Below are 144,179 nucleotides of genomic sequence, written 5' to 3' on the forward strand. Positions count from 1 at the left end.
CATCCTGAGTAATGTTGTGAAGATTTTAGGCCACGCTCGGTATTTATTAAAAAGTTATTAACACAAGTTTTATGATAGTACTAATAGTAAACTTTGATAATCTACACGATTAAGAAGCATAACTTAATCGACAGTTCTTCGTTGTGGCCACACATACACATACACACACGCACACACGCGCGCGCGCGCGGGGGGGTGCAAGGGGGCCTTTGACCCCCTCCCCCCGCACCCACCCCGCCGGTAGGGGTGCCTTGAACAGAAGTGCATAAAAGTACGATGCGTACTTTGTTGATGGTAAATTACGACTTAACTGACATAGTTATTTCTCAACAAAGTACACACCGTACTTTTGTGCACTTCTGTTCAAGGCACCCTTGCACCCCACGCGCACGCGCGCGCGTGTGTGTGTGTGTGGCCACAACGAAGAACTGTCGATTAAGTTATGCTTCTTAGCTAGTTAACTGCGTTCGACGTGTATACACGTCAATCCAAATCTTCATTTTGGTGCAGTCGACGTGTAAAATAAAAAATAACTATAAAATTCTATATAAAAACTCAAAATTTCAGTAAGATGTAATACAAATGTCACTTAGTGGTATGTTTTCTTTATAATACCAGTAAGCCTGCTATAAATTAAAAAAAAATTAGGTTAAATAAATTTTAAAAATAAATTCCGCAGTTAACTGGTTAATTGTGTCAAAGTTTACTATTATTACTATCATAAAACTTGTGTTAATAACTTTTTAATAAATGCCGAGTGCGGCCTAAAATCTTCACAACATTACTCAGGATGATGACCTTGATAGCATATGTTAACCCCACCGCGTGTGTGTGTGTGTGTGTGTGTGTGTGTGTATGTGCGTGCATGTGTGTGTGTGGCCACAACGAAGAAATGTCAATTAAGTGTGCTTCTAACAAATAATTCGTTAAAACTTTCCGTTTAATAACTTTTTAATAAATGCCAAACGCGGCTTAAAATCTTCACAACATTACTCAGGATGATGACCTTGATAACATATGTGAAGGACATTGAAATCGAGGGTGGCTCCATATAAGTGAATAATTACCATAAAACCTAATAAAGAACAGTATTAAAATTATAAAACTTTAATTTGTTATATCTTCTAAACCAATGTCATCCTCTACTTACTTCTTGCGGGAAATTACTCAGACTACCTCTCCCTACAATATATCTAACAATAAGTAAAAATAAAATTAGTGATGTGTAACCTTTTATGCATATTTACTCTTTTTTTAAATTTAAATTTTGTTCATTTTTAATAAAATTGGTTAAATTTTGGTCTATCTTTTTTAAATTTAAGGTTTCCGCTAATGTTTGTGAGTGTATCATTTTATATAAGATTCATTCGATTTACTAAAGTTATCAGTCTTCAAAATTATAGGGGTATTTAAGATTAATGATACGAGAAATAAAAATAAAAATTTTGAATCTTATAACATTTTCAATATAGAATACAAAATATAAAATAAATAGGGAAAGAAATTTTATTTAAATTTTTGTTGGTTTCTAGTTTGATGATCCTGATTGATGAAGAAAAAATGTACTATATCACTATTAGAGTAATAATAAATGATAAAATCAATTTAATTTTACATTATTATTAATTAGAAATTCTTCTCAAATTAATTAAATTGTTTGATTATTAACATATGTTGATATTAAATTAATCATTATAATGTGCAAAATGATTGAATCGCAAAATTGGGGGATCCAACAGTGAATGTCGAACTCTGACGGAATAGCGGCCACATCTAAGAGGATCTAAAATTTTTTATTGCGCAATTTAATCGATAATTATAATTACGATTATCTTTCTAATTAAATATTATCCAATTTATGTCGTGTTTGGTATCATTTTAATCATAAAAATTTCATTAATGGATTAAAATTATTTTCAAATCGATAAAATGCGAAATACAAAAATTTTATTTTCTTTGGTAAGATGATATATAATATAAAAAACAATGGATAAAGAAATCCTCGCGAGCGAGACTTCGGACTCTTTCATGCTATCTCGCTTGCTCTTTATACGTTCTCGCTTTCTGTTCGTTCGGCGACTGTCTTTGTTGCACAAACAGATTGCAGCTCCATCTATCTCGAGATCGGTCAACTAAATTATTGCTCTATATTATCTCGAATCTCGATTTCACACATCATATATGTATGAAAACAGTTTTTAAAAAGTTAGACTAAAAAACTTTTTTACTAGGCTTTTTTAAAATCATTTTCAAAAATTTACTTACATTCTATCACGTTATTCCAAGCATGGGGCACATCTTTTGTTTAAATAAATTAAAGAACTTTTATGTTAAATAAATATTAATTTAATGAGTTGATAACAAAAGTGAAATTTTATACATAAATTATAGCGTCGTAACCAGAACTCGTTATTAAAAGTACTTTAACTGTGTAAAAGGATTTATTGATCTGTGCAGCCAAAAAAAAAAGATTTTTAGGGCGCGTTCGGGGAGACACTACCCAGATAGCCAAATGTTTCAATTTTGCAACCATGTTGCTGATAACCGTTGCAGCAACTAATTTTGAAAAACTAGGGACAAGGTGCAACAGCATTATGCTTGTCGGGTTGAGCTCACGTGATTTCTAATTCTCAGAACAGCAAGCTGATAGCAATATGGTAACATCAATTGCTGTCAGCAAACAAGAGACTTGACAACAACTTGATGACAACCTATATTCATCCGTGATTAACCGCATTGATAATGTGGCGATAATTTTTCAGGCGATCAATCATGTATTTTTTGTTTTAGTAAGACAGAAACAAAAAAGTTAAAAATTCTTATTAATCATTCAAGGATAAGAAATTTTAACTTTTCGTTTCTACCCAGACAACATTATGTCGTCTTAAAGACGTCTAAAAGACATCCTAAAATTGCTAAGACATCTTAAAAGATTTTCAGAAAGACGTATTTATGACGTCTTTAAGGCAAATAATTTTTACTTATTCGGACAATCTACCTGAAATGTTACAATTTTATTTATTTGGATAGAAACTACCCGAAATGAAATTGATCGAAATAGATGTACAATAATCTTATTAGTCGTGCTTTTATATACTTTTGGTAACTAAATTTTAAATACGAGATAGATATCTCATGCAGCGCTGCATAGCGGTAAAAAAATGAACTTTTTTTTGTCCGAAAAGACATCTTTTAGTCATCTTTTTGCTTTGTCAGGAAAACAACTATAAAAAGATGATGAAAAGATATCTTTTTTAAGTTGTCTTTTCAATAAAGCAAAAAAATGTATTATAACAATCTTTCAGATGTATTACAGACATCTTTCAGATGGTGTCTTAAATTAAATGTTTTTTAGACGTTTTTAAGACATCTTAAAAATGATGTCTTAAATTACAATGTCTTTAAGACGTCAGAAAGACGTCTTTTGGTCAAGTCTTAAAGGCGTCATAAGAAAAACGTTTTTAATACGTCTTTAAGACATGCATGTTGTCTGGGAATATTATACATGTATTGTTGCTATCATAATGCTGTAGTCAGCTGTAGACGACATGGCAAATTATCAGATGTTACCATATTGCTGACAATATAACGTTTCAGTATCACAGATCGTTTGCTTTAAAAATTTCGTAAATTAATTGTTTGTAGTATGCTCTCATGTTGCTGAATTCAGTAGCGCGTTTTAATTCGATGTCAGTAAACGTACAACAAACATATAACAACTCATGCATTGCATTAGTTTGTTTTTACTGATCAATCACGCTTGGCTATCTGGGTATTAGCGCTAACAGTGTCATTCTATCTTTGTCACTCATTAAAAGTTGAACAAAGATAGAACGACGCTGTTAGCGCTAATAGCGTCTCTCCAAACGCGCCTTTAGTCGAACTGATTTTGTCGGTAAAATGAGCCCTGTTGGATCCCCTTAACAATACGTAATATTATTAAATCGATTGAAGTGTCAAAAAGCAGCAGCAGTGATATTGTTTCTCTTAGAGTGAGACGATCGCATCCATGTGGTCTTTATTAAATCAGCGCCTTTTTCACCGATCATAATAACAGGTGCATTTATGTTTCCGCTAGTAATAGTTGGCATAATTGATGCGTCGATAACTCGTAAACCCTCGATTCCATAAACTTTGAGCTCCGGATCCACAACCGCCATGGGATCACTGGTCGGGCCCATCTTAGCACTGCAACTCATATGGTATATAGACAAAGTATAAATTCGCAAAATGCATGTCCAGTATTCGTCAGTATAAAGTGGAAAGTTTTTGCAATTGGGTATTGGTTTGCTATAAAATCTAGAGCCGAATTTCTTCATACTTTTTGTTTCACCAAAAGCGATTGCCGCTTTGACACCTTCACGAAGTACTGCTACATCTTCTGGATGAGTGAGATAATTATGATAGAGCAGAGGGTAATCCAAGGAGTTTTTAGATTTCAGTCTCATATAGCCACGCGATTTGGGCCTGAGTATCATTGGAAATACACCAAAGACATCATGGTTGTTGATTTTACCGAATACTTCATTGTAAAACTCGTCAGTTAAACCATGAGCATCTTTTGCATGACTGCCAGCGGAACTGATTCCCGAGGACGTTATCATGAACTCGATGTCGGGCCAGTCGTCAGTTTGATTAGCATATTTGGTAGAAATAAAACCAACTACTTCTAGACCGATACTGGACGTCAATGGACCATCCTCAGTGATAGCGTATTTCAGTGCCGAGTTGACGGTTACCATTCGATTCATTACAATACCCACTTCATAGTCAATTGGAAAAACGAGTCCGCCGATTGCTATGTGATCTTGCAGATTCTGTCCGACTCCGGGCAAGTTTTGAATTACGGGAATTCCCAGTTGCTCTAGATGAATACGTGGTCCTACACCCGAAAGCATTAATAATTGTGGACTATTGATAGCGCCGGCGGACAGAATTACCTCCTTCTTGGCAAATATCATTTCTTTACGACCATTTCTGATGAATTCTACTCCATATGCTTTCTTGCTTTGAGGATCTATTAATACTCGAGTCACGTGGCTCCACGTGGAGAGATGGAAATTCTTTCTCAGTTGAATAGGTCGAATAAATGCTTTGGCAGTGCTACATCTGGCACCTCGTCGCATTGTAAATTGTAACAACGAAAAGCCGGTTTGTTGTTCGCCATTGATGTCACGAATATCATAACCCATTTCTTCGCCAGCTTGAAGAAATGCTATACCCAATGGACTGACATAAGGGCTTTCCTGCACTGTTAGATATCCTCCTGGGAAATCGAATAAAAACAAAATAATAGGAAATATTTATTACATTTCATGTACTATATACAGGATGTCTCATAACTAACGAGCCAACGCTCGTGAACGGATAGAGTACAGTGAACTGAACAAAAAAGTATTAGGTCATTTTGCGATTTTTGCAATAATTATTAAAATATTAATTAAAAACGCTTAGCAAACAATGTTATACATATGTACAAGATGTCCGGTAATAATCGCCCCATTTCTCTAGGGCTGATAGAGCAGATCAAACTGAACATAAAAGTCCTGTATCATTTTCCGATTTTCGCAATAATTATTAAAATATTAATTAAAAACGCTCAGCGTATGAGCGCGCGCCGCATATAGCGCTCAGTATACCTTGAGCGTTTTTAATTAATAGTTCAATAATTATTGCGCTAATCGCAAAATGATACAGGACTTTTATGTTAAGTTTGACTTGCTCTATCTGCCCTAGAGAGTTGGGACGATTATTACCGAACATCTTGTAGATATGTATAATATTGTTAGCTAAGCATTTTTAATTAATATTTTAATAATTATTGCGAAAATCGCAAAATGACTTAATACTTTTTTGTTTAGTTCACTGTACTCTACCCACTCACGAGCGTTGGCTCATTAGTTATGAGACACCCTGTATAATAATTGAAACATCAAAACAAACCTGTGCTATGATATTTTGTATTGCGTGCTAAATATGGATTTCTTTGATCCTGCGATTTTTTGAAATATGGAAGAACATCTTCATATCCCCAACCAGAATTCCCGAAACTTCGCCATTGATCAAAGTCACGTCGATTGCCACGAATGTACAGCATTGTATTCAAAACCGAAGACCCTCCAAGAACCTAAAATATTAATTAATTGACTGTAAAAAAAATGTGCAAAATAGGACAACATAATCACAAAAAGTAATAAAAATAGAACGGTATACACTATAATTAGAAACCAAATTAATTAACTTAATTTTTCGATATGATAATTTCCTTCGGTGTGTATATATGATCTTTTCAATTTGATTGGATATGAAAATTAATTCGGTGTTTTCTTAAACAAAAAAATTATTTATTAATAGATAAGGAATACAATTTTAATTATTAAAGTATTTATAGATTTCGATAACTTTTCACCATTTTTTTTGCAGTTGTTTAATATTTCAATACGAAAAAACTTGACTTTGAATAGATTAATGCATTTTCAAACATTATTCCATTTAAAATGTTAAAAATTTAAAATAATTTAATTAAAATTAATCAAGTGATGTTAAATTATGTTACAGCAAACAAAACAGGTACAAATCTGAAGCGACCAAGTTTAGCGAGTAAGTCGGATGTGATAAAACTTTTCAGATTAAAATAAAATTATTTTTTCTATCTCCTTTGCTATTCATCTAGTGATGGCACAAAGTAAAATAATTTTGCTCTGATTTTTTTATTTGTATAAGATTCCTTACATTCTAATTTGCCATTCACAAATTGAGAAGTATTGTTATTAATAGCGAACCATTATAATAATTCAGAATTAACAACTTTTAATAGTCTTTTATATTTCATCAAATGCAAAATAGCACTTTACATAAATATTAGATTTTGCATGTGTATAAAAATAAAAATTTATTTTTATTTTAATAAAGGGTATGGCCGGATAAGGTAGACGAATCTGCCCCCGCATGTATCAGGTCCAAATTGGTGTCATAAGTTAACACCAATGTAATATAAAATTATGTCAAACGTTTACTTCAAAATAGCATTTTTGTGGGAGTTATGGAAGGGGGAAAAATAAAAAAAGTAATTTTTCTTAAAAACGACTAAACCAATTTTCATGAAAAAAATATATGTTGTGGAAATCAATAAAATAATTGTTTAAAAAATTTAAAAAGTTTTTTTGACGAAAAAATTTTTGAATTCTTTTTAAATTTTTTTTAGGGGAATATTTTTGAGTGACACCTACTATATTTTTACAAAAACATTTTTGAATTATCTATTTTTACATATATTTTTGCCAAATAGATCAGAGTGGTGCAACATGGTTAAAAAAAATAAAATTTATAAACGCAATGCCGCGCTGTACCGTGCCGCACAGCGCTGCGCAAACAGCTCCAGCGACACCGAGTGAATTGAGCTCTCTCTCCAGCGATTTGATCACTCTGCTGAATTTTGTTGTTTCTTTCTGGGTCTCTCTTTTATTAAAAAAAACATACATCTATGCTCGACGCATTAGAAGTCCGACACATTTCATTTTCATGCGATTTACTGTTTTACTAACTCTTTTGCTGTTAAATATTAGTTTTTTTTATTCTAACAAAACTTTGATAATAATTTTGAATGTAAGACTCATTAGTTGTGTACATACTTCTTCATTTCAGTTATTAATTCATTGCAGTTACTATTAATGTTACATCATACTTGGAAAAAAAGGGCCATTCTTCAGAACATTTCCGGAAGTGAATCATGTCGTAATTCTGATTTTAGCAGATGAGGATATAATAAATTTGGGATTTGTTCTTCCTAGGTAAAACATATTTTTGAAAAAAATATCGTTTAAAACAAGAACTCTTAACTTCAATGTAACATTTACAAATTATTTTTAGAGAAACAGATATTATCTTTAGCTAAACGACAGATTCTGATAATGAGCGATCTAAAATTGAAAGTGATCTTCCTTCTTTTGAATCGACTTTTAATGATCCAACATTCAATGTTCAATTCAAATCGAAGAAAACTATTTCTGAAATCGAATATGTTGAAATTTCCATTCAGAAAACTGGTTCAGGTTTCTGTTTTCTAGAAATAGAGAGTCGACATTTGCTACATATAATGTTGTTGACAATTATAGTTCATTGAAATAAACGAGCAAAAGCATTTGCTTCGTCTTCATTACGTATCAATTTTTTACCCTTTATTTTTCTTAGAAACATGTCAATTTTATTGATTGCTTAATGGAATGTAATAGCTTGACAGTCAAATAACACAGACACTTAATATGCATAATTATTCATGCCATCGAATACTATTTTCTGCTTATTAAATTTAGCGACATCAATGAAAAAGATGCTTATCTAGCGTAGAATGTGTTATAGATATTGAATATACAAAGTACTAATTTTTCGATGACATTAATACTTTTATGTGCTGCTCTTGGTTCTCTTTCTCTTTTGAGCGTTTTAACTTTTAACTGATGATTATATTTTCTACCTTGCCTCTGGTCCAACAGCATCGGTGATCGACCATAGCTTGGCAGGCCGTATCTTGGGGTTGCGGGCGATATTGCCAGTCCAGTTTTGTTTTATGTAAGTGAAGAGACAATATTGGCACATCGGTTATTTCAGTCTCGAAGCCTCCGGCCTCCAATAACACCACATTCCATTCAGGATTTTCGGTCAACCTATTAACGACCACGTTACCGGCTGAACCACCGCCGATTACAACAAAATCGTAACTTTTCTTCAACTCCTTCGTCACACGTGGATGATTCTCCGGATCTATGAGGTCGTAATTCAAATACGCGAGAGCGGTAATCAGTGCTGGGATTATAGTGATCTTGCCAATGCCGAGGAGAACGGTAGCAGTTTTTACAGCAGCATTGATTATTGTCGTGACGCCCATCTTTCACTGATTCATGTTTTTGTTTAATCCTTAATTCTACTCGTATTTTTTAAATGGTTAAGTTTGTGAATATTATGTTTCTTTTTTATTGTTAAATTTTTATGATTGTACTTCATAGAACATATTTTTGATATGCTAAATAAAATCTGTTTTTCTTTGGCTATTTCTTATATTTTGTGTTATTTTATTATACGCTCCATGTATTATTTCAAGATTGTTCATTGCCATTACTCTTTTGCTTATTTATGAAAAAATATAGACTAAAGTAAACAATGCAGACTATTACAAATCATCATTGTCTACTCGAGATATCATCAAGTTGCATAGGTTGTTGGAACATTTCATTTTGAGATTTTATGTAATACTCTGAAAGTAAGAAAGTAAAAAATAAATATTTGTTTTATTTATTAGAACATCTAATAATTAATTTTTAAGTAATAATAATATTTATTTCATGAGACTGATAAGAAAATAGACTTTTGTGTTTTTTACATGATATTTTTTATTTTGTTTTTATAATATACAGGATGTCCCACAAAAAGTAGCTACTCTCTTTAGCTTTTAAACTAAAGAGATAGAGATAGACCATAAGAAATATATATTAAATAAAATGGTTTCAACTGAACTTTATCATGAGTATAGTAGTTACTTATAAAAGTTATCAGTGTTAAAAAAATAAAAGAAGGTGGCCACTTTTCTTGAGATACTGTTTGTACATACTGTGTGTTTCTTATAAGATATATATATATATATATATATATATATATATATATATATATCTTAGCAAAAAAAATAATATAGGTTTATAGTTGTATTATGTGTTACTTCATGATATCAGTTTTACAAGTAATGCTTTTATGACTTATAACATATTATGTAGAGTTGAATTTTCTTCTGACGAACTTGAAGGTAATAATGGTGAAATCAGCATTATTTATTCAAAATGATCAAAATAACTCAACTTTCGCATAAAAAAAGTTCTGTAGCTGCCATATAAAATGACATTATGCTTTAACATAGCTATTACATTGGAAGAAGAATCCAACGAAATTAGTTGGCAAATGTATTGCTTAAAACATTTTTTTCAAATGTTGCATATATTATATTAAAAGTGTGATTATACTATGTTATATTAAAAACATTTTGCATAATCGCATAATATATATGCATAGAAAAATTAACCACTAATGTATTTATGTATAGAATACTATATTGTCATTCTTCGTATTAAACGTATAATTTATTGATCTTTCTTAGCATTTGCATTATAGATATATGCCTATATGCAAGTTTGTCTATTTAACGATAAATATTTAGAAAGTGAAATTTATTTTTTTTTGTTTTTTAAAGAAAGATTAAATACTCAATTTTTAATGACAGATAATTTTTAAAAGTGTAACACAAAACTTAAAAAATGTAAAATTACGTTGAATATACGGTATATAATTTTCTCTGTTAAACTTTAAACATGATAGAAATGGGACAAACAATTGCAAAAATTATTTAATCAATAACGAAAATAAGGAATATTAATATGCACATCTATTTTATTAGGTTCATCGAAAATTATCGAATAAGGTAATAAAAAATTTTGAAAAACTTTTCAAATAAACACCTTGTATATTACTTTACTGATAAAAATCCGTGTGTGTGTGCGTGCGTGCGTGCGTGAGTGCGTGCGTGCGTGCGTGTGTGCGCGCGCGCGCGCGCGTGTGTGTGTGTGTGTGTGTGTGTTTGTTTTGACAACATAATATAAAATCTTTATATTCAATCAGATAATTAATAAAATATTTAATCCCTATAAATCCTTTTTAAAAATGTTAAACAATTAACATAATAATACATAAACAATATATAAACAATACCACAAGTACACAAAATAGCATCTAAGTTCGTATATTCAACAAATAGAATAAACAAATTATTAAGTTTATTTAAAAGATTAACTATTTAAAAACAAATTTTACTTAAATATTTGTGCATATATATTTTAATTAGTTTTTATGATTGAAAAATTTACAAGACATTCTAATAAAGAATTTTTCAAAAAATATGATTTATATTAATAAAGATAATGAAATAAAAAAAGACATAAAAGTAAAAAAGTTTAACATAAAATTACGCTGTTATTGTAGGTTTTTGCGCATTAAATTTTTTTTTGAGTTCTATAATTATACAAAATATATAAATATAAATATTTAAATAAAATATATAATTATTATATTATATTTTATTGGATAAAATAGTTTTTATATTAAAAAAAATATAATAATACAACACATAATAACATAATAATATAAGAATTACATTATTAGAATTACATTCTATAGCACGTATAATTTCTATATTCTCAATTAACTTAATTTTCTAATATTATTATTTTTATAACAAAAAACTTAATCAATAAAATATACATTATTAATTTAATACTTTTTTGCTGAATAACTGTTTATAAACATGTAAAAATATTATAGTGATGTTGAATTATAATGTCAGAAGCAAGAAATCAGAACATGTAAATTTTTTCTTGCAAAATAAGTTGTAATAAATAAATGTTTTCATTTATCATTAATACGTACTATTTGATGCTATAAATTTACAAAATATAACAAACATTCTTCCTTTTTTTGTTATGTAGTAATAAATATGGGCATAACTCATTTTATACTTAACAAAAGTTAAAAGTAGTTTTTTATCACAATTGATCAAGATTTACTACTATATTTGTTAATTCATGAATCAAAAAATAGTTTTCAGTATATTTCATCAATCTGTTTTATCGAATATGGATTTTATAACTATAATTATATATAATATATAATAATATATTATTCTATAACTTCAATGTATGTAAGAATTTTGTAAGACAATTTGATTTTCTCATAATGATTCAATGTTTCATCAGCGAGAGATTAAAAGCCTTAATTGCTTTCCAATTGCCTCTGTTAAAATCGTACGATCCAACACATTCCAAATAATATTTTATTATTTATTTTTACACAATTTATGAAAGCACAGCAATATTATATAGCAGAAGTTGATTAATTTCTTTTTTGTAATATAAGTAGCAATTATAATACAATTTCGTATCATGTCGCTAATTGATATTCAGTAGAAGAATTATAAAGCAAAATACTTTATAAAAAAGCAGAACTTGATGATATCTGACAACGGAACACTTACTCTCAAAACGCTGCAATTAGAAGGTTTGCTCTGGCAGAGAAAGTGAAAGACTGAAACATCCGAGACATAATGTTGAATATAAACAATGTGGTTACCACCACTTTACTGCACAACTTTTCTCGCATCCTTGTTTCTTAAAATTTAGGACTTATAAGTAGATGTGGAATAATAATTACAAGATATATTGTGCAATATTTATTACAATCTAGAAAAATTTAGACTATTATCACTAACATTTAAAAGATATGATCTCTTATATGTCATCTTAAAGAAAATCAAACTTTCATATTTTATATTTTATCAGTTTGAAAATAGTTTTAATAAATGAAGATTTTGCAAGATTTTTGTGATTTAAATTGTGACACCACACACATACACGATATAATTCGAATAACTTTTAATCTTATTTTAATTATTAATTTTTAATTAAATATGTAATTATAATTTTGATTACATATTTAATTAAAAATTATATAAAATCTTATAAAAATTCATAATTCATTCTCAAATATTTTTTAATTTATGTAAAATTTACTAGTTAACCTTTAGAGGACGGGCATATATTTTCGTAAAGTTTTGTAATTTGAAATAAGAATTTTTATATCTTTATTATAGTGTTGTACTATGAAAAATAAGCGACCCTTATAGAGCCAATATAATGGCTTTCTTTCGGTACGGTAACAAAAATAGGAAAATTCCACAGAACGATTATAAAATTATAATTATTAAAGAGTTTGTCTTTTATCTTAGTTTCGAATGAGATAAATAGCCAAAAAATATATATTCACTAAAGTATATATGAGTATATCATCAACAGATGTAACCTGTAAAAATTAAGTTTTTCAATAAAATTTGAATTTGAATTACCAAAAAGATCCTTATGTAAAATATTTAAAGTGAAAATAGTTCAAAGTCAAAATATTGGCTTCCCGTTCTCTAATTAATTAAATTGTTAGTTATTATATAATTATCTATTATTGCAATTTTATCTAATATCAAATATTTTTTTTATAAATTAAATAATTGATATTAACATTTATATTTTAACAAAGTAAATTAAATGGAATAATCTATAATAAATACACATACACACGCACGCACGCACGTAAATACGTTTTACAGAAACACTTCTACCAAGGCGCTAAATTTAGATTTTAATATGGACTTTAAAATGCCGTGTAGCAGAACCTGAAATTCAAAATGGCTGATTTAATATAGGGGATAGGAACAATAAAAGGTAATTATTTACAATAGGGGAGGCAGCTCCAATGACCTTGATCTTGACTATGTTGTCAAGGTCACTGTCCTGAGTAATGTTCAAAAGGTTTTAGCCGTCGCTCGTTATTTCTTAAAAAGTTATTAACAAAGGAAGTTTGATAAATAGGATATTATTATTCGTTTGTAGGAGTACTTATATAATATCTTATATTGTATATTGTATAATTTTATTTAATTTATTTCATTTATTCATTTACATTTTCACTTTGAGGATACTTAATAGCCACTACTTCGAAAAAAGCATCTAATCGTTTCTCAAAATCAAATCTCTTTTTAAATATAAACTCTGCTAAATAATGATTAAAATGTTCCTCTTTACGACCATACTCTCAGTGAACAACAATACGAAAGGATACAGTCTATACACACACACACATACACACACACCCGGGGAGGTGCAAGGGGGGGCCTTCGGCTCCCTTCCGCACCCATCCTGTCCACCTCGCTTCGCATATATGTTGCAAGACAAAGCAAAGTTCACATGGTTTGCAACTTTCCACGCGAAGAAAGGGTGGACGGGGTGGGCCCGGAAGGGAGGCCGAAAGCCCTCCTTGCACCCCCCCCCGTATGTGTGTGTGTGTTATGAAAATATTCACTGGCCCATATTTATATTATTCCATGCAAAATTTAAAGCACGCGTTACTTAGGAGTGTACCTTCTATAAGATATATCAAGGTCGTCATTGGCGAAATGTCCCTTAAAGTAATCTTTTTTTACATGTATCACTTCCACAGACTTCTATATAATACTAGACTGCTAACTCCTTATGTATAAGACAGCTCTAATTTTATGTACAAACAAGTGTAAGCGCGACAAAAATTGTAACGATAAAATAGCGATCGATCCCCCACCTGTCAACGCCGAAAACCTCTTGGTTTTTTACTTGAAAGTCAAAACTTGAGAGAAGAAGGGGCAGTCAGCCAAAGACAGTAGAAGAGTACACGTGTGAGTTAGCGAAGGACCGTCTATCTCGAAAGATAGTGAGCGAAGGACTGCTTCACTTATTTAAAGTTTGCGAAAGTGTGTAAATCACGGAATATCTTGATTTACTTTTATTTTATATTTTTTTTGTGCAATATCGTGTGTTAAATATATATTATTTTTTTTTTGTTAAACAAAGATCTCATTTACATATAGACCAGCCATCCTAACAGTATTGCTAACAGTCTTACAGTCTCAGAAGTGGGATAACGAAAACGCTTTATATATTAGGGTGAGTGTTTTAATAAAAAGAAATAAAAAGGAAGCCTCAGGTGGAATATAGAAGCATTTAAGAAAATTCAGCAGGAAACAAAAGAACCGGTAACGGTGACGTGGCTGAATACAAAAGAGAAAAGAAGACCTTATCAACTGTTGTGGAAAGGTCGAGGTAATGAACGTTTTGAAAGTTAAAAATATAAATACATTGTCGACGACTCTTGAGGTCACCGCTATATATATAAATTTATATATATATAAATAGAAACGGTTGGAATTACTGACGGTTAAAAAAAAAAAAAAATTTTCGGAGCATTGATTATCAAATTGAATTTCGAGAAAAATATACTAATTATTAGAAGTCATTATGAATCGCGAGACATTGGAAAATTTAACCATCAACGAATTGAGAGAACTAGCCGGTCAGCATAGAGTGGATACTAGAGGCAGTCGAGCGAGTCTATTTGAGCGATTATTAAATCATTTTGAAAGAAACGGTTGGCCAGAACAAGGAATCTCCGGAGCGGGTGGAAGTAAATAAGAAGAGGAACCAAGCCACGGAGTAGCCATTAGCATGGAGGCAGGGCCGGCTTTTCCGGAAGCGAGAGCAGACAGGCCTGCAAATAACGGAGCGCTAGAGGGGCTAAATATGAATGACATAGTGCAATCGGTGATGCAAGTGTTGCAGGAAAGACAACGGACGGCATCTTCAGTAGCTACCGCTGGAAGTACACACGCGAACGGACGTGCTACTCCATCGAGACCAATGGAACCGAATTCTTCGCAGAACTGGCATCAAGTTAAATGTGTGGGAAAATTAATTCCGAGTTTTTCGGCTAAAAATGAGGAAAATGTAACTCGTTGGTTGGAAAGAATATCCGGCATTGCGCGTATGTACCAATTTGATAATAATGTTTTATTATTAGCTGCTGTTGGCCAGTTAAAAGGGCGAGCGCTAGACTGGTATAATCGTCAACCATTGGAATCTGTCTCTTCATGGGAAGAATTTAAATTTCAAATTAGGAGATATTTTGAGCGCAAGGAGACATACACAGCAACATTGGCGAGAATAAGCGCACGGATATGGAAAACGCACACGGAAAAATTCGTAGATTATGCCGAAGCCAAATTAAATCTAATGCAATTCTTATCTTTGACAGAAAAGGAGAAAATTGAATTGTTAGCAGATGGAGTGCGGGATTATACACTACGCAAATTAGTACTAAATACATGGATTGATAATGTTCGAGACTTCATAGATCATGTGAGGAGAATTACCGAGGATAATGTAATGGTCAGAAAAGGAGAGACGATTAATAAACAGCCGTTTAAGAAAACCAATCCTTAAAGAAAGAATACGGAAGAGGGAAAAACATGTACCGTTTGTAGCAAGACAGGACATGTCGCAGCCGACTGCAGGATGAGGAAAATTTCTTGCTTCAAATGTGGTCAACACGGACATTACAGTATAAAGTGTCCTAAAAAAGAGGCAGGGCAAGGTTCGCTGAATCATGTGGAAGAGCAAAAGCAAGGGGCGTCCAATGCGGTAGCACTGCACGAGAAGGATGTTGAACAGATTGGCCAAATACGCGGAGTGCAAGGAGCTAAGTCACATATAAATATTTTAAGATTAAGTAATAATAAAGAAAAAATTCGCGCATTGTTAGATACGGGTAGTCTCGTTAATTTAATAAAAAAATCGGTTTATGAAAAATTGTTTTACAACCGGGAATTATTTAGAGTTAGCAAAAATGTTAATTATACAAGTATTAATAAAACGCCGGTAATGATTTACGGAAAAATTTACGATCAAATTATGATTGAGAATGTAACAGATGCGTGGTTTGACATTGTATTTTTTTTGGTTATTGATGATAAAACAATGCGTTATGATGTAATTATAGGTAGGGAATTTTTCGATAGTTCAGATTTGAAATTAACATATTATAATAACCGTTTTGAGATTGAACGAGTGAATGCATGTAATATGACAGCTGATATTCTAACGATAAATGCGAAAGAAATAACAGATAAATATGATATTATAACAGCAAGTTTAGATAAAAGCTTACCTTTAAAAGATAAACAGGATTTGCTAAAAATATTTAAAGAAACGGATGAAGAAATAATTGAAAGAGAAAATGATGATTACTATGTGTCGGTGTATCTTAAGGACCATTCTCTTTTTAGATATGCACCAAGAAGAATGTCAGCTGTTGAGAAAATAGAATTGCAGAAAATGATAGATGATCTGTTAGATAGAGGCATAATTAAAACTAGCATTTCGCTGTATTGTGCACGTGTGGTCTTAGTGTCCAAAAGGAATGGCAAAAAGCGCATGTGTGTAGATTTGAGACCGTTGAATCAACGGATATATCCACAAAAATATCCATTTCCGATAGTGGAAGATCAATTGGATAAGTTATGCGGAAAAAAGATTTTTACTAAGCTGGATTTGAAGGATGGCTTTCATCAAATAGCTATTAATCCATAGCATACAAAATATTTTTCTTTTGCCACTCCTTCGGAACAATATGAGTTCGTAAAAATGCCGTTTGGCTATTCAGAAGCTTTGACTGAGTTTCAAAAACATGTATTACAAATTTTCGATCCGTTAATTCGATCTGGTAAAGTTCTCATTTATATCGACGATATTTTAATACCTACGACAACGATTACAGAAAATATAAATATTTTGCAAGAAGTATTAACTTGTCTCAAAAGATACGGGTTGGAATTAAATTTATCTAAATGTATTTTTTTGAAAAAGGAGATCGAATATCTCGGATATCTAATAACCGAAAGAGGTATAACGCTTTGCGAACGTCACATACGCGCGATTACCGAGTTTCCGCAGCCTGAGAATTTAAGAGAATTGCGAGGCTTTCTTGGGTTAACCAATTATTTTAGAAAATTCATACAAGATTATGCATTGAAAACTCGACCGTTGCAAGTATTGGTTAAAAAAGATAGAGAATTTAATTTTGATGAAAAATGTAAGCAAGCATTTATAGAATTGAAAAAAGAACTGATATCTCCTCCTATATTGCGTATATTTAATCCAGGGGCGGACACCAAGCTTCACACTGACGCGAGTAGTCACGGATTTGGAGCGATATTGTTTCAAAAACAGTCTGAGGGTCTAATGGCGCCTATAGGATATTTTAGTAAAGCCACCAGTAAAACAGAAAAAAATTATCCTAGTTATGAGTTGAAAACGTTAGCTATTGTTAAAGCAATAGAGCGCTTCCATGTATATCTGCAAGGTGTGAAATTCCGTGTCCTCACTGATTTCAACTCATTGGTATTAGCAATGAAGAAAATCAATATTAATTCGAGAATTGCGCGTTGGAGTCTTATGCTTTAAAATTATAAATTTGAATTAATACACAGAGGATCTAACAAAATGTTACATGTGGATTGTTTGAGTCGCAATATTATGACAATAAACTTAGTTACATTAGAAGATGAAATTATGTACAAACAATTAACTGATCAAAAGCTTAAAGAATTAGCAGAAGAATTAGAGTCAAAAGATCACAAATATTTTGTATTAATAGATGGCCTTGTATTCAGGAAATATAAAGATAAACATTTGTTTGTTGTTTCGGATAACATGGTTAATAATGTGATTAGGATTTATCACGATGACATGGGGCACATAGGAATAGACAAAACAGTGCACGGACTTTTGGGGCATTATTGGTTTCCTTGTCTGAAATTGCGAGTCAAACAACATATAGAAAATTGCGTCATATGTTTAAGCTATGGGTTAATAGGAGGAAAGCCTGAGGGTGAGATGGAGATTTTTGAAAAGGTCGCTATACCATTTCATACTCTTCATTTGGATCATTTCGGACCGCTTGAAATTACTAGAGAGGGTTATAAATATATACTTGCGATTGTAGATGCGTTTACAAAGTTTACGTGGCTTTTCGCGACGAAATCTACAACAACTGAGGAAGTAATAGAGAATCTAACAGTTATTTGACCTTTTTAGTTTTCCGAATCGCATAATCAGTGATCGAGGAACCGCGTTCACGTCTAAAAAATTTGCTCAATTTTTAAACGATAAACATATAGATCACTCGATAACAGTGGTAGCCTCACCGTGGGCGAACGGGCAAATTGAAAGGGTCAACAGATTTCTCAAATCAACGTTATCCAAGATCGCAGAAAGTCCAGAAAAATGGAAAGAGGTGTTAGGTAAAACACAATTTGTAATAAATAATATTTTACATAAAGCGATTAACACGAGTCCAAGCAAAATGTTGCTAGGATATGAACAGTGTCAAAATCAGGATGCAGAATTGGCAACGCTAATCGAAAAACTAACACAAATAGATTGTGACCTAGAGAAAACGCGAATCGAAATACGAGACTCAGCTCGAGCCGTAAACCGCGCATTACAAGAATACAATAAAGTGCAATACGATAAAAGACATAAAAAACCTACTAAATATAAAGAGGGAGACCTAGTTTTTGTTAAAGTATTGCAAAATAAATCGGGTTTAAACCAAAAATTGTTGCCGAAATTTAAGGGTCCGTACAGAATAAAAGCGGTGTTAAAGAAAAATAGATTTGTTGTTACTGATGTACCGGGATATAATTTAACACAAAAACCTTTTAATACAATATTATCGTCCGATAAAACCGTGGATACGAGTAACCAAAAAAGAAGATAGCAAAGAAGAATAATTGAATGTAATAAAAGAAATCAGCATGTAATTTTTTTATTATTTTATTTTGTCTTTTTAATTATTAAGTATTTTTTTTATTAAGTTTAAATAGAATGCTACAGTAAATAATTTTTATAAGAATATAGGTATTTGCTTTATTTTTGTTTGTTTCTAGTGGAAAATGAAAGCAAAATAGTGTTAGAATTAAGTAGATTATGATAATGGCGAAATATGTGTAACAGAGAAAAAAAAAAATTTTATTTAGCGCTCGAGGACGAACGATAAGGTCAGAATGGCCGAAAACTGTAAGTGCGACAAAAATTGTAACGATAAAATAGCGATCAATCTCCCACCTGTCAACGCCGAAAACCTCTTGGTTTTTTACCTTGAAAGTCAAAAATTGAAAGAAGGAGGGGCAGTCAGCCAAAGACAGTCGAAGAGTAAACATGTGTGAGTTAGCGAAGGACCGTCTATCTCGAAAGATAGTGAACGAAGGACTGCTTCACTTATTTAAAGTTTGCGAAGTGTGTAAATCACGGAATATCTTGATTTACTTTTATTTTATATTTTTTTTGTAGTGCAATATCGTGTGTTAAATATATATATGTTATTTTTTTTTTTGTTAAACAAAGATCTCATTTACATATAGACCAGCCATTCTAACAGTATTGCTAACAGTCTTACACAAGTATGTATGACATTCCTTTCTGCGCATGCGCTGTGAAGGCGCGTGTTGCACGCATATACAGGATGTCTCATAACTAACGAGCCAACGTTCATGAACGGATAGAGCATAGTGAACTGAACAAAAAAGTATTAGGTTATTTTGCGATTTTCGCAATATATATTAAAATATTAATTAAACACGCTTAGCGAACAATATTATACATATGTACAAGATGTCCGATAGTAATCGCCCCATTTCCCTAGAGCTGATAGAGCAGGTCAAACTGAACATAAAAGTCCTGTTTCCGATTTTGGAAATAATTATTAAAATATTAATTACAAACGCTCAGCGCATGAGCGCGCGCCGCATATAGCGCTCAGCATACCCTGAGCGTTTTTAATTAATAATTTAATACTTATTGCACTAATCGCAAAATGATACAGAACTTTTATGTTCAGTTTAACCTGCTCTATCTGTCCTAGAGAGTTGGGGGTATTATTACCGGACATCTTGTAGATATGTATAATATTGTTCGCTAAGCGTTTTTAATTAATATTTTAATAATTATTGCGAAAATCGCAAAATGACTTAATACTTTTTTGTTTAGTTCACTGTACTCTACCCAACCACTCACGAGCGTTGGCTCATTAGTTATGAGATACCCTGTATATACATACTAAGGGCGCGTTCAGGGAGACACTATTAGCGCTAACAGCTTCATTCTATCTTTGTTACTTATTAAAAGTTGAACAAAGATAGAACGACGCTGTTAGCGCTAATAGTGTCTCCCCGAACGCGCCCTAAGTATGATAAACAAGCTTATATAAAAGATATAAAATAACCACATTTGTATCCCATAATTTAATATTTATATTTTTTATTTTTTTTACTAACACGACATGTGTTCTGACAAGAATTAGAGACCGAAAGCAGGTTAGAAGTACATGTACTGATCATAATGGCGTCGGTACATGTCAGCGCATGCGTAGAAAGGGTCACCTTAGCGCTAATAGTATCTCCCCGAAAGCGCTCTTAGTACATAAAATTCGAGGACATTTTATATAAGCAAAATCTAGGGAGTTAGCAGTCTAGTATTATATAGAAGTCTGTGATCACTTCGCTCACGCGATTGATTTAATACACCTAGATAAATAAAGTCGCTTTATTATATATACCCAAGTAGCACATATTCGTTTCAAAAACGTTTCACAAATGTTTCTGCGAAACATTTTAGAACCGACTTTTGAAAATGTTTTTGATTGGTTAAAATATCCACTTAAAAGACGTTAAGGGAAACGTCATTTTCTAACAAAAAAAACATTTAAGAAACTGTTAAAATACGGTTTTTTTCCTTTATTTATAAAAAATTTGTTTATTCACAGATTCAATAAAATAATGCCTATAATCCATCTATTTTCATCATGTTCTGAATCTCTTGTCGAGATTATATCAGAAGTCAAACTGACAAAAAAGATATAATTTAAATTATACTTTTATTACCTGTTCTTTTAGGATTTATATACATGTTATGAAAACTTGAATACGAGTTATTTAAGTCTGAACACGCCACGTAGCGGCAAACAAAGGAACACGTATATTATAAAATAGATCTTTTTTGTTTTGTCGAAAAGATGATCAAAAAGATATCTTTTCGTCAACTAAAGTTGATTATGATTTTTAGAAGACATCTTTTAGACATTTTTCAAGAGATGATTTTTTTTGTAGGTAAAAAGATCCTTTTAGACATCTTTTAATTTTGTCAGGAAGATAACTTAAAAAAGACATCTTTTCGTCATCTTTTAGTTTTCTGTGCTATCTGGGGATCGTCTTAATAAGTACAGTCTTAATAATGTGTATATATACAGGGTGTCCGGTCGTGACCGCCCCATAGCTCAAGGGCAGATAGAGGAGGTCAAACCGAATAGAAAAGTCCTGTACCATTTTGCGATTTTCAGAATAATTATTGAGAAATTAATTTACAAAGATCGGCAAATCCGGCGCGAATATCAGCCTGCCGCAAAAAAAAAAAAAAAAAAAAAAAATGGCGAGAAGGACGGTCGCTAAGTGCGCGCGGCATAAATAGGCGCCATTGCCTCGCGGTTACCAGGGGCATAACGAGAAGCGTTAATAAGAACAATGAATTACGGATTATTATTTAGTGACCTGCCTAGCGGTGGGTCGTCCTTCTCGCCTTTTTTGCGGCGGGCTGATACTCGCGCCCGATTTGCCGATCTTTGTTAATTAATTTCTCGGTAATTATCACGAAAATCGCAAAATGGTACAGGACTTTTCTATTCGGTTTCATCTCCTCTATTTGTCCTTGAGCTATGGGGCGGTTGCGACCGGACACCCTGTATAATTTTGAATTAAAAAATTAATTTTTGTTCTATTTATAGAAACGTAAAAAATACGTTTCTTAAACCATAATTTTAAAAATGTTTCTGTTGAAACGTTTCTTATTGGTGCATGACGGTTAAAAAATATTGGATACGTTTAGAAAACGTTTATAAAACGAACATGTGCTACCTAGGTATGAAGTGTGAAAATTATGTCCTATTTATGAAACTTTCTTTGTTAATAACTTTTTAAGTAATAACGAACGACGGCTAAAACCTGTTGAACATTACTCAGGACAGTGACCTTGACAACATATGTCAAGATCAAGGTCATTGGAACTGCTTCCCCTATAATAAATAATTATCCAATAAAATAACAAAACTTTTACTAAGAAAAATATTGACATTAATAAAAAAAGTTTGTTTATTTACTACATATCATTTTTGCACAACATGTATATACAGGGTGTCCCATTTTAATTTCTCCAGTGAAATATCTCGAAAAGTAAGCGTTGCCGGAAAAAAAGTTTCCAACAAAAGTTGTAGAGTTTCGGGGGGGGGGGGGCATAAGATGGTATCATTGGTTTGACCTTGAATTTTCATTTGCAGGTCATGTGAAGGTCACGTCGATTTTTTTAAATGGAACATCCTATATATTATTGCATATTCTTGTAGCTTATTTCAAGAGCTTTCCAAAACACTATAATCAAATGTTTTATCGTGAAGTACTTTTCGAGTTATAAAGCTTCAAAGTTGCAATATTTTGACATAAAATACAAGATATCTCCTAAAATATTCATTTTTCGATTACCTTACCCTAATACTTTTATGAACAGAATAATGAGACAAATCAATTGGCGTAATTAAAACACATAATTATGTTAAAGTAAAAATGTGTAACTGCTAGTTGCAAATTCAGATTTTTTCTTAAAGATAACTATGTGTTTTCTTTACACCAATTGATTCGTCTCATTATTCTTTGCATAAAAGTATTAAGGTAAAATAATCGAAAAATGAATATTTTACGAGATATCTTGTATTTTATGTCAAAATATTGCAACTTTCAAGTCTCATAACTCAAAAAATACTTAATGAAAAATACTTTATCATAAGTGTTTTGGAAAGCTCTCGAGGTGAGCTACAAGAATATGCAATAAAAAATAGGGTGTTCCATTTAAAAAAATTAATGTGATCTTTATATGACCTTCAAATAAAAATTCAAGGTCAAACCAATAGTATTATCTTATGACCTCCTCAAAACCATACAACTTTGGTTGGAAACATTTTTCTCAGAAACGTTTCGTTTTCGAGATATTTGACCGTTTTCAAACTTTTCTAATACTCTGTATATACAGTGTCCATGACCACCCGTACCACCCTTTTATTTTGGAAACAGAGCATTTTAGACAAAAATGTTTTAGACAAAAGTTGTATGGTTTTGAGGGGGCCATAAGACGGTAACCATTAGTTTGACCTTGAAGAGTTATTTGAAGGTCACATAAAGATCATGTTTAATTTTTTAAATGGGACACTCTATATATATTTGTATATTCTTGTAGCTAATCTCGAGAACTTTCCAAAACACTATAATAAAATATTTTTTCATTAAATATTTTTCAAGTTATGAAGCTTCTAAGTTGCAGTATTTTGATAAAAATCTTGCCTTGATTGGCTGGATCACGCTTGGATCTTGCCTTGGCTGGCCGAATTATGTCCAAATCGTGCCTTGACTGATCGGACAATGTAAAATAAGACTATCGGAAAGTGAATACTATTTTACGAGATATTTTGTAGGTATTTTTATCAAAATACTGCAACTTTGAAGCTTTATGACTCGAAAAATACTTAATGAAAAAATATTTTATTATTGTGTTTTGGAAAGCTCTTGAGGTAAGTTACAAGAATATGCAAAAATATATAGGGTGTCCCATTTAAGAAATTCAAGGTGATCTTCATATGATCTTCAAACGATTATCGAAAGTCAAACCAATGGCTCCATTTTATGGCGCTTTTCGAACCAAACAACTTTTATTTGAAACATTTTTCTCTAAAATGCTTTATTTTCGAGATATTCGACCGTTTCCGGACTTTTCGAAAACCCTGTATATGTATATTGTTTATTCTCTATATAAATAAATTAATTTCTTTTTTAACAATTTTGTTTATGTTTTTATCATAAACATCAGACAATAAAATTGTTTGGTGATTACTTTGGATGGCGTATTTGATAATATATAGAACAATTTAAGTTACTGTAAGTAATAAGGTACGTTTATATTTATGAAAAGTGAGAAATGCTTTGTAAAATTGGTTAACTTTTGAATCGATAAAAATCCTTCTAGGATACTTGTTTTCTATCTAAAAAGGACCTGTTTACAAAATTTAAACGGAATCGGAGCATGGCCGTTTTCGGAAGAAGAAAACAGAACATAGGAAAGAACGTTAAATCATAAAAAAGCGCCATGCTTTACTAAAATAATATTGAATATAATACATATTTATATTAAAAATATTTTCAAAAATATAACCGAATTACAGCGATATTATGGCAATTGCAGCCAATTACTGAAATTAGCTGAATAAATATGATATACATATATATACATATATATATATATATATATATATGTATAACATATATATATATGTATAACATATACAGGCAAAATTAAAAAGCATTTTCTATTTTGTTTTCAATACTCACAGTATAAGAAAGAAAAATATATTATTTTTATCTTATGTATAATCGACATAATATAAATTAAGTTTTATCTTTGTTGCGTTTTCCCATTATTTATGTATTTATTCAACTAATTTAAGGCTCCCGAATACTCGCCGTGAAACTTCGATGTCGACGGTGGCGACATATAGTTCTGTCTCTTTCTCTCTTTTGGGAAATATGTCAGAAGCAAGAAATGACAGCCCAATTTATATTGCAACCTACGTCGTAATTATTTGCTTTTTGCTAGTGTTGTGATGTGCAACGTATTTATGAAACTTGTGAAAATGTACGGCTGCCAAGCTGTGTAAGGAATAAACTGTGTAAAGTAACATTTTCCTCTCCTTTCGACAGCTGTCAAATCGCGTGTTTTTCCGCATTTCAAGGGTTCATTTCGGACTCAATTTACAGTTATTTATCAATTGTCAGGAGAAAAGATTACCAGCCGTACATTTTTACAGGTGTACTGAAAAGATTGGTAGTATTATTTCGTGTAAATGTGTTTTTATTTACATGTTGATTGCAACATAAATCAGGGTGTCATTTCTCGCTATCTTCTCGCTTATGACGTTATAAGCGAGAAATAGTGACGTACGTCACGATTTCAATATGGCCGTGATGACTACTCAGGAGCCTTAATTAATCAGTAATTAGTTGCAATTGCCGGAGTATTTATATAAAATATTTTATTAATAAATATCATTTTGTATATTTATAAATATGTAAAAAAGATTCAATAAATGATTGACTTTATTAGCATTTTAATTAAATTTGATATTTTTTATTGTAGAATATATATGTTAAAAATCTCTGGATATACATAATTAGGACGCCCGATAAAAAATTGTTATATATAATCAGACAAAAATGGTCGTATCTAATTATAGAAATTTATATACGAAATTTGTCCATTTTATATATAATTATACATAAAATGTTGTAGGCATTGTGTATAAGTATGTATAAGCTTACATATACATAATTCTAATTGCAGCTATCAATCCATTTATATATAAATATACGTAACGTTTTATACGGGGTCATCTATAATTATACATATTTTTACACAATTGTGTAGAATATTGTATAATTATATTCAATTCTGCATAACTATACATAAGAAATTTTTTTTCGGGCGTTTAATACTTTAATAATTTGTACTTTTGTAAAGAGTATAAATTGTTGATAATTAAAGATATATATGTATGTACATACATACATATACGTATAAATTAAAAAAAAATGTATGTAATCTCTTTTTCAGCCGATAAAAATGTTGAAGTCACGCTAATTTGCCAAAATATTAGTACTAACATCCCTGCATTGCAAAAAGCAACTGATCCCATACAACAGCTTTTTCTTGATAAACTCAGAGTGTAAGTCGAAAAGCGTGTAAGTATATCTTTTTTGGAATTATATATAATTTTAAAAATAAAATAATATAAGTTAAAAACATAAGAATCATTTGATATAGCTACAGAAATTCGATTCAAATATTAATTCATCACATTAATTTAAATATTTAATTAATATAATAATTAAATAGTGCAGCGTTTTTAAAATTATTGTATTACGTATAAATTACATTATATGTTGAAAAGATTGATCAAAATAGAAAATATGTATGCAAGTTTTATACTACAAAAAAATTACTTTTAATTTAAGAGGTAAAAAATTAGTTGATGCCAGTCTAGGAAAGTGAGTGATAGTCTGAACTAGAAAAACTGAACGTACAATATGGTGGTGCTAAAGAAATAGACATGACACAATTTCCTCAGTTCTAATTTGATACACAATTATGATTTATATGTCTATTAAACAGATATCTGTTATTTTTATATTTAAGAGTTATTACAAAAATTGTGTATTTATTTTTACATAACTATTATGTCAAAATATATACATGTAGTTAAAATGATGTAACATATGTTATGCATCTCACAGTTATCAATTAACGATGGGCGCGTAATTAACGTTGTTACTGTTAACTTTGAAACGCATCATTAACAGGCTCGTCGTCGTCTTCATCCTCCTCACCCTCGCTCTCAAAGGTATTGTCAGGAATATCGTATAACCGAATCATAGGCTTATTTGGATCCTTCATTATCAAATACTTGCCGTCCTTCTGTTTCATGCAAATGTCAATAATACATCTCAGAATACCCCACGCGTTGTCCATGTTCAGGTTGATTTGTGTCGCAAACTCGTTCGGTTTGTACTGCTGCGTACCCAGAATCACGTGCTTGCTGGAGTCCCGTACTATAGCGCGCGATACGTATCCGAATTTCAGCTGATCCGAACCGGCGAGCAACGCCTGAACCGTCCACTTGGCAAGTTTGCAGGCGTTATTGCGTAATTCGTTGGCTAAAACCGCGCCGCGCTGTGTGTCCAGCTTCTGACGCCACTCGACTCCATTAGCCAGCTTCGAGTCCCATTCGTTCAATGCCTTGATTGTTAAGAATTGATTCTCGTTATTGGGACCTTGCATCACGGCGTCGTGCTCGCATCGAGCGACGAGCACAATGCCATGGTTGAGATCCCATTTACGATAACGATAAGCCACGCTTGCCACGTCGCTCTCCTCCTCTTCCGAGATGAACGGATTGCCCTCTTCAAATTTGTAATGTGGCTCGTTCGACTTGAGTACCTGCTGCGAGAAATTATGATTAATGAAAGTCGCCTCGAGGGCGAGATTTCTCGGTGAATTTAGCGAATTGCCGTCGTCCTGAGGTGGCTCCACGCTGGTCTCGTTCACAGTCAACAGATCAAACTCGGTGTTGTCGCGCTTGTCGAAGAACAGCTTGTCGCCGATCTTCTCGATGACGATGTCCCACGAATAATTGCTGCGCGTACAACACATGATGGTGGCCAGGATAGCGTCGGTGGCGTAAACGTTTCCCTCGGTCTTCGATAGTTTACGGACGATAGGATCATCGGTGGTTGTGACCGTGTGGAAGATACGATCGATTCTCTGCAGTGGCTTCTCGCTCTTGACGTTCACGCGGTCGTACGTCTTGTCATAATACTCGAGCGAGCCGCAGCACAGTATATCTTCGCCATCATTCACGCCGGGCAACGAGAGCTTGGCCAATCGCGGGAAGTCCATCTCCTCGATAGTGATCCAGTCTGGTCGCACCGTCACGGAAGCATCTCGAATCTTGGGCGGTTGATTCTTGTAATTACGTAGACCTTGCTGTCTGCCCCAGCGTTTCGCCTGTCCCTTACGCTCCCGTTCTCGCAACTTGAGCTTCCCTAGCTGCTGCATCTGACTCAACCCACCGCGTTGACCGCCACGACCGCGTAAGTTGCGCTGATTATGACGGAAGCGGCCACGTTGATATGGCGGTTTCTGTACACGGGTAGTGTCCACCAAGTGAAAAGTAGTCTCGTCCTCGTCGTGGTAATAAGCATATTGACTGCCGGAACCAAATTGTGATGTATATTTGTCTGAAAAAAATACGCCACTAATACATTATCTGATATATTCCTCATAAAAAAACATGATATAAAGCAATACCTTGATCGTTACGTACAACTCTTATGAATAATAAACTATGTCAAATTGATACGTTAATAAACATTTTGCACAAGAAGAGATCTTTAGTATAACATTTTTATAATTTTTTAATGCAATATAATATCAATAAAATAGAAAATTACAAGAGTATCTATTTTTAGATAAAATAAAAATGGATTTACTGCATAAAAATATATAAATAAAAAAAAAAAATTTATATAAATATATATATATATATATATATATATATATATATATAATATACATAATCATTGACAATAGCTTCTTCTTGTTTATGTAACAGCCTCTTCAATATTATAAATCTAATTTAAGATCAAATTATAATATTGCGATCAAGATTTAATTATGTATCACTATTCAGTCATATGCATACCTTGGATTCTTCACAAAATTCATTCTTATATTTAAATAAAATGTAGAAAATTATAAAAATTAAAGAATTTGATATAGTACATCAAGCATGATATACATCTGTCAAACCTTTCGTTCCAGAATTCAGTCTTAAATTTAATTACATAAAAGCCTTTCATCAATCAAATGCAATGCAAAAAATCCCAATAAGACTGCTCCCAAATCCTTCAAAGTTTCCAAGGTAATTCTGAAGGAGAGTAGTACCTGAGTATGCGCAGTGACGTGAAAAAGTGTGCAAAATTACAATTTGGTGTAAGATTTCAAACATAGGTTTAATAAAAAATAATATTGAAACTTCCACGCAATACTGTCAGCTTTGATAGTTCCCACACTCTCAAGTATTGTTATATTTTTTATAGGGGACAGGGCAAACCCTCGCCTCCTCTGTGCACTCCTACCTATAAGCGTTCTTTTCTAGCATGTATATACATACTATGTATGCATACATAGTATAGTATAGCATTGTACATACTATATATACATATAGAAAAGAATGCTTAGGTAAAAGTGCACAGGGAGAATGGGGTTTTGCCCCATCCTCCATAAAAAAATATAACAAAACTTGAAAGCATGGAAACTACCAAGGCTAACAGTACTGCGTAGAAGTTTCAATATAAATTTGTAATTTTCCCCACTTTTACAGGTCACTGCGCGTGCTCAGGTAGTCTGCTCTTGCACATCTTGATATCACAGAAATTATAACCTCGCAACTGTCACTTTTTAACACGTTATAACTTTTTTTCTGTTGTAGAGCGACGATTTTTATTTGTGAATTCGTGTTTTACACACAAAAATAATATTGCTAAGTTTTAACAAAAATGGTGAGGAGGACCATTCTCTTTCAGAATTACCGTTTCCAAGTTTTGAAGTTAAGTGAACATCAATCAAAAGAGAGACGAAATACGTACTTGGGAACTTTTTATCCTGGAAGGCCGGCGTCGTCCAGTCAGAAATCTATAATGGGAGGCATAAATGAGGCTTATTTACAGCGAAAGACAAAAGATCTCGCATATGCTCACCTTGCCCAACCTATCGCATTTGGAAAATGGCTGATAAGGAATGTCCTTAAATTGATCCGGCAGCTCGCACGGACCCCAGCCGTCCAGATTGTGTTGGATCGCCGGTGCGAGGAAGTGGGCCACCTCCTCCTTTGGGACGGGATCGACCAGCACCACTACGTCCACTTCTGTCATACTGTTACTCGATCGAATTTTCTTCTTCTTTGAATTTTATTGGCCTCAACTTTCCCTTGTTAAAGGATTTAGTAAATGTTGACCATTAAATGATAGATGTAAAATCGATTAAAACTGTCTTGCGTCTAAAATTTACAACGCTGATGTTTAACACTCGTAAAATTAATAAAAACTATGTGGGAAATCACAGTAAGAAACCCAGAATGAGCTAGATGAGACAAAATCAACGTAAGCACGCGGTAACTCAGAAAAATCCAAATATTAAAATATTAATTATTTTCAAAAATTCTCATTCCTAAAGAAAGTGTAACGTTCTTCAACCGAATTTTTCGTGTATCGAAATGCAAACCACACCTTTGCGCCACACTACACACTACGCGGCACGCGGCGGTACGAGAGAGAAACCTGAGCGATGTAACCAACTACTGATTATTGAAAAGCGCCAGAATCACTTTTTAAAATCGCCTAAATTGCCCAGTCCTCTGTGGGAGCGTTCAAAAAGTAGATTTTTTTAGATTTATTTTTAATAATATAATAGTAGATTAATTTTTTAGCATTACAGTCGGACCTCTTACCCTACGACCGTCTTATACTACGAAACCTCTTAAGCCTCGTCTACAATAGCCGTAAAATGTAAGGTCGCAAGCAAATTGACCAATGACAGTTAAGCATTTTCGAAAATGCTTGACTGCCATTGGTCAATTTGCTTGCGACCTTACGTTCTACGGCCATTGTAGATGACCCATGATCCTACGATAAAAAATCCTCTCATGCTACGACCGCGAAAGGGGAATTATACCCCCACTCTTAAATTTTTGTCGATCAAAGGGGAAGATTCCGGACCGAAAATGTCGTATGATAAGAGGTCTGACTGTATATTGAAATATCGCCTAAACCGCAAAATTACCCAAACAATATCGCCTAAATTGGCGCCTATCGCAAAATCAAAGTTTAGAGCGCAAAGTTGCTTTTCATATCACCTAAATTGCGATTAATCGCCCAAGTTGGCAACACTGAACCTGAGAGACGCCACGCTAGCTCCATAAAGTTAGTCAAAACACTTTGATTTTTTTATAATTAAAATTAACTAATCGTTTGGTGGTCGTTTGGTGGTGATTGGTAGTCTAATTAAAACGTTTGATGGTTCATCGTTTTTTTTAATTAAATAATAAAAATTTTGAAGTAAAGTTAGCCGAATATTTTTATTTTTCGTCCAATCGAGTTAAACAAGAGCTTATTCGATACAGAATCGTTAGGTGGTCACGAATAAATTCTTTACAACGTTTGGTGGTCCATAGTTTATTCGAAAAATGAAAAAAATCATGTGCGGTAAAATGACGACGGGCGACGTATAGTGACATGGACGTGCGCTGCGGTCACGCGCGCATGCGTTTTAGTAACTTATAAAAAATTTTAAATAAATCTTTTTTAATTTTAAATAATTCCTTTTTAATAATGTAGCTATGCAAGGTGCAAACCCATGTGGAATTGTATATGCATTACAAAGTACATGCTTAGGTGGGAGTGTACAGGGGGACGGATAAAAAAATCAAAGTGTTTTGGCTAACTTTACGGAGCTGAAAACATGTATGAGATGTGGAAAGTAAAATGGCGGAAAGCAGTTTCCCCTGCACGTCTGACGTGACGTCCCCTCTTACCTAAATTAGAGGTTTAAGCTTAGTCCCCCTCTTCCTTAGTCCGTGGTAATATCGAAAAATGAATCTAGCCAAAGAGTAAAAAGAAACAGGAGGGAATGTATCGGTGGTGGGGGCTAGCCAAATCGCTGACAGAAGCCGCCATCTTGAGTGTCCACTTTTATTAGCATCGTCTGCTGCTGTTGTCAGAGAGACACATGCGCGTATTATTTTGCACAATTATTAATTCTAAAAAAAAATAGTGAAATAAAATTATGGTGCATTGTCAGGCCTGTGGCATAACAACAACAGCCCGAAATTATGGGATAATATTTCATCGGTTAATAATTGTTATCAATATAATAACAAGAATTTAATATTTTATTTAGATATACTATTTAAAGGACAGTAAACAATGTGTTAAAATTTCAATATTATTAATATATATTATTTTATTTGTTGCATATTAAAATTATATATTTCAATTTAATTTTATTGAGTTGATTTTATTAAAAATATTAAGTATATTCCATATTTATATTTAAAACTTTGTTCTTCCAGCATTTCCAAAAAGCCATTCAATTTTGGCGTATATAGCCATTTTGCAGCCATAAGCAGCCATTTTGAGTGTCCACTTTTATGCTGGTATATATAGGCATTTCCGTCCGTTTAGCTCGAGCCATATGCTCCCTCCTGTTCCTTTTTACTCTTTGAATCTAGCCATGTAGTTTCTCCCGCTTTAAAATGGATCCAGTTGGCACTAGCATACTGTAAGGAAAAAGTGTCTTATGAAGAATGGCGGCATGGCCTCTCTCAGAGTGCGTTCCTTTTGGACTCTTACACGCTTAAAGCGCTTATAAGCATTGCTTACGCTGTTCCATTTGGAATTATAAGCGCTTATAAAGGTATTAATGACGTCACTGTGATGTCATAACTTGTGCTAACAAATGCTTATTTCATCGAGGTAGGGCAGCAAAAGCGTGAGCGCTTACAGCGCGTGAGCGTTCATATGGAACGCACCCGTGGTATCGCATAGTGAACAGAAAAATGGATTTAAATTGTAATGTGATTAATATATGGTTAATATTTACTTAATAACTAAAATGTGATTTAATAAATTGTGCATTGGTATATGATGATAAAATCTTTTCTACGTAATTCTTTAAGCGTAATATTGCAATTTTCTCGCGATACTTATTAAGAATTAAAAGAATGTTTTCTACTTCTGTATTAAATTTTAAAGAATCTCCATCGTCATCAAACAATATTTCGAACATTATTACAATTAGCGAACACAAAAGAACAATCTGTTTTTCCGCCATTTTTACATGCTCACGATGCTCATGCACCCAAAAGGAACAATTTTCCGTTTGTAATTTTAAGCGCTTAAGCAGCAAACGGAACGATTGAAAATAGCGCTTATAAGCGTGAGCGCTTACAGCGCGTGAGCGTTCATATGGAACACACCCTCAGTCTTCCCTCTGTTCAGAAATACACAATTGATTTTCTAGTCTAGTTTTCACCGAGCGCTTAATCTGGTTTCAATTCGGAGCAAAATGAGATTGAAATCGGTGGAAATTCTGCTTTATTTCTAAATTACAGCGGTCTTAATTTTAGAAATATTCAGTATTTGATTATATCTTTGTCATTACTGTGTAAATTTAATCTTAAAATTATCTGTCATTATAAATTATGATATTATGGCTATATGAACACTACTTATAATGTAATTATAATGTAATTCTTTTCTTTCGACACCTGCCCAATGTACGCATGTACCGATCTATCTAAATATTCGAGGCGTATAAGAAAAGATTTTTTAAATTTCTCTTACTTGATTTTTGACCTGTTATATTATGAACTATCACTTTGTGAGTATGTGCGTGTGTGTGTGAGTATGTACACGTAAAGTGATAGTTCATAACATAATGGATCAAAAATCAAGCAAACGGAAAAAAATCTTTTTTTAAATATATATATATATATATATATATATATATATATATATATATATATATATAAATAATATTTTGAATAAAATTTTAAGCTTGTATCTTTTCTCTTAATTTTCAAGCTTCTAAAAATAATTATATATATATATATATTTTAAACGTATAATAAAAAGATCTTTTTATTCCATTTTTTTTACTTTTGATCTATTGTTATAAACTATGGCGCAAAATTCAAATTTGACAAATCAAGTAGCAATGCGGAGGGTGTGGTTTCAGATCAAATGTGGTCGAATTTAGTCAAATGTGTATCAGAGGTTGCGTTTGATTGACCAATCAGGACAAAAAACTAAAAATTTCTTTATTCTGATTGGTTAATGCTTCGAAGCATCTCTATCATTTTTCCGACCACAGTCTAATGCGCACATACAGTAGCGCACACGTGCATCCGTGCTTAGCCTTGTGTAAAGTGAAATAAGAAAGTTTGGGTCATTATCAATCAACTTTTTTCTTTTATCACTGGACTGTTAAATCTATTTTTATTGATCATCATTGACGTTTGCGAACTATTGGTATAATAATTGGTATAATAATCAACAGTAAAGTAGCTAAAATAGCTGGAACTGAGTGAAAAATGCCTGCGAACAAGTCGAATTTATCGACACCCCGTAAGGAAAAGTCTGGTAATGGGCTGATCGCCGCTACTGCCGCCACTACCTCCAAGAAAAAGAAGCGTCCTGCCTGCATTAAGCATAAAAAACATTGCAAGCAATATCTGGTGAGTGTAAGCAACGAGTTAAACCTATTGTGATGCAAATTGAACGGCCATATTGACGTGCGTTCCGAGGAGAAGAGCGATGAGCGTTGATTTATAAAGTCGATTTATAAATACCAGCAATCTATATATTTCGATTGATCGTTCCAAGAATGATCCATTCCTTTACATATAGTGCATCGCGTGACTGTTTTCTGTTACAATACAAAGAGTATGTCAAAGAGTATTTTTCAATAAAATGCTAAAGGTTAGGGATATTTCTCTTGAGAGAATATTAAGTGTTATTGACCTCGCAAACGTTGAGACTCAACCGTTGACTCTGAGACGATAAAAAATAACTATGCGGGGAAAACGCGGTTTTTACTTTCTAAGCTTGTAAATTTTTTTTCTTTTTTTTTTTTTACGAGAATCAAAATATAGAAATATTTCATTTTAAATATAAAAGAGAAAAATTGAGAGAAAGAGAGAGAGAGAGAGAGAGAGAGAGAGAGATGCTTAGAAAGTGCAATTAAAATGCATAATTGTGCGAATTTTTTTTCTTTTTTTTTGGTATATTTATATAGTTCATTTTTCAATTTTATCTAAAGTATGAATATGCAGCTGTTAAAACATAAATAATTTATTGTGACTTATAGCGTGATCGAAATCAGATTAATATAGTTTCTTATACATATTATGTTAGAAATACATATGTATATGCAACTACAATAACCTTATAAGTTCCGTGATATTCTACGAAAATTTTGAGAAAAATATTAGTTTAAAAATTTCTTGTTTTTTGTTTGTTAATGGAAGAACCATGTATAAAACAAAACAATTATTTATCACAATTTATTATATTTAAAATTATATACAGGAAAATTAAAATTTTTTTATGTATTTTTTAAATGTTAATCTTCTTTTTATTTTTGATAAAAATGTGTTGGAATTCATGATGAAAAATAAACAAAAGAAAGAAAAGGAATGGAAATGATAGATCGATGTTGAGTATTTTAATATTGTGTGATACAATTTGTATTCCCAGTTTTTTTTTATGTTGTTGCATATTAAACAATTGAATATATTTAAAGTATTATATTACTATAGTGTAATTATATTATAAAGCCCAAGATCGGTAATATCATCAGGATGAATTTTATTAAAATACAATATAATATTTATTTAATTAAATTATAACAATCTAAATAGAATCTATATTATTCTATACAAATATTTAGCGAAAGCGTAAGCAAGTACGCTAGGTCTATGTTGATAATTTTATGTAAATTTTTAGACCCTGTTTAACTCGCGTGTTATATGATATGTATGTGATAAATACGAAGGCATTAAAAAGAATAAAATCAAAATTTGATGATGTAATATCACAAGGAATTGGTTCCAGCATTGTATTGTATCCAGCATTTTTGTCATAAATTTCAATACTCGTCGAATACCTATTATATTGTACAATTTGTAGCAATACATAAACGACGTTATATAAATATTATGTTTTAATATTTTATTTTTAAAACAAGCACATCCTCCTTCCTTCTTTCTTCCTTTTTTATACTTTAGAATATTATTGCATCTTTTGTGCACTGTATCTGTATTCTTTTTTCGCACAATCTTACTTTCTTTGATAAAGTATGTAATGGAAGATTTATCAAGTTATACCAATTTGTTTCAATTAAATTTTTAATTAACGTTATATATATACACAGTGTGTTTTCTGCTGTAAGTGGCTATTCCTTTTTATCTTTTAAACTAATTGTAAGAGAGATAAATCGTAATAAATATATATCACGTTAAACGGCATAAACTGAATTCTACTGTAAATATAATTGTTTGCAAAAGCTGTTAAAGAAGAGATATACATATTTTTTTATATAATACGGATATTTCAATATAATAAAAGTTGTAGCATTGTTCAAAGTTAATACAACGATATAGAGTTAATGTAATTATTTCACAAATTATAAAAATTTTATTAATTTGAAATATCGTGGGCAATGTCTATCTTTTCATTTTTGATCCTACGATATGATTAACTTTTGATTCCTATATTAGAGGTATATATTGATATATATTATCATTTGATCATAATACTTATTTACATTTTTTCAAGTAATACGTTTTTTGAGAGATATTCAAAGTTGTACTTTTTAACGATTGACTCTGTATAACTCAATTGAAATAATTTCGAATATTTTTGTCATAAAACATTTTGCATATAATCTTGTTTGTCACATTTATTCAACTAAGCGTCACTAATTCAATCTTGTCGAAGATTGAAAATGTAGTGTATTTGTTCTTTAAAAAAAAAATAACTATAATCTTTTTAAGTGAAGATTTCCGTATTGAAATTATATCATATATTTTATAACACCTCTTCATCGAGCAAAAATAAAAATACTTTTGTTATACATATAATGAAGATTTAGCCTATCGATTAAGCCTATGAGAAACTCAAGCAATGTTGACATTATTGAAATATAATTTATAAAATATTACGAGTTGCACATATAAGCATATGATTCGTCTTGTTATTTACTTCGTGCAAAATGATGTGTGGGCTTGACATGAGTTTTTTGAAATCAGGTTATATTATAAATTTTGTAGTAAATATTCGAATTAACTTACATTTCTCACGGATTATTTTCGTTTTTATTTTATATTACAGAGAGTAGATTCCTAAATAATATGCTTCGAATTTTGTGGTCTTTTTTGGTGAAATGAAATATCATTATTTTCATACTTGTATAATCTTTTCGTTATACCATTTGTGTTATATTTTTTTTGTTTTATATTTCTTTCCTACTTGCGTTTATATTTCATTTACATTTGCTCGTTATTGTGTCATTGTTAGAATTGTATACGAAAAAAAACATTATACTAAATATTTAGCACAATTTTTATTCCAAGTACTAGTTTATTTTTTTGATAAATTAATGAACTTTTTTAATATTATGTCAGAATTATTTTTTCTAAATAATTAGTAAAAAAACATATAATTTAATAAAATGTAAAAAATTGAAATTTTTTTATTTAACTTAAATACTTTATTAAGAGAATATTTATCATAATATAATGAAGTATAAATATATATTATAATAATTTATAATTTCAAATTATTTATAAATTATGTTTTATATTATATTGTGCATAAAAATATTAAAGTAAAATCAAAAGTAAATATTACATATTTAGCTTATATAAAATTTTGCTACAAATTAAAGTATGTATTTTCGTAAACTATTCAATTTTTGATTAGCCTATCGTTATAACTTTTTATGCCGAATATTGCGAAGAATTGATTTATATAAAAAATCAGGATAGTTTTATTTAAATAAACTTGGTTAATCTTTACATGACCTTGAAAAATGACATTGAAATTCAAGATAATCACTTTTTTGCCATTCAAAATTCTATTAATTTTGTTTAAAACATTTTTTTATATGATGACAAAAAAGAGAGATATACAACACTGTTTTCATTAAAAAAGATAGCCTGTTTATGTCCACCGTAATGATAGAGTAACGAGTGAGTTTGTCATTGTATAAGCTGTATAAAGCGATGATATTCTTTTGCGTAATAAAAAAATTCTAGTTCTTCTATTGCCCGCGGGGATTTAGACACAAATTCATCGTGGTTCCATGTACACTTTTCCTTTCTTAAATATTCAGCATGTTGAATAGAAAGCAGCGAATTCTCGGGTTTATATAGGTCATGAATATATGTTATTTAACGCGGATCGAAGCGTGGTCAAGGCGGATATCGCTCGAGAGTGGCCTGCGCTACTTCGGATCGATGTTAGACATTACGACGCGTCTTTCTGTAATAGCTACTGTGCGTCATTGCAGATAAATGGATAAAAACTGTTTAAAAATGAAAAACATTTTATTATTCAAGAAATATATTTTAATTTATGTTTAATTCAATTTAATTTTATATTTAATCATGAAATTTCCTTATTACTTAAATCTTAATATATAATTATTGTTACATGCAGTGTGGGCTACATCTAAAAATTAATAGTCTGGATACACCTTTTGATAATTTTAGAATAAATAAAAATAGAATGTATTAAAATTTTGAGGGATTTTATGAAATAATAAAAGCTATTTCTTTTAACTAGGCATCTATTCCTCATTGAACAAGGGAGTGGGAGTGACTCAAAAATCTTAACCGACAAGAACAGTCTCATTTATAAAAATACTTTTGGAGATAAGAAAAATGACTTTTGAAAGAATTTGCTATGATCTTTCAGTCTATGCTCATGTGAACAAAAATGATCATTCTTTGCGTTATTCAGGATTTACAACGAGGATGTGACGGATATCGGATTCCATATATATGTATGTAAGTGTGTGCTGGCTTTCTACAGTTTGACAGTGAGCCAATCGATTAAAAGCTGTTAAGGTTTTCCAACATTTCGGAGTAATTAGTTCAACTTCGAAATTTTAAACGATAATATGTACGAAATTTTTTAAACGATACCTTTTCCGAAAGATAGATAGAACGAAGGCAATTGAGTGATCACTTGACATGAACCTGCTTTTTCTTTTGAGATTAACTTATTTAAAAGACCGAGTTTAGCAAAATCAAAATTTGGGTGTTTTGCGACATCAAATTATCACTATACTGATTGTGAGTCTATAACTTTTAACGATTTCATTATCGTTACACGTCGTTGTGTATGTATTTTGACATGTCAGAATACTTGCGCGATATGTATTAACATTACTGAAGTGGCAACATTAACATTTACTAGTATAAGTACATATATATATCTCCCGATTTACACACGAAAGTAAATTTAACCGAAGAATCTTCTCGTAATATGTATGTATATTATGCGTAATACTAATGCGATATTTAAACTTTAAAAACTCATAACACTTTAGGAAATGTTTAAGACTCCCGAGTAGTCGCCGAGAAACTCTGAGTTGACGGTGGCAACAACCATAGTGAATAAGAACCCTGTCATTATGCTCTTCTTTTTTATCTCGTATTATCTGAATCATTCTTTCTCTTTTTGTCTCACATTGATGTTTGAAAGCGACGTTTTGACAGCCAAATTATTCTTCCGTGCCATTTTTAAATAAAAAAGTATTTCAATGAAACAATACTATAGAGCGTTTCAGCACGGAGTATTTGTAAAATACTCCGAAAACTAAGCTTAATAAAGGATATACTATGTGGAAGGAATATTTTCCACTTCTTTAGACTATTAAACCGTTTTTTTCTCAAATAGGCTTATTTTGACACTCATTTTACGATTATTTATCAACTGTCAAGGGAAAAGCTTAGTTTTCGGACAATTTTACAAGTGTGCTAAAGCGATCTGTAGTCTTGTTTCATCGAAATATCTTTTTATTTAAAATGGCACGCAAGGATTCTCAGAGTATTATTTCTCGCTTATGACGTTATAATTCCAATATGGCCGCGATGGCTACTTGGGAACCTTAACATAAAAAAATTACAACTAACTTGGAAATATCTCGATATCAACTATAAACATTTGTAATAAAAAACAGGGATTTCTATTTAAAAATTTCAAAATGATCTCAATATCATTTATAAGGTCATAAAAATCCTATTATTTACTCCTTCAAAACCAAGCAACTTTTGTTTGAAACATTTTTTTGCATAATGTGTTTCTTGAGAAATACTTCTCAAATGATAATTTCTAGTGACATTCTATATATTCAGATCTCGAGTTCTATATTTTTAAAAAACTTTCTTATAAGCATGTTTCATTCAAAATCTAAAGAACTTCTAAAAAGTATTCTCTTTTTTTTCATTTTTTTACTCTTTTTTTTTCTTTCTGCATATTTTCTCTTGCATTTTTTCTTTTTCTCTTTTTTCTTTATAAATTATATTATTATATATACTTCTACGAAAGTTAGTAGTTTAGTAATCTATAAAAGTCTGTGTATATATCACACACATAAACACACACATAAACACACACACACATACACACGCGCACGCACGCACGCATGCATATACATCCATATATTACACAATATATCATACCAGCTTTTCGCCCCGCGCTTCGCGCGGACCTCAAAGCCTTTACCTAATACTGACCTCGCTATTATTAGTTCTCACACAATTTATAATTCTTCAATTTTCAAAACCTCTCTATATAATAATTTTCGTAAGAAATTTTAGATTTCACTTAATAAGATATCCTTGATTGCTTATTTCTTCAATCTATTTATACATATATCGCGAAAAAAATTTTAAATGGCAGAGAAATCTGGAAAAACACTTTTTTGCGAAAATATAACCTCCTATAATTAAAAAATTAAATTTAAAAATTTAGAAAAAAATCACATAGGAACCATCCTCGATAAATTTAAAACGAAACATTTTGGACACATTGGCAGAGAAATCTGGAAAAACATTATTTTCGCGAAAACATAATCTCCTATAATTGAAAAATTAAATATAAAAATTTAGAAAAAAACCACATAGGAACCATTCTCGATAAATTTAAAACAAAACATTTTGAACACATTGTCAGAGAAATCTGGAAGAACATTTTTTTCGCGAAAACATAACCTCCTATAATTAAAAAATTTAGAAAAAATCATATAAGAACCATCCCCGAAAAATTTAAAACAAAACATTTTGAACACATCGGCGGAGAAATCTGGAAAACAATTTTTTTCTCGAAAACAGCCTTCTCTATAATTTAAAATAGAAAAAATTATTAAAAAATGTGATTTCTCACTGTTTTGAATCATTTTGAACACATTGGCAGTATTAAGTCATTTTGCGATTTTCGCAATAATTATTAAAATATTAATTAAAAACGCTTAGCGAACAATATTATACATATCTACAAAATGTCCGGTAATAATCGCTCCAACTCTCTAGGACAGGTAGAGCAGGTCAAACTGAACATAAAAGTCCTGTATCATTTTGCGATTAGCGCAATAATTATTGAACTATTAATTAAAAATGTTCAGCGTATGCTGAGCGCTATATGCGCTCATACGTTGACCGTTTTTAATTAATATTTTAATAAATATTGCGAAAATCGGAAAATGATACAGGACTTTTATGTTTAATTTGACCTGCTCTATCTGCCCTAGAGAGTTGGGGCGATTATTACCGGATATCTTGTAGATATGTATAATATTGTTCGCTAAGCGTTTTTAATTAATATTTTAATAATTATTGCGAAAATCGCAAAATGACTTAATACTTTTTTGTTTAGTTCACTGTACTCTACCCACTCACGAGCGTTGGCTCATTAGTTATGAGACACCCTGTATATTACTGTTAAATTTTCGATATGAAGAACAATTATTATAAAAAAGATAACAAGTTATTTTTAAAATTCAATTTGTGATATAGTGATCATGCAGCTTGTATATTGTTTATAGTTTATTATAAATCCTAACCCCATAGTATAACAATTATAAACTGTCCAGCTATAGCATTTTTATATTTCTCTTTTTTACAATCCGCGAAGGAACAAATAATAGTATAGAAAAATTCGACTTTGACAAAAATTTGTTTATCATATTTCAAATAACGTCAGAGGATAATGTTTCGACTTTCGGAACACGCGTATTACGGTGATCGCCGGGAGTTCACTGACGCGTTGCAACGCTGCTGACTCGACATCGTGGCGCCAGATACGTGATGAGTACGACGAATGGCAGATAGGAAAAGACAGAAAAAGAAGTAGCCAGAAAGAATACAGATCCCCAGACAGGAACAGAAAAATGAAAGACTTATTGAAAAAAATATATGATTAATGTTTGATAATAAAAAAAAATAACATAATTATTTTAATTTTCTATCACACAGATATTGTATTAGTTAAACTTAACAATATTTTTCGAATCAAATTTGAATATCTTACAAAAACTTGAATATCTTACCATTTTAAAGAATATACAGAATATGTTAATATGCATTCGCAATCAATAGTGTAATTGAAAAGAGATGTTTTCTTATGCAAAAATAAGCTATAATAAAACTATAGAATAAAATTTTTTCATATAAAGCTTTGTTTGCAAAATATGGAAAAATTAACGATATTTATTTTTTATGTTATTTATTGAATAATTTTTAATAATTTTGTATATTATGTCATTAATTTTAATGTAATTATTAATACAAATAAAGAACATAAAACATTTTATTTAATATAATATTAAATAATAAGTAATTTAAAAATTAATTATGCATATATTAAAATCACATTTATTTTTTCAATAAAAAAGAAAGAGACAATATGATGTTATATGTTTTAGCTGTTACCGATTATTTTAATGTTTTACAGTCTGTCCATAAGTATCTGAGCAAATATCTCACAATTAATTGAAGTTAGAAAGTTTAATAAGAGAAATTTTCACGACTTTGAGTGCACATAAAATAATTTTTTTATTTGAACTTTTTCGAGTTAAAAAGATTATCTTCATTTTTTAAATTTATTTTGTGCATAAAAATATTCAGGCAAGATAAGAAAAATGAATATTTTACTATATGTTTTGTAGTCTATGTAAAATTATGTCAAAATTAAAATATAAAATATCTAGTAAACTATTCAATTTTTGACCATTATACTCCTATAACATTTTACGCAGAATATTGCGACAAATCGATTTATATAAAAAAATTAGGATGGTTCTATTTTTAAAAAAATGCAGATAATCTTTACAACTCGAAAGGGTCATGAGTAGAAAAAGTTATTTTACATACACTTTGTAACAGACTCAAAGCCGTGCAAATTTCTCTTACTAAACTTTCTTGTAACTTCAACTAGTTGTGAGATATTTGCTCGGACATTTATAAACCCTGATAAGATCGCGTTAGATATTATTTAAGCATAAAAAACATAGATAGGTTGTATTATAATTTTTATATCTATTTTAAATTTTATGGGTTTTTTTAAGTGAAGCTTAGATGAAAATTTCATTTTTAAATTATTTTTCTACGTCAGTTACAGCATTACAGCACAGCCAGATACAGCACAGATTGTGAATGCATATTAATATAATCTGTATATTCTTTAGAATAATATTTTTATAAGATATCTGTTATACCATGATTTTGCGTGTACCATTTATATTCTATTAATTTCTGATATATCATAAATATTATTATGTAATATTTCGTTTTATGTAATTTTTTATGGCATAATTTATAAGGATTTACTGCAGTATTTCTCTCCAATAGGAGATAGATTAAAATAAAAAATACAGAAAAGAAAAGCAAATACAAAGAAAAGAAAAACAAAGAGATTGATGAACATTATGCATGTAATAAGTGAATCCTTGAGAATCAAAAAAGAGATTTGGAGAATCTCTGGAAATGACAATGAAATAATAACATATGCGTAATAATGTATGTGTATAAACTATACGTAAAAATAATGATAATAAGTTGAAAGGAATAATTACGTAAAGGATTAAATTACGTATAAATTTAAAAAACTGATGAAGAAAAAAGAGAATCAAGATAATAAATAGTTATGACGGCTATAAAAGTAAGAGAAAAAGTTTTTGATAATTAATTACTGACATTTAATTACTGACACTTCATTAATAACAAATTTCAAAATTATACATATCTCTATTTAAAATTAGTTTTTCTTAGACAAAAATTCGACTAAATGGTATTTTTATATTTAATATTTTTGTACTTATTCATAAAATAAGATTCAATTCCCAAAGTAGAAAAAATAATAAAATTGATTTAAAGAAGAAAAGTTAATTAATTATAACTTTAAAAAAATTTAAAGTTAAAATATAATAGATAATTTGATATATACAATTTTTTTAATAAATAAAGCAACTACTTTAAGTTTATATATTTAATAAGAATCTTTCCTGTTTGACGTCAATCAAATTATTAATATCTTTTACATATATGTATTATGTAAAACAAGAATGTAGAAATTCGGAAAAAAAACAAATACAAATATTTTAACTAGCATCATTATGACCTTTTGAATGAACAAGAAAATTGGTACAATGAAGCAAACCGGAATCATCGCAAGAAACTTGAATTACTTTCTGAATGTAGAAGCAATTCGGAACTGTTTTTACATCAAACAGCATACATACATATATAGACGGAAGAGGGGGGGAGGGGGAGAAAAAGTTCACTTAGAAAATAAATGTTACCAAAATGAAAAGTATTGGAAGAATTAAGAAAAAAGTATTGAAAGAATAGAAGAGAGAGAGAGAGAGAGAGAGAGGAGAGAGAGAGAGGAGAGAGAGAGAGGAGAGAGAGAGAGAGAGAGAGAGAGAGAGAGAGAGAGAGAGAGAGAGAGAGAGAGAGAGAGAGAGACAGAGAGAGAGACGGAGATTCAAATTTGAAAAATTTTTAATTAAATTTTGTAAGAAAGAAAAATAATCATTATACGCCACAATTAAAAAAAAAATATTTAAGAGATATTAAACAAAAAATTTTAATTATTATTAAATTAAATATTAACATATAATGCGAATAGTAGTTACATAATTTGATTACTATACTTTCATTTAAATAAGGCAAATTTTTTTACATACAGCATTAAATAATATTATTTTTTGTTAATAATCGATAAATCTTTTCGAAATGCGGAAACTAAAAAAATGTAGCATTTTAGGATTCCTTGTAAGTCTTAAATCACCAATTTGTCATTCTGAGGAGTTTAGTGATGCGGTGACGATAGGAAGAGAAAGAGAAACAAGTAGAGGAGAAAGAGCGAGCGAGTAGAGCCAGCCGGCCGGCAAGGGAGGAACAACGTTGCAGACTATCGACCCGATCCTCATCGGTTTGACGCCTGCGCCTGTCCCCAACAACCCCTCCTACCGCCTCCGCAGGTCGTCTTGCCGGCGACGCGGCGCTTTACGCAACGTCGGTGCGGCGACAGTGGGACCAGCAGTGCCTCTCACGGTTTCGTTCTCGCTCTGTCCTCCGTCTCGTCGTAACGACTATTCGTACGTGTCCGGAGTGTCACCTGGGTGCTAATAGGCATATACACGCACAAACACATACACACTCTATATATAAACGTCATTACATATAGATCCATTTATATTCTTAATTTGTACTATAATTTATTCTTCTCTTGAGCTATATTCTTTCCTATATTTCTCTTATTTGTCGTTAACACGATCCCACAAATGTTAATGCGAATCACTACCGGTATGTGTTACTCACTCGTAGCTCACCGACAATACGATACGTAGATACGATTGGACTAACAATTATATTGCCGTTTCGTGATCGTCGTTTCTATCTATAGTGTCTCCGCAACAAGACAATTTAATTAAACGAGATTAGTGCTAATACGCCATCGGCCATCGTACTTGATACAGGTGTCTTTTCTTCTCTTCCAAAGTCCAGGGTTCCTTTCCAAAGATTCATGTAGATGCATACATGTATATATATATATATATATATATATATATACATATATATTTGTGAAGAAGACGAGCTAGTCAATTGACAAGGTGTCGAAGATACTTCGGTTAGACCGACAACCGAGATATTGAAATAAATGAAGAGAGAAAAAGAGAATAAGAGAGAGAAAGGAGAGAGAGAGAGAATAAAAGATAAAAAGAGAGAGAGAGAGAGAAAATTTATGATGAAGAGAAAAAAGTCTTGTGTGTGACAAACAGGAAGTTTGAAGGATGAAGATGAGGAAGTGGTAAAACCGGAAAGTGGTTGAAAGTCATTAGTCTTCGGTCTATCTCATTTTTGTTCTATCTTTTTCTCATCAGCAAATTATCCAAGAAGACTTTGATTAATTCTATTACATTCTTTTTTTAAACTTAATTTAAAATACGAATTGTTACATAAAACGCGAACTGATCAAATCTTCGATTTGAATTCTGCGAAGATTTCACGATAATTTATTCTGACTCACTTCTTATTTTGCCGATCTATTTATGGTTCATTTTACACGTGCATTTTACAAGTCTTTTCAAGAAATCTTTTCAAGTAATTGCTTTATCATTTTATCCTCTTCATCGTTTTATTCTTTCGTTATTGCTACTCCGACACCATTCATTTAAAATATGCTGAATGCATAATTCTAAACCGTCCATTTTGCGATATATATTTTCTGTCTGGTAAACATCTGTCCAATGATCGTATGCACGGATACCGGCATTGCGTCTTATTACGTACATCACTCGCGCACACGTACATACATCAGTGATACATACTCCCACATAAGCGGTTTCTCCCGTCTCGCTCTATGTATATACAGGATGATCTAATAGAGAACACTTAAACAAATAAAATATCTAAAATCTCTTTTATGTATATATTATATATTGTATATGTATACAATATACATATATAAGGTGTAATAATTACATCTTTCGTGTAGAACGGATTAAACCGAGGAAAGTCCTCCACCGTTTTACGATTTTCATAATAATTAATGAGAACTTTAATTAATTTCTCAATAATTATTGTAAAAAATGCAAAATTGAGGATTTTTTTACTTTAATTCATTTATTAGAACACAAGAGGTGATGCGATTATTGTCAGACACCCTAATACAGGGTGTGTATTTTAATTATTGCAGTCGAATATTTGAAAAGCAACGAAAGAAATATTTTGAACAAAAGTTATTTGGTTGAAAAGGAGAAAAAAGATGGAAAGATTAGTTTGATCTTGGATGTAAGTATCCAGTTTATATAAAGGTTAACTTAAATGAAACTACACTAATTTTTTTATGCAATTGATTCCTCGCAATATTCGACGTAAAAAGTTATAATGGTATGATGGCCAAAAATTGATTAGTTTACGAGATATTTTTCATTCTTTAATTTGACATAATTTTATAATTATGAAATATCTTGTAAAATATTTATTTTTCGATTATCTTGTCTCAATACTTTTACGCATAAAATAAAATGAAAGAAATCAATTGATATAACAAAACCAAATAGTTGTCTTTAAGAAAAAAGTTATTTGGTTCAATAAGTTTGGCTATTTTTCAAAAAAATGTAAAAGTAGCTACTTATTTTATCTTAAAAAAAAACTATGTATTTTCCTTATAACAATTGATTCTTCTCATTATTCTGTATATAAAAGGCAAGATAATCGAAAGATGAATATTTTACGAGATATTTTTTATGGAAGTAAAATTTTCTTAACTTAAATATAAATATAAATTATCTCGTAAACTATATATATATATTCAATTTTTAACCATTATACCCTCATAATTATTTACATAAAATACTATGAGAAATTGATTTATATAAAAAAATCAGAATAATTCCGTTTACAAAAATTAATCTTTATATGACTTTGAAACCTACATCCAAGGTCGAACTAATATCTCCTTTTTTTACCTCAAACCAAATAACTTTTACTCGAAATATATTTTTTTTAATTTCTTGATTTCCAGATATTTGACTATATTAATTAAAATAAAACATGCTGTGTATTAAAGATATATTAAGGATAGTTTCTAATTTAAAAGTAACGCAGAAAATATTTTTGCTTCACGCCATTATTTGCGGAGCTTCAAGATCAATATAGTTTTTTGTAGCTGGCGAAAAATAGTTTCTCTTTTCATAATTTTATGCTTTACTAAATTTTTTTATTTTGTATAAGACGTTTTTCTATCACATGTACTTATATGTATGTATGTTAAAATTTTACAAAATATGTTTTTAACATGTTTTAATGTTTTCAAATAAGGATATTATTTAAAAGTTATCATCTGTCTGTATGTATATGTGTCTGTGAATATACAAGTATGTACAAATTAACACATACATGATATATAATCAGAAGAGAAAATTTTTTGCATAAATCACAAATGTAAAATAAAATTGTAATAAAAGATTTTGTATTAAAAAAAAATTGAAAAGTGTATAAGTGTGTGAAAATTGAAATGAATATGTAACTTAATAACACATTTACATTTTTTTAAATTTACATGATTCTAATGATTTTATGGAATGTCTTGGAATTTATTTCGACAATTGCTATCATACACAAAATATGTACAATAAATGTTTAAAAGAAAGAAAAAATAACTTCTAACTTAATCTTATGTTGTATACATGTCATCATATTTATTTTAATAGCGATTTTTAATATATAAATATAACAATACATATAACAATAACATATATAATAATATAATATAATTTATATTTTTGAAGAGTTATTTTATACATGAATTTTTTAGAAAAACTAATTATTTTATGTTAATGTATTAATCTTAATTATCACTCAAAATACACATTGCTGCATATAACATTAAATTATTTAAGTTTGAAAAAGTACATATAAATGTATTAATAATTTCGTAATTTTAAAAATTAATTTTTTTAAAAACAAAACTTTGTGAAATACTTTATATCACATTTTTAAATTTATTTTTGCATGAAAAACTTTTTCTTTTAGTTTTATACATATATATATATATATAGGATTTCTGCCTATAAATATGCGAACAAATATCTCATAATTGGTGGAAGTTACAAGAAAATTTAAGAAAAGACATTTACATGGCTTTGAGTATACTATAAAGTGTATATAAAATTATTGTTTTACTTATGATTTTTTTTAATTGTGAAAATTATTTTTATTGTTTTTAAACGGAATTATCCTAATTTATATATATATATATATATATATATAGTTCTTCGTGTAAATATTCTGTGTAAAAGTTATAAGGATATGATGGTCAAAAATTAAATACGAAATACATTTTAATTACATAATTTTATGTAAACTATGAAATATCTCGTAAAATATTTTTTGCTTATCTGTCTCAATATTTTTATGCATAGAATAATGAGAGGAATCGATTATGAATTTGTAACGAGACGTATTTTTTTAAAGACAACTATGTATTCTTTTACATCAATTAATTCCTCTTATTATTCTGTACATAAAAATATTGAGGCAAGATAATCGAAAAATAAATATTTTACTAGATGTTTTATGGTTTAATTATGTAAATTACAAAAAATTAGGTCAAATTAAAGTAAGAAATATACATATCGTGAACTTCAATTTTTGGTTATCGTACCCTTATAACTTTTTAAGCAGAATATTGCAATTTATATAAAAAAGGGTAATTATATTTAAAATAATGAAAATTATTTTTATAACTAAAAAAGGTCACGAGTAAAAAAATTATTTTATATGCACTTTGTAGCAGATTCAAAGCCGTACACTCTTATTAAACGTTCTTATAACTTCCATCAGTTGCAAAATATTTGGTCCAACATTTACAAACAGACACTCTGTATGTATATATATATTTTTTTTTGCTACCATTTATGAATATTATATATAATACACATACACACACGCGCACACACACACACACACACACACACACACACACACACACACACACACACACACACACACACACACACACACACACACACACACACACACACACACACACACACACACACACACACACACACACACACACACACACACACACACACACACACACGCACACAACACACACACCCTGACATAGTATTCTAGTACTTATTAAATTGAGCAAAAAATGTTTAATGACTAGAAATAAAAAAATTAACTCTACCAGAGTTAGAAATAATTTTCGGTTTTGGTAAAACACATAAATAATCTAGTTGCTTCTATACGATTTAAAAAAAATAATATAATATAAAAACAAAAATATTATTTTATACATTCTTATTTTGATATTTATAAAAGATATTTTTTGTACTTTTTTTCTATTTGCATACACACTTTACATTTTCGTATCATAAATTGTTAGTTTCTAGTTTTTCACTTTATAGGTATTTAGGATTTATTGTAAATTTTATACATTATTTATGCATTGTTTAACAGATAAAAAATATACTAAATTTCTTAAGATGTACTTGTAAAAAATTAGTAAAACTATATAAATCGAGAAGTCAAGATAGCTACTTATGTACATATGATCGATTTCGTTTAATCCATCATCGAAGGATTTATTTAAATATTTGACGGTTATTTAAATATTTGACAGTGGATATAAAATGAGCTGGAACTTCTTCGTGTATGAATTATTCTTATAATCATTCTTATATTCTTTTAACAAGACATATATCATCGAAAAGTTGAGATAATCTATTTATCAAAAAATTTCAACAAAGTGTGTGAGCTATGAAATATAAAGTATATTTAATACATATTTTGTGAAAACACTTCATCAGATCTTCATTGAATAATATGTCAGCAAAGACCTTTATTTTCGTTGCATTTGGTATGGATAATTCAGTCTTCGAAGAGAAATATTTTTCAGATAAAAAAAAGCACTGATTTCTGTCGATATTCTCTTAATATTAGTTCCTGAGTTTTCTTTCACGGCTTTTAATATGTGATTTTCGATCATTAAAATGAAAATAGATCTGGATTTTCCGTACTCCCCATTGACGTTTCAAATAAACCTCATTTACAAAGGCGTTGAAGAAGCTTTGTATTATAAATGTGTGAAATATCCAAATTTGAGTATTTGTTTACTTAAAAGTTATGTGGCTGCGATATTTCCATTGATACTACTGCATATTACTACACGTCTGCTATTTTTGAATTAAAATAATAAGCCGTATTCAGAGATGTCATTACATTTTTTCCCGAGGCCTGATCAGTCAGTGCCCGGAGACAGAATAGAGAGGAGACAGAACTAAAATTTCATATTTGTCAATGCATTTTTTGTACAATATATATATATATATAAAATTTCTTTGAACAATTTTTTTACTAAAAAAATTATTTTATATACATATATTCTAAGGTATGTAATATATATATATATATATATATATGTATATATATATTCTAAGGTATGTAATATATATATATATATATATATATATATATATATGTTACATACTTTAGAATATATGTATATAAAATAATTTTTTTAGTAAAAAAAATTGTTCAAAGAAATTTTTGAACTTGACTTAAAACTTTATATCCTCCGTGTATGAATTATTCTTATAATCTTTTAACAAAATATATATCATCGAAAAGTTAAAGTAATCTATTTACCAAAAAAAAATTTCAACAAAATATATTTGATAGCTTATATAATAACTCCATAACTCAATAAAGAATTATATTCTTTATAAACTTTTGTTTATAATTTTTTAATGAACAAATGAACGATAGCTATAAACCTTTCTGTCACTCAGGGATATAACTTTGATAATATACGTCAAGATCATCAATGATTCTTTGATGATGATCTTTCTTGATATACTTACTCTTTAGCATCCTCTTTAATGTGATTTTATTCTCCTAAATCAATTTTTAAAATTTATTTTGTTTAATTTATTGTATTTTTAGTTATATTTAAAAGATTGATTTTAAAATATAAGTCACTTATCATGCATGTATGTCATGTGTGTGCGTATACTTGAATATGAATGCGTGTGTATGTGTAGCACATTTTACTGTAGGACTTGCTATAGTATTTTGAGATAATTTAAATACAGACTAAAATGTTTGAGAATTAAGTGGATTTTTCTCTCTTTTGAACAAAATTTTAGATAATTTATTTGCGCCACAATTTCCTTGGCTCTTATTTGCCTTTTAATTTATATGTTTTTTTTCTGTATAAAGCCTTTCTTAACTTTATTATATAGTATTTTGATTTGTAATGTTAGGAATAATTTTAGATTTTAGAATATTATAGAATAATAATCACATTTATTCTAGATACATACAGGATGTCCTATTTTATAATTATACATTCTAAATATTTTAAAAACATTCTTATGGTTTCAATGTTTTAGATTAAAATTATTAATTTAATATTGAGTTATTGCTTCAAAGTTACATCAAAGCAATCTTGCATTTTGTAAATAGATGCTCATATATTTGCATATTCTTATACATATATATGAGGCTTATATCAAGGCATTTAAAATAATATAATTAAGCTTTTTTTATAATAATTTAAATTAGAAATCAAAAGTTAGAAGTTAGCATCAATCTTATCAATATTATTCAAAATGTAGCTGGAGATATTTAGATTTTTATTATATATCTTTATATATATATATATATATATATATATATATATTTGGTGAAGCTAAAATTAGACGAAGTTAGCAGATCTCTAAATATAAACTGCGCAACCAATGTAATATTGATGAGTCGTAATGTTAAAGTAATCTTAACAATATCGTCAAGTAGAATTATCAAGTGTCATGTCGATAATGAACCGACCACGAGATTCTAATCTTTAACATATGATGCGCACACATACATACACACACATAGATACATATATGTATATACGTATGTACCTGCACACATGTACAGGGTGTCCGGTAACTAATGAACCAATGCTCGTGAGGAGGAAAAGCGCGGTAAACTAAACAGAAAAGTCCTGTACCATTTTGCAATTTTCGCAATAATTATTAAAATATTAATTAAAAATGCTCAGCGAATGAGCGCGTTCTTTGCGCAGCCAGACCATAGCAACTTATTTTTCGTTGCCGTGGCAACCACGTGACATTTGCCGCTGGTACGTTTAGAGCATACAGCCCATGGTCTAGCCGCGCAAAGCTCGCGCTCACTCGCTGAGCATTTTTAATTAATATTTTAATAATTATTGCAAAAATCGCAAAATGGTAGAGGACCTTTTTGTTCAGTTTACCGCACTTTACCTGTTCACGAGCGTTGTTTTGTTAGTTACCGAACACTCTGTATACGTGTGCAAATTCATACACATATACAATATACATAAACACTTGACACATTGTACTTATACATGCAGAGGGAGCAACTCGGAGCCTGAGCCCGAGCACCGCTTACGAACACTGCCTTGAAGGCTGAGAGAAGAGGAAGGTGGTGCTGATGAAGTGATGAGAGGTGGATGAGAAGAGGAGCCATATAGTAGTGTATTGTGTCATAATCGACACTGAAGAGTCGCATTGTGTCCTTCTTGATAGAACGCCCCTAATCCTGGCTTGTTAACGAGACCGCGTGCGTGTCCGTCGTCGAGAAACAGCCGGCCTTGTGCGTCGCTCGTTAACGCAGCAGCTTTGTGTCACTGTCCCACTGCCCCACACACCGCGGCCTCATGATTGGTTCATTCTGGAACCTCTGCCGTGCGTGCCCTTCAATGCCGATTGATAAGGTGAGAGAACCGGAGAATTGTAATAATATAATCCATACAGAACATTTTGCTTATCATTTCTCTTGAATTAGAATACATATGTGTATGTCTAACTTTTCGAGATATTTTGGGGAGGGCCAGAAGTAATCATTTGATTCAATTTAATGATGGTTTTTTTTCGTAACAAAATAGAACCTTTAATATTGTATTATCTTGTAACTAACAATAAGTTTCACATCCAAATTCTATCAACCATACTCGAAATTAAATAAAAAATATTATCTATTTTTTAAACTTGGTATACTAAAAGTTCTTTACTTTTAATTGTTTATGAATTTTTAATATTTTTGAAAAAATTGATTCTTAACTTCTTTTAAATTAGCTGTAGAAACTATGATAAAAAAGATATTTGATAGTGTTCTGGGACAGTCTACATAAGATGTTCAAAATTTTCTAACTTACTTACAATCAATCTTCGCAATTAATTTTATAATTTACTTATAATCAGTCTTATCAATATTATTAATATGACTGTCTTACAGCATGATCAGATTGGAATAGCAGATTAATTTTTTAAATCTTATTTTATTTTATTTATTCACTAATCTCATAAAACTGTAAAGGGTTTAGGAAGGAATATTTGCAGATGATATAGCATGCAATCCAATAAATACATTAGCTGAAAGTGTCTTTTTTTGATTTTGATAGATTTTGAATATATAGAACAGAATAAAAAAGAAAGACAAAAATTATATGACTTTTTTATAACTCATAATAATTTATAATAACTTATAATATTATGTAATTTATATTCTTTGTATTTTGAAAAAAATATTACGAAAAATTAAAAATGCTAAGGGGTTTGAGAATTATATCAATTGTGACAATTTATATATTATAATACTTTGCATATTTCTTGTGTATACATAATAATATTTTTATAATATTAAATGTGTATCAATTATATTTTTATGTTGGATATATTAATGATTTTGTTTAATTAAAAAAAATTTATATAATACATTATACTTATATATTTAATAGATCGTCACGAGCTTTCTCATTTTTGATGATATTTTTTCAATAAGTGATTTTGTTGAGTGTAATTTTCAAGTTGAAATTAATTAAACCGAATAGGAAAGTTTATCATTTTGCAATAATTATTCACAATAATTCATATGATTTTTAAGAGGACATAATTTTATTTAAAAATTTCGTCTCTATATAAAGGTACCAAAGTCATATGTCATATGTCACTGCCATTTTTTTAAATGAAAGCATGATTTTTTTATTAAAGCGTTTTCTATGCCTGGATTCGATCAATTGCTCTATAGATGTCCTGTATTGGTCGTCACAGGTGTCCTGGCCTTTAGTTATCAGTATTACATCTATCGAGCGGAATTCTAATATTATACTCTTAAATAAAAGCTTAAATAAATTATTTCAAATAATTAAAAATTATTTATATCACATAAAAAATTAAATGTTATTTCATACTTAATTATATTATATAGTTAAGTACATTAATATTTAATTTAATACATTAAATGAAGTCTAGTATCAGATAATTTAATAATAATATAAGTATATATTTAATAATAATGATAAACTTTTTAACTTTTTTTCATAAGAATAACATTAATAAGAAATTTTTCCTATTTTTTAAATCTATTTTGTCGCAGAGAGTTATGAATTTCTCAGATATCGAAATTTTCTCATTTTTATTTTGCTATATATTTTATATATTCACCTATATAAAATATACTTAAATGTTTCTTTTTTTTCTACGAAATTGAATATCAAACAACAGATTAATTTAACTTTGCGACGTTGCTATATCAATGCTGTTAGCGGGGAGACGTTTATCGATCGATAGTAGCTTGAGAATTCTTTTTTTAAAATAAAATAACCTGTTAACTTTAGTATTTATCAACGGTTTCTTATGCCGAGTTATCTCAATTCATACGTAGCATAAATTCTGAAAACAGCAATAAACATGACAAAATGAAGTCAAGGCAAGAATAGTCAATTTTGATAGTAACTCCAATGCAACACAATGTAGCGTAAAACTGCGCGGTCACTCAGCTGGATTGACCTCCATGTGCAAATCCGTTGTCACGGAAGGCATCGTGTAGGAGAGAGACCGGCATTATGCTATTGCTCACTCATATCGATCGTTGGAATCGATATGAGTGATGTTGGATCACATGCGTACATTTTTTTTGTCGTGTGAAGCAAACGGTAATAACAGTTTTACTTTTGAATTTAGCATTTTTTTGTATGAGAACCCTAATTGCCGTTGCTATGGCGAAAATGCAGCCCGAAAAATCGATTTTTCCGAGTGGAATGGGTAGAAGAACCAGCACTGCGCCACTCATGCATGCATATACCTTGGTTGATATTCGCAACACTTATTGTTAGGCTAAGTCGTTATGGTTTTGACTTTTACTACTTACTTCCTGCCACATATTTACATAACTAACCAACACAAAAAAAAACTTTCAATATAATTTGAAAAGCAATTTTATATAATATACAAAATATATTTCAAAAAAACATATAAAATGTGTCTAAGGATATTTCGGATTAATTAATTAATGTCCGCCATTTTGTCCCAAATCAATATTTCGAAAAACTGTTCGTTTAAGGACTAGATAATTTAATAGTAAATAAATCTTTGCGAATTTTTTATTTTCGATGATCTAAATCCGAGCAGCAGTGGTCACCATAAAACAAGTTTTTCAAAAGGACTTCCGAAATAATTGTTATATTTTTTAATAAAATATTATGTGAAATTTGTAAAAACATATGCTCTTCAAATATACAAACTTTTTTTTAAGTCTTACAGTTTTTGAAAAAAAAATTCCCACGTTTTTTCAGCTTTCTGACTGAGCATGACCCCTTAAAAGAACTATTTGCTTTCAAGGATTTAAAAAATCGATCTTTTTTTATATTTTCTTAAATAATAACTATTTAAAATATTTTCTGAAAATTTTAATGCAATGTCTTGAAAAGTTTCGAAATTATAGTGATGTGAGATACGAGCTATCTATTATATTTCAGAGGTAAAATTTGTAAGAATATATACTTATATTCGATTATACTTGGAATATAAAGATTGAAAATATTGGTAGATTATTTTAGAATTTTAAGTCCTTCGCCTTTGAGGATATCGGTTAATACAAGTTCATGTAGATTTATAACTCAGCGAGAACTTTAAACTCGTTTTTCTGGAAACGTGATTTTTCGATTTTACTGACAATGTAGAAAGAAAATGGCTCAACGTAATAATTTAGGTCTTTAACATATTAATATAGTAATCATCTAAAAAAAATTCACAAAAGTCGTCGCTTCCAAAGGTGGTCCCTTAATCAATATTTAATATTTTCAAAATGTTATGAATAATCGTGATTGAGAAAATATTTTTTTATTTTTGGCATCGAGTTAAATTTCGTTTTCCTTATTTATTTATTAGTATATTTTATTTAAAATAATAATTATTAATATTATTTTAAAATAACAATATTAAATATTTATAACGTATATTATAAATTATTCGATACACTACTAATCACATTTCTTGCGCTTTCTTGCGCTTTCTTGTTGCAATTCATATCAAAATCATTTATTCTCTATTAACATGCAATTTTTTATAATATGCCAATTTTTAATTTTGCGGGCTATTAAGAACCGGCTAATAGTGCATCGGTAGTGTCGTAATAAAGTTTTTTTTTCTATGGAACTGATTATTTGTGTACAGGATATGAACATTTTTTGTCTCATACCAAGTAATATAAATTAAATAAAATCTCATCTTTGAGATTCTAAATAAGTCCTCTTTATCTTTCTAGAGACGTAGGTGAGAAAAATACCGAAGTCGCTGAATCGAACCTGAGACTAATTGCTTGCCTGCTTTTCTTTAACTGGGCAATTCAGATTTTTACCCCCTTACAATACTTATCTATTGATAACGCTATTTTTCACTAGGCATGATTTAACGATCAAATTAAATTAATAAAATAAATTCTATATGTGAAAACACAACTTTAAATTTCGCGGATCATATAATATTGTCGCATATTTGGAAACATAATTGGATATTGTCTATTAAATTGTTAACAATAGCGATCGTGTGATTATCAAAATACAATAAAGTATTATTTATAGTAATACAAACTATTTGCGCAATTGTATCAATATATTCGCACGAAAACTTATTCCCGAAATAGAAAGTTGGAATTTGTCATTAAACTTTACAGACAAATTTACAAGTGTATATAGACTATGAGTACACTTGGGAAGTGTTACTGAACGTAAATGAACTTATTGATAACGATTGAAATTTATTTAAATGTTAAATATGATGCGTGTAAATTGACGTGAAACCTTCTCGTGTGTAAAACTTGATAAAATTATTATAATATTTTATTAATATTATCACTTCCGCAAAAAATACACTTTGCTTATTTAAAAACCACATTGTAATGCCACAGAAAAATTAGATTAATAAAGATTAAAATATAATATATATATGGAAGTTAATAAAAATAATAACAAGAAAGAAAATATAAACTAGTAAAAATTAATATTGTTACTCCGGCTTTAATATGTTAATTGCTATGCAGAAATTGAATAGTTGATTCTTCAGACCATTACTTGAAAATGTATTTAGTTTGTACATGGTAATGTCAGAAACAGGTAAGAAGTTATATTATTAAGGCTCCCGAGTAGTCACCACAGCCATATTGAAATCGTGACGTCATAAGCGAGAAATAATACTCTGAGCATTTTTGCATGCCATTTTTAAATAAAAAGATATTTCGATGAAACAAGACTACAGATCGCTTTAGCACACTTGTAAAATTATCCGAAAACTAAACTTTCCCCTTGACAGTTAATAAATAGCCGTAAAATGAATATCAAAATAAGCCTACTTACATGGGAAAAAGCGGTTTGACAGCTGTCTAAAGAAGTGGAAAATGTTCCTTCCACATAGTATATTCCTTAGTAATTGTAAGTTACATTCCTTATTTAGTTTTCAGAGTATTTTACAAATATGCTGCCGATCTATAGTGTTGTTTCATTGAAATACCTTTTTATTTAAAAATGACACGCAAGAATATTTTGACTATCAAAACGTCACTTTCAAACGTCAATGCGAGACAAAGAGAGAAAATGATTCAAACAATGCGAGATAAAAAAAGAGCATAATGACAGGGTTTTTATTTCTACCGCAACTATGGATGTCGCTACCGTCAACTCCCGAATTTCGCGGCGACTACTCGGGAACCTTTTATTTAGTGAACAGCTGTGATTTATTCCTGCATATAACATTGTATATTTGGGAAAAATTAGCGCATTTCAATGCATAATAAAAAATGCAAGAAACAGGAAAAACAGAAAATTTTAGAAATATATATATATCTTGTATATATTTCCAATCTTATGAAATATAATTTGATGGTTAAAATTACATTTTATTTTGCTTTACCGATTTTTCGAATAAAATTAAATACGCCCCATGCAAAAGATATCACGGATTTGCCTTTTAAAATAGATTATGGAAAGCTCAAACCTTTGATCAGTCGTTCGATTAGTTCGTTCATCTATCGAAAGATTATAATATTTTAATTGATATAGTAAATAGTGAATAACATAAAATGTCGACAGTGAGAAATAATAGCAATTAAATATTTGATAATAGGTTTTATTTTAAACGCTATTCTAACAAGAAGTTATTGATTATTGATCATGGTTCGTACAATCTAACGACGACACTACTAAAAGAGTCTTACATTATATTAATAAATAATTTATTTAAATAAATAAATATTAATAAATTTTATAAATAATATTTTTATATTGAAAATTTTTTAGGAAATGTATAATTACATTTTTATAGTTATGATTATATGTTCATTTTGATAAACATTCTGTAGATGCACTGTGCTAGCTGTATTTATACTTTAAACAGAAATTGATATTATGAAATGAGATAACTTGGAAATATTTAATTACAATTACATATAATCATGAAATTATATATAAATTTTTTTATATCACATGTCTATCTCTACAACTTTTTTTTGTAAATATACGCTGTCATATGCAATAGTATAATCTGCAAACAATATATTTTAATTATCTGTTACAGCAGCTTCATTCGGAATACAGGAGCACGTACACATGGCACGAATATACAGGACCGCATCAGGAGCACGCGGTTGTGCGACGCGCACCACAACCGCCGTTGTCGAGTAAGTATAACATTTATAATTATAGCAAAACAATATAGCAAGACTATTTTTTTTCGTTGTATTTACTTTTAGCGAACATTTATCTTAAACAGAAAAAAATTTACAACAATTATTTGCAAATAGAAAATATAAAAAATTTACCTATGATATGTGTATTTCCTATGTGATATACAAAAAATTTTTAAACTTTATTGTAAATGTGTTTAAAGAAAAAAATATAGTTATATTTCTACTTTTAACATGCATTTTTTACTTTTGAATAAATGTGTTATGTAAAATATTAAAATTAAGAAACAAATAGCATTTACTACTACTGTTTAAGCTTAATGTTTCAATAAATTCTTTGCATCTTTCGAGCGTGAATGGGCCAAATATCTTACATTTTGATTCTTGCGATTCTATTTTAGAGAGAAATAGAGATACTTTATTTTTTTATTTTAATTATACTGCGCTTTAATGAATATTTTGAAAAAAAATAATTATGCCAATACACGCTCCTGAGAACATTCCACTTGCTGAACTATGTTTATTTATTCTACTTTATATTAGTCTCGTGAAGATGTTTAGTGATCTCATTTACTCGTGTTACTATTCATATATCATAGTTAATGCACTCACTGTCCATTACATCTCGTTCACTTATATATATTATGTTCTCGCGATTTTATTATGATACACATATCTTATGTTTTATATATTATATATAATATATATATATATATATATGTATATATATATATATATATATATATATACACATGTATAATCATATAGGTATCTGTCCTCTCGATGTTGTGAAATTTTCAATCTGTTCTATACTGATGTTTCTGTGTGAACGCTTGAGTCAAAGTAGATATGCATTTTTACGTTGTCGGCAACTATGCACTATTTCGGACATAATTTTGAAGAAAGATGTTAGCCAATTTGATTAGTGGATCCTCATCATTTCTACTTGATTAAACAAATTATCGCAATTAAACGCAAAAAAGCGGTTCTTGGCCTCAAGTGTCTATGTTCTATACAAATAATTATGTTAGTGTCGTATAAAATGGTGCGTAATTTTATAATTTTAAATCTTAACAAGAATAACTAATATGGATAAAATGCATTGTAGGTATTTTTATAATTGATAAGTTAATTTTATATATATAGAAATTTATTTAGATAATTATAAAGAATTTATATACAAAATATATTTCATTATGTGATAAATATTTAATGCTGGAACATAAAGTGCTGCGATAAAAAACCATGGCAAACTCGAATGCAAATTCCTTCAACGTAGACTTATTTTACAACTCAAGAAATTTCAAGAATATAAAATTATAATTATAGTAAAATATCTTTTTCAATCGCAGCAACAAGAAGAATTATAATCAATATAAAAATCAAGATTTATCTTGTCTTAAACAAAAAGCAGATAATTTAATCGGAAAATTCTACTTTAATTTATCTGAAATAGAAAATCAAACATTAATTCCAGCTCTGTCATAATTTATGTTATTATTATTGTATTTATATTAATGTATATTAATGTAATTTATGAAGAATATTATTCAAGAGGCAAATAAGGCAAATAATATTGTTCTTAAAATATTATATCATATCTATATTAATATATGTATACTATTCATTAATCCTTTGCGGCATAGTGTCTCATATTTGGGATATCTATTATTCTGCAGTTTTTAACGCATTTCATAATTGTTTTGATACCTTTATGTTTTTAAGATATATTTATATACATAAATAAAACATAGTATAGAAACAAAATACCGATGAAAATTAGCATTTTTTAAATTTATGTTGAAAGAAAATAAACATATCCTGAAATTATATTACATTAATGTCACTGATATCAAATCTATATTTAAAATTTGAAAATTTAAAATAGCAAATCTAATGGTGAACAAAATAAGTAATTTTTTAAATTACTTATATTTAGCTGACATTTTATATTGAAGAGTTTTTAGAGGCTGCTGATTTCAAATTAGTATTGTCAAAATTTGAAAATTTAAAATGGTAGATCCAATAGGGAGTATATGACTAACAGTTGCGTAAAATATTATTTATATAAAAAAGTAGTAGATATTTTTTTATGCTATTGCATCTACCATTCTAAATTCTTACAATAAATTTTGACTACAGATTTAAAATTAGAAGCTTTCAAATGTATAAAATTTCAGCTATTTATAAGTTATATTTAAATTTTTTTAGTTTTTAGTCACCGTAGATTTGACATTTGAAATTTTTAAATTTTGTGTTCAGAGAAGAATATCTTTATAAATAAAGCGATTTTAAAAAAACTTATATATTAAATTTTGGCCTCTATATATTAAATTAATTATAAAAAATTTTTAAATAAATTTAATTAATTATAAAAAAATATATTAAAAAACATTTGTGCCGCAAAAGATTAATACAAAGGGCCAATAACTGCAAATACATATTTATCAACATGTCTATGTCAGACCTTCCGCTGATCGTTGATTTCTTAGCTAGTCATCGCTGGAATTTAATCATCTATCATCTTACACGATCTTTTGCGACCTTGTTTTACATAAAGCAATTTGGCTGCAATAAATTCCGCGCCGTTGATTTTTCCATTTCGTCGACGGTACTAATTTTCTTGAAAAATGAAATAAACCCAATATAGATCATGGATAATCAAACTCTACTATTCTTATCTACGTAATCTTCAGTTGCAGGCATTTTGTTGTTTTTTTCTTTTACACGAGTTGACAGATATTCAGCTCATTAGTAATATCACTAGTGGTATCGTGCTATTTAATTTTGACGTGTAAATAAAATAAAAAAAAAACAGTTATGTTACATATACATAGGATATTTCATTTTAAGCGACAGTCAAATATATGAAAATGAAGAGATTATAGAAAAAAATATTTCAGACAAAAATGATTCGGTTCAAAGGGAGAAAAAGATAGGAATAAAACAACTTTTGTCTGAAACATTTTTTTCCAAAATTCATTCAATTTCATACATTTAATTGCATCATTTAAAATATCCTATATATATATATATATAGATATATATATATATTCTGATATATATATTTACGATACCATTGGAGATTAAAAAAAAATACCATGTACGAGTATTAGATTTAAAAAAAAAATGGTGATCTAATTCTTTTTTTTATTCATTAAGCTAAGCAATGAGAAAATATGAATCATCGTTCTCTCATTGTTATTTTATTTCCTTATATAATTAATGGTACATTTGATACTAGAATTTAATATTTGATAAGAAATAGAATGTAGTTCGGAAATTTTACAAATGACTTTGAGATTAAGATTGCACGATCGATCATGACGGAAAGTCAATCGGTCAAGTGAGAAAATGAACGTTAAAGAGAGAGAGTAAGAGACAAATAAGAGAGGGTATAACAAGTGAAAAAATGCGGTGCCAGCTGCGAATTTTGATTGCAGCGAAGCAACCGAGCGCGAAGCTGCAATCGGCCAAGTCAACCGAGGATGAGAACAGCGAAGGTAAGGATTCGGAATTACGCAAACGCTCAAATTTCATTTTGTTTTTTTTTTCGCTCATTTAATATTCAGAAAAAACCGCTCTCTTTCCTTCCATCCTACTTCTTGATTATCTATATTCTGCCATTGATTTGCTGCCTAGTAAACAAAGCTTATAAATGAATGTCAATTTTTTCACTGAGCGACTATAATGCTTTTTTTGAAATCTAAATCTATAATTTATTGAAATTTATATTTTGTATAAAATATATTTGTGTAATAAGATGATACTCGCACGCGTGTAAACTATTACAAGCCATATTTCTGAAAGAAAATGAAATATTAAGAAACTGTTTATTAATATTTTTATAACAGATGAATTTTGATTTCCTTAACTTTTTAAAATAAAATAAAGCTTTTCTTAAGTTTTAAGATTACCTATATATATATTTTTTTTAATGGAATTAAAAGATTTAAGGATCTAATTGGATTTTTCAATTTATTCTGTATATATACACATAGGGTAAGGCATTTAAAGTGTTACAAGCTATATGTCTGCCTAGCTAGCGCCCCCACATTATGCAAATACAATAAAAAAATTATATAATAATGCGCTAATTATGCGCTCACCAAATCCACAAAGAAAAAATTTTGCGCTTTTTTAGTTTAACAAAAAAAAATTATTTTGTGGGGAGGGGGGGGGCTGAGTGGACAGTCAGTGAGTCCTCCCCACTCATTAATAATAAATAATTCCGAAAAACAAATACGCAGGATTTATGTGCTAATTATGCGCTATTATATCGAGGTGATTTTGATTTTTATGCCGCAACCCTTAAGACATTTCCCTTTTAAAGCAAAGGGCGAGATTCTCATATAACACGTTAAAAATTGAAAAAATTAACAAATTAGTTATACACGATAAATCTTTGAATTATGCGTAATTATATGACAATGATTGTTGTAATCTTGATATATATATATATATATATATGTATATATATATATCAAGAGGAAAGTGTCTTAAGGGTTGCTGCGCAAAAATCAAAATTACCTCGATATAATAGCGCATAAATCGAAGAGTTATCGTGTATAGTTAATTTGCCCAGTTTTTTAATTTTTAACGTGTTATATGAGAATCTCACCCTTTGCTTCAAGAGGGAAATGTCTTAAGGGTTGCGGCGCAAAAATCAAAATCATCTCGATATAATAACGTATAATTAGCGCATAAATCCTGCGTATTTGTTTTTCGGAATTATTTATTATTAATGAATGGGAAGCTCACTGACTGTCCACTCACCCCCCTCACAAAATAATTTTTTTATTTTGTTAAACTATAAGAGCGCAAAATTTTTTCTTTGTGGATTTGGTGAGCGCATAATTAGCGCATTATTATATTATTTTTTTATTGCACTTGCATAATGTGAGGAGGGGGGCCAGCTAGGCAGACGTATGTACAAGCTATCATATTTGAAAGTACGTATTATAAAACGTTTTAGATAAATGTTGTTTGGTTTTGAGGGAGAATAATGTTAGAGATATTAATACATTGGCCTTAAGTTTGTTAATATACAAGAAAAACCAAGACTTCTTAGTCAGAGTAATTAAAAGAGTATGATGGCCAAAAATTAAATAGTTTACGATATATACATATACATATATATATATATATATATATATAGTACTTTCTTATATTAAATCGAGTAAAAAATATTTTATGAAAATATTAAATATTTAAGAAAAAATAGATCGAAAAATCAAAAAGACATTTCAAGTAAAATTTATAACACACATATACACGTGTATTTGTTTTTATTTTTGTACTATTTTATAAGAAAAGACTTTATCATTTTATTTTGATATGAAAGACTTTGTAATTTTGTGATACAAAAAATGTGGAGCATGTGTATAAATAGAGATATGTAAAATACATTTCATACATTTACATTAAAGTAAAAATGTGATATTTTCTTTTTACAGTAAATGTGATACGATAAATAAGCGCAACCAAATAATTTTCAAATCTAAATTTGTTTCCAACTTTTAACAGAATTGATTTTCGAATTATATTCATTAAGCGGAAAAGTCGTCTGCGATCAAAATCCTAACGCAACAAAATATTTTTGCTTAATATAAAAGTTTGCAGCACATTTTCTATTTTGGTGCACATTTTCTGAAATAGTTTTTACTAGACTTCTAAGCTCATTATTAAAAGTTAACATATTCCTTCATACAATTCCTAGTATGAACCTATCTTATTTTATGTATAAACAGCAAAACTTTTATATTAAGCAAATATATTGTTACGTTAGATTTTGATCGATAATACAGACTTCAGACAGAATCCTCTTAAGCATATTTAATTCATAAACTAATTAAAAGTCACCCAAGATCATGTAAAGTCATAAATTAATGAGATTTATTTGCATTTATTAATGTGTTTAATTTGAAATAACAAATATAATTTAGAGTAGTTTTTGGCTTGTACTTGCGCTATATACTTAACTTTGTTACAAACCTTTGAGCTTCATTTATGTTTATTACTTATTAATTATTCACATTTGTTCGCTCAATTAACTAAGACTGATTACTAAAGAAAAAATATAAATGTATTAATGTGAAAATTTACTTTAACAACGCGAAACGTTCATTTTGTGCAAACTGTTCTCATAAAGCACATGGACATCCCTATTTTAAACAAAGGGGATATTCTGTTATAATATATCCTATATAGTAATAGTAATATAACTGTTAGTTATAATTTCCTATTCAACAATGTAACTACAATATAATATGCCTTACATAATAATTATATTGTGAGTAGAAAATTATAATTAACAATTACTATTACTTTGTGTTTGCTGAAATATTTATAATGTTGAAACGTCTTACAAATGTCCTACAATGTCCTGAATATATTCAAGATGATCCTGAAGATTGTATTGGGTTCTTTAAAAGTATTTTAACTTATATATTGTATACTGTATGCTAATCAAAATGAGATTCCAAAATCAGGTTTCTTATACTCAAAATAGTTCAATTTTTTAAGGCTCCCGAGTAGTCACCGCGACCATATTGGAATTGTGACGTCATAAGAAATAAATACTCCGAGAAATCTTGCATACCATTTTTAAATAAAAAGATATTTCGATGAAACAATACTGCAGATCGCTTTAGCACATTTGTAAAATTGTCCGAAAACTAAGCTTTTCCTTTGATAGTTAATAAATAGCCGTAAAATAAGTGCTAAAATAAGTCTACTTACATGGTAAAAAAGCGGTTTGACAGCAGTCTAAGAAGTGGAAAATGTTCCTTCCATATAGAATAGGTGTATTCCTGCTAAGCTTAGTTTTTGGAGTATTTTACAAATGTACTGAAGCGATCTATAGTGCTGTTTCATTGAAATACCTTTTTATTTAAAAATGGCACGCAAGAATAATTTAGCTATCAAAACGTCAATGCGAGACAAAAAGAGCGAGAATGATTTAGACAATGTAAGATAAAAAAAGAGAGCATAATGACAAAGTTCTTATTCCTACCGCAGGCGCAGCTATGATTGTCACCACCATCAACTCAAACTTTCTTGGCGACTACTTGGGAGCTTTAAATTCTATCCATTTGTTCCCAAATAACAGCCAAATAGTTTTAGCAACTACGTAATTATCATTGCATATAGATATTTACACATATAATATTCCTATATTTTTTCAATTAAATATTAGAGATATAATAATTATCAACACAATTAGAGCATTTTTGTATTATTGTAAACGAACACAGTGAAAGAGTTAATTTTCAATACTAACTTGTTTGTGAAAGTTTTCTTGGTCTCTGCACGTAATTTTTTTTAAATAATATGGATATCTAGAAACTTTTTTTGTAAATTCAAGTATTTGAGATCAAGAAATACTAAGCTTTAATTTTGTAAGAATTTTTAGTAACTAAGTGAAAACTTACAATTTATTAATTACTTGCCGATTAAACTTTCCTTTAATGATTTAATACAATTATTAGTAGATAATTCCTTATTAATAATAAATAGATAAGTCTCTCGCTTTTCTAATTTTATTTTTCTTCTTTTAAATATTTATTTTTTTTTAATCTAAGGAAATACCGGAGTAGGTTTGTATTACCGATTAAAATCTAATCTAACGTAAAAAGTTTTGCAATTTATACATACAAAATAAGGTAAGTTCATACTAGTAAGGAAAAGAGATGGAAGAAAAGAAAAGGAGAAATGTATTTTATATATGAATATACTTTTTATTCTCAGTAGCTATATGAAAAGCACTGCAATACTTTCAATTAGCCTGAATGAAACTGACAGCGAATTTGGTCATCTGCACTACATCACACTAGTGCATATTAAAGGCTGCTATATGTATATGAAATATACATATAATAATATATGTACAAACACTTTAATGATGAAATAATAATGTATGTTTTGGTGAAAAAAAATGTAATTATCAATATATCAATGATTGAACATCATGTAATATATCAATGATTGAATTTTAATTACTTAAAATGTTTAGGTATTATTCTTTTTTATTTAGGTAACTTCATGTACAGTAGTCTTTAGTATGCATTATTATAATATAATAACTGAGTATAATATTAGTAAAGTATAATAATCGAATTCGCTATAAGCTGTGATATCAATAAATAAAAATCAGTTTCACAATCATGTGTCGCATGAATTTTCCGCACTTTACATAAGCGAGGATGCAAATATGATTTGCATAATTTCTATCTGATAAGTTAGAAAAATTGTATGATCTATATAGAGTATTGTTATTATCAATATAAAATATTTGTTTGGTCGATTTATTAGCTACAACTAAGTTTTGAAGAAAAATATTTTAAAATTAATTGGCTGAACTTATTTTGTTTGTAATAATAAAAGTGCGAGGATACCAAATAATTGTTTTAGTATTATGGCAGTGATAGTTGTTTCTATATCTTACATCGATTTAGTTTAAACAACCTTCAATCTGCAGAATTTAACAAGATTTAATTTAAATTATAATTAACAATTAATTTGAATTTTTATCAGCAGATGAAACATCATGTAAAGTGAACACAATGGCACTAAAAAGTTACTTAATACCCGACATGACGTGTATTACATCGATCCCGTATGTACATGTATCTCGTTGCTATCGGACCGTAAAAATAGTACAACTAAATGTATAGAAAATCGTTTCTATGACACAAAATCATGTCGTGGTTGGTGGAAATAAAACATAGTACACTTGATTTTCACACACAATGGGTGCTTTGTATAACACAAGTCGACTATGATCACTTCGGTTAAACTGGCCAATAACATTTTTTCTATATTTATTATATTATACATTTATAATTATAAGTAAAAATTATTAATATAATTTTGTTGTTAATTATTCTACAAGTTAATTAATAATTAAATTAATCGGGACGTGTTTTAAAATCATAAGATCGATTTATCAACTCGTAATATGTCAACTTGTGTCATTTAAATGCATCCAATATCGACGCGCGCTTATGATGAATTTTTATAAGCGACTGTTTCATAATTTTTCGAAAAATATAATCTTTTGTACAATATTAACTCTACAGTTTAGCAACATATTATATATATATATGTATATATACATATGTATATACAGGATGTTTGGTCGCGACCGCCCCATAGCTCAAGGGCAGATAGAGCAGGTCAAACTGAACATAAAAGTTCTCTACCATTTTGCGATTTGCGCAATAATTATTAAACTATTAAATATAATTAAAAACGCTCAGCGAACGATATTATATATATATATACAAAATGTCCGGTAATAATCGCTCCACCTCTCTAGGGTTGGTAGAGCAAGTTAAACTGAACATAAAAGTTCTCTACCATTTTGCGATTTGCGGAATAATTATTAAAATATTAATTAAAAACGCTCAGCGTGTGAGCGCGCGCTGTATATAGCACTCAGCATATGTTTTTAATTAATATTTTAATAATTATTGCGCAAATCACAAAATGGTAGAGGACTTTTATGTTTAGTTGAACTTGCTCTATCAGCCCTAGAGAAGTGGAGCGATTATTACCGGACACTTTGTATATATTTGTAATATTGTTTGCTGAACGTTTTTAATTAATAGTTTAATAATTATTGCGCAAATCGCAAAATGGTAGAGGACTTTTATGTTCAGTTTGACCTGCTCTATCTGCCCTTGAGCTATGGGGCGGTCGCGACCGGGCACCCTGTATATACACACTCTTCAAAGAAATTAACGGGACAACAATTTTTTGTCGAAAAAATTGTCAAACTTTAAAGTGCTGTAACTTTGCGAGAAATTATTCTATTGAAACGAACAAAAAAGCAAATTAAAATTTGAAATGTCTACTTTGAGATTTACTTGAGCCCATGACAATACATTCATTAATTTTGAAGTTATGTAATTTTGAAGCGGAATAAAGCAAATAAGGAAATGAAAATCTCGACTTTAACGTATCGCATCGAGTGAGATGATTTTTTCTGGCTTATCAAACCAATTTCAGAAATTAGGACCCTATGGTTCGTCACTTCCACAGTATTTATCGACTCCAAACCCTCTTTCCTGTGTTTTCATCATCCCAACACAGAGAAAGAATCGTCTTCTTTCGTACTCTTTAACTACATACACGCACGTACGCGTACGCATGTTTGAGCTGTAGATGCGATGAAGAATACGTTCACCATATGCATATTCTGTTTAAAATTCTCTCACAAACTTTAAAGTTAAATATCTCCGTCAAAAATAATTTTAAAAAACCAAAGTGGATTTGAAATACATTTTCAACTTTTATTCTTAAGCTGGGGCAACCAAAAGAATGATTTTTAGATTATGTGCAGCCATCTTAATTTGTATTGTCAACGTACTGAAATTTTGAGCTGAATTCAAAGTGCAAAACGGCATGCAAAAAGAAATCATATCTAAAATTTAGTCTTTCTACTTGAAAGCTGATACTTTAACCTTCAAAATGTTTTTTTTTTTTCATTCCTGTACGATGATCTGTTCGTCTAAAGCTGCGGTCCTAAATGCGCTCACATCGCTATTAACGCGCTCACAATTGGTCCGATTCACTCCGTGAACCAAGTGACGTCATAGATTTTGTGACGTTTTAGTGATTACGGTGACCATAGTTGAAAGGTGGGTCACCGTAATCACTGTTACCGCGTGACGTCAGAAATGCGAAATTATCTACAAAGTGATATTTGAATCGGACCGCCTGTGAGCGCCTTGAACGTCGTAAGCGCTGTAAGCGCATTTCGGACCGCATATAGCCTATTAAAGTTAAAAAAGAGTTTTTTTTGTTTAAAGTGGAATAACTTGGCAAGAAAAAAATTGTATGACGAAAAATGAAAAACAAAATTAAAGCTAAAGGAACAGCCTTTCACTTGAAATTAGTTTGATAAGCCAGAAAAAATCACCTCGCATCGCACTTACTGCAATGCGTGAATTTGAGATTTTCATTGCCTCATTCCGCTTCAAAGTCACATAACTTCAAAATTAAATAAATGTATTGTTGTGGCCCAACAGGATCTCAAAGTAGACATCTCAAACTATAATTTGCTTTTTTGTTCGTTTCAGTAAGATAATTTCTCGCAAAGTTACAGCACTTCAAAGTTTGACAATTTTTCCTGAAAAAATTGTTGTGCCGTTAATTTTTTTAGGTGTGTGTGTGTGTGTGTGTGTGTGTGTGTGTGTGTGTGTGTGTGTGTGTGTGTGTGTGTGTGTGTGTGTGTGTGTGTGTGTGTGTGTGTGTGTGTGTGTGTGTGTGTGTGTGTGTGTGTGTGTGTGTGTGTGTGTGTGTGTGTGTGTGTGTGTGTGTGTGTGTGTGTGTGTGTGTGTGTGTGTGTGTACACCCTGTATATATATATATATACATATGTATATAATATAAATAATATGTATAGAAAGGAAAATACAAATATTACTTAGAACATTTCAAAATTTAAGTAAAAAAAAATCAGTTTAGGTGATTTAATCACGGATTAAATATAACATTTGAATTTACAAATATAAATAGTTTTTATAATATTATTTTCCACAAGTTTGATCATCAAAAGATAGCTTATTAATTAATAGATTTGTAGTTAGATCGAATTATTGTAAACTGTTAATGTCTTATCTAGGTTAAGCAAAGGTAATGTTTAAAACAAATTTTGTTACAAATCTTCAAGTGAAATTTTAATTTCTTGAAATTTAAGATAAGCAAATTTTGAAAGAAAAGGGATTCACGTTTGTTTGTTGTAAAGGTTGTTGTAAAGAATAAATTTCAATATTGATTAATTGGAAAATTGTAGAATTTATAAAAACTTGATTCTCTCATTCATGGTTGTTATAGGCATGAAGAGAAGAGAGAAATTAAAAATAAATTATTCACGACGAATCGAAAAACCAATGGGCGCATAACACGGATAAATGTTTGAATAATGAATCATCGTGGAATATATTGTAAAATCAACGCAAAAGTTTCTCCACGACAAGAACAAGCATTTGGCATTTTTTTGCTCTATATCTATACTTTTCATTATTATCGCTCAGTGTCTTTTATCTGCTTTTCTGAAGGTTTACTTGCATGTCGCTTTTACCCCAATTTTCCGTAAATGTCTCATTTTATCCGACATTAAAATGCCACAGGAATTCTACAATCTTTTTTGCGATTTCTCATCACATTTTTTTTCACAGCATAGTAGCTTCTGTATTATCTTGCTTTACATACACCTGGAAAGTTGATCGTGTCAAGATATTTTGAATTATAGAAATTATTTTCCGTCATTGAGGCAAAGTTGCGAACTTGTATAAATATATTTGTATTTGTCATTTGAAAACGATACAGAAATAAATTTAAAAAGAGCTAATAATAACCATTAAAAGTTGTAATTAATTTACGAGCATGATTCCGGGACATCAAATTAATTAATTAAATTACTTCACTTATAAGAAAGAAATTGAAATTAAATAAATACTAAAATAAGAATAAAAATAAGAATTTGTGAAAGTCGTATTTAATCAATATTTAATCAATCAAAAATGTATTATAAGATTTCTGATTATGCAATACAATTATATATTTAAGTCTATATTAGATATACTGATTGAAAGACCAAAGCAATGACGTTTCAATTTAATCTAAACAAAGAAGAAAAGAAAAAAAATAATGACATTAATAAGTAATTGAGCTTGTGAGCCAGGTGCGGTAAATAAAGTAAATAAAATAAATAAAGTAAATTTTCTTCTTTTGATTTTTCTTTATTGATAACTTCGTACGTTTTAATCTCTAGTTTGGAGTGATATGTCAGTTTAAGTTATAAGTTACATACAGTCTATCTCGATTTTAATAATGTGTTTGCAATCTTCGCTGGTCAAGAATTTAACTGTTCGACGCATCCATCGACGTTATATTCATCTTAATCATTTTGTATTATCAAGATGATGCTTCAAATTAGAGACCGAAACATACGAAGTTATTAGTAAAAAAAATTAAAAAAAAATTGTGTGCTTTATTTATCGTATCTGATTCTACTAATTCAACTCCTTATGAATGAAGTTATACATGAAAGTTTTTAATTAGATTTAAAAAAATAACGGGATTTAAGAAATTATGAACTTTACAGGACCCACTCTGGAACCACCATTACCCAGACGAAAGAAATGTCCAGAGCTTGCTTACAAGACACACGAGTTTATCACAGCAGCGGACGGTGGTGGTATCGATGCCATCGACTCGAACGTCGTAGCTGACAAGGTATGGAATAATCACTTTGTAATTCTTTACAATTCAGAGTTTAGAGCAACATTTATATAAATGAAAATATATTATCACACACACATACGTACAAGAAAAGTTTTTTTTCTTAAGAGCGTTTTAATTAACACATTACTGCCAGTTTACTCTTTTTTTTTATTAATAAACATTTGGTTTTATGCTACAATAATTTTTTATAAATAAACTTCAATTAATTTAATTGATAGAATAATCTATGAAAAATTTTTAACTGTATAATTCATCATTTTTAATTCAACCATTCCTTCCATGTATTAAACAACAAAAAGTTAATATTATTATTATATCTGTATACATTATATTATCTAATAACAAAATAATGAAATGCAAATTTTTTTCGATAAGTCAATTGCCAATTAAGTTAATCAAAGTATGGTCTCTTTCAAAGTGGCTTAAAAATTGAAAATCTATATAATAATTTTGGATGACTCTAATTATATTTTTTGCAAAGTTTTTCCGTTGCTTGATGTATGCAGAATTGACTTATATAACTTGTTTCTTTCGTGTTGACATCGCACGTGATTCACAGAACAGCAAACCAGTTTATTAACATTCAGAGTGTCTCAGACCACCCGTCCACACCTTTTATTTTGAAAAGGGATGATGTTAAGAAAAAAAAAGGGAAGATGTTATGAAAAAAACATTTATATATTTATCATGAAAACCTATCTGAAGATTTTGATGGTGGTACTTTCATAGTTTTGGCAACCGCTTGGAAATATCGGAAACGAGGGGACAACTCAAAAATTTTAAATTACAACATGGAACAACATGAGTATCATTAGATAGAATTTTTAAAAAGAAACAACTTTTGTTTGGAAAAAAATTTGATTTGCCCTGATATTTTTCTCACCTACGTCTCTTTAGGAAGGTAAAAAGGGATTTATAAAATTCTCAAAAATGAGAATTAAACACCTTGGTAAATACACCAAGAAAAATATATGCCCTGTGCACTTATCAATTTCACAGAAAAATTATTTTCTGCGGAATCGACGCATTAACATCCGCGTTTGACTCTTAGGATGCGTTTCCACTGAACGCGTCACGCGTCGCGTCATCTGCGTTAACCAATGAAAGTATCCCGTTTTATTACAGTCATAAATCATGCAATAAAATGGGATGTTTTGATTGGTTAACTCAGATGACGCGACGCGTTCAGTGGGAACGCACCCTTATTTGCCAAGTTTCTAATTGCTTGTTTGTAAACATTAAAAGCCTTATATTCGTAGTAAAAAATTGGATATTGTTAATAGCATTAAAGAGAAATTATTAAAAAACGCTTGCAATGATTGTAACGCTCGAACTTTTAAATTATCTTAAAATATCAATATTTTGGTACGAATTACGAGCCAAACATAAATATGAGTCAAATTCGTGATCACGGATTAAATATAAACACGGATGATTTGTCATGTGGTTTCAACAAGACGGTTGTTCGGCGTATTTCTCATTAATTGCAATTAAGGCGCACAATTAACCAGCTTTTACTTCTGCAGAAGTTTTGAGGGCGATTGATAGCATAAGACGAAGGATGGACAGGTGTCTTCATCAAGGTGGCAGGTTTTGAACACTTGTAATTTTTGATCATTTTCGAGCATCACAATAAATGCAAATGTTCTTTGTTCTTGATAACAATAAAAAATATCAAATTTTTTTCATACGAAAATTGTCCTTTTTTAAGAGCTCTATCCAATGATACCCATGTCCCATGTTGGGGATTTAAAATTTTTTAAAGTTGCCCCGTTTCTGGTATTTCCACAGGTTTCCCAAAACTGAAAGGAGCACTATCAGAAACTTCAGATAGGCTTTTATGATAAATGTCATTTTTAACTTCTTAGCATCACCTCTTTTCAAAATAAAAGGGGTGGATGGATAGTCTGAAACACGCTATATATTGATCCGGAGCTCTTTCTTAAATATTTAATATTGTTTAATATTTTGCTACATTTATTATCAGCCAAAACATAAAAAAAGGAAGAGAAAACTAAATAAAATTTATCAGAATTAAGAAATACAAAATCAGCACATAAAAAGTTTCATAATTTTGAAAATTTTTAACATTTTTATTCCAAAAATTACATATGTGTGTAACAAAAAAATTAAATAAAAACCTGTAAAATTTGATTTATAATTTTCAAACTGTATCAAAATATTAATTAAACTTAAAATATCGACTTTTGTACTACAGGAAGTCACGTCGACACTGCCACCAAGTCAGCTGAGCAAAGCGATATCTCGTATAAGCACCGAATACCGGCTGCAATTTGCTTGGCCTAGAAAACCTCAGCTGATGAATGGCGAGACTCAGGGACCGGTTTCAGCAGCAGGTGTTTCCGCGGGTACTACGGGCCCGCCAAGGAAGTCGCTCAGTATGGGGGCTCTTAAACAAGGCATGACAACTACTGGACCGGCACCGGTACACAAAAAACGACCAGGCGACTTCGACCATAAACGCGACGGTACTTATTTATCATAACTGTCATAACAATTTGCACATATTCCAATATTAATCACTAGATCTAGAAGAATGTGTTAGAAGTCAACAACTTCAACAAACTTGTATTAATTATATAATACTTGTGTGTTCATAAATTAATTCTTTTGTTACTAATGATTACTATAGTTTTTTAAAAAATGTAGAGACTAATGACATGAATAAAAATTTACATCAATTTTTCTTTGAAAAAAAATAAAAATTCTGTTTTAGTTCTCAAAATTTTTAATTTGCATAATTTGATAGCACTTAAATAACTCCTTGTAAATTTTGATGATTTTCTTGCTAAAGAGCAGAGAAAAAGGAAAAAGATAACTCGACACGAACTGTAAATGCGAAAGAAAGAGACAACATATGGTTTCTTGTTTTTTTTTCTTTTCTATCTGATTTTCATCGTCAAAATATTATAGATATGAAAAACGCTCGATTTATTCTTGCTATCTTTATGGATTAAGCTGTCAATATTATTGTACTATGTTATTTACAATGTTATTTATAAAAGGAACAAACAATTTCTTTACTTTTTGCCTTTCTTTTTCTTATTTCTCTTTTATATTCATATATATTATTATTTGATATAAATTATATCAATTTTATTTCTTCAGTGCTTTTAAAATTTATAATGTTTCTTCTTCAATCACATTTTGTTGCAAACAATGATGTAAAACACTTCAACTAGAAGAAGAGAAATATTTTTTTAAAAGAAAAAATTTAATTATGTCTAACAGCGAGATGGTATACATTATTTACATTATTTGTATTTTCTTTACATTTCTTATAGGGATTCAGGCGTCAGAACTGGAACCACTAGTAGGCAGCGGAACGGATGCAATCGACGGCATAGTACCAGAGGGCGACGAGCACGAAGAAGATTTAACGGATTTAAAAATAACTTTCAGGTCAGATTGTCACCCGGATTAGTACGTTTTCTCGCGTAAAAATTTCATAAAGGGACTCAGGAGAAAACGAAAAAAAAATTAAAAATGAGAAATAAAAGAAGGTATCTACGACGATTTCGATCGGTGTGAAGACGCGATAACGTGTGATAACGTGACACGATTACAATGACAACATTGTTATCAGTGATGACAATTACGCGATCATTACACGTAAAATTGATTATTTGCAGGAATAAAAAGTCAAATAAAATTGTACGGATATCGGACAATAAGATGCCGGGCAAATCGCAAGCAAAACCATTTCCCATGGCGGAGGTAATCGAGCTTCGGCGACTCGCTGACGAGTATAAGGTAATCTGTGGGATTCCGTTTCGTTATTTCAAAAGGATTTCCTTCAAATTATCACGCGCAGACTTTCTCCACGCAGTTTATCCCTCTTGCGTAAATAACTACCCCCCCCCCTACAATAGTTTCATATTCATCAATTGCATACAGTTTCTTAATTAATTTATCGTTAATTATCGAGCTTATTTTTCAATGGTATCAATAAATAATTTTTCAAAATCATATTTTGCATTATTTTCTTTTCTTTTAGATTTATTAAATTACTTTTTATTGTTTTATTTTATAAGAAATCTATGATTGAGTTGAAAAAGAATTTTTGGTAATTGTACAGAATAGCTACCTCACCTCAAAAATTGATAAAATTATACTCATTCGATGCGTTTTTGCATAAAATGAAAGAATCTGGCAGAAAAAATTGTCGCTCTGCACCACGAAGCGAGATATTAATTTTTAAAGATATCAACTTTTGAGGCTAGGATACCTGTCATATCGACTTAGTGTAGCGACATGGCCGTCCACTGTGGTCACGCGCGCATGCTCTGTAACAGCACGTGATGCATATGTGAAGTAAAAAGCTCGAAATTTGAATTTTGCAATATTAAATGAACAACAATGTTATTGTTAAATGTTGATACAGGAAAAGCAGCTAAGCTTAGATGTTCTTTCTCAGCATGTACTTTTTAGTTTATACACGATTCCACATAGGTTTGCGATTTTGTGCAAAGTAAGATTTAACTCATTGCAAATTTTTATCTTGAAACTTTTACGCAGTACTGTCAGCTTTAGTAGTTTTCAGGCCGTCAAGTTTTGTTATTTTTTTTTTTTTTATGTGGGAGAGCATGGGGACGGGGCTTCGTGCGTCGGGGCTTCCATGCTCTCCCACATAAAAAAAATAACAAAACTTGACGGTCTGAAAACTACCAAGGCTGACAGTACTACGTGAAAGTTTCAAGATAAAAATTTGCAATGAGTTAAATCTCACTTTGCACAAAATCGCAAACCCATGTGGAATTGTATATATACTAAAAAATGTGGTGACAAAGGATATTATTTGAAAGTAACATTCAAAAAGAATATCTTTAAATATATAATTATATATATTTTTAAATATATTCTTTTTGAATGTTACTTTCAAATAATATCAGTTTAAATTTCAGTTTAAATTTTGTGCACAGTCGTGCTAAGTTATTACAACGCATACGCATATTATTACAGAGCATGCGCGCGTGACCACAGTGGACGGCCATGTCGCTACACTAAGTCAATATGACAGGTATCCTAGCCTCAAAAATTGATATCTTTAAAAATTAATATCTCGCTTCGCGGGGCAGAGCGACAATTTTTTCTGCCAGATTCTTTCATTTTATGCAAAAACGCGTCGAATGAGTATAATTTTATCAACTTTTGAGGTGAGGTAGCTATTCTCTACAATTACCGAATTTTTTCTTTAGTTGTAAAAATATTCAATGTGAGAAAAAAGTTTACAATTTGCAATAAATATAAATCTTTGCAATAAATATTCATTTTCAATATTTTAACTAACAATAAAAATATCGGCTCTAGATTAATAAAAGAATTTAAAAACGAAAAGTTTATTAAATTTCGTATTTTGTTTAAGGCTCTCGAGAAGTCACCGCAGCCATATTGGAATCGTAATACGTCATAAGCGAGAAAAGTACTCTGAAAATTCTTGCGTGTCATTTTTAAATAAAAAGATATTTAGATGAAACAAGACTATAGATCGTTTTAACACACTTGTAAAATTGTCCGAAAAATAACAATAAGCTTTTCTCTCGACAGTTAATAAATAACCGTAAAATGAGCCTGTTTACATGGGAAAAAAGCGGTTTGACAGCTGTCTGAAGATGTAGAAAATGTTCCTTCCACATACTATATCCTTGTTAAGCTTAGTTTTTGGAGTATTTTGCAAATGTGCTGAAGCGATTTATCGAGTTGTTTCATTGAAATACCTTTTTATTTAAAAATGGCATGTAAGAATAATTTGATTGTCAAAACGTCACTTTTAAACGTTAATAGGAGACAAAAAGAAAAAGAATGATTCAGATAATGCGAGATAAAAAAGAGAGCATAATGACAGGGTTCTTATTTCTACAGCAGCTATGATTGTCACCACCGGCAACTCATTGTCAAAATTTCTCGGCGACTACTCGGGAGTCTTAAACATAAATAATTATCTCGATTGCTCAATTGTGTGTCCAATTCTTTCAATAATATGGGTAAATGTCTATAATAGCTACTGCAGCGAAAAATCAATTTTTTTCAATACCAATCAACAAAACTACTATAGAAATGGAATGTAGAAATGTTTTTAGGGAGGGGCAAGTCTTTTTTAAGAATTTATTCAATAATAAGTTATAGAAATGCCAAATTATACTGTCCTTCGAGTTTCGTTTACAAACATTAATTATTGTATTTGTTGCTTTATCTTTATATATATTTTCAATATTTACATAATACACACACACACACACACACACACACACACACACATGGGTGGGTGCGGGAGGGAAGTCAAAGGCCCCCCCTTGCACCCCCCCGTGTGTGTGTGTAAGGGGGGGCCTTTGGCTCCCCTCCCGCACCCACCCCGTCCACCTCGCTTTGCATATACGTTGCAAGACAAAGCAAAGTTCATATGGATTTGCAACTTTCCACGCGAAGCGAGGTGGACGGGGTGGGCGCGGGAGGGAAGCCAAAGGCCCCCCCTTACACACACACACGGGGGGGTGCAAGGGGGGGCCGATGGCCCCCCTTGCACCTTCCCTCCCATGTGTGTGTATGTGTGTGTGTGTATATGTCATAAAAATATTCCCTGGTTCATATTTATATTATTCCATGCAAAATATAAAAGTACGAACGAATAATTATGGCTATAACTTGTTATTGAAGCATTGCCCCTCCCTAAAAGCATGTCTACATTCTATTTCTATAATAGTTTTGTTGATTGGTATTAAAAAAAATTGATTTTTCGCTGCAGTAGCTATTATAGACATTTACCATAATATGATATAATGGAACGAAATATTGATCAGTATTGGTACAACTGACTTTTATAAGAAAAGTAATACAAATATTTTCCTTTGATAAGGTTTTGATAAGATTATTTAAAGAGTCATGGTCAGTCAGAAATTTTGAAACAATCGATTTTTGGGTTTTGACATTTTCTGTAAATATACATGTAGAGAATATTCCCTGTAAGTTTCAAATTAATCCGAATAAAATTGACGGAGTTACAAGCATTCAAAGTATGCACCGCGCTTGATCGTTAGGAGCAAGTATATAGTGCAACAACTGCACGCAGGGAAGAACGCTTCGTCGGTAGCATCAAATTGATGTTTTAGAGGCTACAACTTCTTCCGAAAATTTATTATACGACTCTGAAATGATTCTATGTAAGTTAAAAAAATGAATATTTTATTTAAGTGTAACCTGTTTTGAAACTTGAAACATGTTTTTCTTAAAACCGCATTTTAAAAATCGGTGATCAAGATAGCTCGCAAACTATTGCATCAATTAATATTATTTCAAATTTTACAGGTTTAATTCAGATATAAAACACTAGTTCTTAGAACGAAGGATTTTTTTTTCGATGTATAGTTTTTTTTTAATTGACGAAGAACGAGCGAGTTTTTCATCAAAAATCAACTTTAAACATCCACCATTTTTCTCCAAATCAATATTTCGAAAAATTGTTTGTTCAAGAACTAGATAATTTAATATATTAAATAAATCTTTGCCAAATTTTTATTTCGGATGATCCAAATCCGAGCAGCAGTGGTCACTATAAAACAAGTTTTTCAAAAGGACCTCCGAAAGAATTGTTATATCTTTTTTATTATTAATATTTTTATTATAGATTTAATATTTTTTAATTAAGAAATTATATGAAATTTGTAAAAACATACTCTTTTCAAATTAAAAACTTCTTTTTTAAGTCTTGCAGTTTTTGAGAAAAAATTCTCAAAAATCAGTTTTTTGGTTTCCTGACTGAACATGACCACAGTAGATGTTAAAGTTCTAGATAAAAAATAAAAGACATGTATCTTTATATTTATTTTTTTATATCGTTTTTCGCGATTCAGCGATTTTGCTCCGATATTTCTTTAAGATACTCAGGGTGTTTACTTTAATAAAAATTTCAAATTGAGATTTATTGAATTGGTATCGCACTAACAAGGGAAGTGTCACAACTGTTCGACACCGATTTGATTCTCCTTAAAATATGTTGTTAAACACAAAAATCTAAGAGACACGTATTTTTTTATACGTGCCCTAGTTCATGTTTAGGGAGTGAAACACCTCTTTAAAAAAAGCGGTATTTTCTTTCAAAGTCGAATATCGTCGAAACTATAAGAGATAGAAAAAAATTGTTAAATGAAAGTTTAATGGTTTGAAGAGTACTTTAAAGTTATGAAAAAAAATTTTTTATTTTTATTATTTTTTTTTTCAAAAAACGCCCACCACCCATATTTTTTTTCAAAAATTGTTAATTTTTTTTTACCAAATTAAAGCTTATTTTTTTCCGAATTCTACCATATATAATAAAGTTATTTTACGAAATATCATTTTTCGAAAATTAATTGAAGAGACTTACAATTTTTATTTGAAACATTTTTTTAAATTTTCAGTATTTGATAAAATAATTGCAAAAAACGTCAATTTTTTTTTGTATGTAACTTTTTAGTAAACAACGAGCGACGGCTAAAACCTTTTAAGCGTTACTGAGGGTGATGACCTTGACAACATATGTCAAGGTCAAAGACATCGGAGCATCTTCCCCTAAACAGGATATTTACCAAATTTTTTCTCATAACTTTAAAGTACTCGTCAAACCGTTAAACTTTCATTTAACAATTTTTTTCTATCTCTTATAATTTCGACGATATTCGATTTTGAAAGAAAATACCGCTTTTTTCAAAGGGGTGTTTCACGGCCTAAACATGAATTAGGACACGTATAAAAAAATATGTTTTTTTTTTTTTTAATAAATTATTATATTATTTATTAATTAATTATTATATTATTTAATAAATTAATAATAAAAAAAAAATCTTTTAGATTTGTGTTTAACAACATATTTTAAGGAGAATTAAATCGATGTCGGACAGTTGTGACACTTCCCTTGTAAGGAAATGTGCCTCGTGCATAATTCAGTTTAATTCAGTGTGAAAGAAAAATTTAATTTTCTTTGAAACTGACACATTACCATCCGCGTCTGGCTCTTACTAGTCCAGTAAATATAAATTTGTTTTACATAGAAAGTTTTACTAATTTCTTAGTTGTTAACATATCGATGTTGATATCTTTTGGTTTACATTAGCATCGTGACTGGGGTTGCGGTCTAACAGTCGAAGATGAAGCTTCATTGTGGAAACAAGTCTCCAATAATCATGCGCTCAACGCCCTATCTCTTGCCAGGCTAGTACATTATACTCCATCATTTTCTAATGAAGAACATGATTGATTTGTTATTGTTATTGTGCTATTACACGATTGATGTTTCTTGTGATTTTTCAATTTGCGATCTACGTCTGTTCTTTTCGCCAAACGCTTACTGAAAACGTGTAGTTAGATTTATCGCAACATAAATTGTCATAAAATATTGTTATCACTAAAATTATCAGCAGCAAGTATGTTTATTCAATGTAAATTTTCTGTCAATTAAATTTATTACAAACTTGTATATACTTTGTTTCTTTACAAATATATTTTTTAAATATGAAAAAATATTGTAAGTAAAAACTGAATTTGAAACTATTCTAAAAACATGTGGATTTGATTGCACTTTGCATATATGTATCACTCGTTAATGTACTATGAATAGTAACCATTACATATATCTTTTTAAACAATTCGTATCATAATGTAAATAATTTATTGTTTCAAAAGTTGTCCACATGTTTGAAGAGATGTATGACGATTGTATATGTGTGCGCGTGCGCGCATGTGTGTGTGTGTGTATGTGCGTTTAAGCAATTTGAAATCTTACTGACAGATTTTGTATAAATAAAAATGTCAAATATTTTAATGTCGGAGATGTTGCTTATATTTGTGTCAATTGTGTCGTGTAATTATAAACGTTATTTACTACAGATTTATGTCGTTCACTTGAAAGGGCGAAAGCAGTCACGATTTTGCAGAGAAAAACTCACAGATGTTTGAGCGTGGTCGCACCTTCACACTGATTTCGTCGTAGTTAGCTAACTTATCTATTTCGATGCAAGTGTAATTGATAGTTGATTTAATACGACTCTAATACAACCGCCCTTTGATCGGCTCTTTAGATCGGTTACCAAGGAAGAGAAGGAGAAGGAGAATAGAAAGGTTGCACCGATCGCCAACATGATCGCTACAATGCCACCAGCAGGTCGACCATCTTCGGTGCAAGCTAGACCGGTACATGGTATATTGCAGGACGACGCCAAAACGGTATGCGAATCTCTTATTGAATATATTTTCATAAAATATTTTATCGAATTTTGTCAGAGCATTCTAAGAGACTAGCATTCTAAGAGACTGCAACTTTGAGTGTTACACTTGTTAATTTATAAAGGATACCTCAAAACGTGCGATTATTTATTATTTTATCTATGACTTTGAATTTTTTTGCAACTATTACTTTTTAAACTTAATGTAAGAATTGAATTACTTTTATTAATTTTATTAATTGAATTACTTTTATTAATTTAGTAATTAATATTACTATATTAACCTACAATTTTATATTGTATTATCAGAATGAAGATATACATGTCCGTTGTTCTATTTTTTACAATTATTTCTAATACTAATTTTATCATAGGATAATGATCGAGCCATCGCTCGCGCAAGAAAGGATTTCTTGATCCGTCACCATCTTGATCGTACTACTGGTGTGGGTACGTATTAATAATTCACTTAAATTCATCAATTTAAAAATATAATAAACAATATTAATAACTATATTTAATTATTGCCAATTAATTTAAAAATAATAATTATATTTAATTAATCTTTATCATTATCAAAGATATTTCATATCTATGTCGGATGTTTCCTAGATAGATAAAAATTAATATCATTCTATTTCTTAAAAAAATAAGTATATTTCTCTTCAAAACTATAAATAATAGGTTCTGACAATGAGATAAAAAATATCGACTTTAAATATACAAGAAAGTAAAAGCCAAGTGCGGGAAGAAAGACACAGAGAAACCAAATAATAAACTAATTTATAATAATAAATTATATTAGACGTTGCTATGCCATGTTTGACTCATTTCAGTACTATAAAGAAAAAAGGGAATACAAAAAAAAAATATTGTACAAGCAGATGCAATTAAGACTGCCGAGTAGTCACCGCAGCTATATTAGAATCAACACGTCATAAGCGAAAAATAATACTCTGATAATGAGAATTCTTGCGTGCCAATTTTAAATAAAAAGATATTTCGATGAAACAAGACTACAGATCGCTTTAGCACACTTATAAAATTGTTCGAAAATTAAACTTTTCTCTTGACAGTTAATAAATAGTCGTTGCTATAAAGTAAAAATTAAGAAAAAAAAGTTTCTCAATATGTTTTTCGGACATTTAATGTGTGAGCGGTTTATTAAAATGTTATAAACAAAAAAGTTTCATAAGTAGGACATAATTTTCTCACATCATGTATATTTAATGTAGCATACTTTTGTGTTACGAAACAAAATCTATTTCATACCTAAGACACAGGTTGAGTTGGGTTAGTTTTTTTGTGGGATGAGAGTGCAGGGAGAGGGGCCTCTCCCCCGCTCATGCATTCAATGTATCATTTAAATAAATACATCCATTAAAAGAACGCCTCATTAAATATACATGTGATGTGAGAAAATTATGTACTAATTATGAAATTTTTTTTGTTTATAACTTTTTAATAAACTTTTCAATAAATAACAAGCGACGGCTAAAATCTTTTAAATGTTACTTACGGTCATTGACCTTGACAACATATGTTAAGGTTAAGGTAATTGGAGCTGAGTCCCCTATTCGGGATTTTTACTCTATATTTTTCTCTTTTTTAATTTTTTATAAAAATTGTCTATAAAAATTATTTTTAAATAAATTTAAGAGAAATTTTATTCTATCAAGGTGATGGTGCACTACTTCCCTCTCCGACACGAGAGAAGTTGGAGCCTGTGATCCCACGACGACGCGATGATATCAAGGAGCATCGAGATGAAATTCAGCCGCGAACTAAATCCAGTCCAAAGAACAGTCCGAGAACTGGACGCTCGCAAAGTCTTGGACCGACTGTCACTGATCGTAGATCGCCTAAACGTCAGCCTACGCGTGCACCGTCCATTACTAAGGACGCCAAGGTATATTTAATCTATAAGTGATAATTTTTAATTAATATTCTTTTGATGTTATTTTTTTCGAAATATTTTCAAAGCTTGATTAAGATCTGTGATTGTAATTTTTCAAGCAAGACATAAAATTCGATGTTTGTTGTTTAATCACGGACTTTATCAACTGCGATGTTACTACACTTATAATACATAAAAAAACTATTGTTTTGTTCAGAGGAAGAAAATAAGACTCGGCATATTATGATGCCATAAGCGCATTAATTTATCAGTAGATGATCCAATTCCTAAAAACCATCTTGTACACACATAATTTAATTCATTTACTAAAAACAAACTTGAGAAAACATAATGTTTTATAAGAAAAAAATAGTGTCTTAATTAACGAAATTATTCTTACAATTTTAGAGATTACTTAAATGGAAATTATAATTTTGTGATATTGCAATCTATTTAAATCTATTTCAAGAAATTTGCTTTTGTTTGTTAAGGAGAAGGAAAAAGAGACAAAGGATAAGGAACAAAGAGAGAAAAGCAATGAGCGCGAAAGGCATCCACGACCGAGTAAGTAACAAAAACTAACGGACAATTATATTTTACATTAGCTATACCAAAAGTACTATCAACCGATTTCCAGTATCCCAGGAGATTGTATCCCGAATCGATTGAGCTCGTAATTTGTCAGTCGAATCCCCTTTGCATTTTCGTGCATAAACTGGATTTAGAAATAGAGAGTACATATATATTTATATTGTGTACAACTTTTTCGATTGCTGTCTGCTCTTGTGGGCCTTAAAAGCCGAACGTTACATAATTCGTCGTATACATGATTATGATATTTGTATATAAATTATATGCCAAAGATGCTCACCGCTCGCGATATACATATATGGCCGTTTATATAAATACATTTTGTTAAACTTAACAAAAAATATTGACAAAAGAGGATCCCTAGCTTCAATGATCTCTATATTAAGCTTAACATCGTTGCAGTTGGGTCTTTTTTAGTCAATATTTGATTTAAAGAATAAAAGAAATTTATTTTTTAATTAATTTAAAAACTTAAATAATTTAAAATATAACTTAACTTTTAATCGCTTAGAAGAGAGAGCACTTTATTATATTTATATATAATTAAATACAATACATATATATATATATATATATATATATATATATATATGTATATGTTATTTCTGCTAATAGAATATATATTGTGAAATATATTCACGCATAAAAACTGCTATGCGGTGAATGTCAATTACTCATAATTGCCTCATCATAAATGTTTAGGCAAATGCATGACAATCCTATCTACTTGTCTCTATTTCTTTGCCTTTGCCTTTAAAATTCTCGTTTAGTAATTAGTAGTTATATTGATAGACTGTATGAAGACTATCGTGCGATGTATTTTTCGCCTATCCTCTGCCGTCCTTTACGATGAAGCAAACAAAATTCTATTTTTATCTTATATATATGACGAATCATAATGATAAGTTTGCATATCAATTTTATCATTCATGAACGCAATTCATTATACATATATTTGTCATTTCATAGTACTTATCAAGAAAATATACTGTCATTTACACGTTCAATACATTAACAATGCGAATCTAACGTATGTTTTATGATTTGTATTATCTCTAATTCTTTTAAAAATAAATAATTAAATCAGTAATGTGGAAAATATTACAAGAAAGTATGTAATATATGATTATATATCATTTGAATATAATTATGTAATTTTATATTGCTTAAATCTAATTTCGTTCTCTCGATACATATAATATTGATCTTTTTTTTCAATTTTCTTTTATTAATATGCTTCTTATTGCAATATTAAGCATAGAAAACAAGAAAATTTAACGGAAAATAAATATAAAATAATTAAATTAAAATGTTTGAAAGAAAAAATATGTATATAAAAAATTTTAATAAAAAAGTACTAAAATATATTGGAAATAGATTTTAAAATAATTATATACTCCATTATTTTTGTGTGTCACAAACTTTACAAATGAAAATATGTATACAATTCTGCTAATTTTTGACAGAAAATCACTGCAGCACTATATATCACTGCACTAATCCATAATCACAACTATTCTCTATCTCTTTCCTTTTTACTCTTTTAATATATAATAACTCTTCTAGAACAACAGCTGATTCTGTAATAGTCACACACATAATAGACTAGATCAATTCTGATAGCAAAATTTCTTTTGTACGTATCCCAAATTAAAATTTTATAATGGATTTTAATTTCATATGTATTTTAAATTAATATTTTCTAGTGGATTTTAATTTTATATGTATATAAAAAGTATTCTTATAAATATTTTTTTTGTTAAAATATTACTTATACAATTTTAAAAAATATGTTTAAAATAAACATTATTTATATTTTTGTACAATGCACACGTAAAATATTTGTTTCAGTTATTGCACGAGTTTTATAAAAACATTCTTAAGATATATGGGGCCATAAGTGACCTGGTATCCGCCAGCAGAAGATTAATTAATCATATAAATCCATCATCTTTTTTTATAACTCATTAATAACCCAGTTTCAACAAAATTATCATATATGTTCTTTGTATACATAATAACAAATGCATATTTAAAAAAATTACTCTAATTTTAATGATAATTAAATTAATGGTAAGTACAAAACCAATGGATAGTACATTTTCCATCATTATCAATAATTAGTTATCATCATTATCATACTCTCTATTATTCAAGATAATCTTACTTCGGTTTTTATACAGCTACACCATCATTTTAATGATAATTAAATTAACAGTAATTACAAAACCAATGGATAGTACATCTTCCATCATTATTAATGATTAGCTATTATCATTATCATACTCTCTATTTTCTTAAGATAATTTTATTCGGTTTTTATTTTTATACATCGTATTATGCGCTATCACTATCGCACTTCGTTATTATCGTCATCACTATTATCACTTTAACCAAATCCTGTCATTGCTTATCTTCTCAATTAAAAGTCGTTTCGAATTATGCATCTTCTTCGCAAACTCTATTCTTTTTCTCTTATGATAATATACGATTGGAGATATAGATATCGTGAATTAGATTAATTAGATATGGCAGCGGGTATTTCAACTATGGCGAACCCAAGCTAATGTATTCATTGGAGCATAAACTTGCAATTTCAGCTTCTTCGGTTACTGACTTCTTGACACTATCTATATTGTCATTTTCACCATCTCCAAGCCCAGAGCCTGCTCTGTTCCACAGGAAGTTCTTGCAAACCGCGCATCATTAATGTATGTTTACTTGGCTATACAGGGTGTCCTACCTGCTCTTTACATGCTTACGAGAGATTGTCCTACTAAAGGACCTTTAGTAGGACAATCTCTCGTAAGCATGTAAAGAGCAGGTAGGACACCCTGTATAGCCAGGTAAACATACATTAATGATGCGCGGTTTGCAAGAACTTCCTGTGGAACAGAGCAGGCTCTGGGCTTGGAGATGGTGAACCTACTCTCTACATGCTTACAAGAGATTGTCCTACTAAAGGTCCTTTAGTAGGACAATCTCTCGTAAGCATGTAGAGAGCAGGTAAAAATAACCCCATAAGTTCCTATAAAATTTTTTTCTAAAATACATTCTATCGAGATATTTGTCTCTAAAGTTTAAATTTGAGAATCATTTTTCTTAAATAACTTTTATATTACTTTGTAGATCTTAATAATATATAAGAACTTTTTTTATTATTAAATGTAGATCTTTAAAATAGTGTGATAGATTTTTTGATATCATCTCGGAGAACCAAAATCGGATCATCTGTAAGTCTTTTAACTTACAAAACTTTAAAGCCGGTGGGGTTTTTTATTTTTAAATTATGTTTTTACATTCTTCACATCTTTCTCTATGAAAAAGGTATTCTTGTTTCATTTCGTTAAAATTAACTCTTTTCAAGAAAAACGCATTTAATCGATAGAAAGTAAACCTTTATTGGTAATAATTGAATAATAATTTTCAAAATGATACAAAATTACATATTACAAATGAATTACAAAAAATTACAAATAAAATGAAAGGAAATTACAAATGATCCTGGGATATTATGACGGGTGTTGCACAGTCGTCAATTCGTCGTGCACAGGAATAGAGTCGGTGGAAGTCATTTCGAATATTTATTTGTAAATTTGGCTAAATTTGTTTTCTTTTAAATAATTTAAATACGCAATGTAATTTTATGTTATTTTGAAAATCATTATTCAATCATTACGATTAAAAATTTACTTTCTATCAAATGCGTTTTTCTTGAAAACATTTAGTTTTTAATGAAATGGAACAAGAATATCTTTTTCTTAGAGAAAGATGTGAAGAATCTAAAAACATATTTTAAAAATAAAAAAGCCCACCGGCTGTAAAGTTTTGTGAGTTAAAAGACTTACAGGTGATTCAATTCTGATTCTCCGAGATAATATAAAAAAAACCTATCACACTATTTTAAAGATCTTCACTTAATAATAAAAAAAGTTCTTGTACGGGTACCGGCAGAAATGGTGTCCGTCGACAACTTCAGCGTTACACACATACAACAGAAATCATACGTATACATATGTACTAACTTCATGTGTATACGTGTGATCCTGAAATTGCCGACGGACACCATTTCTGCCGTTGCGTGTACATTATCAAGATCTACAAAGTAATATAAAAGTTATTTAGGAAAAATGATTCTCAAATTTAAACTTTAGAGACAAATATCTCGGTAGAAATGCATTTTAGAAAAAAATTTTATAGGAACTTATGGGGTTATTTTTACTTGCTCTACATGCTCACGAGAGATTGCCCACCTTCACCAAGACACCCTGTATATCTACTGCCCGCCCATCTCATATTGGTTTGGCGTTTAAAAGAATTATTACATATCCAAGAGTATAACATATAGGTCTCAATCTTTTTCATAATTGATTCCGATTTATCTTAGTTTGATCTAAATAATTTTTGACACATTTTAAGCTCATGATAAATCTTGCAGAGTGAAAAAAACATAATTAATATATATATATGTATATATGTATATATATATATATATATATTTGGCACTAGTATTTCACCTCTTATTTTTGAATCTGCATATATGTATACACCCGTATTATATATGCAGAATATACATTGTTACATTCACGGATCAATCTCAAAAATATATCTAATGACAGATCACTGAACCACAAAAACATGTTATAAAAAAAACAAAATTTATAAACACACTTTCTAACAGTTGATAGCTATTGGCATACTAAGGGCGCGTTTGGGGAGACACTATATAGCGCCAACAGCGTCGTTCTATCTTTGTTCAACTTTTAATGAGTAACAAAGATAGAACGACGCTGTTAGCGCTATATAGTGTCTCCCCGAACGCGCCCTAATTCATAACGGGTACTGTACACCATATTTATCAGCGGTAGGGTGTATTATAATTGATTTACACGAGTAACACCATGTATTACAGTTTTATATAGATAACTTACAATTTTATATTAATACATAACTTATATTATTTGTTACTATTGTTATATTATTTGTTACACGCATTATATTACTACAATAATGTTTACTGAGTTACATTTTCTATAAAATAATATATTATTTTACATAAGAAAATTGTCCTATAAGAAATGACAAAACTCTGCACACGCTCGTAATTCTAACAACAAATAATCAATAAGAAAGACGGCCAATAATCGAGCAAATTTCAATATATGTTAAAAAATTAAATAAAATTTATTGTTCAAACCTTTGAAAACATATTAAAGTAAACGTTTCGGCTGTACGCAGCCTTTATCAATACTATGTAACCTGTATAAATTGAAACGCAAAAAGCCAAAGTAAAGATAGTTAGCATGTCAACTGGGTCACATTAATATAAAAATTCCGACGTCAATGTACCAAAAAAGATAAAACACATTACAAATTCAACGCAAATCAAAGTCCATCGCAAAACCGCAAGTCTCACACCAATAATTTTTTGGCCAATACACAACGATCATAATTTTTTTCTTTTCTTCGTGGGACAATCATTACTTCTTCGGTAGAGGGCGAGAAACAATAACCGTCCACTATTGACAAATCATGCGTTTTTTCAATAAAGGGCGAGGCCATGCTTTCTATGAAAAAGAGAAAAGGAAGAGTCTCACAATAATGATGGCTCGAAATAAAGTCGTATTGCAAATGTGGAACTGAATTAAAAAAATTTTTCTGAGCTTACTCTTCCTGTCCATAATAATTTTCACAAAAACTTAATTTCACACGAAACGCTCTTACAAAATTGTCCTATTTTTCAATACATATTTTCTTAAGAAAATTATAGAAATAAAGAATTCAATTCTACAATCAGTTCTGCATAGTAAAAAGTCTATATTTTAAATATATTGTAGCAATACAACATAATAATTTATAATATAATAAGCACACAGTACCTATCGAAAATTAAATCATTATTGATAAAATCAAACTATAATCAAACATTGTTAAATAAAAAAAAATATAAGATGCCTAGATTTTAAAATTAAATTTTTGCAAACAAAATCATTTTATATATTTTTTTAAAACTTTCTTTCAATTTCATGAAAACAAAATAGATACCAAACCTAATATATGCAATGACCGTACTTCCGATGAACAATCAGTTTCGATTTTTGTCAAAACTAGACAGACTAGGCAAGCTTTTGCGAATGCACGAGAAACGACCTAGAGCTTTAATCATCAATTGTACTGTTTCTTGTACGATATGTTTTAGCCTTCCTCGCGACTACCGCCCTTCCCCATCGCCCTCTTCATCATGCCAAACCCACAACCATCACCACCAACACCACTACCACCACCACTACTGTCACTACCGCTAACAGTACTAGCGCAAGTACCGTCTCGGTAAAACGTTCCCCGGTAAAGCATTCGGTTCATACGACCGTCCATCACCCACCTACGTCGGGTGCTGCCGCTGCGGCCAGGCCGGAGCGCGGCGTTAAAGATTTAAGCCAAAGGTGCCGAGGTGCGAATGACGAGGTTCAGGCAAAATTGGCCCGCGGGCATCCAGCAGCTGCGGCTGCAGCCGCCGGCAATGATCCATCATCCAAATCATCCCTCGATACGCGATCCGCATCAAATCAAGCCGCTACTGCTGTCGTCCAAGCTAGTAAGTAGCATGTTGTCGTGGTCTCGGTTTATAGCATTTTGCTCCTTTTTTTTAACGTTGCTCAATCATTAAACAGTATCTTTGCTTCGTGTGCTCGCTGTTTTATGTATCTATATATAAATGTAACTTTGATACAGGATATCTCTGTTTCTACCTCTGTGTAATCTTTCACTCTCTTACTCACTGATCTGTGTCTCTTTTTTTACCTTTTCTTTGTGCGGTCTAACCATTACCTTGTCTCGTCATGATGCATGATGGAATATCGATTTAGCGTTAATATTTGGATGCTGTGATTATGGTAAATATTTTAAACTTTAGTGCACATGTGTAAAAGAGAGTTTATTTTGCATAAAGCATAATGATCTCTTTTTTTTTTTTTAAGATGAGATATCAAGACTCCCGAGTAGTCATCGCGGCCATATTGGAATCGTGATGTCATAAGCGAGAAATAATATTCTGAGAATTCTTGCGTGTCATTTTTAAATAAAAAGATATTTTGATGAAACAAGACTACAGATCACTTTAGCATATTTGTAAAATTGTCCGAAAACTAAGTTTTTCCCTTGACAGTTAATAAATAGCCGTAAAATGAATGTCAAGATAAGCCTACTTACATGGAAAAAAAGCGGTTTGACAACTGTCTAAAGAAATGGAAAATTTTTTTACATAGTATATTTCTTGCTAAGCTTAATTTTCGGAATATTTTATAAATGTGCTGAAGCGATCTATAGTTGTTTCATTGAAATACCTTTTTATTTAAAAATGGCACGCAAGAATAATTTGGCTGTCAAAACGTCACTTTCAAACGTCAATGTGAGACAAAAAAAGAGAGAATGATATAGACAATGCGAGATAAAAAGAGAGAGCATAATGACAGGGTTCTTATTCCTATCGCAGCTATGATTGTCGCCACTGTCAACTTAGAGTTTTTCGGCGACTACTCGGGAGCCTTAGGATAAGTATTTTAATATCTATAAGTTAAATAAGATAAAACAACATTATTGAAGGAATAAATTATATATTATATTTTCTGCCGAATTGGAAAACTTAAGTAAAATGCAAAATAAAAAAGATATTTTTTTGTAATATAGTTCTATGAATTAATTATAATTTTAGAGAGTAGAACTCATTATCGCAACCATATTTACGTTTAGTATAAAAATTAATGATGTAGATTATATTTTTTTCTGGGAGTTAATTAATATTTTAATCAATTTGAAAAATCGATTAGTACACACACTTCCAATCTATTCAATAATAACTTTAAAAATTAAGATTCTGTTGTTAATAGACAATGGCGACGTAGTTGTGATAAGAATAACCCTATTATTGAGATCTCTCTCTCTCTCTCTTTCTCTTGTATTGTATTCTCACAATTCAGCAAGCTAGCCGGCTAAATGATTTAAGGTGATGTCCCATGGCGCGTATTGCGATACGCACGTATTAGCCGTATCAATAATGAACATCGTTTGTGCGTGCGTGCGTGCGTACGTGCATGTATGCGTGTACAGCGTTCTCACACTTCCATACAATGTTGTGTATTCTAAAGTAATTACATTTACATATATAGGTATCGATTTGTCTTCTATCTCATTAATTTTTATAAGAATAATTTTTACGAACGAAATACTTTGTTAACACTTACATTCCGATTCTTTTGAGTCTCACTGTCGTAGGATAGATATGCTTAAGGTTTGTTGAATATTTGGATATTAAATACTTCTAAACTAATAATAAACTACATTAATGCGTTCTACTTACTATATCTGATTCTCATTTAGCCGATTTGTGGAAATTTGATATAAAAAATCATCAATTTTTATTGCTAATATTTGAATGTTTATAACCATATCTTACATATCAATTATATGTTCTTGCGTGGAACTCAAATGAAATAGATTATTGATACGTATCCCTTTTTTGTTTCTGACAACAAAATCGCATACATATTTATATCAGCAATATAACTAAAAATAATTTTTCCATAGTTTTCTAGAAGATTGTTATCTGACCGACACAAAGGTAATAATTTAGAAGATTATAAAAAATAACAAAATTCTGAAAACAGATTTTGATGTCAAATTTTTTTTAATATAATTAATTTTAATATTCTTAATAAAATAATTGATTGAAAAGTTCTCGCTAAAAATAACATATACATAATAAATGTTTTATTTATATTTAATAAAATTGAGAGATATGTATTTTTATAATAACAATAAGAGAATAAACTTATATACTTTTCGTTGAAGATAAAAATTTTTTAAAAATTCGTTAGTTAAGTAAGTAATACAAATTATAAGAAAAATGAAGATAAAGTCTTAGTTTAAGGGTTGACAAAACTGACGAGCGAACTCCGGCGTCAGAGTTACCAATAATTCTCTTTTTTGATGTATAGATGTATGTTCGTAAATGCACAAACACTATTGCATTGCAAGAAAGATAAAGACGGCATTATTGTTTCTCATTGTCTCTTCTTGTCATGATACCAACATGACTTGTTAGCTGCATCTTAGATACAAATAGCAATATCCATATCTTGTCTCAGAAAATAATATTTCCTCATGAAACTGTTTTTCATATATTTCTGTATGAGTTTGATATACAGAGTCAGATTTTGCAATTTGACTAAAAATTTATAATAAATAAAATACGAAATTGTGTATTTAACTGTATCTGATCATTGTTAGCTACTCTTCACATTTATTAAACATTTTATTTTGATCTTTTTTTTAAATCCCTCTGTATCAATGAAGGCGATGCTGATTATAATAATCATAATTATAATGCGATTTTTTTTGTATTTTGATCAGAAAATACAGATGTATAGTTTAACAGCGGTAGAAGTTTCTTCTATCAATCTTTAAAGAAACTTTGTAAACTCTATTGGGATGGAATATTTTTATCATTCTTTTATATAATCTCTTCTTTTTTCTTCTAAAAACTTAATCATTGAGCGAATGGACAAGAAAATACATAATATAATGCTTTATTGGTAAGAAATTAAATAATTGTTTTCGCAGTTTATAACGAAAGTGATATAGCATATGTTATAACTTTTAACAACCTGTTGAGTGACACATACATGCACATCATACTATAGTTGCGTTTAAGGAGATGCTACTAAAATGATCTATCTTTGTTCAATTTTCAGTAAGTAACAAAGATAGAACGACGTTTTTAACGTAGCGTTTCCTCGAATGCACCCTATATGTATGTATTTATTATGTATCGCGTGTCTCGTGTGTGTATATACATATACACACATATCCGTATTGTGTCTTTCTATATTTTTTGTCGTACATCTGTATTTGTATCTGTATGTATTGTTACGTATCTCTATATTGCATCTAAAGTACACCAGTATTTTCGGAATTATATATAGAGTGATTTATTTTAATCTTAACAGTCAAGAAGAGGTTAGGTTAGGTTTTACTACTTTAACCTCTTGATTTTCAACTATTTGACCGTTAAAAGTAAAATAATTCACCCTGTACATACAGGATTTCCAAGATTAAATTGTGAGGTTTCGATAAATTTTTTATAACACAAACTAAATATTGATATAAAATTTTTTCAATAATAATTTGCTATTGTTTCTATGATTCTATTCTTAAAATGACGTGAATCTCTGATTTTCACACTATATACATACAACATTTTTTTACTTTTCCCCTTAAGAAACCGCCTTGTCGTTAGACAAGGATTACAGATTTACACTGCCCAATCAGGCGACACAATTAATTTCGACAGTTTAAGTTTTCTTATGGGGACTAATAAAAAATGTAAAAATTGTATACATACAGTATGTAAATCAGATTTACGTCATCTCAGGAACAGAGTCATAGAAACAAATGCGGGAATTACGCTAGATGTTCGTCATTGAGTGTAGAAATTGAATTCAATTATGACATGTGCCGTGCCGTTAATGAGGCACATATCAAAATTTACTGAATAGAATAAAACTTTGTGCTGTTGATTATTATTTAAAAAATTATACATTTAATTTATGTTATAAAAATTTATTGAAACCTCATCATCTATTCTCGGATTTTCCTGTATACTTTGTATACACATACACATTATATTATATTATATATATATATATATAAGGTGTTCCAGATCACCCATCCACCCTTTTTATTTTGAAAAGGGATGATGCTAAGAAGTTGGGAAAACAACTTGTGCTGCACAACATTTTTTTTAAGGCGAATACTTTTTATCTAGGTTTCTAAGCTCATTTCTAAAAGTTCACAAATATTCTTTCATGCAATTCTGAGAGGGAAAAACTTATTTTATTTTATGTGTATAAATTGCAACTTTTATATTAAGCAAATATATTGTTTTGTTAGGTTAGAACTTGGTCGGTAATTCGACATCCCCTTAAAAAGAAACTTTTGTTTGAAAAAAAATTTGATATCTTTTATTGTTACCAAGAATTGAACAAAAAACATTTGCAATTATTATGACGTTCAAAAACGATCAAAAATTAATTACAAATGTTCAAAATGCCTGCCACCTTGATGGAGACACCTTTCCATCCTTCGTCTTATGCTGTCAATCGTCCTCAAGACTTCTGCAGAAGTAAAAGCTGGTTAATTGTGCGCCTTGCAATTAATGAGAAATGCGCCAAATAACCGTCTTGTTGAAACCACATGAAAAATTATCCGTGTTTATGTTTGGTCCGTGATTCGTATCATGAGTTTGATTCATGTTTATGTTTGGCTCGTAATCCGTTCCAAAATATCGATATTTTAAGATAATTTAGAAGTTCGAGCGTTACAATCATTGCAAGCGTTTTTTAATCATTTCTCTCTATTGCTAAGTGATATCAAATTTTTTTTTCAAACAAAAGTTGTTTCTTTTTAAAAGCTCTATCCAACGATACCCATGTTGTCTCATGTTGCAATTTAAAACTTTTGAGTTGCCTTTCGTTTCCGGTATTTCCGAGCGGTTCCCAAAACTTAAAGCACCACCATCAGAAACTTCAGATAAGCTTTTATGATAAATATGTCTTCTCAACTTCTTAGCATCACCCCTTTTCAAAATAAAAGGAATAGTCAAGTGGTCTGAAACACTCTATATAAAATATATGTATGTGTGTATGTGTGCGTGCGTGTGAATATATATATATATATATATATATATATATATAAAAGTGTGTAATACTATTCATAACCTTTATATTCTTTTCTACTCATATTCGAGGAAGAATTTCGCCTGCACTCGATGGCATTAAATCTCTTGATTTTTCTCTTAAAAATGAAGTGATAGTTGAGAATAATAAAATATATCACGATCTCGATTTGTTCTATATATTAATAAAGAGACAAATATGTATGGAACATTCTTTTCAAATTGAGCCACCCACTGTTTTTTATACAATTGTACTTGATATAGAAAAACCACTTTACACACAAATGTACTTACAGACATAAGCTATCAAAAGCCATATAAATTTTAGAAAAATTTAAGACGGCAGATTTAATATAGCGAACATAAAAATGTGAAACAAAAAAATGTGAAAATAAAAGAAAATACGATGTCAGCATTCGTAGAATTCACTTTAAGTTAGTTTCCAAGCCCTGACCTTGATTACAAATTTGTTCAAATTTCAGAAATTCTTATGCCTGTAACTACATTTGTATGCAAGGTGATTTTTCCATGTTGAGTAGAATTTTGGAACGTTGGATGACCTGCTTGGCAAAGAATCCCTATATATATATATATATATATATATATATATATATATATATATATATATATATATATATATATATATATATATATATACACAATATATTTCGTCGCAGCAGCGCAAAATAATCAACATTCTTGATAATGATTTTAATGATTTTAATAATTTTAATGATCTTAAAAACACATAGAGTGTTCTAATAGATTTTTCTATTCAAATGTCAGTATTTTATATACAGAAATATAAGAAAAAATGTAAGAAAATGTAAATAATGTATAAAACAAAAATATAAAATATAAATTTTAAAACTTTGATACAAAGTTATAACAAAAACATATGAAAAAAATAATAATAGGCTTGCTCTCTTAGAATATATATAAATAAAATAGAGATCGACAACGTTTATCTCATTTGTTTATACAAGCTATGTTTTTACTATTTTAGATCGTTGATCATTATTATATTTTCTATCAGTATATTCTAAATAAATCTCACAATTAGTTATAAATAAATAAATAAATAATTATTATTTTAATTATAATCAATTAATATTAAGATGAAAGCAAAATATCTAACAAGTTAATCATGGCAATTTGACTTATCATCGAGTGCAAGGGCAGTTCGACTCATCATCACCGAAACATGGGATGTAAGGCAACCATTTATATCGACAATAAACAGGTTTGCTCCAAACGTTCCAGTGACAGCAGAACCCCAAGTAAACGGGGATGTCACCGGTGGAGACTCAAGTGTCGCCTCGACGCCACCGTCGCAAACACACGCGGCACCGATATCTGCTACTCAAGCAAATCAATGGTTGGACGACGAACCAGTAGTGAAGAGTCCGCCGGAACCGACAAGAGTAAAGTCGCCGGAACAGATGATCATGCGTTCACCAGAACCTGTAAATTGGACCGTACCTCTCGATACGGGCAAGACTTTCACTGTCACGCAAAACGTCCGAGAAGGTAAGATTTTGATGGTATTAATAAAAAATATTAATATTTGAAAAGTTTTTCAGAAGAATTAGTTGTGTCTTCAAAATGAAAATTTTAGAGAGAAATTTTATAAAGAAAATATATTAAATTAAAAAACTGACATATATGTATATTTTTCCTTTATTCCTTAACACAGGTAGCTTTTGTAAGCAACTACTGTGCTCACAATAAAGTTCAGTTTGAGCCATTTAATTTGACATATATTTATTATGATCTGTCTCTCTCATAATCAGTTTAAAAGATAAGAGATTGACCACTTATAGCAGGACCCTGCATACTAGAGATATTTTATATATTTTTAAATTTTTATATTTTTATAAATTTTATTATTTTTTATTTCTCCTTTATATTATTTTGTTGTCTTTTTAACTAAATAAAAATTTAAACATATAAAATAATATGTCGATTTTAGTACTTTTTCTTTATTCTTGTTTAGTAATTGTGACTATAATATTACATTAAATACATAATATTATTCTGATATAATATTATTTTATATTATTTTATATTATTCGATATAATATTATTCTGGTTGTAATTCTAATTATCTCTTTCAAAGAGCCCCTCACGCGTCCGCATAGTGAGACAAAGACGTGGGCACCATCGTCTGTACCATCAGCACCGCAATCGGCACCGCCAGAACTCGCGGCACAACACAAATCACAACATTCCCAGCATTCCGGATACAAGTCGCCCGAGAGTGAAAGCGTCTCGCTCGGTAGTTTTAGCGGCATAAATGGCCACAAAGACCTAGACTCGGAAAGAGACAGTCCATTGCCCACGAACATACAGGATACATCTACGAAGACTGAGAAGGTCAGAAGCATAATTATACGAGATGTATCAAAAGTTTGAGAACTATTCTAACAGCGTATTTCTGAAACGTGCCAAAAAGTTCTTCATTTTTTTCTTTCAATAAATAATTATCAAATTATTATAAATTAAAGATTTAAATAAAATAAAGAATTTAACAAAAATATGGTAATAACTTATAAGAAATATTGAAATTATTCCTTTTGTATTTAATTCTAGATCATTGAGGAGACAAAAGAACGACAAAGCCCAGAACCGGTAAAATCCGTGGCGGGTACAAACTTAAGATATCTGGAGGATCCGACGTTCGAAGTGGAGAAGGAGAAAGATAGCAGCTTGCCGACAACGACGACACTGGTGACAACATCGTCATCTACACCGCCTGCAACACAACAGAGTTATCGTATTCTCGAGGCTGAGTCATCGTCTCAGGATATTGGTGGCAGTGGTACCACGAGCGCCGGAAGTAGCATGGGTGGTTATCACGTTTTAGAGGCACCAACAATAGTATCGGATTCGACACAACGTTCCGCAGCGAGTGACGTTCTTGAGAAAGCACGTAATCGTTTTGACAAGTTCTGGGGGAAGGGTAATAATGGCACAGAAAATTAAAGGGTTTGAAAAAAAACAGAAAAAGAACGTTTCAAGGATTCTACGTTTTTCATCTCAGAAAGACAGGATGAGTCCTTTCGGAAAAGGAACAAGATTTTACTCCCCTATCGATTGGTCTGTCCACGTACTTTCATAGCTTCTAATTGCTCGGGAAGTGAGATTGTACTATGTAAGCAAAGAGGCGAAGAAATGAGCCGAAATAATGTCCCCATAAAAGAATTCCACCGATCATCGATGATAAGAAGATCTTCATGACTGAAACCTTGAAGAAGCCTCAGGTTTCTTCACATTAGCACATTGCCGATTCTGATAATCGAGAATTGCAGAAGAGAATCACGTCTACCGAATATAAATTAGAATTTCTCTAGAGAGTGCGATCACATCAATATGAAAAAATAATATTTTCGTTAAAAAATAAAAGATAAGGCAAGTTTAACAAATAATCAGCGCTGAAGATTCCTGAAAAATATGATCGATAATTGATTTACGTGTTTATCAAAAATACTTAAAAAGGGAAAGATGCAAATAGTATACGACAAAATGATTAAGATGATATTAAGTCTCCCGAGTAGTCACCGCAGCCATATTGAAATCGTGATGTCATAAGCAAGAAATAATACTTTGAGAATTCTTGTGTGCCATTTTTAAATAAAAAGATATTTCGATGAAACAAAACTACGGATCGCTTTAGCACATTTGTAAAATTGTCCGAAAACTAAGCTTTTCCCTTGACAGTTAATAAATAGCCGTAAAATGAGAGTCAAAATAAGCCTACTTACATGGGAAAAAAGTGGTTTGACAACTGTTTAAAGAAATAGAAAATTTTTTTTACATAGTATATTCTTTGCTAAGCTTAATTTTCAAAGTATTTTATAAATGTGCTGACGCAATCTATAGTGTTGTTTCATTGAAATACTTTTTTATTTAAAAATGGAACGCAAAAATAATTTGGTTAGCAAAACGTCACTTTCAAACGTCAATGCGAGACAAAAAGAGAGAAGAAGGTGCATTCAGAAGACAAACCGCTCACTGAGTGCTCAGTGAGTAGCTGTTCGTGATTGATATATACTCTTATATTCTAAAAGCTACGTCAATCATGAATAACCGCTCACTGAGCGCTTAGTAAGAGCTTAGAAAATTTTCTAGATCTGTGTACTGGATGCAAATGTTCTCTAAGCTGCTCACAGTGAGCAGTCGCCATTTTCAGCGTAGTTTTTTATTGCTCACTTCGTGCTCACTTTGCTAAGGCCGGAAACACACAAAAAAACTTAAGCCATAAGACTTAAAGCATAAGTTAAAGGACCAATCACGGTCGAGACCTTAAGCAGCCATTTTAAAACGTCAGCAGCGCTGAAAATCCCATATGGTTGGAATTGTTACATCTTAAATCTTACGGCTTAAGTTTTTTTGTGTTTCCGGCTTTACTCCGTTCACTTGTGCATTTATCCCTATGATCTCGATGCATATATCCAGTAGATAAAAAGCGCTCACTGAGCGGGGCTGAGCGGCTACCTGTAAGTGCTCAGTGAGCGGTTGTGCTTCTGAATGCACCCAATGATTCAGACAATGCGAGATAAAAAGAGAGAGCATAGTGACATAAGGGTTCTTATTCCTACCGCAGCTATAGTTGCCATTGTCGACTCAGAGTTTCTCGGCGACGACTTGAGAATCTTAAATACATCGGATTAAACAAAATTAAGGATCGGCAGGAGTGATGGGCAAATTCCAACGTCAAAATTATGTTACCAAAACATTACGAAATGAATTCTCATTCGATGTATTGGTGTATGTCCATATACGCACAAATACTATTGCAAGAAAGACAAAGATGACGTTATTGTCTCTCATTGTCTCTTTTTACGCGATGCTACCAATACGAACTACATTATAAGTATAGATAACAAATATCCGTTATTGTCGTATTCTATCTCAGAAAAGAAATATTTCTTTATAATTTTTTTTAATGTATTCCTTGTATCATTAGAATTTGCAGTACAGAGATGAGTTTTGCATTTTAGTTGTTACCTACTAAACACAAAGCAACAGTAATGTAACATCAATGTTATAATTTCCCACTCAACAATATAAATGTTATATACAAAGCATGTTATATTGCAATTACATATTGAGTGGGAAATTATAACATTGATGTTACATTACTGTTGCTTTGTGTTTACTGGGTAATAATTTATAATAAATAAAATACGAGGAGCAGTTACATCTGATCTGCGATAGCTCATGGTCAATAGCAGATTTTTGAAAATTTTATTTTGACCTTTTTCAAAAAACCTTTCTATACGTTATTGTAAACAATGCTGCTGATTACAAATATAATTTCATTACATGATTTTCTCTGTATTTTGACTGGAATATGACAATAACGATCTCGTAGTTTACAGCCGACAAGGTCTTTCATGTTCTTTCCTGTCGATCCTTAAAACTTAAAATTTTCATAGAAACACAAATTCCAAAAGATTCCAAAAGAAAAAACCTTTACATCAAATTATCGATCATTAATAAGAAAGTTTTTTGCTCTTTCTTCGCAATCAGAAGATAGATCGTAGGACTATATCGTGGATCCATACAGATATCATTAATAACAAAAAAATGAGATTATTCCAGACTAAAAAAAATGTCAAGATAAAGAATTCGAATCAAGATGAAGGACTGACATGAGAAATTGATATGATGACAGTGCGTGCAGATTAAGCGGTCTCAAACTCAAGGAATAACTTGAGAACATACCTAACATTTACACACTAACTAACATTTATACACACATGCTTAAACACATGCATACAGATATAAACACATGCAAAAAAGATATTCGCATATTTCATTATTTCGATTAATTAGTGATTTCGTTGCGAGATTTTATAGGCTGCAAAAAATAAAATATAACAGACTACGTGAGATGCATATAGTGGATAAAGAATTTATTTGCTCATCTATTCTTTGGAATATTTTTATGTAAGAAGCAGAAAAATAACATTGCAAATATGTATGTATTTATCAAAATACATTGTTTTTATTTATACTAGTATATGAAATAAATATATAGTAATGTTTTTGTTGTGCAAGATGCTAGTTCAAAAAATTATATATAAAATTTATTTAAAGCTTTTCTTTTTTTTTACCCATATACATATACACCATTGCAAATCATGAATCTATAATATGTAAACTGCACACTCCTATTAAATAGAGAAAATTATGTTACCGGCTAAAATCAGAAAGATATGTGCAAGTGAACAAAATATCTGATTTCTGAGTCTGATTTTTAGAATAAAAAGGGCATTCGTTCAATATTATTGTGCAGAACGTTTTTGCAACACATGTTATACGCAGTCGCACTGTGTGCATCATCTCTCGATTGTGTGTTGCAATGATTCTGAATTTTCTTGATATTGTAAAATCTTTTATATTATATTTTTCTAAATTACAGAAATTATTTAGTCTTGAAAAATAACAGAATAGACTTTATAGTATTTACAAGTGTGTACAAGAATTACAGAACGTTTAATACTAGTTTCAAACATTTTTATTTTATTATAAATAACAATATATCCGACTTGCGTTTACAAAACAGTCGAAGTCGAATGAATTTTCCCCTTATCAATTATCAGCTTTCTCTCGTAGAAAAGCTTGGTCTAGATTTATGATATGCCGTGATAAAACAAGAGAAAACAGGGGGAATAGTAAGTGATGTCACACATATTGTGCGAATATACAGAGGGAAAATCAGGTATTATTTTGCATCTCTCTCAGTTCTGCCGGCGACATAAAATAACGATGCGCAGTATACAGGGTGTCCTGGTAAAGGTAAAACAATCTTGTGTAGAGAGCAAGTAAAAATAACCCCATAAGTTCCTATAAAATTTTTTTCTAAAATGCATTTCTCTACCGAGATATTTGTCTTTAAAGTTTAAATTTGAGAATTATTTTTCTTAAATAACTTTTATATTACTTTGTAGATCTTAATAATGTAAAATTATATGTTAGAAATGAATTACAAAAATTACAATGAAATGAAATGAAATTAAAAATGATTCTGGGATATCATGGCGGATGTAACAGTTATCAATTCGTTGTGCATGGGAATGCGTTAGAGTCGGTCATGGATGTCATTTCGAACATTTTTTGTAAATTTAGCTAAATTCGTTTTCTTTTAAATAATTATAATACACAATGTAATTTTGTGTCATTTTGAAAATAATTATTCAATTATTACAACTAAAGGTTTACTTTCTATCAATCAAATGCGTTTTTCTTGAAAACAGTTTTAACAAAATAAAACAAGAATTTTCTTAGAGAAAAATGTGAAGAATCTAAAAACATAATTTAAAAATAAAAAAAAACCCACCGGTTTTAAAGTTTTGTAAGTTGAAAGACTTACAGGTGATCTGGTCCTGGTTTTTGAGATGATATAAAAAATCTATCACACTATTTTAAAGATCTTTACTTAATAAAAAAAGTTCTTGTACATTATCAAGATCTACAAAGTAATATAAAAGTTATTTAAGAAAAATAATTCTTAAATTTAAACTTTAGAGAGAAATATCTCGGTAGATATGCATTTTAGAAAAAAATTTTATAGGAACTTATGAGATTATTTTCACCTACTCTCTATGTGCCTACGACAGATTGCTCACCTTTATCAGAACACCCTGTATATATTATAGGTCCATGATGCAAATACAGGTACGCATATACATACGTGCACCGACACGTGGACAAGTATTTAAGACAAATACACATTTATGCAAATACATTAACATTATATAGGAGATATTAAAGTGATCCCGTACATACGAGATCCACACATAGTTAAATCCGAATTCTTTTTCCATTTATAAAACTCGAAACCGAGTATCGAGTATCGATAGGTAATAAAAACAGCTTGTTGCTATGAATAAATAAAATCGAGAAGAATAAGTAGCCTTTTAATCGCTTCTCGTGCGTTTTATATAAGTCTATATACGGAATATATAATAATTATATTAACACGTATACACTAAGTATACAATTATGAGATACAGCACTCGCGGATTATAAATAAAATGCAGTATCTTATTGAGAATTCTTCAGATCGACAATATTGTTATTAAGTAATATTATTCAGTGAAATAATATTATGTAATTTATAATTAGTTAGAGAAGATATTAAATTTAATATTTTCATGACAAAATTGTCGTGAAAATTAATTAATCTTTTTATATATTTCTTTTATATACTTATTTAAGTGTAATATATTTGAAATATTTATTTTTAATTAGTATAAATATATTTATTTATTTATTTTTATGTTGACTTTTAATGAAATTAATTTTTCTTATCTTTTTGTGCAAAAAAATTGTCTAACAATAAGATAAGAATTACACATGTAGATTGAAGAGATCTGTGGAATCCTCGGGATGCAGAATCGCGAAATAAATTTTTTTTTCGAAAATAGAGAGGAGATCTCTCTTTTTTTACATGTTATTGTCACGAAAATACTTATTCCATTTCCAAACCGAATCTCGACCATCTCGCGTGTGATTTTGTGGATGAGTTTCGTTGTTGTTAATAATTTCTAGCTAAAAGCTATTAGAAAATAAATAACTTCTTTTACTCACTTTTGAAATATACCTTTAAGCACTTTTTCCATGCTGTTTGTAAAATTTTACTTTAAATAATTAAATCTTAATTATAAAAGCAGCACCGATTAATTATTTAAAGCTTGATACCTTATTATAACAAAAACATAAGAATGCATGATAATATAATGATAATTATATTCCAAACAGACGAGTATGTATATAATAGAAAAACATCTTTAGTTGCTTTGCAACTACAATTTATATCAATAATTCTAGGAATAAGAATTGCACTACGAATCGCGAATTCAGCGACTACAAACGAATTTTTCACAAGAAAAAAAGTAGTAATTAAATTTATCACATAATATTATAGCAAAAATATTTTGAAAGTCAGAAATGATTATTTTTTATTGGATCGTTCACCGCGAATCGCGGCGTACATGGTCGGGAAGACGGTCTCGAAAAATTTAATCATCACTTATGAAGCAAGATAAATCACTGTAGTAAAGTGTAGAATTTTTTCACAGAGTATGTAATGCGTTGAACATCTTCGCAATTAAAGTTTAACATAAAATATTGTTGTGTGTGTGACGACGATAATAATGACGATTACGTTAGAAGAATGCTTCAGCGTTATACTTAATTTGTCGAAACGTCAAAATTTATTGAAAATGAAAACACGGATTTTTAAATCAGAAGTGAATCAAAACCGCACAATGAAAAAGAAAAAAAAACAAGAAAAAAGAATGAAAAAAGGTGGATGCTATCTATGTATGCTATATATTCCGTCTGTTTTCTTACGCAAATGTGTATGTTCTTTCGTATGTTTCTCGTTGAAGAAAACAATAATGAAAATAATGAAATGGAAAAAAATCTAAAAAAAGCTTGAAAAAAGATCAATAGCAGGGGCGAGAGTTCACCGATCTTTCGTTCGGATTTGCAATAAATTTTTAAAAAAATATCTTAAATATCTTAAAATATAGAGTATGTTTGATTTGAGAAAAACAGAAAAAACAAAAAAAAAAAGAAAAATATTGAAATTTCTTTTATATCTATTCAAAGTTTTATAATAGTTATATAATATATATATATATATAAGATATTATATAATATATATATAAGACATATAAGACATTTAAATTAAATTAAACTAAATTATATTTAAACGTTTAACTTTTTTAATGTTTTATTGCAAGATGGTCAAAAGAAAATGATTCATTTTATTTTTATATTATTTATTATTTATCAAATGAACCAAAGAATTCGGAAAACACTCGCTCCCCAGTGAGAAATGACTTATCAAATCGATGTCGATTTGATATCAATTTGATGTAATTTCGATGATTTGACGTCGATTCGATGTCAATTTGATATCGATCGATAGGTCATTTCTCACTGGGTCGTCCTCGTTTGAAAATGTCATAAGACAAAAGAAAGGTAACTATGGAGTTTTTCTTTCTATCATGAATGTGCATACGCATATATACATTACACTCCATCCACAGATCTACGTCCAAAAGCCAACCAACTGCAATGAAGCAGTAACGATAATAATTATAACAATAATGATGTTACATAATTATACTGAAGACACCGCTAAATAAAAAAAAACAAAAGCTGGAATAAACAATATTGATAAAAGGAATTGGATGGACAGAAATTAGATTCACAAAATGGCAAGATTCGAGATGAAATGAATTATGTTGCTCTGAATGAGCGATCGCTGACGATGATATCATTATTTGATATTGAACGTGAAGCTGATTTCTAATGACGAGAATAATTGTTAACCTAATTGTGTGATAGATAAACAAGTTTCATCCGGCGTAAATAAAAGTTTAGCTGTTGTGAAAGCTTCAAATCAATCAATGATCCTCAGATTTTAGATCAAGAGATAATATAAAAAAATTGAGGTTTTTAATATAATTTTATTTAATTTTATTATATATTTATCTTTTTTATCATTTAATTATAAAAAATTAAAATCTACAAATAATTAATTGTAATTTTAAATACATAAATACATTACTGTAATATATCTGTTTTACGATTTAAATCGTATTATTTTATGTATGAATAACTATTAATACTTACAGTTAGCTTTCAATATTTATTTAGCAATTTTCAAAATAAAATTTGAAAGTTATTTGTAAAATAGAAAAAATCTGAGGACTATTGAAGCACATATTATGTATAGCATATTATAATATATACATATACGAATCGCACAGTAGAACGCTTCCCTCCAAAAGTCCATTGCGTAAAAAGTCGGCCTAATTTTTCATCCAAAAAATGATCTTTTACTTAGGATTGCGACAAATTTTGGGCAAGAATAACCCTTTTTGTAAGTTTGCCTTTTGCCTTTCAATGTCGCAATTATAACGCGATGATTAAATATTCTTACTCAATGTTAAACAAACTGTTAGCAAATCACTGAATTAAAGAAAAGAGAATAATAAGGATTAATTAAATCATATGATTTTGATTCACAAAACTTAAGATAATAATCTTTTATTATAGCATATACGAGCAAAATTGACCACATTTTTTTCCGAAATTACACAAAAACATTTAAAGGGTCCGAAAAATATATTCAAAAAGATTAAAAATTTTTAAAAATTAAAAATTAAAAGATTAGTATAAATAAAACATCTTAACGACATCTGTCTGAATTCTCAGATTCCATTGATAGGAGTTATCATCGTCATCGATTGTTCCATCACAGACATAGACGCTTCGTAGCATCGTTTAAGTGACGATGAAGGACGGAGGTTGCAACTCCGAATTTATTTGTGTCTAATTGTCAATTGTGTCAATCTCAATACGATTATTGTTGTGTATGTTTTCGTACAAATATTTTTAGCATTGAAGTTAAATATATTATTAGTTTTACAATCAATTAAATTAAAAATTAATCGATTTTAAGACTAAAAGTTTTTCCGCTTTTTTATCACTCTAACATATTCAATTATTAATAGATTTTATATTATTACAAAAATATGAAAAAAAATTGTTTATATTTAATTTAATTTATAATTTTTATTTTATTTTATTTTCTCTATATACAGTCATTTAAATTGTAGAGAAAGTTTTATTGAATAATGTCAGCTTTCGAGAATGTGTCATATAATCTTAAATAAAATAAAATAGATTAAACAAGAATAAGATAAAATTAAATAGAGAAAATAAAGAAAATAAAAATTATAATGGATGAAAATAAAAATTAATAGATTGAAAAGGAATATTTTAAATTTTAAATGAATAGTAGTACTTGATTTTTTAAATAATTTACTTGCGCGCTTGACTCAAATGAGACAACTCTTATTTCTTTTTGTTTAACAATAAAGACTTAAGCATTCGAAATAAACTCTATCAAAACGGGAATATAGTACGTACATATATGCAACTTACAGCACATAAAAAAATACTTCACAAGCTTACACTGCCCGTCCGAGTTCTGAAGTCGACATGTTTTGTGATTTTCAAAATGTTAGACCGCGTTTCATGTTCATTAAAATACGATTCAATCTAATAATCTATGAAAAATCTCTCCTCATTCTCCGAAACAATTGAAAGCAAAGGCAAATATTACGTCCACATTTTTATTAGCATCTTTATTAATATTATTATATTCGTGTCGATTTGCAATAGTTTATTCACAAGCGTATTTAAGGTATTTATTATAAAATTTGGTATTCTTGATTCACAAACAATAAAATAATTCTATTATGCCATTTTGTTGCGAGATTTATACGTGGAACCTCAAAATAGTAGTCCAATATTAATGCGTCCGAGGAGATGCTATTAGCAGACTAAAAGTGTCGTTTACCTTTGCTACTGAAAGTTGAACAAGGATAGTGCATTCTAATAACATCTCCCCGAATGCATCCTATGATCCTACAATGAAGTATTACCTTCACTTTCCTATCAAATATAGACCGTGTGACTGCGTAAGACTTGCATGAAAATATGTCTTTTCAAGTACAATACCGGAGAAAAGGACATTGCGTCTATAAATCTATGCACTTACAAGGAAAGGTATGGAATTTATATTTCTGAGCAAATATGAAACGGTAGGAGATATAAAAAAAGTTTCCAATAAAAGTTTTATGGTTTTCAATGTACTTTAAAACTGCATAATTACATTTTTTTAATTAAAGGGGGGAGGAAAGATTTCGAAAAATGACATTTACGAAAAATCTGATTATGCAGTTTTAAAGTACATTAAAAACCATAAAACTTTTATTCGAAACCTTTTTTCATATCTCTTACTATTTTGACGGTTATTTACTCAGAAATATAAAAACCGATTTTTCTCAAGAGGGTGTTTCACCCCCTTAATGGTCGAAGAAGCACATATTATAAAAAAATACGTGTCTCTTATTTTGACCTAAACTACAACATATTCAAAGCGCATTAAAATTGAAGAAAGACACTTCCATACCTTTCCTTGTTAAATTGTCACCATGCACGTTATTTGAGAGTAATCTAGCGCATATGAAGAAGGTACTGTCTGCTATTTCGAGGTTCTATTAGTTAATTATGTATTCCCTGTATATGTATTATTTTCATATTCACGAAAATACGCTTTGCTTTTTCTTTTATTTTAATCGAAATGCACTCGATTGTTGTGATTATAATATAGATAAGAAAATGTAGAAAAAAAGGCTAATTGAATTTTTTAGCAAGATATATGCATTGTGAAATATTCTACATCTTTTGCTACCCTTTTCCATTGATAAAAAGTACGTAGGCAAATATTGTGGATGATATTCGTCATTAAGGATACGAGTCTTTATCGATTATAACAAGATAGCTTTTCGTCGCGACAAATTAACGTGCTGGACACGTTGTGCGTTATCTTGTAATTGTGTTATTCTGTAAATGTATGGAAAAAAGTCTACAAATAGAAAGTGGAATACTCTGAAAAATATAATATTATTTCCGACAAAAATCAATTTTGCTAATCTGTTATACAACGTGTCATGAAACAGTGCGAATAAAAAATAGTTATCTATTATAAATTACAATGAAAAAGGAAAGTGAGGAACAAAACAGGATATACAAAACAGAATTGTAAAAAGAAAATATTACATTAATTAAACAATTGCACATTAATTTCCTAGAGAGATGAAAAGATGTTAACTTGAGGTTATTTGAATTTTTTACCATAATTATCATTTAAATATCATATATTTTTTTTCACAGCTTAAATGATATTCTTCTTGTAATATCCTCTTATCTGTCGAGTAATTAAGCATATCTCAAATTTATTTTTATCTTCATTTAATAGTCAACACACCTGGCTAAAAAATCAGTATTAAATTATTAAAGATCAAAATTGAAGAATTTGATCAATCAGAACAAAGAATCAAATACAATCAGAACAATAAATGATTACATGTTAACAAATGTCTTGTTATTGAAACTACCACTTGATGTTATCAAAATCTTGCTTTCCTTACATATAATTAAAGAAATGGGAAAAACATAATGCAATGCAAATTTAATTGAGCTTGTCATGATATATTCATCTCCAATTTAATAAATTTAATTAATTAAATTTGGATATTAATTAATTTTTATCCCTAAACAATGCTACTATATAAAATTAAGAGCATATAATGTGATTACAAATAATAAAAATTTGACATCATATAAATGAACTAAGTTTGCAGCACTTGCATTATCAATTTTCAAATCCTAAAAACAGATCAATAATTCTAAAATTGGATTAAATTCAGGTATCAAAAAACAGGTCCATCATCGTTATCATCTTCACTGCAATAATTTTCACCAGTGTCAAAATAGTCATTTGCATAATCAGTCCCATCATCCATTTCTTCATCTATTTCCTCCTCATCCTTCACACGTTCACTCATTTCCCTTTGCTCGTCTTCGTCCTCTTCTTCCTCTTCCACCTCCTCTGTATCAAGCTGCTGTGTGTTTTCTTTTTTCTCCAATTCAATCAGTTTGTTTTCAATGTCCACTTCTATGATTTTTCTCTTTTTATTTGGTCTTGCACTTTCTTGCTGGATTTTACGCTTTCGCGATAATTGTAATTGTAATTCCATCGGCATTCTGCTCCAGTCATATTTTGATTCATATTCTGATCTATTATATCTTGCGATAGCCTCTTCATAATCTTCACAATATCGTTCAATGTCTTCGTTCAATATAACAGCTTGCACATTGTTTGGCGATTCTCGCATATATTCAGTAAAATCTCTCTTTAACTCTACTAAATAACTCATCTCAGTTGTTATCTGTATTGGTAAAGGCTTATGATCCAGCATGGGATAACTCGGTGATGGTTGCAGAACCGGCGTTGGTAGCATTTCTCCCTTAGAAAAGCCCAATTGCTCCATGGAGAAAGACATACCAGATTTTCCTTTATTGCGTCCAGCCATTTTTATATCTGATGTCCTAATGATATAAAAATATATCATTAATCAATGTTACAAAAATGATTACAACAATACTTCTGAAAATATTTAAGATAAAGCTATACCGAGGGGTTGGCCACTGAGGTAATTTTTGTACAAGGGCTAGGTAATTCAGCGGCAATCCCAGCAAAATTTTGGGTAATCCAAAGTTATTTTTGGTAAATCTAAATAATCTTTAGCGTTAAAATAATTTAAAGTAAAATTTCTTTTTCAAAATTTATTTTTAATTTAAGATATTATTAGGTAATCTTAAGTAATCCGAGGTATAATTTAAGGGTAATCCATATCAAAGGGTAATTTTTGTACATTATAACTGTTAGTGACCAACCCCTCGAGCTATACAAATTTTTTTCTAATGTCTAAAAAATATAACAAAGTATATTTGTAACAAACTTGCTCCAATTAATTTATATTTCTTAAATTGTATGAGTTTTAAGACATAACTTGCAGATTATTTTCTATATCTTAAGAGTTAGTTTTAAGTCCTTTTTTGATGCCAGATTTCCCTCATAGAGAATCTCAACTTACCTCAAATATTTCAGGAATAATTTTATTTATATATTTTAAATTTTCTGCGCTATCAATTCTTTCTTTTCGTTCTTTCTTTCAAGTTCTTCTTGCTTAGCACGAAATAATTCTTTATCATAAATCACTTTTATTACGAGAGAGCAGGAGGGACATGTAACCTCTTTTTCACCGCAGGCTAGTTCGGCGAGAGATATTTGAAATTGATCACCACACGGACATGGATAATAATAAATTCCTTCGTCTTCGTCGTACTCAAAATCCTCAATTTCCACTTCGTCGTAGTAGGTTGATTCTGACATAATGTTTAAATTTACAATCCATATATTTAAGATAATTTAAGGTTAGAACACTTTGAAATAGATGTAAACCCACAGACTTTTATATAATACTAGACTGCTAACTCCTTACTCCTTATGTATAAGGCAGCCACAGACTTCTATATAATACTAGACTGCTAACTCCTTATGTATAAGGCAGCTCTAATTTTATGTACAAACGAGTATGTATGGCATCCCTTTCTGCGCATGCGCTGTGAAGGCGCATGTTGCACGCATGTATATACTAGAGACCCTCTAATAAGAGTCTCGCCATAAGGCAATCTGGGCAAAATTCTGCGAGAGAGAAAGATATATATTCACTATTCTTCTCTCTCTTACCTAACCTAACTCTAACCTCTTTTAACGCACTGACCGCTGATGTTATAATGTTTGCGATAGTAGTTTATGTTTTCTCATTAGATACACAAATATTATATATCTTAGGTTTTCATAATGCTTGTGATAACAGTTTGTTTTCTCATGAAAATAAAGCAATTTATTATTTCATGTTTTATGTGTTTATTTTTTTCATTTTTATTTTATTTCGTTTATTTTTATGCAATTAATAAGGATTAAATTTAATTAAGGATTTTATTTAATTACTAAAAATTAAATATAAACAGTTTTTTATTATATATATTATTTTGATGTTTAATATAAAAAGATTATAATATTTAGTTCTAAAACATTTATTTTTTATTTATGTTACTAAAATATAATGTTTATGCTAATAGTAAGATTAATATGATTCAAATATGAGTGGGAATTGCCCAGATATAGACGACCAATCAAAAATGGATATCTTATGGCAAGACTCTTATTAGAGAGTTTCTAGTATATACATACTAAAGGCGCGTTCCGATATTCACTGCCAGTACTGAGAATCTATAGTATACGTGACGTAAATTATAGATTTTCAGTACTGGCAGTGAATATCGGAACGCGCCTTAAGTATGATAGACAAGCTTATATAAAAGATATAAAATAACTGCATATTTGTATCCCATAATTTAATATTTATATTTCTTACTTTTTTTTACTAACACGACATGTGTTTTGATAAGAATTAGAGACTGAAAGCAGGTTAGAAGTACATGTACTGATCATAATGGCGTCGGTACATGTCAGCGCATGCGCAGAAAGGGTCACCTTAGGGCGCGTTCGGGGAGACGCTATTAGCGCTAACAGCATCGTTCTATCTTTGTTCAACTTTTAATAAGTAACAAAGACAGAACGACACTGTTAGCGCTAATAGTATCTCCCCGAACGCGCCCTTAGTACATAAAATTCGAGGACACTTTATATAAGCAAAATCTAGGGAGTTAGTAGTCTAGTATTATATAGAAGTCTGTGGAAGTGCATAGCTCCGTAAAGTTAGCCGAACCACTTTGATTTTTTTATAATTAAAATTAACTAATCGTTTAGAAATCGTTTGGTAGTGATTGGTAGTTCAATTAAAATGTTTGGTGGTTTATCGTTTTTTTTTTTTTAAATTAAATAATTAAAATTTCGAAGTGAAGTTAGCCGAATATTTTTATTTTTCGTCCAATCAAGTTAAACAAGAGTTTATTCGATGCAGAATCGTTAGGTGGTCACGAATAAATTCTTTACAACGTTTGGAGGTCCATACCCATGTAGCACATGTTCGTTTTATAAACGTTTTCTAAACGTATCCAATATTTTTTAACCGTCAAGCACCAATAAGAAACGTTTCAACAGAAACATTTTTAAAATCATGGTTTAAGAAACGTATATTTTACGTTTCTATAAATAGAACAAAAATTAATATTTTAATTCAAAATTATATATATACACATTATTAAGACTGTACTTATTAAGACGATCCCCAGATAGCACAGAAAACTAAAAGATGTCTAAAAGATGTCTTCTAAAAGTCATAATTACGTTAAGTCGACGAAAAGATGACTTTTTGATCATCTTTTCGACAAGACAAAAAAAAATCTATTTTATAATATACTAATATAATATAATTTTATAATATTTTATAATATTTTATAATATTTTATAATATTTTATAATATTTTATAATATAGTGTTCTTTTGTTTGCCGCTACGTGGCGTGTTCAGACTTAACTCGTATTCAAGTTTTCATAACATGTATATAAAACCTAAAAAAACAGGTACTAAAAGAATAATTTAAATTATGTCTTTTTTGTCAGTTTGATTTCTGATGTAATCTCGAGAAGAGATTCAGAACATGAAAAGAGATGGATTATATCCATATTTGCATTATTTTATTGAATCTGTGGATAAACAAATTTTTTACAAATAAAGAAAAAAAATCGTATTTTGACAGTTTCTTAAACGTTTTTTTTTATTAGAAAATGACGTTTCCCTTAACGTTTTTTAAGTGGACATTTTAACCAATCAGAAACGTTTTTAAAAGCCGGTTTTAAAACGTTTCGCAGAAACATTTGTGAAACGTTTTTGAAACGAATATGTGCTACTTGGGATAGTTATCCAAAAAATGAAAAAAATCATGTGCGGTAAAATTCCAAATTCTTTTAAGGCTGATTCACTTTGGCAGAAAAGCAGGTAAATATGAAAAGATGAGCGGAGAAAACATTCGTTGTGTCTCACCTACACTAATAGACACTGTGTTACACTGTGTCGTCTGTGTCTTTGCTGGAAAACGCCCAGTGACATGGATGTGCGCTGCGGTCACGCGCGCATGCGTTTTAGTAACTTACACAAAATTTTAAATAAATTCTTTTTAATTTTAAATAAATCCTTTTTAATAATGTAGCTATACAAGTTGCAAATCCATGTGGAATTGTATATGCATTGCAAAGTACATGCTTAAATGGGAATGCATAGGGGGACGGGGCGAAGCCAAGATGTACTTTATGTCATGCTAGAAGAGAACGCTTAGATGGAAGCGCATAGAGGGATGGGGTTTTGTCCCGTCCCCTTATGCACTCCTTCTTCTTCTTCTTGATTTAATGGCACCGGTTCCAGCCGAACCACGCTGCCAGAGAGCATCCAATTTTTCAGGCAGTCGGCCAGTCAGTGGGTAAGGCAATGAGTTTGCAAAAGCCAGTCGGCAGCTATATTTTCAAGTCACATGATTTAAGAAAGGACAGAATTGGATTCAGGACTTTTAGAGATGGATTTTTTAAAATGGAAAAAACAGTAGGAAAGGGAGACAAAGAAAGACAACCACTTAGAGAGGAAACCAAAGGAATACGTTGAGTCCGGTACGTCGGGCAGTGCCACAAAACGTGGTCAATATTTTGGACAGGATGCCCACAACCACATGACGGAGACGGGACGATCCTACAGCGATGAAGACTGGAGTTCAAGTTAGAGTGTCCAGAATGCACCCAGCAGGCAAGAACCACCGCTAATCTCCCGAAACTCCCACCCAGGAACCAGGGTTTGAAGGAGAAAAACGTATATTCCTGGAAATACCCGAATCCCGTTGAACGAAACCGCTCGATTAGAAAGTTTCGAGTGAGAGCAATTAGGTTTTCACGTAAAAACAAGTATAAGTCAGAGTGGGAAGGGGGGCAAATAATCGAGTGAGAGGCCCTCACCTATTGCTTTCTTAGCTAATCTGTCAGCCGTGTCGTTCCCCAATGTGAGCAGGAATCCAGATGAGATCAACAGCGATGCCCTGTAAAAAGGCGGATCTCAATTTGTTTTTTAAAGTTAAAATGAGATAGTTTGTGTCGTGATAGATTTTCCTGGAAGAAATCTTGTTAATAATACTCAGCGAGTCCGTGAAAATCACTGTATTTTTAATGTTATTTTGGAGGATATGGTCCATAGCCATAATTATAGCCAAGCACTCGGTAGAAAAAATAGAGAAGCCACCATTGGCTCTATACAGTCCGCTGACCTCCAAAGAGGGGGAGTAAAAAGACAATCCAACAAAACGAGAACCTTCTCTTTTAGATGCGTCTGTGAAAAACAGATTATGTGAATTAAAACGGGAATAAATTAGGTGAAATTCGGAGGAGGGCGAAGAGGAATTGGCCATTCTGTCAACCTCCCAAGGGGAGTGACCTGGGTATCTGGAAAAAGAAACAGAGTATTGTAAGAAAACAAAAATATAGAAATATTTGTGAATGAAGCGACAGTGCCCTTGAGATGCACAACAGAGACAAAGGCCCTGTAAAGAAGAAACCTTTCGGAGAGACAGAACCGGTTGTTGTTCATCGTCATGACAGTCTGCAAGTCCTGCAGCCCATCCACCAATGGGCTGGAAGCGAGTGCCAAGAACTTAAGGACGAACTTGGATGTCAGATAAGTTAGTCGGAATTTCAAGGGACAAGTGCTAGTCTCGGCGTATAGTATGTTGATAGGAGTGGTACACCTCACACCTATACAACATCGTAGAGCCCTACGTTGAGCCACTTCGAGGCTTTCCATCAGTTTCTTGTTATGGAAAGGAAGAAAGAAGCATCCGTATTCGACAGAACCTCGCATGAGGGATTTGTAGATCATGAGAAGAGACTCTGGGTCCGCTCCTCACCAAACACTACAAAGAGATTTAAGTAGATTGGTTAATTTATTGCATTTGTGTATAAGAAAGGCCACATAGAGTGGCCAGCTTGCGATCAAGATGGATGCTTAGAAATTTATGGGAGTCGACCGGTTTAAGGGCGGCTCCTTCCAGGATGAGAGTAAGAGAGGCGAAATCGAGTCTTTTCTGGGTGAATATAAGACCGATTTAGCAGGAGAGACCACCAAACCTCTGAATAGGAGGAAACGTGAGAGTCTATCGGCTGATCTCTGGAGGAATCGAATAGAATTCCGCAGTTTGGGGGTGCGGGCATAAATAATTATGTCATCAGCAAACTACAGGATTCGACAGGGCTTCGCCATATTGCGACCACATCCCAAGACATAAATGTTGAATAAAAGGGGGTTAAGTATTCGCTTGGTGCATGATAACATGTAGCGCCGCGTATCGGTCAAATTTGCAATTTAGACTGAAACAATTTACTTAAATGTTTATTGATTTTATTTATGTGTGTGCAATAAAATAATTAAAATAAAACATTTTTAATGTGCTGCTATTATTGTATAACTTAAAAATTGTAAGTAGCTATTATAATTATATGTAATTATTGATATTATATTTCTTACTTTAGGAAATATATTAAATATTGATTAAAAAAATATCATACTAACCAATAATATATTTATTATTTTTTCTTCTTAGCAACTAAAAATTGTTGAAAATATTGTTGAAAATGAATATAATTTTAAGGACAGGATTTAAAAAAATTACTTATTTAATTAATTTTCATCCTCAAGCTGTTATAAAAGGAAAAAAATTAGGTATATCCCATGTTCAAAGGGTAGAAGAAAAAATACAAATGACACTGGTATATTAATAACAGGTAGTGTCATACGTCAAACTTCTGTCACATTACATCCTTACAGAGTTAGTTTAGAGGTAAATATGTACATTCTATCAAATAAGTACCCGGAATTGTTCAATAAAACAAAATATTTATTTAATCATCCAAATTTATTTTGTTGTCTTTAAAATAGGCCCCATTTGATGCAATACACTTATGCCAACGAATAATCCAGTTGTTAAAACATTTCTTATAGGCACTTTCTGGTATGGCTTTCAGCTCCTTCTGCGAATTCTGTTTTATAACTTTAATGGTCTTTAAACGTCTTCCACAAAGTAGTAATTTGAGTTTGGGAAACAGGAGAAAAAACATTCCCAGGTAGCACATGTTCGTTTTATAAACGTTTTCTAAACGTATCCAATATTTTTTAACCGTCAAGCACCAATAAGAAACGGCTCAACAGAAACATTTTTAAAATCATGGTTTAAGAAACGTATTTTTTACGATTCTATAAATAGAACAAAAATTAATTTTTTAATTCAAAATTAAACAGAGTGTCCGATCGCGACCGCCCCATAGCTCGAGGGCAAATAGAGGAGATGAAACCGAATAGAAAAGTCCTATATCATTTTGCGATTTTCGTGATAATTACCGAGAAATTAATTAACAAAGATCGGCAAATCGAGCGCGAGTATCAGCCCGCCGCAAAAAAGATGGCGAGAAGGACGACCCACCGCTAGGCAGGTCGCTAAATAATAATCGCTAATTTATTGTTCTTATCAACGCTTCTCGTCTATGCCCCTAGTAACCGCGAGGCAATGGCGCCTATTTATGCCGCGCGCACTTAGCGACCGTCCTTAGGGCTGTCCTTCTCACCATCTTTTTTTGCGGCAGACTGATACTCGCGCCGGATTTGCTGATCTTTGTAAATTAATTTCTCAATAATTATTCTGAAAATCGCAAAATGGTACAGAACTTTTTTATTCGGTTTGACCTCCTCTATTTGCCCTTGAGCTATGGGGCGGTCGCGACCGGACACTCTGTATATATATACATTATTAAGACTGTACTTATTAAGACGATCCCCAGATAGCACAGAAAACTAAAAGATAATGAAAAGATTTAGGTTTAAGGATTTAAGTTATCTTTCTGACAAGGCTAAAAGATATCTAAAAGGATATCTTTTTACCAACAAAAAAAATCATCTTTTGAAAGATATCGAAAAGATGTCTTCTAAAAATCATAATCAATTTTAATCGACGAAAAGATGTCTTTTGATCATCTTTTCGACAAAACAAGAAAGATCTATTTTATAATATACGTGTTCCTTTGTTTGCCGCTACGTGGCGTGTTCAAACTTAAATAACTCGTATTCAAGTTTTCATAACATGTATATAAAACCTAAAAGAACAGGTACTAAAAGTATAATTTAAATTATATCTTTTTTGTCAGTTTGACTTTTGATGTAATCTCGACAAGAGATTCAGAACTTTTCGCAGAAATATTTGTGAAACGTTTTAGAACCGGCTTTTGAAAACGTTTCTGATTGGTTAAAATGTCCACTTAAAAAACGTTAAGGGAAACGTCATTTTTTAACAAAAAAAACGTTTAAGAAACTGTCAAAATACGGTTTTTTCCGTTATTTGTGAAAAATTTGTTTATTCACAGATTCAATAAAATAATGTATATATGGATATAATCCATCTATTTTCATCATGTTTGGAATCTCTTGTTGAGATTACATCAGAAGTCAAATTGACAAAAAGAACATAATTTAAATTATAGTTTTAGTGCCTGTTCCTTTAGGCTTTATATACATGTTATGAAAACTTGAATACGAGTTATTTAAGTCTGAACACGCCACGTAGCGGCAAACAAAGGAACACGTATATTATAAAATAGATCTTTTTTGTCTTGTCGAAAAGATGATCAAAAAGACATCTTTTTGTCGACAAAAATTAATTATGACTTTTAGAAAACACATATTTTAAAAAATGACTTTTTTTGTAGGTAGAAAGATATTCTTTTAGACATCTTTTAGCCTTGTCAGAAAGATAACTTAAAAAAAACATCTTTTCGTCATCTTTTAATTGTCTGTGCTATCTGGGGATCGTCTTAATAAGTACAGTCTTAATAATGTGTATATATATAATTTTGAATTAAAAAATTAATTTTTGTTCTATTTATAGAAATGTAAAAAATACGTTTCTTAAACCATGATTTTAAAAAGTTTCTGTTGAGCCGTTTCTTATTGGTGCTTGACGGTTAAAAAATATTGGATACGTTTAGAAAACGTTTATAAAACGAACATGTGCTACCTAGATTCTCTCTCAAAAACCTTTTAAATGAACAATTCCGGATACTTATTTGATAGAATGTATATTGATGTTTGATATAGTATAAACTTATAATATTTAATTAAGTATATACACATTTTTTAGTTAGATAACAATCGTCATGTACTTCATGTTTCTTGTAATTGCGTGTCAAGTGCAGGGAAGCAGTGCAAACATATTTATGCTTTAATATGGTATATAAATTCTGAGAGAAGTGCAACAAAAACATCCATACATCAAAAATGGGGAAAACCTTCAGATTATCAACTTGGTTGAAAAGAAATGTATTATAAGCCACTAATAATTTCTCAAGAATTAAAAAAAAACTATATTACAAAGACAAGATAATAAATCCTTTTAATGTTCAAGTATCAGATATAAAAAATGATTGTGCATTGTTACGAATTTGGACAAGTAATATAACAGAAAATCAAACTATTGTAAAACAAATAATAATTAATTTGGACAATGTTGTGAAAGCATTTAATGATAAGCAAATGAAAGAAACAATTTTAAAATTAATAAATTTATCTAAACATAGTTTAACTTATTGTAATACAACAAATAATTTGTTAGATGTAAATTTATATAACTTTTATAATACAAATGTAAAACTTATGGACGATCAATTATTAAATTTGTGTATTAGAACCAAAGATCAAAATGATTGCAAAGAATGGTTTGATGCAAGATGTGTAAGAATAAGTGCAAGCATTAAAGTACATAGTATAAAAACTAATAAAAAAAAATAAAAATAAATTAGCATTTGAACTTCTTAAACCTAAAAATTTGAAAGTAGCTTCTGTAGAATATGAAAGAAAAGCTCTATGTGATTATATTAACAGATTTAATAAAAATGTGCAAATAATAGGACTATTTGTAAACCCACTTCAATCATGGCTTTGTGCAAGTGTTGATGATATTTTGATTGATGAGAACGATTTAAAAATTTTAGAAATAAAATGCCCTTTATCGTGTAGCAATAAACCAATTTTTGATGCAACAAAAAATACATTTAATGTATCTTATTTGTACTTAGATAAAAATAATGTGATAAAGCTTAAAGGTTCCCATTCCTACTACACTCAGTGTCAGATTCAAATGTACGTAACAGGGCTACATATGTGCTTTTATATGTATGGTCTACAAAAGAAAGTCATTTAATAACAATATTAAGGGACGAAATATTTCTGCAACAAGTAATTCCTAAAATACAGAATTTTTATTTTCAATACTATTTAAAAATATTACATAAATCTTACTTAATTTGTAATAAGTCATAAAAAATTTTGTTATCTAAATCATTGTAAGAAATTAAGTAATATTAAATTATATTTTAAAAAAGAGTTTATATTATATTAAGTTAAACGGTTATCATATAAAGTTATTAAGAAGCTTTAAAATTATTATTAAAATTAAATGTAGTTTTACGTTTTATAAATTTTCTACTTAAATTTTAAATACAATAACTTTATATATTAAATTATATATATTAGAAAACAGAACAAGAAAAAAGTTATTATTAAATATTTCTAATACATACATATATGTATATAACACATTATTTAATACATAAATTTTTCAAAATATAATGTGAAAGATTTTCTTAATCCAAAAATAAAAATATTTCATATATTATGTATATTATATACATATATATATAATATACATAATAGGCCATGTAATAAACAAATTAGATGAAGAAGGAAGAAATGTTTTAATATTGGATTCCATTTTGCAAAAAGGAGGCATAACTATTAAAACATTTCTTCCTTCTTCATCTAATTTGTTTTTAACTTGAGGAAATCCTTTGTCTGCTAAAATTTCATCATTTTCTTCAAGCTGAAAAACTTAAATTACATTTAATTTTAAATAGAATATAAATCTAAACAAAATATATATAATATATATATATATATATATATATATATATATATATATATACAGGGTGTCCCTGAATTGGCGGATCAACTCTCGTGGGTAGATAAATCGTGTTAAACTGAAGAGAAAAATTTTATATCATTTTGTTAAATTCGCAATAATTAATGAGATATAAATTAATAAAGATCGGCCAATACGTGCCAGGATAAGCGCGCGGCACGAAGAAGCCTCCTACTTGTTACTTGATACTAGGCGCGCGGCGAGACAGTAGGCGGAGCGGTCTACAAAGGACATACAAAGGACATACAAAGGACGTACAAAGGGCGTACTTAAAGAGACACGTACAGTGCGTTCTACGTTTACGTCTTGCCGCGCGCCTAGTATCAAGTAACAACTGGGAGGTTTCTTCGCGCCGCACGCTCATACTGGCACGGATTGGCCGATCTTTATTAATTTATATCTTATTAATTATTGCGAATTTAGCAAAATGATATAAGATTTTTTTCTTCAGTTTAACACGCTCTATCTACCGACGAGAGTTGATCCGCCAATTCGGGGACACCCTGTATATATATTATATATATTTTGTTTAAATTTATATTCTATTTAAAATTAAATGTAATTTAAGTTTTTCAGCTGGATTTTTTTTCACAAATTGACTAATTATTATTATCTGCTATAATTGGCGGCTGCAGATTCACTAGTGCGCAACACATGGTAATGATGTCATCACGGTAGCATATTTATACTAAATTTATTTAAAATATGAAATGTTCGAAGACGTTGCATTATACGCCCTACGTGGATACGTGTACTAGCTATTTTATGTTTCTTCTACTTCCTCTTGTAAAAAGATTCCATTTTGCAAAAAAGGAGGCATAACTATTAAAACATTTCTTTCTTCTTCATCTAATTTGTTTTTAACTTGAGGAAATCCTTTGTCTGCTAAAATTTCATCATTTTCTTCAAGTAAATTTAATATACCAGATGCTATTGTGATTTGTGAGTCTGTTGCACGTCCACCGAAACATTTTGATCTAAAGGAAATGAACCTTGATGGAGTACAACCAATTAAAATTTTTACTCTGTATCCTTTTTTATATTAAGAGTAAAAAAGCACTTGATGTTCAATAGAAGAAGGAGTTTCGCCCAAAAACTCCGTGCAATCGATAATAAATCGATAATAACTCTACATTTAGAGTAATTTTCTTTGAAACACGGGAGCATAGTTTCATCTATGGCGTATCGATTAGGCCATGTAATAAAATTTTGACAAGCATTGCTCAAATACTGGAGCACAGAATAAAATATTCTTGCTATTGTTGTTCTATTTACATTAAATAACACACTGAAAAACTTAATCCAAATTTCATTTTAAAGAGAAATATAAGTAATTTATTTTCTTCATTAATTTTTCTTTTATAATCATATTGTTCGTCCACAGTTTTAATAATGTTACGTCCAGACTCGAAAACCAAGAATGAGATAATGAAAGGACAGAACTTAGCCTTGTCGAAACGCGTAAAACCTTAACGCTTTCGACTCGAACGAATTGCGCAAGGCCGGACCTGGTCAAAGACCTCGAGGGTCTCTTTCCTAGGTCAGTAGGCCGTTCGTTCGGTGGTCCCTTTTCGATAAAGGAAATTAATCCCTGTTACGCGGGACGGGACCTTGTGCGATCTGGGAGTCAGGAAATGTTTTTGAAAGGGTTAATAAATTTGATTAAAATTTAGAATTTTTAATTTTTATTCATTTATTAAATGAAAATGAAAATGTATAAGTATATAGGTCTTAGAAAATTATTACCATTTTAATTAGTCTAATTAATCTTATTAATAGATTGAGTGTGCGTGCGTGCGTGCGTGCGTGCGTGCGTGCTTGCGTGCGTGTATGTGTGTGTGTGTGTGTTCGCGGGTGTTACATCAGTTCGGAGGGATGTCAGCCAGGTAAATTGGAAATGGAAAAATAAAAAAAAGGATTTATTACCTGACTGGTATTTATACAATAATATTTAAAATTCTAAGGGAAGGGCCAGGAAAAGAATTATGCTTCTTCGAAGGTAATCGTGGAAGGGGGGAATTTCTTCCAGAGAGCCTCTATCGGAACGGCGAGGGGATATCTAAGACCGGGGAGGAACCATGGAATAACGGATCCCGCAGGGTTGTTCGCAAGGACGAAGTGTAGTGTTTTCAAATCTACAGGACCAGGCCCGATTGTACACGAGCCTTTTAAGAGGGGATGTCGGATCCTTGGGAGATTATTTATTAAATATTGGATAGAATCTTGAGGCGGGGGACGAGGAGGTTCTTGGTGTTTGGAAGTTTCGGCGTTAGCGTTTTCTTTCTCGAGTTCGACGACGACCTCGGCAATATCGTGAAGGGCCTTCCAAATTTCATCCGATTCTTATTGGGAATCAGGTGAATTGTGGGGGGAAGATGGAGGTGAATCACCAGGAACGATGGTAGAAGCTGCAGAGGGTAGACGTTGAGGGGGTTCAGCGGTAGAGGAAGATTCGTTGGAAGGGCCCGGTAAACCGAGCGGAGATGGGGAGGGTTGTTCGTGAGAGGATGATGCTATGAGGTGCGAAGGGGGAGGGGAATCGGTGGTGATGCGAGGAGATGGGTCAGGTAAGGGGGATGGTTCTGGCTCTCTTGAAGGAGGAAGAGGAGGAGGAATATTTATTGAAATAGGAGGGGAGATGCCAGGTTTTGTTTGTTTAGCTATGAGTAATTTAAATAATTCTACGTTAATGTTTGAAAAATCTACAACAAAGTTCTTGTCAGCTAAGGTCCTAGCCGCGACTCTGACCGTGCGATGGTTACAGCGCCGTTTGTTCACTCTTGCGCCCGACTTAATTTTCCGGAGGGTGGCAGGATCCATTATGAACCCCCGCGAGGAAATGTTAATGTTTTATTTTCTTTGGAGAAACAGTTCTTGGTCGAATTATTTGTTAAATTACAAAACTAATGAGAATAATGAGACAAACCGAAAACAAAAGGTAATATAGAAAAATTTGACAATAATATTAAAATAATAGGTTTTAAATTAGTTGTAGTAACGGTACGACCATGCAAATTGACAAAATTTTTATTATCAGTATTAGGGTGAACGAGGAAGGGGTATAAGTTCCCTTAACTATATTCAGTAACCTGAGTAGAAATCCCGGTATACACGAATACTGGTAGGAAGGGAAAAATAAAAAGGTTACCTTTAACTGTATTGAGTAACCTGACGTGTGAATGTCGGTGTACATAAATACAAGGGTAAAAGAAAAAATTAAAAGATTACTTTTAACTGTATTTAGTAACCTGACGTGTGAATGTCGGTGTACATAAATACAAAAGTAAAAGAGAAATAAAAAGATTACCTTTAACTGTATTTAGTAACCTGACGTGTGAATGTCGGTGTACATAAATACAATGGTAAAGAGAAAATTAAAAATGGGAGTAAAGCAGAGGGGAGGAAGAGGGGACAGGCAAACTGAAATTGAAATATTGTTGTGCCTCCACGAAGGGGCACGGGATGTGTCGGGATCGTTTCGGGAATGTCGGGGATGCGTCGGGCGTTTTCCCCCCCTTTTTTTTTTTTTTTTTATTGTATTCTGCTTTTCTTTTAATTGTAATTCCTTTTATTCTTCTACTTTCACAACATGTATAGTTCTTTGATATCTCGCAAAAATATAAGATAGTTTAATTGAAGTCAATGGTGTGATATTTTGTCACTGCTCCCAGCGAACGTTATACTACTCGCGTTTGCTATCGGTTAGAGTGAGAGAGCGGTATCTCTCGTATACACCGTCGTACCGGTAGTCTGATACGCGTCGGCTTATCTCAGGTGCGCGTATATCTCTCAGTCATGCGAATATGACTTTGTTGAATCTGGTCAGTAGCTGCTCGTGGCGATTATTACTCGTTCGGTTCTAATTAGCGACTGCCCGTCGCTTCATCGCGGCGGGTGCTGAGCTTCCCTCCGAACTGCATGGTTTTTCGGAGGGGGTCCCTTAGCAACATGACCAAATATGGTTATGTTGCTGAATTCGCGTTTTAGTGCAGGCGAGGAAGTTCAGAGTCGAATTTCCTCGCTTGTACTTTTAGCAATTCGGCGACACCTTTCCGGTGCGTTTCTGAGAGCGCTTTCCGGTTTCGCGTTCGCGCTCGGTCTCGGGCGCGCGTGGCTCGCTGCGTCAGCGGCTCGCGCGATTATCGCTTCGCTCGCGATGCATTCCTGCATCTATATGATTATATGTATATATATATATATATATATATATATATTTATTAAATCTGTAGCCTTTTCTGGGGCTATAACAATATTAATACTTAAATTATTTACTGATAGACCAAGAACTGTTTCAATGACTTTAAGTTTGAGGGGGGTAGAAATCGTATAAAATTATTAGAGACTCACTACTTTTTGAGTGCGTTGATCGGTTTTAAAAGCTGTAGAAGATCTCGACAGTGAATTTAGCGGCGTCAGTCTGAATTTGGCAGGAACTCTGGTTAGCGGTCCAATCCTTCTTATTGAGTGGCACAACCACTTACAATGATTGATACTCGTTATCGTTTTGAAATTTTAATTTACACTCAACCACTTCACAAAGAGTCTGTGTCAATTGTGGGCCGAAACGCACGTCGCGGATTTTGAAAAGTATTAATACGCGTAAGTGTTAACACCCGCAGAATTAATAGCGGAGTGGAGTATCAATTCCGCGTCTCGAAGCCGAGGTCGAAGAAAAAATGTTCGTACCGGGTGAAAGACCGAACCGAAGTAGTGATGAGGATTATGATGACGATTATACTGATACTGATACTGGTCTTGATACTACTGATGTCGCGGCGCATTGCTTTCGCATTAAATATTAAGATTCGTACCTCCTCTCCATTAGACAATTGAACAAATTAGAATTTTAATTAACGCCCCCTTATGCTTAGGGGGTGTTTCCTTCGACTTCGAGTCTCAAAAATTTCTTCTCTATTGGTTCAAGAGATTTTTCCATTTGGCCAATGTGGAGTTTGGTACCGTCAGAGTCGCTTATCGCTATTTAGAAATTTATAATAAACAGCTGTCACTTTAGGTGGTCCGTCAGACGAGCTCTCTTATCGAATGCTTCTTAGGTTTTTATCGCCGTTTCAAATTTATGATTGCAGTTCTAAACAACTACCTCGAGTTACGGCGACTCTGTTTTATTTAAAATTCTTTTGGAGTTTAGAGAGCCGTACAAATGTTTATTCTTTATTCGATTTCTAAGACTTCTTTGGTTGTCTTATTTAGAGTTGGTCGCCTTACGGAGGTTTGTTAAAATTTTTATTATCCACGTAACGTAATATTCGTGGAGTGCGACTAAAGTGACAGCTCTCACGGTTTGATATTTAGTAGAAAGTTCTTAGAATCATTATCTTTAAATGTTTATGCATTCCTCTCGAAAAGAAAGAATCGTGAAGTCTACAGGACGTAACAATAATTTTCAACAATAATGAAAAATTTGTTAGTGTAACTCCTGTTATATCAAGCATTTCTCTGTCATTTTTTATATTTTTTAAACCATGAAAACCATTTTTGCAATGTAATAAACCAGATGTTCCAACATTTTTATCTGCATATGAAACGTGATTTCCACAACTTTTTTCACTTTTTTTCTTTCTGTTATATACTATTTTTAATTCTTCTGGACAATAAATTTGTGTTTCTGCAGTACACTTTGTACTATTACTATAAATATAACGATTACATATGAACACATGCATGCTTGATCTTTCAGATTCTAATTAATCACACATAATTTGTACTTAACATCCTTGATCAACTGTCAGAGGTGTAACAACCCAGATAACCAAGCATGCCAGCACGTTGTGCTCAGCAGATCATGCAAGCAATATGCAATCTCTATGCCATCTTGTATTGATAAAGCATGTAATGCTTGCGTGGTGCTGTCACGGTGTGTTGTTAAAACTTTAGATACACATGTTGGCATTTTGCAAGCATAATGTAAGAACGAACGGAAAAAGTAGAGGCCATTCTAATTGGTTAACCTAAAGACTGTTCTATAATGGGTTGCAAATGCCTCGTTGCCAGTGGCAAGAATAGTACGAGCCAATCAGAATCAAGCTACTCTACGCTGATTGAATCGGCTCTTGCAACAGGCATTAGACATTCGCAACTCATTGCAGAACGATCTTAACTTTGGTACTGGTAGTGGAGTTAAGTGTCAAGTGTGTGCTAACCTCCTAACGGAAAACTCTCTGTGGGAAAACAGCAATTGACGTGATATTACAAGATTATTTTATTGTAAGTAAGAAATTTAACTATATATTTTAAATTATGTTAATATATTAATTAGACTTCCGAGTTTGGAATATAACTTTTAAAAAAACATTCCTTATTGAACATTTTAAGGTTAGTTTAAGTTAGAAATGGGCATTTGATTGAAGGTTAACGTATGTACTATGACAAAAACAAAATATCAGTAGCCAAATAACGAAGGGCAAAAAGTACGTTAATAAACAGATAATTATAAAATTATAATTGTGATTTGGAAATAAGAAAAATTACATAATGTACAAGTGAGCAAAATGCGTTCTCGCAAAAGTTTATATAACGTTTCAAGAGAATATAAACAAAAGCTAGAACGTACAATTCGTGTTTCGCATCAAGAAATGTTGAACATTATGAAAACAAGTAAAAAATCTGTGAAAAAAAAGTTTCTAAGTTAACTGATTGTGAGTCGACTAATTCAACGCAAGAATTTCAAACTATGGAACTTAGTAACTCTTCTATAACAAATTATGATATAAGTAGTGATATAGCAGGGTTTCTAACTCAGGAGCTCGAGGGGGGTGCGGGGCGGGGGGATGACGTCACGCAGGTCCGCGGCGCGGTTTGTAGACGAGGGGTGGTACGCGGAAAGGAGAGAGAGGTCCGCGACGCGGTTGGTTGGCGAGGGGTTTGCGGAGAGGGAAGAGAGGTCCGCGATGTAACCGATGGGTCCGCGAGTAGGGAGATGGATGGAGAGAGACGGTGCGATAGGCGTTCGCAACGCGGTAGACGGAGACGGAGCGATAGACGTGGTATAGGATAGGATAAGGAGAGCGCTATGTGCATTGTACATAGCGTAGGACAATGAAAGCATGATGTGGTGGGAAAAGGAGGAGAGCACAATAGAATGATAGTGTGAGAGAAAAAGAAGGAGGATGAGGGGAAAGGATAGCGGGAGCGCGATAAGACGGAGGCTAAGGCGTACGCGAGAACGCAAAGAATTTTTTAACTTTAATTCTAGGTTTTTAAATAATACTAATAATTTTTATATGTTACAAACATTCAATATTGCTCAGTCTAACAATAAGTTTTTTTTTAAATCTAAATTTAAATTGCTCTATGCGATTTTACGATATTCTTACCATTATCTTAATATCTTAATACTAAGAGGAGGAAGAAGGATGGAATAGCTAAAGAAGGCACAAAACACAATACACATATTTATCATAAACATAATTTTTATTCATAAAAGTGTGTGTATGTGTGTGTGTGTGTGTGTGTGTGTGTGTGTGTGTGTTTGCGCGTGCGTCTTAAAAATAAAAATATAAAAAGTAAAAATATAAAATCTAATATATAAAATATTATAAAAAAAGGTATAAATTTAAAAATATAAAAAGATATAAAAAAGATATAAAATATAAAATATTAAATATAAAATATAAAAAAGAAAATATAAAACTTAAAAACTAAAAATCTATAGGCGCGAGACAGAGGGGCTGCCTCGCGACGGCTGCGTCTGTAACAGAAAAGAAAATGAACATTTTTATTAGTACTTTAAAAATACACAAATTTTTGAGCGTATTATATAGAGATACTTACAGTACGAGGGGCTCCTCTCCGAACAGCCTGCGGAGACAGAAAATGTCCACGTACAGGTAAGGGAAGAACCCGTCTAAGAGGCGAGCACGGGGGCCATCGCCACAAATCCTCATATTCCGCATATTTGCGGTGGAATTTCCGCACGCGACGCACCTCTTTCATATGCGCGATGTTGATATACCCCGGGATGAGGTTGTGGTAACATAGATATTCTTGTAAAAGAAAAAAAAACATAAATATATTATAAATAAAAAAAGCATATAAATAATAATAATAAAATTATTTACATCACCAAGTGGGATGTGGTAGTACCGATATTGGTAATACTGTAAAAGATAAAAGCGCATAAATATAAATATAAATATAAATATATTATAAATAAAAAAAGCGTATAAAAATAATAATAAAAACTACTTACATCCTTGAACAGTACATCCAACAATGCTCGGAATAGGTCGCGGGCCAAATTCTTGACCCAGCGAAGTGCACGGCGATGGCTTCGCCTACCAACCCCTTCGGAAAGCTGAAGGCGACGGTATCCCGTCTCGAACCTAGCATCGAGAAATGACATAATGCTCGACATTTTAAAATCTTCACAAAAGAACTTCACTTCACTGGATCACTGACAGACACCTTATGTCAGCTCCAGCGAGAGCTAGGTAACGTCTCGGTGAAAAAAATGGGTAGGAGATGAGCATGACATAAGAGTTAGCAATAAATGCTTATTCTTTATAGCTGATAAAGAATTAAAAGCTGACGCGGACTATCGCTCCACACAGCATTCATACAGATAATTATAATTAAATAGCGACACAATCAAATAAGCATCAGACATCTATTGAAACATTGATCAACATGGATCTAAACATTGATCAACATTGATCTAAACATGTTTGAACCTTATTATACATCAAATAAATATCTTAATATCATGATTTGAAATATAATATCAGATGCAGCTGCACCATGAAATGTAATATTCACCACACAGATGTATACATGGCTAAGAGATATAATACTTGCTATAGATCGATCCAACCACTATCATACATCAAACATCTATCGAACCATGTTTGAACCACTATCGTACATCAAACAAACATCTATCGAACCATGTTTGAACCACCATCGTACATCAAACGAACATCTATCGAACCGCGATGAACATCTATCGAACCATGTTTGAACCACTATCGTACATCAAACGAACGTCGATCAACATCAAACGAATGTCGATCAACATCAAACGAACGTCGATCAACATCAAACGAACGTTGATCAACATCAAGCAAACCATGAACGATATGAATTTTGATATTTTTTCGCGTTTAAAGATGTCAAATATTCCACGTCCATTGTCTGCTAACATGCAGACTAATAGAAAAATGCATCACTGTAATATAATACATGCTACAAGGAAAGGATAAAAAAAGATAATAACACACATGTATTGTAACAATAGTTTATTATAAATATGGATTGATCGAACCTTTATGATGATGATTCGACCACGAATTGAATAATTTAAATATATTTTGTAAAGCACAATTTTGTACATGTCTATCGCAACGCAGAGTAGCATCTAATTTATCTAAAGCAGGAATGTCATCATAGTCGTTATCCAATGTCTCGATAATAAGACCGATTCTCTCATCGTCTTCCAGTAAATTTGCCAACCATTCTCGTTTTTCATGTCCTTTGACATACACTCGAGAAAATGCATCTTTCAACGTCACGGCGTCAGTGATTAAACGTTTGGTCCTGTAGTACGTAATGTTTCCATCTTTCCATTGCAGATTGTGATGTTTTCCAATCAACCATGCAACTTGAGATTTCTCAGATCTCGTGAGCAAACGGAATGGTGTAAGACTCGTAAAAATATAATGAGAGAGTACAGAGCCCTTTGTCAGAATCGCAATTTCTTTCACGATAAACTTTCCTCCAACGATAAATCCTTGCAGATCCACAAACGTTGGTACACCCATAATGAAATAATATTGGCGAGAACTACGACGGACGACTAATGTCGATCATCGAGTATCGCTAGTTTTATAATGTTATAATGTTATAATATTGAAGGGGATTATTCTTGATTTATGTAATTTTGCGGACAACATTTATCAACGAGTTACATTCGACAATGCGATCGTGCAAGATGAGGCAATATGCGGTATTTGCGGATACGTCTAGCTTACATTCAAATTCTATTCTTATGTCCACAGTAGCATTTTTGACAGACTCGTTTTGTCGCGAGCAGTCAATGACCGTGAGAGGATCGCACTCTAGAAATTTTGCCATGGTAAATAATACATTATCATTATTGCATCCGTAATAAGATTTACGAAAACGCGCATACAAGTCGAATAGGATAGCGTATCTCTTTTTATCAAAATCCAAATTTAAATCATCATAAGGACAAAAATCAGAGTTTAGATAGAGTTTAACGTTTGTCAATTTGCAGTCGTCGAATTTGGTAATATCTTTTGACGCGACATTTTTTCTATCAGTCTGTAGTGCAAAGATTACGTATCGCGGTTTCTCCAGCTGAGAGGCAGTTTTCACAGTCCACGAATGCTTGGTCGTACTGTGTAGCAAAGGAAATTCGTATAGATCCCACGAGTGGAAACTCATGTTCAAGTATCTACCGCTCTCCAACGCTCGTAGCAAGGACAGTTTACTAATTTCGTTTAATATTACGTGAGGCATACGCCATTGTATTTTGTGTAATTCAATCTCAGCTTCAGCAGCCTGAGTTCCAAATAGACAATTGTTGTCGTTGCGTGAACGTATTAGAATCAATTCATGACGAGCGTTAATCACAACGCGCTTATAATCCTCGCAAAATCCAAGCAACATGTTGAGCGGCACGCAAAAATTGAAGTAACCTTCGCCACCATTATTTGCAACTATATTCCACGCAGCATTGTGCAAGATTTTACTTCTCTCGTGTGTAAGGGAAATGTAGTTTTTAATCGTGCAAGTTATTCCAACGTTTCTGTTGCGATCAATTTCCACATCGTTGAGTTCATATCGAAGTTCATCAAACATGAATGCAACACAATTATTTCCCAATATCATTAGTTCATCCTTTTTCCTTATCGTCAATTTTCCTTCGACGTAAAGGAAGCTTTCGCACGGCAACGTGTACAAATCCTGATGCTGTATAGGTATCTGTATCTCATCGCTATATCCAAGTATTGTATTTGCGTATGGATTGTACGTATGAGTTTCAATCTTTACTATACGGTCGTCAAAGATCGGTTTGCTTCCAATGTTCAAAATGTCAATCATTCTTTCAATTATTTCGTACGACAAATTCTAAAGACTTTAAAAATTCACGATTTAACGCGCTGAACTTCTTTTTAGCGTAACCAGATTATTGTCACCTGATTATTGTCACCATACACCGCTCGCCTCTTCGCAAAAGTATTGTCCCTCGTAAAGATATTGTCTCTCGCGTGCTCCGTTTCATTCAACACGAGCATACTATTTTTGACGTCGTCGTACGTGCAATCGTACGGTAATTTCCTCTCCTCGCAAATCGAGCAATCGACTCTCCTGATCCACAACACGTATCGTTAAATCAGTAATGCTTCGCACGACGATCGGTAGATAAATGATTTGCGCGGGCGTTTCCGATATCTTATATCCCGGTGGTACACTTGGAGAAAATTCATGTATCGTGTGTACGCTCTTACTATTGCTATATGCACCAGCGGTCACACTGCATTCTATACGAATAATGTTTACGTTAATAATATTTATCGGCACATCTGATTCATACCATTTCCGCGGCTGCAATACACGATTCGAGAATCCCAACAACGATCTTATGTTGTTGGGCTTATTAAAATTTATTCTGTATGTGCATTTAATTTCACTTTTCAACGTATTATGATTAGCGCGAATCACTATTGGATATTCCTCATCATTGTTATTAACAATGTTGTGGGAATCGTATTGTAAAATTGCATGCGTTAGATATTCATTTATACCATGCAATTCGTACGATCCTTCGGGAATCGTAATTTCCTTGTCATCGTTGTCAAAGTAAAATTTATTATTCGAGGAATTCACGTTCAGTATCATATGATAAGTTTCAAAATCCGTTAAACCAAGTTCGTAATCATCATCGTTCAAATCTATGACTGGAAAGTAGCTTACGGCAAGAACGTTACTCTTACCAGTCAACGTAAGTGTTAGTGACATGTCGAATACTGAGTCACGACAGTAGAGTGTTAGGCTTTAAATTTAATTGTTTGAAGAAATTGTAGATACAATTGTCCGCAAATACTCTGATTATAATTTTGATAAGAAGATGATTGTATTCAATTTTTGTTACATTCTGTCCAAAATATTGCACCAATTCCTCGGGCGGTCGAAGATTTCCAAAACTGTCAAAATACACAACATTATCTCCCCTCTTTTGCTATCCAATGAGTACCAGGACCCTCAACGTCGTCCAAATTGATAATGCAGCTCTCGTTTCGTCGCACGCCGCTTATCGGTAAATTATTGCGCATGAAAAACGCCTCTAAAGAAAGGTATGCGCATACGTTTTGCAAGTTGTTCCAATTGTACGTTAGTTGTTACACCCGCAGGCATTTTTAACGTTTTTTTTTCTTAGTTGTTGAGAACCCCCGTCCACGCTTGTATGGAGCGAGATAAAGTCCACGATCTTCCATAGCACGATTGTGACGTTGCATTTCTTCGAATTGGCGTTGTGCGGCCTTGCTATCGTTTACAGCCTTTGCGATTCCCGCTGCTCCACTAGCCAAAGAACCGACTACTCTCAACAATGGTAAAATCGGTAAAATACCACCACGCTTCGCTACTGGAAGTATTCGTTTTTTCAACATCTTTTTCTTTTTCGTTGATTTTTTCATCTTCATTCCCATACCAAATTTCGTTTTTGCCTTCATGGCTGTCCAAACAGCCGTAGCAGCCGCTCTTTCACCAAGAGTCGAATCCCTCGCGGTAATACGTTCCCGCGCCTTCACAGCTAGTATACGATCCGCAACGTGTCGTTCGCCGAGGTCGTTGCTTCGCGAGTAAGCTATATCGTGGTCACGACACGCAGCGTCCAATGGATTGATACCTCGATCGCCTCTAGCCAATCGTTCTTTTAAACGAGTTCCCGGTCCACAAAACTGATATCCAGGAATATGCAATTCGATAAGAAGCGCGTTTATCGCATGATTCAATAGACCGCTACCTCTTATAATTTTCGCTGACATTCGTAGCAATCTTTAATAAATGGTGCTGGACCGTCGATATGTGTTTGTTGCCACGGTAAATTATAATGTCGCAAATATCTATGATACCGTTGTACTTCAGAATCAGCCTTTATATGTTCGGGAAGTTTGTCCCACAGTCGTTCCACGTAGCGGCTAAATTGTCTCAATAAATTAATCTTTGGTATATATTGCAACTGTTCAGAGGTAAGCTCGAAAATATGACAGTCGTCCGACAGATGAAAAAACATTTTCAATACTGAGCGGTTTCGATTCGATGCACATCTATAAATAGGTCCTCCTATGACTCATTCTCAAAATGCGGTTTGTGCAGCAAGCGACGATAATCAAAGTTATAAACTTTGATAATAGACTAATGCTTGAAAAAGAAATACGCAAGCATGGAAACATATTATCAATTACTATACACGGTATTATTTGCGGTCCTTCAAATTGTGGTAAGACTAATGTATTGATAAGTCTAATTGAAAGTCCGTACGGTGTTTGCTTTGAGAACCTGTACGTATACTCAAAATCGCTTCAACAACCGAAATATCAATATTTGGAAAATTTATTGACACCGATAAACGAAATTGATTACTTCACATTCTCTAATAATAGTGAAGTCGTTGCTCCAAGCGAGGCGCTTCCGAATTCCATTTTTATCTTTGATGACGTGGCGTGCGATAAACAAGATACGATAAGAGAGTACTTTGCAATGGGTCGACACTCGAGCGTCGACTGTTTCTATCTTTGTCAAACGTATGCCAAGATACCCTAGCATCTTATACGCGACAATGCGAATCTGTTGATTTTATTTCAACAGGATAGTGCAAACTTGAAACATGTGTGCAACGATCATGTAAATACTGACATGTCATACGACGATTTTCACGCATTATGCCAGAAATGCTGGCAACACAAATATGGATTCGATATAGTTATTGATAAAGACAGCTCGCTGACCTATGGACGATATAGAAAAGGATTTAATGAATTTGCGATACCGTAGAGAGGTTAGTCGACACATCAGTCTAACAACGTCTACAAAATATCCATCATGATAAACAATGATACTGATGATGAACGTGAAAAAATTGTGAAAGAGATTGTAAAAACGAGCGAATCAATTCGCAAAAAATATCACGCTTTAAAAACTGGTAAAATTAAGGAAGACGTCGCTTTAGAGAGACATTTTAAGCCAATCACTGAACCTCTAAAACAAATTCTTGAAAATACCATCGATGTAGAATCTGATGCATCGAAAGTAGAGTCGTTTGGTATATCCATAGAAGAACAAGAGAGCATAAAGCAGAAACGATCAAACATTTCACTGACTTATGAAAAAAAATCAAATGGGGGACAAAAACGATCAAACGATTCATTGATAACTTCTACACCAAATCAATCAAAGCGAATGAAACAATCGACTCCGATAAAAGCTGTACAACAACCTCAAATAATCTCGTCTCCTTCCGTTGAAGAAATTTTTGAGACCACACCCGAAGCGGTTGTGACGTCGGTTCAACGTCAATTACAAACATCCGAGGGTCAGAATATGTTGCGAGAACATCTTGGTCCGCTCGGACAAAGATATATCGGAGCAATTTTGGGCCAAGATGTAAATAACGAGATGGATTACGTATACAGTGTTAAATTTTCCGACGAAGGAATGATGCTCGGCGATAAACATTTTGAAGTGGATAAGAATGATAATATAATCATCAATGGAGTAAAATATGCGGGGACGCCGGGTCTCTACAAATTAATTTTCAAGAGAATTCCCGACGATGCTGTATATACAGAGAACGATATGCATAAATATAAAAGTACATTACTGGCGACAAACGTGCATAGACGTGATAGCAATATGCGTAATCCAGTATTAGGTAACAAAGGATACAAATATAAATATATAATTGCTTCATTATTTCCTATCAAAAAAAAAATTGGAAAAGGTATAAACCTACCACGCACTATGACACTGAGTGAGAATAAAATTGAATACGTGCATTGGAACGATCCCAACGAATTGGTAGATCGTTTATGGCTGCTGAAAGCTTCGCGTCGAGCAGGTAACAATGCCCATGGCAATGAAGTCATGTCAATTATCGAAGAGCTTCACGAGGCAGGTCTTATTATAAATTAAACAATATGTTGACGATACTAGTCATTCTGTCAAAACATTTCGTATTGAAATGTCAATTAATAAATTTGGAGTATCGCTCGGTACATCGAATAATGCATACTATCAATGGAACGGATTACTAAGAAATTATGTGCGAGATAACGCTCTGTGTCTGACTAGCGCCGGCTTTGACGCAAGGTTGCGCAAGATACAACGTGTAGCGCAGCCGGAAGATGATAACGATGCTGCTAACAAACGGTACGTTGAAACGAGTGTTGAACTTTTGAAAAATAGACAGAAAGAAATTGAGGAAACAATTGCGCTCGAAACGCGCGTGCAAACACTTCAGATAATGATGCATGAAATGTAGAAAATGCTTCAGACACGTGTGCAAACTACATGCGACTCAGGAAAAGATACATAAAGAATTATACATAAACTTTTACATTATTATGAAATATGCCACGATCAAACATGCAAGAAAAGAAAAACAACTCTGAAAAGCGACAGCTCGTGGAAGAATTGTACGCTCCGGCGAGAAGAAATTTTCCGCGTAGACGCGTCATAGTACGCGGATACGATGATCTGTGGCAGGCAGACGTGGTTGAAATGCGTCCTTATGCACGAGTCAACAAAGGTTTCAATTACATACTCACTGTTATCGATGTGCTGAGCAAGTATTCGTGGGCCATACCGCTCAAAAGTAAGAGCGGAAACGAAATGTCTGAAACGATCGCGAAATTAATTCGCGATAGTGGAAGATGTCCGAAAAATTTTCAAACAAACAGAGGAAAGGAATTTTACAATGTAAATGTGCAAAAACTCATGAAGAAACATAATATTAATCATTATTCAACGTATTCCATCATGAAAGCCTCGATCGTGGAATGATTCAATCGCACTTTAAAGAACAATATGTGGAAATTGTTTACGCTAAATGATAATTACAAGTGGATCGACGCTTTATCCCAACTCGTTGCAAAATATAACGCGCGAAAACATCGCACTATCAATATGAGACCTATCGATGTCACTCCTACAATCGCTGATAGACTTTTAAATACAGTATACAACAATGTAAAAATTGCTGCTCCAGCGAGATTCAAAGTAGGTGATTCGATACGTGTGAGTAAATTTAAAACCATTTTTGATAAAGGTTACACACCAAATTGGTCGGCCGAAGTGTTTAAAATTGTCAAAATACAGAATACTAATCCCGCGACATATATATTAAAAGATTCGCGCGGAAATTCAGTAGCCGGAGGATTCTACAAATACGAACTATAACGCGTTGCTAACCCCGACGTGTATCTCGTGGAAAAGGTGATACGTAAAAAAGGAGATGAAGTTTTTGTGAAATGGCTGGGACTTGATAAATCGCACAACTCTTGGATACATAAAAATAATTTATTATAAACATATAACATAATAAAAATATACATAAATTTACATGAATGAATGAATGAATATAATTTATATTTACAATAAATAAATACAATTATTTACAATGGTATTTTATAATGTCCCCACGGTAACGTATCAGTAGTTGTAGGTACGATATATCGCTTGTCGTCGTACGGACTTAGAGCAATTTTTGTTTCGCGAATGGTGTATACCTCGTGCAATTTTGATCTTATACACGATTGACTACGTGTCATTTCAATCTCTTCGTTCAAACACCGCGTGTAATCGTCAAACGTTATCGTTCTCGCGACAACGTTACTCTTGACACCTTTTACCTTTTTCGTATCCTTCTTACCATCCACGCGCAACGCATACATTTTGCTCTAAGCCCGACAAATTCGGTCATTATGGTACCGTTGTTTTCATCCTTTATTAGACCCGGTACCTTTTTATTCATGAGCGGTATACCGTACGCATTGTCTATCGCATAATCGCTCGTATCAAATCTGCTGATGTCGCATTTCATATTCTCGTACACATCGTCGCACTCAATGTGATATATAAGACTATCCGTGTCGGTGTACATGACTTTGCATCTCTCCCGATACATTGGTATCATATAATCGTGGTGAAATTCGTACAAACATGTCTTGGATATATCGAGAATACACATACCCACGTAAATTGGTTTGTAGAATTTCACCTCGAGTTTACGTAATTCCACAGTGATTAGATTTTCCGAAAAAACGCTCCTACTATGAAAATTTGGTTTTGCAATTAATGCCTCTGCGCCGTACTTTCCATCCTATTTTGTTAAAAGTTTAACATCTACGCGATTGCGCACATTTCCATCGTTTTGCCAAACACTGCATTATTCATTAGTTTGTACAAATTTTTTTCAAATTCATTTTTCGCCAGTGTTTTAAATTTTGTGTTGAGTTCTACATAAGTACGGAGCCACGGAGATTGAGTGAATTGTAATATACGATGAATTTTTACAACACGAAGACCGTGACGGGAACATTGCTGCAGGTTGTGATAGTGTATCACGTAACGCTTCTTATCGTATAAGGTTGCAAGAAGCTTGTCCTCGCGCTTGCCAGGTGGTTTCGCGTGTCGGACAAAACGGTAGGTCAGTATGCGAATCGTGAAGATGCTGCGGATACTCGAGGTCGACTTCGAGGATGTAGCCCGTAGACGAATCGAGCGCGATCAATGATACATCAAAATTGGAAACATTATCGACCCACTGAAAATCGGCATAGAGCAATGGTTGACACATTGCCCATCCATATAAATTATTAACATCGAAATACATCAAGTACGTTGATGGTTTTGATGAGTCATGTACTTGTTATTAGCACGCGCGTACCTGTTGGAACATTGACTCAGACCACCGCGTATACCTCGTTCGATAAACATAACCATATCAATGTCTGTGAGTAATTCAAATATAATTTTCGTATGCTTTAACATGGCGTCCCACGTGTAGCCGGGAAGAGTATAGTAATACGCGGGGTCGAGCCCATAACTCTTGATATAACTCTCGCGGAAATTTTCAAAAATGTCGGCTAGTAACAAGACATCAGTTTTGAGGTATAAATCGCTATATTCGCCTAGCGTTCGAATTGAGAATTGCTTCCACACAATTTCAGCGTGCGCGTAATCGCTCTCGAATACTGTGTTACCTGTCAAGGAGCTGTAAAATGATTCTCGCGATGGTAGATACGCATCATGCAATTTATCTACGCAGTCAATGTACTCGTACGGGAAGACACCTTTTCTTGTCAGTAAATTGAAATCCTCGGCAAATAAATTTTTAAATTCCATTTGTAAAATTTTGAGTTTATCCTTGCTCAGAAAAGATGCCAATTTGTCGAGACTTGTTGTGAGAAATTTATATGAATCTATGAAATGTAATTTAATGTGATTTCCCGGTTTGTCTCTCGTATCCTTAACATGTTTTGTAAATGAAATCTATTTTTCTTTTGTTATCGGAAGTAAATCGATTCCCCCTTCAAACGCTGTGGCTTTTTCCTCGATTATAAAGTGAGAATCATAACCGGATAAATTGTGAAATATTATTGGAATGCAAAAAGATTCTTTGTAATTTAGATTGCAATTTGAATGCGCGGGACCTTTGTACCGTCCGGTCAAATGACAATGATCGCGTACGCGCGTATCATCATCTTCCACGAATGGTTTCTCACATGTATGACATTGAGTCGCGCTTCGAAATTCTTTCCATTCATCTTGCGTTAAATTTACCATGGGGACATTGGTTGTTAAAATATTTTCTACACGTTGCGCCAAATTTTTAAGTTCGTCGGCGAACCACGCAACGCAATTGGCTTCGCGACGAGAATGATACGCGGATAACAAATTATCGTACGAGCAATGTACATAATAAGCGATACTAAATACTTGGTGATGTTGATAAAAATTTTCTTCTTTTTTCACCAAAACGCACTCCAGGTCGACGTACACGACGAAAGGTAGTCGCTCCTTCTTGTTGTAGTTGGCGAATGCGAGCCGCCTGTCCTTATCGCTCGGTAATCAGATAGCGCAGTCGTTCATCTTTCCACAATCTACTGTATGCGACTGTAGTTTCTCGTCCGAGTGAAAATAGTACATGCATCTGTAAAATAAAAAGTTAAAATTTTTATATCTCTGTTTTAAATATTTTTAGACAGTTTTATTAAATATACATACTGATCGCAGATATATTTTTTAACCTTGTATTTGCTGAGTTGCATACTAACAAGTCTGGATAAATTCTTGATCAAGAACAAGTTGACGTGCTTGTCCCTCTTTTGCTCCGTAAGGCGTAACGAGATAATGTTTTCGTTCTCGATGGTATACACATTGATTGAAATGTCATTATAAATTTCAAATTTTTGAATTTGATTAAGAGTGACTGGAAACTCAATATCTTAGAGATTCAGTACTGTTGTATAATGCGGGTACGACGATTGTCGGTCTGTATTTCTTTCAACTGGATACAGAGCAGCCACCACCGCTCACGCAAAACATGCATTGTCTTGAGATTGCACGTTAACCACTGCTCGTTTCATTATTATCTTTCGCGGTAATTGCACGCAACATCCGGCGCGCATAGAATTATATTGGATAGTCGAAAAAATATTGAGCTCTTTTCTCGCTGGATGACTTTAGAGTTACATATCTTAGGTAATATAAGTCGCATCAGGTCATACTTAGCGTCAATTAAAAGCTGACATTTGACAGTATTAGATGTGCAAACACTGTTGAAATTCGTTTATTCAGACTTAATTTAGTGCGCTTCGAAGATGAGTGAAATTTCTGCAAAAATTTGCTATATTTTACAATTTTATTTTGATAAAGACACAAATGCTGCGCAGACCTGTGAAAAAATTTGTACTGTTTATGGTCAAGATACGTTATCAAAAGTAACAGCCAAAAGATGGTTCAGTCGCTTTTGTTCTGGAAATTAAAAAAAAAAAAAAAAGTTGATGAAATTATGGCAAAAGTTGAACAAGACCGGCATGTAAGCAGCCATAACATCGCTAAGGAATTAAATATAAGGAAAAAAAATGGTTTAAGAAAGTTCTTTTAAAATATAAAAAACAATTGTCTCAATTTTGACTTAAAAAGGCTCAATACTTTTTCGACTACTCAATATTTATTTATATTTACAGTCAAATTTAGTATACGCGATAATGCCCATTTGCTATCGCGTTCCTGAAATTCTTCGAGCGATGCAAGGGTGGGCTTGACGACTCACCGCTCATACCACTCGCGTAAATCGGATGTGATCAATGAGGATATTGAAATAGAACTTTTACAATTTGAGAATCCTGTTGTTGCGGAAATGAAGCATCTCCGAAGAGAGAAGCTGCTACAGATGAAAAGAGAAAGAAGGATAGACTTTTTAGAAGAGAGAAGAAAGCGACTTGCCTCTCACACTATTAATACACGCATGTGGTAAACGAAGAAGTTCTGCATGATTTGTGTGTGTGTATTTATAATTTTTATAAAATTTTAAAGATGTTAATAATGATGTTTTTTTTTAGAAGCCGCTGCGGTACGCTCTCCCTCGCTCCCCTTATTTTAATTTTTTTTATCTTTTTATATTATCTATTTTATATTTTTTATGCTATTCAATTAGAATTATCTGTATGAATGCTGTGTGGAGCGACAGTCCGCGTCATCTTTTAATATTTTTTATCAGCTGTGAAGAGTAAGCATTCGTACTAACTCTTATGTCATGCATATCCCCTACCCATTTTTTCATCGAGATGTTACCTAGCTCTCGCTGGAGCTGGCATAAAGTGCCAGGCAGTTAACGAGTGACATAACGTTATACAATAAAAGTTAAAAGTTAAAAATGTCGCAAGTAGTCGCATTTATTGAGGCCATGTTCGAAACGGAGTACCGTCGCCTATGGCTACCTGAGGGAATTGACCGGCGGTACCATCGCCGCGCACTTCGAAGAGCGAAGAATTTGGTCCGCGCCCTATTCCAGGCGCTACTGGAGGTCCTATTTGGAAATGTAAGTAGTTTTTATTATTATTATTTTATACGCTTTTTTTATTTAAAATATATTTATATGTTTTTTTAATAGATTTTCGAAATAGGTGCTTATCATGTGCCTGGATATATAAGCATAGCGCTATGGAGGAGGTGCGCTGGGTGCGGGCCTACCG

At 31.2% G+C, this 144,179-nt stretch overlaps 6 protein-coding genes and 1 pseudogene across 16 annotated transcripts; 3 read left to right on the top strand and 4 right to left on the bottom strand.

Moving 5' to 3' along the window:
- Positions 1 to 3,878: 3,878 nt before the first annotated feature.
- On the bottom strand, positions 3,879 to 12,079 carry LOC140667843 (glucose dehydrogenase [FAD, quinone]-like). Its single transcript, XM_072896122.1, has 4 exons — positions 12,068 to 12,079; positions 8,474 to 8,890; positions 5,944 to 6,127; positions 3,879 to 5,266 (listed from the first exon to the last, which is right to left on the bottom strand). The coding sequence occupies exons 2-4, from the start codon at positions 8,882 to 8,884 to the stop codon at positions 3,957 to 3,959; spliced, it is 1,905 nt and encodes a 634-aa protein (XP_072752223.1). The 5' UTR covers positions 8,885 to 8,890; positions 12,068 to 12,079; the 3' UTR covers positions 3,879 to 3,956.
- Positions 12,080 to 26,479: 14,400 nt separating this feature from the next.
- LOC140667827 (eukaryotic translation initiation factor 3 subunit D-like) lies at positions 26,480 to 30,680 on the bottom strand. Its single transcript, XM_072896102.1, has 3 exons — positions 29,912 to 30,680; positions 29,801 to 29,846; positions 26,480 to 28,390 (listed from the first exon to the last, which is right to left on the bottom strand). Exons 1-3 carry the CDS (start codon positions 30,083 to 30,085, stop codon positions 26,928 to 26,930), a joined length of 1,683 nt encoding a protein of 560 aa, XP_072752203.1. The 5' UTR covers positions 30,086 to 30,680; the 3' UTR covers positions 26,480 to 26,927.
- A 3,406-nt stretch (positions 30,681 to 34,086) lies between these two features.
- Positions 34,087 to 107,378, top strand: LOC140668164 (uncharacterized). 11 transcript variants are annotated; one of them, XM_072896879.1, is made up of 17 exons: positions 34,305 to 34,446; positions 53,180 to 53,542; positions 59,676 to 59,778; positions 63,228 to 63,287; positions 72,899 to 73,029; positions 75,257 to 75,527; positions 76,344 to 76,461; positions 76,692 to 76,812; positions 82,145 to 82,242; positions 83,109 to 83,253; positions 83,627 to 83,702; positions 84,932 to 85,161; positions 85,641 to 85,713; positions 91,940 to 92,335; positions 98,735 to 99,001; positions 99,591 to 99,847; positions 100,064 to 107,378. In XM_072896879.1, the coding sequence occupies exons 2-17, from the start codon at positions 53,486 to 53,488 to the stop codon at positions 100,454 to 100,456; spliced, it is 2,796 nt and encodes a 931-aa protein (XP_072752980.1). In that variant the 5' UTR covers positions 34,305 to 34,446; positions 53,180 to 53,485; the 3' UTR covers positions 100,457 to 107,378. The 11 variants fall into 11 exon arrangements, with proteins under 11 accessions (XP_072752974.1, XP_072752975.1, XP_072752985.1 ...); XM_072896880.1 differs by lacking the exon at positions 34,305 to 34,446 and adding an exon at positions 44,926 to 45,377 and having other exon boundaries at positions 59,679 to 59,778; XM_072896877.1 differs by lacking the exon at positions 34,305 to 34,446 and adding an exon at positions 44,927 to 46,106.
- A 3,818-nt stretch (positions 107,379 to 111,196) lies between these two features.
- Polr3g (RNA polymerase III subunit G) lies at positions 111,197 to 113,151 on the bottom strand. Its single transcript, XM_072896885.1, has 2 exons — positions 113,011 to 113,151; positions 111,197 to 112,462 (listed from the first exon to the last, which is right to left on the bottom strand). Exon 2 carries the CDS (start codon positions 112,444 to 112,446, stop codon positions 111,784 to 111,786), a length of 663 nt encoding a protein of 220 aa, XP_072752986.1. The 5' UTR covers positions 112,447 to 112,462; positions 113,011 to 113,151; the 3' UTR covers positions 111,197 to 111,783.
- Positions 113,152 to 117,933: 4,782 nt separating this feature from the next.
- LOC140667678 (uncharacterized) lies at positions 117,934 to 122,279 on the top strand (annotated as a pseudogene).
- Positions 122,280 to 132,822: 10,543 nt separating this feature from the next.
- LOC140667683 (uncharacterized) lies at positions 132,823 to 134,019 on the bottom strand. Its single transcript, XM_072895828.1, has one exon. The coding sequence runs from the start codon at positions 134,017 to 134,019 to the stop codon at positions 132,823 to 132,825; it is 1,197 nt and encodes a 398-aa protein (XP_072751929.1).
- Positions 134,020 to 136,930: 2,911 nt separating this feature from the next.
- On the top strand, positions 136,931 to 138,111 carry LOC140667684 (uncharacterized). The gene is made up of 2 exons (XM_072895829.1): positions 136,931 to 136,978; positions 137,134 to 138,111. Exons 1-2 carry the CDS (start codon positions 136,931 to 136,933, stop codon positions 138,109 to 138,111), a joined length of 1,026 nt encoding a protein of 341 aa, XP_072751930.1.
- Positions 138,112 to 144,179: the final 6,068 nt, after the last annotated feature.

This window comes from Anoplolepis gracilipes, chromosome 7, assembly GCF_047496725.1.
Source record: "Anoplolepis gracilipes chromosome 7, ASM4749672v1, whole genome shotgun sequence".
NCBI lineage: Eukaryota > Metazoa > Arthropoda > Insecta > Hymenoptera > Formicidae > Anoplolepis > Anoplolepis gracilipes.

Excerpts from the sequence above, each read along its gene's own strand:
- LOC140667843 (XM_072896122.1), bottom strand. The coding sequence starts at position 8,884 with ATGGGCGTCACGACAATAATCAATGCTGCTGTAAAAACTGCTACCGTT. Across the intron at positions 6,128-8,473 it reads GCTGTTGGACCAGAGGCAAG|GTTCTTGGAGGGTCTTCGGT; the intron begins GTAGAAAATATA and ends TTAATATTTTAG. Across the intron at positions 5,267-5,943 it reads TACAAAATATCATAGCACAG|GAGGATATCTAACAGTGCAG; the intron begins GTTTGTTTTGAT and ends TCGATTTCCCAG.
- LOC140667827 (XM_072896102.1), bottom strand. The coding sequence starts at position 30,085 with ATGACAGAAGTGGACGTAGTGGTGCTGGTCGATCCCGTCCCAAAGGAG. Across the intron at positions 29,847-29,911 it reads AATGCGATAGGTTGGGCAAG|ATTTCTGACTGGACGACGCC; the intron begins GTGAGCATATGC and ends CTCCCATTATAG. Across the intron at positions 28,391-29,800 it reads CCAGGATAAAAAGTTCCCAA|ACAAATATACATCACAATTT; the intron begins GTACGTATTTCG and ends TATTTTTTTCAG.
- LOC140668164 (XM_072896873.1), top strand. The coding sequence starts at position 34,303 with ATGCCTGCGAACAAGTCGAATTTATCGACACCCCGTAAGGAAAAGTCT. Across the intron at positions 75,528-76,343 it reads CTTCGACCATAAACGCGACG|GGATTCAGGCGTCAGAACTG; the intron begins GTACTTATTTAT and ends CATTTCTTATAG. Across the intron at positions 85,714-91,939 it reads CGAAAGGCATCCACGACCGA|CCTTCCTCGCGACTACCGCC; the intron begins GTAAGTAACAAA and ends GATATGTTTTAG.
- Polr3g (XM_072896885.1), bottom strand. The coding sequence starts at position 112,446 with ATGGCTGGACGCAATAAAGGAAAATCTGGTATGTCTTTCTCCATGGAG.
- LOC140667683 (XM_072895828.1), bottom strand. The coding sequence starts at position 134,019 with ATGATTGACATTTTGAACATTGGAAGCAAACCGATCTTTGACGACCGT.
- LOC140667684 (XM_072895829.1), top strand. The coding sequence starts at position 136,931 with ATGGACGATATAGAAAAGGATTTAATGAATTTGCGATACCGTAGAGAG. Across the intron at positions 136,979-137,133 it reads ATTTGCGATACCGTAGAGAG|GAAGACGTCGCTTTAGAGAG; the intron begins GTTAGTCGACAC and ends GGTAAAATTAAG.